Consider the following 121,896-nt stretch of genomic DNA (forward strand, 5'->3'; position numbering starts at 1 on the left):
TCTCTCTCTCTCTCTCTCAATCTGTATGTCTGCATGTGTAAATTTTAACAGGGTGCCAACATAAATATATGTACATACTGAGGCTCCCTCTCATACATAATTCCAAGGCGTGAAAGCCACTACAGAAAAGACCCTTCCCTGAGCATGTATGGACCTTGTCTGCTTATGAGATGGGACACAGAGCCCTGCCTCACCCCAAGAGCCCAGAGTATGTGGAAAATCAAGCTACACTGAGCTACTTGAGACCACTGAGGGCTTTCCCAGTCATCAATGAGCATAAAGGGGAGCAGCCCAAAATTCCAAAAAAAGAGAGGATTGTAAAATGATAAACAAAGATCAGCACATGAGGACCACGTGCGCTGACCCACATTTACAAGGAAGGGCTGAAGAAACAAACAATGGGGGCACCCTGACCTGAGCAAAAATCCAGGAGGCACTAACTATGGACAAAGGAAGGAGAAGTCACTTGGTCTTACGACTGCCCAAAGGTGCTGGAATTTGACAGTGCATTGAAGTTCATGCGCCAGCAGGAGGTCATGAGCCTTTGCACCTGTTTAAAGGGGGACTGCACACACTTGTGAACACCCACAAGAGCATGGCGATCATCTCCATGACATGACACACATCTGTAGTGCAACCACGCACGCTGATCCCCGGGATAAGTTGCCGCTGACTGAGAGCACAAACACATCACAGACACACTTAGTCCTGTATTTATTGGAAGGTATGCGCTGCGAATGCATTTGCATTTGCCTCCATGCAGGTCCAGAGGAACGGGTTTTACTGCACACATCTTTGTCATGTTTGCACATGTACGCCTTTCCATGTGCAAAGCTGAGCATGCACTCACAATCCACACACATAGAGGCTTTGTACAGAAATGTGTGCACTGCTCTGTGTCTGAAGGAGAGCACGAGCTCTCTCAGAACAGGACTCCATGGGGCACTGTTTGCCAGAACCTTTTCCAGCACAAGCCCCACTGAACTGAGCGGCCAGGACGTCAAGAGGCACAGCTCCCTTCAAGTACAGAGGAGATGGAGCAGAAACGCTTCTTGGGCTCCCCTGTCTTGCACTGTACGCACACAGCCCACGCATACCTGGATACACCACTGCACATGGACAGAGTCATGCCTGCATGCACCACCGCCTCTGCTCCTCAGCCCATCACCAACCTCCTGAAGAAGAACCTCCTTGTAGAGGTGCCTCTGCCACTTCCCTCCCTGCCTGCCCTTGGCATCATCACCTGTCCTGAGGACGCTGGCCTGAGACGTGCACAGCGCGTGTCCAGGGAGGGAACCTACCTTTTTCGAGAGGTTTGTCAGCGGAGACTTCACACAGTTGCCCATAATCTGCTGAAGCCGCCTTGCCGGTGGGCTCGGTTATAATGGAAACTGGACAACGGATTCCATTAAGGTGGTCCTTTGGAGCGGAGTGCCAGTCCGGCTCAAGCCCCCAGCGGCAGCCAGGAGGGGGGTGTCCTTCTTCGGAGAGTGCTGCCTCTCCGTCCTTCCTTCCCTCTCTCACTGTCTTTTGTGTTTGTTTTTTTAACTTTAGGTTCACTTTCTTGAAGAGAGCAAGTGGGGAAGGGAGGGGAGAGGAACACAGGAGGGGAGGGGAGGAGGGAGAGAAGGACACAGAGGGAGGTGGATGCATCATCTACATCAGATGGAAGTGCAGGTCCCTCCCACCATGTGCAGAAAGAGGGGCAGAGAAAGAGCAGGGCAGGCTCACCAGCCTGACACTGGCTGCCAGTATTCCTGCCAGCAGGGAGTCCTGCTGCCCCTGCTCAGTCACAGCTCTGCACAGGCCGAGCACTGGGGCAGCCAATGAGGACAGGCTTGGGCGGGCAGGCAGGCAGGCAATCCACTCATTAACAGTATTTATATACCACTTTTTAACACAAAGTTCACAAAGCGGTTTACAGAGAAGAATCAAACAACGAGGGGCTGAGCTGCTCCGTCCAGCCCAGAGAAACAGCCCTGATCTGAGCTGTATCGGAGGGACTCTGTTGCCCCCAAAGAGCCCAGGGGTGCTGCAAAGCTCCCAGGAGGGTCTAAGAGCATAAGGATATTGGAAGAGCCCTGCTGGATCAGGCCCAGGCCCAGCTTCCTGCATCTCACAGTGGCCCACCAGAAGCCTCAGGAAGCACACGAGACAACACGTTGCCACTTCCTTGCATCTAACACCAGGAGGTTGTACATATGCTTGTCACCTGCAATGAACTTTCCCCCCATCAATCTGTCCAGGCCCCTTTGGAAGGCATTTAGGCCTCCAGGTGCCATCACCACACCCTGTGGCAAGGAGTTCCACAGATTAATAACACGCTGGGTGAAGAAATATTTCCTTCTGTCTTTCCTAACTCTCCCAACGCTCAACTTCACTGGCTGCCCCCTGCTGGCGCCAGAGTCTAAGCAACACTGCTGAAGACAGCTGGGCGACGACTCCCTGCCCACCACTCTCTCTGCAGCGCTTGTGCAGTGGTGTAGGGCTAAGGAGAAGCTGGGGGACTATACAGGAATCCGGAGCTTTGCTCAGCTTCATTAGACAGTGAGGCAGCACAGAGCTTCTGTTTGTTCATTAGTGGCACCCCATTAAGAGAGCTCAGAGTTTGGAGGCTCCTGCTGTGAACTGGGCAGCCAGTACGGGTCTGGTCCCACCACAGGGAGTGAAAGTGCATGTGTTCAAGGGGGCCTTCCCTGCAGGCGACACAGGGCAGCTTTTGTGACTGTCAGCTCACCCTTCAGTATCTGAACAAGGCACGTATCCGGCTGTTCATATAATGTGCAGCCTGGTTTTGATCGGGCCTGAATTGGTGGAGGAACCTGTGGAGAGACAGGGGCCTGGTCCATGAGCCTGGGTTCTGCCCGCTTTCTTTCTCCAAAGAAATCTTCCTGCATCATTTCATTGCCTGAGCAATCCCCATCCCCCACATGACTGGAGAGTGCATCTGACAACAAGACATGTAGCTCACCGGCCATGCACTGCAGAGGACAATTGTGTGTCTATGTGTGTGATTTGCCACTCACTAGTTGTTCACAGAGGAACCCAAATAGATCATCAGAACACAGTCCAAAGGCAGCTCAACTAAACATTAAGCACAATCCTAACCAGGTCTACTCAGAAGTAAGTCCTATTTATTTCAATGGGGCTTACTCTCAGGAAAGTGTGGTTAGGATTGCAGCCTCAGTTAATGAAATTATGTTAAATGAGCTTCTTAACTAGCTTCTCCAAAAATAGCAGACTTGCTTGCCCTTGGGTATTCCCGACAAACAGAAGGACAGCCCCGCTGGCTCTGGTCAAAGGCCCGTCCAGTCCAGCTTCCTGTATCCCACAGTGGAACAGCAAACGCCTCAGGAAGCACACAAGACATCAGTATCCTGTGGCCACTCCCCTATAGCTGGCATTCTGTGGTAGCCCTACTTCTAAAACTAGACGTTTGCCTATAGTTGTCATGGCTTGTAACATGGGATGGACAATCTGTCTATCAATCTGTCCACTTCCCTTTTCAAGGCGTCTAGGCCAGGCAACTTTGCAATATCCTGTGTCGAGGAGTTCCACAGTTCCAGGAGTTCCACACACTAGTTAAATAAATATTTCCTTTGGTCAGTTCTGACTCTCCCGTCAGTCCCTTTTAGTGGATGTCCTTTCTGGTCCAATCATTCTGGTTTTCTGCTCAGGAGGAAGGTGGCAGGCAGACCATGCACCCACTGCATCCAGTTCCACATAATGTTTTTTGCTTTCTTCTGCAGGTGGAGTGTCCACCATAAGTCGATTTTTGTCTGAGGACATCTCTGCCTCATTGGTCACTTGGGAGTGACCTCCCTCTGTTCCCTGCCTGTGTTTTCCTGAGGCCACCTTCCTGCAAGGTATCTGGATTGGTTCTGTTCTTCATTTTTGGTCTGGAACCCGCTTGCCAGGATTCTCTCTCCTAGTCTGTTGGCAGGTCCGTCAACCTCTGGCTTGTGGTGTGGGCCATCAGTGCCTCTCCTTCTTTCAAAACAGCCATTTGGAATGGTTCTCAGAACAGTTGGCTCCAGAACAGCAGTTCCCAAACTGTGGGTGGCAACCCACCAGTGGGTCATGAGCCGATTTTTGGTGGGTTGTGAACAAGTTGCAGGCTGGAACTGGCTGTGGTGCCACAGGGCAGTCTGGGAGTGCTACGGCTGCCACAAAGGCATTAAGGGGTGTTACCCGGCCACCACAGGCAACAAAATGGGTTGTGGTGCTAAAAAGATTGGGAGCTACTGCTCTGATTGGTGAATGTTGAATGTGGTTGGCAGCAGGAAAACAGCAGAAAGGGGACCGCGAGGCCAGTGTCACATGCAGGGCAGCTCAGCAGCTTGTGGCCTCCTTCATGCTGTTTTCCTTGGTCTCCACTGCCAAGCCAGTACAGCAGTAATCTTCAACCTTTTTTGTGCCATGATTCTAATCAATCAATCAATCAATCAATCAATCAATCAATCAAGTATGCGACTGGGGACCCACCACCGATCCCACACCATCCTGGGACTCAATCTGCCCCTGTTTCCCCATTTCCCTCTACCTCATTTGCCACGACCCCCCAAATGAGGCTTTGTGACCCAGATGGGATCGTGACCCACAGATTGCAGAACACTGCTGTACCGTGTTTCACATGAGATGTTGCCTGTGCTGATTGTCCTTCGAAGAAGATTGCAACATAATCTGATGGAGTCACAGAGAGAGGGGGCAGTGATATCTCAACAGTGGGGCAGGTGCAGGGGGCTGGTGGCCTGGTGCAGGCTGCTTGTCCACCCCAGGGCTGTAAGAAAGGGAGTTGGCAGAGACAACTCGGCCAGCCTCTCAGTTCACTGGATGGTTTGAGCCAATTTTCTTTCGGGTGCCATCTCTGAGCCTTTTTCCTCAACAGAGGGCGCTGTTGGCCACTGGACAGCACATTCCCTCTCGGTGTCTTGGTGATGTCACTCTGACTGCTGGTTTTTCTCTTCTTTGAGCCCTGCATGTATGTACTGACCCCACTAATCTGCACCTGGTGCGGTGGATCCTTGTCCACAAAAGTCAGCCTGAGACAGGGCAACTGCAAGGGGTTGGAAGACTTGAGAGGGGGACTAGGACACAAGGATGGAGGAGGGGGAAAAGGTGAAAGGTGTCCATGATCCAGGATAGCACGTTAGATCCTCCAGCTCTAGGGGCTGGGAACAGGTCACAGCAGAGGCAGCTGCTGCTTTCTCGGCCTGCTTGGGGGTTTCCCAGATGAGGCAGGTGGCTGGCCATGGGGTGGAAACGATTTGTAGAACCGGATGGGCTCTGGGGCATCTCCACCAGGACCTGGGGTCAAAAAGGGGGCCCTGGAGCCAAATTCACATTTGAAGGAAGAAGAAAAGGGGCCCAATAGAAACTTTGTACCACCTGCTCAAATTCTTTTCAGTGGCTCCAGGGAGAAGCTTTTGAGACCATCTTCCCCGCCTGCACCTCTCTGCCACCACTGACTCTCAGGGGGCAGGGCTGGGGGCTGCAGATCAACCCAGGGAAGGAAGCCCCCCCCCCCAGCCTGTAGCCTTCTGGCCTCTAAGCCTGGCAGCCTTCTATGGGGATAGACTGAGGAGGTTGTCTCAGGCAGCAGCAGGTTGGCAGGGGGGTGCCCCCTCCCTCCAACCACTTACCCCCTCTGCTCCTCTTCCCCTTCCCTGGACTGGAAAAGGCAGCTGGGGTGGGGTGGCCAGAGCACCCACTGGCTTGCCACTCCCCTCCCCATCCCTCCACACTTTCCCTTCCACTCGGTCCCCCTCTTCCTTTCCCAATCCAAGGAGGGGGAGGACTAGAGGCTGCCATGTCACCAGGTAAGGGGGTAGCATTTGGCACACTGCCTTGGGCACTGGGAGGCTTCGGGCTCACCCTGCTCTCTCCCCTTCTTGAACGTGGCAGCAAGAGAGACCCTCTCCAGTCTCTCTCTCTCTCTCTCTCTCTCTCTCTCTCTCTCTCTCTCTCTCTTATGGGTGGAGCCAGCATCCCCAGCCCAGTCTTCTGCCAGGGCCTTGAGGAGTCCAAGCAGCGCTGCTCAACCCTGGGCCAAACAGCTGCTCATAACTCATGTCAGCTGAGGGCCCTCCCGTGTGTGCCCCCCTTGTCTCCTGCCAAAGTGATCCTCTCCAGTGTCAGCTGCCAGCCAGCAGGTCAGGAGCCCCAGCCCTTCCCCAAGACAAACTGCAGCAATTCCAAAGCGGTCCCACTTCCCTCTGTGCATGAATCTCATCGAGACAGGGAACAGAGCAGCTGAGAATGCCCTGCAAGCGAGTCCCTCTCACACACCAAAATCTGTGGCACCTGCAGCTAGCCCAAGACCTGGGCCGCCAAGAGCAGCTGCAATGCAGAAGCTGAGAGTCACTGCTTGGGACCCAAGGAGCAGTACCCACACCTGCGATAGCACCACCACAGATTCGGGGGGGGAGGGGGCATTCCTCGAACTGAGGCCTGCTACCCTGCTCCAAATGTCGTTGAGGAGAGCTGCTTCTGCAGTCCCGAGAGCATCCGAGATCCCCACTTTGGTCATGCTGTCGCGTTCCCTACAAGGCCCAAAAAGGAAAGACAAAAAGGGAGCCAGGTTGGGGGCAGGGGAGCTGGGGAGAATTTCTGCATGCAGGAAAGGCACAAGGGAGGTGACCAAGAAGTGGCAAGCAGAGGGCATTCCACATTCAGGGAGGATGCAATGAAGAATGCCCTGTTTTTTCCCCTATTTTTCCTTATTCTTAGACATTTCTGACACCAGGACCCTCCCCCAAAGCCCAGCACTGGCTCAGCAGCCCCAAACACGTAAATCTGCTGCCAACCAAGGGCCCCATCCTATCCCACTTTCTAGCACTGATGCAGCCATGTCCATGGATCCTGCCCTGTATCCTGTGGTGGGAGAGGCAGTCACAAAGGCCTCTTCAAGGTAAGGGAATTTTTTCCCCTTACTTTGGGGGTGCACTGCAGCTACATCAGTGCTAGAAGGTTGACTAGGTAGGTGTTTTTTTACGGTCAGTCAAAATGAATTTTAATTGATTTCTGTAACCAGCTATTGAATGAATGTTGCCGCACTAATAGAAACACAAATATCTGCAAAGTCTACAGGGCTCTGTCTGCACCTCTTCCATGAAAGGTTGCCCCCTGGAACTTCATGCCACTTGAGGAAGCGTGAAGCATAGATTAAAATGCCACCACATAGGAGGAGAGAGGAGGCCCTGCTCTTTCTTCAGCACCCTGCCCTTTTCTGTCCTGCTCAAAAGTGTTCAGACATCAACAGCCGTTGGCAAGACCAGGGATCTGACGCAGAGACTGGCAAGGACGCTGAAGAAAATGTTCTTGAGACGGTCAGAAGAGCAACATGGCTGGTGTTTCATGCATGCTAATGTGCGAATGGATCTGCAGGCCCCTTTTCCATTGGAGGATGACTCTTCCTTAGGCAAGCACTGGCTGCATGCGCCCAGAGAGGTTTCGAGTAACACGGCACCCTTCATTTGCTGGGTATTGCCAGTCCAAAATCTGGAAGCCATTGTCTGCTGACTAAACAGATCCCTCCCTCCTGCCTGGGACTGCCACACTGCACTGACAGAAGCTGTTCTGCCACCCCACAAATGGCCGAGCCTTACGTGGGGTCCCAGGTCGCTAAGCTAAGGTGCATTCTGGTGGGCTCCAGCAGAGGGTGCCATGGTGACACCAAAAGCACCAAACTTCCCAGGAGAGCCTTAAGGCGGAACTGGCAGGAGAGATTTAACAGCGCAGACCTAGCTGTAACTACTCAGAAGTAAGTCCCTCTGAGTTCAAGGGGAGCTACTCCCAGGTACATGTGCACAGAACTTCAGCCTTAGGTGCAAATTTCTTCAAATGCGCTTAGGACTGTGCCCTAAGGGAACTCCAGCACTGTGATCAGGGAACCCTCCTTACTCTGAGCGGGCTCTTCCAAACAAGCATTCCCTGGACCAAGCTGTTCAGGTGCAGGCCCCCCCCCCTCGCCAGTTCTCTCTTTTTCTCTCTCTGGGAGTTGCACAGCTCTGCTCTTTTTATTCCCTCTTGCTGGCTCTGTTTCTGGCTGAACCCCTTCTGCTGAAACATTCTGCCTTGACATTGTGGTCAAGATTTTCCTTAAAACTAAGAGGACTTTCCCTCCCCAGCAGAAATCTCTCCGTTTAATCCTTGTACCCCCCCTCCCAAAACAAATTGGTTATAACAGTGCTTCTCTAACTGTGGGTTGGGACCCACTAGGTGGGTCGTGAGCCAATTTCAGGTGGGTCTCTATTCATTTCAATATTTCATTTTTAATATATTAGACTTGATGCTACCATGGTGGGTGGCTGCATTTGGCGAAATGTTACAGACCTGTACATTTAACAAGCTATTATGTGTATTCTTTTAACAATGATAATAAACGGGACTTACTCCTGGGCAAGTGTGGGCAGGATTTCAACCTAGGATTGCTAAAAATGTTCCTGCTTGATGATGTCACTTATGGTCATGACATCTTATGGTCCTGACAGATTCGCATTCTAAAAAGTGGGTCCGGGTGCTAAATGTGTGAGAACCACTGGGTTATAAGTTTTCTGCCCCCTTTGGAGCGATCATTTTTTTTAAATCCCAAAAATTCGGCAAGTCTGGAGAAACTTTCCTTATTTGTGCCACAGACCCTTATGCACTAGGATGGGGGTGTTAGACATCAATGCCCGATGCCAGGATACAAGTACACATCTGATTTCTGCAGTTAGCTGGCAGGAATGAACCTGGGCGGAGGTTTGCTTTTGGGGTCACCAACGTCTGACCAACTAACACTTTCTTCCTCCCTGCTCAGCTTGCATTTGTACATTTATTTATTTAAAAAAATTATACCCCACCTTTCGACCACACTCAAGGGCACTCAAGGCGGCTTACAAAATAAAACACCAATACAAGTATAAAGCGATACGAAAACATTACAACATAAAAGCCGATAAACTGATATGACACCAAGCTGTAGCAGTAATCTCTCCTCACAAGCAAACTGACCCAGAAAAAGATTGCTGCGCAAAACATGTCCCCACTCAGAAATGGAACAATAATGTCCCGGGTCACAGAAGCGTCCAAGTGCAAGTGCCCTCGTTCTTGTGAAGGTCACAAACCAGACAGACCAGAATAAGGACAGAAGAGCTGGCAAGAAGAAAAGGGCTATGGACATCAGCTGGGTCCACTCTGGACAAGCGTCAGGTGCCAACCCCCCAAGATTCCTCTCATGGCCCCTGCAGATGGCATGGCACTCCCCCTTTTGGCCTAAGAGGATAACAGAAGAGGCAAGCATGGCCTGGAGCCTTTGCTGTCTTTTTGGAGCCAGATGATTCCAGCACAGCCCAAGAAGGGCTGCCAGAGACAGATTTAAGGAATGGCTTGCTTTCCAAATGTGAAAGCAGAACAACTTGGAGTGGAGTCACGGCTTGGGGGGGTGGGGTGGGATTGCTCTCCAATGAAACGTGTACAAGCAAGGTCCAAGAAAACGAGCAGATCTGACTGAAGCCAAGAGGACTGAACCAAGAAAAAGACACACGCGGCCAAGAGGACACTGGAGTGTATGTCTCAGCTCCTTTGCACCCCAACGTCTAGCTGCCACATGTTAATTCTGCTCAAGAAACATGTCGCCAAATCAATCCAGATCAACTTGAATAATTTCTAGTGCCTCTTCAAGACCTCCATGTGACCTGTGTGATGCTTGCCTCAGAGATCTGGGGCCCAATCTATCCAACTTTCCAGCGCTGCTGCATCCTCAATGTAATCCAAGGCACCCGCTACTGCCTCCTACTGCAGGCTACAGCACATGACCTGTTGACATGGCTATATCTGTGCTGGAAAGTTGGATAGGATTGGGCCCCTGGAACAGGCTGCACATGTTACATGATTCTATGGAAAAGCCCACAGGAAAATTGCACATAGCAAAAACCTCACTATCATAAATGCTCACACAGAAAAATGCCCACACTAGAATATGCGCGTAGAAAAATTCTTGTATTCACAATATTATGAAGTAATAACATATAGTTCAGGGACCAATAGAACAACGGAAGCCAAACTCTGACCACTTCAGCTTTACATGAAAATGACTATTTGTGTGTATTTTTCCATGTGCACAATTTTCTGTGTGGGCATTTTTCTTATTTCATTTATGACAGTGGGTTTTTTTTCCTATGCGTAGTTTCCCTGTGGGCCTTTTTCATGTGTGCCTTTTTTGGGTTACTGTGTTGCACACACAACTAGTACACCAGCATCTCATCATGAAGAAGTTGCACTCGTATGTCACCAGGGCTAACGCAAACCTCCTCAAAAGCCTGACACGGCTTCTTTAAGAACATTAGTGTGGTGCAGCTTCTGTCACAATTGCACCAGCCCCGCTCCTGACTGTGTGCGGCACATTTGAAGGCTGCTTTGCCACGCTAAGGAACGACTGTCACATTGTGAAGCCATCGGCAACGCAGCACGTCCTCGACAACAGGAATCTGGGCGGAGGAATGTTCAACTCTGCAGGGAGTGTACAGTATGCAAATTAGGCACAGCTGCATAATTTCTCCTCTTTTGCATCTTTTATGCTGCAGGGTTTTAAGAACACTTTTATTCTCGTCTTGCTGGGTGGGAGCTGCATGAGCTTCCCTGGTCTCTCCAACCACTGGACAGCTCTTTCCCAACCCCCTCTTTGGTTTCTGATATTCCATCCAGGACTGCCCAATGATAGGTGCTTGAAAAGTGCTTCCCCCCGCCCCCCCAAAAAAGATGAAATTGGATCTCAGATGCTCCGTGCCATGCTCTGGTTATTTTCTGGGCCCCCACAGAATTGGCACATTCATGTTGTCCTGGCTGCAGGTCTCCCTTTAATGGCCCAAGATGAAGCTGTGGCACATTTGATTTGCAGGAGTGTGGAGGTGGGCCCTGCATTGCAGTCAGTGCTGAATCAAGACCCTCGCTGCCATGTGAGCACATCTGTATTAGCAGATTGTGGGGGAAGACCTGTGCGTGGCGAGGAGAGAGTGCTCTGCACATGGTCAATCCGCTCTGTCACCAGTTCTAAAATTGCTGAGTCACACTTGGTCAGCTTTTTCACCTGCTGGTAATGATGCCTCCCTTGACCTGCTCATATCTTGAAATGTTCTGGGACCAAGCCAAGGTCAGTGAGAAGGCCACTGAACCCCAGACAACTGGTTCCCAATCCAACGCATCCCAGTATTGGACATGAGTGCCCTGGACATTTGTGTCCTAATATATCTATAGTTATAGATATATAACACATGAATAGGGTTCAGGTTGGGATAGGAAGCTTAGGATATATAGTATGGAATTTTTTGCCCAGTTCTAGTTTGTTTGTTGCCCAGTTATAGCGGGATACAAATAGTCAGGACACCCCCCCTCCCCCCAAAAAACCAGGATGTGAATGTCCAGAGACACCAATGATCAGCTCACAATTGTCCAGGGCAAGCCTTGTACCACCAAGGTCATGCACCTGGATGAGGCCACATCTTGGGGGATTGCAACACATGCTCTTTTCATCCTGAAATGCACAAGAGGGGCTTGGAAACTCCACAAGACCTTTATCTGGCCTTGCAGACAGAATGGGCTGGCTGCAGGCATGTCCTGCACACTCGCCCACGAGCGGAACGCAACCACAGGAGGAGGCACTACTTCCGTTAGGCAAGTGCCCCCTGTCCTTCATTCTGTCTGTCTGGGGGATGATTGCTTGTGCAGAGCGAATCCATCCCAGGTCTGCCTCCCAAAGGGTACAGTCTCCCAAAGGGACCCTGCCCTTCTGGCCATACAAGATGTGTGCACACAGAGTGCCCTCATTAACCGGGAGCACAATCCTCTGGGGAGCTCTCCTGCACAAGCACTGTTGAAATGAGTGGCAGCTGCTCAAGAGCTCTGCTGGAAGCCTGCACAACTCCTGTACATTTCAATGGAGTTGGGGGAGGACTCCCAGGGGCTTGGCCCACGGGGTCAGATCATCTTCCAGCCTGCAACCATGGCCATTGCTGCACCTGGGTCCCTCCCAAACGTGCACCTCTGAGTTCAGTGGCAGCCAAGCCTGTTCCCTTGCTGCCGCACCACCCTCCGCACTCCACTCCAGGCTCACTGTATGAAGCAATTACTCCATCCAGCTGACATCTGAACCTGTCATTAGTTGGATGCAACAAGCAGCTCACACGTGGATCCACTGAGCCTGCTTTCCCCGCTACAAAGGGGGCCAAAGCGCCCACAGCCCAAAGGTAGAAACAGCTGCTGTGTTGCTGTGCCGTGCCCTGTCTGTGTGAATGTGTCTGCTCAGGACATCCCGGGTGGCTCTCTCCTGCTCCCAACTTCCAGGCAAAAGCCTGCCCTAAAGCCTCCTCGCCTCGCAGATCGCTGAGCCACATCGGAGCAAACAGCAGAACAGCTCCCAGCTCTCTGCAGCCGGAAAGAGGTGGGAGGCCTCTCCGGGGGCCACTCGATAGTGCCGTGATGCTCAACAGTCACAGTAGTGAGATTGTCTGGCTCTCCGGGGGTGCTTCTCTGCAAAGCCATTCAGAAACAAAGCGCCCCTCGGGCTCGCTGAGCGTGGCAAGGCTGAGCCAGAAAAATCCACTTTGCCAGCTGCAGCTGTTGCTGCCCTTGGAGTCAGGCGGTGCATGAAAGCTAGTGGGTTCTGCAGTGCAGCTCCACCATTCTGACCATGAGGCCTCCCTTCCAGGCTCAAGTCGGCCGCTCAGAGCTGCATGAAACTGCTCTGAATGCCCATGGGGGTGTGACTTGACACCCCCTCAACACATGGTAGCCGGGGCCCTGTACCCTTGACCCAGGCATAGCTATGCCAGGGCTGACCCAGTGAAAAGGAAAAGTGGAGGGCAGAAGGGGTGCATTAATCATTATGCGCTCCTCCCCTTGCTCAGCCTGCCTTCTCCCAGTACCTGACCGGGGGGGGGGGGGGCAGAGAGAAATCATCACTGATATTTCTCCTAGAGGAAGTCTGAAGTGGATTTGTGGGCTGCTCTTTTGACACCTGAGAATTCCAAGCGACCCTGCAAGAGCTGAACTGGATCAGCAGTCTGGGGACCTTCTACTGTCTGGTTGCCAGGCAGCTTGTTCAGGGTCACTGCCCAGTTAATTGTGTCCTGTGAGTTGAATCCATCCACCTATTCTGTGACCTTTGATGCCCCCCACAACGAGCCAAAGGGAGGGGTGGGGTGCCAGCTGGTGTTTGGAAGGAGTTGTGGATTGTGTGAAGAGGGTCCAGTGTGCTTGTGCCTCCCTCTCCCCCGAGAGTTCCCTCAGCAGCACTAAAGCCACAATCCAGTGCATGCTGACGTGATCAACCCCATTAAACTCAAGTGAACAGACTTCTGCCTCTACAAGCATTGAGTTGCACCATGGCACAAATAATGCACAATGAATGCCAAGCGCTTAAGCAAATGTGTCGTGTGTGTCCCCAGCAAATGCCCCCCTTTCTCAGCAGCACAACTGTTGCTGCCCCTCCCACTTCCTGTACTGGACTTGAAAAGAAAAGCAGAATGGAGCAGAAGAGGAAACATGGAGACAGTCTAGCCCACCACTCTTCTCTGCTCTCCTTTTTGCTTTTGAATGCAGGAAGCAGATACCTCCTGCCAAAGTCAACTGCCTCAGTAGGCCTCATAAAGGGCCAGCCCTGGGTACAATATTTCTATCCCGCCCTTCCTCCAAATTGCTCAGGGAAGCTCAGATGGTCCTCTCTCACTCCCAATCTATTTTACCCTCACAACCACCTATGAGGATGATCAGGCTGAGACTCAGAGGCTGGCTGCAGGTCACCCAGTCAAGACCCTGACTGAGTGGGGATTTGAACCTGACACTCCCTGGTTGGCCTGTTGGCTACATTCACCTCTGTACACTTTGGTTCTTGATCCAGTTGGGGGCCTGCCTTCCTCTTCGGTTGTCTGGATTCCTGGTGCTGCCCTCCATTTCCTTCTGCCCCCTGGCAGGACCCCTCCAGCACCTGCAACCATCTATCACTGGGAGGAGTGGACCTCACTGGGTGACATCCTGGGGAGGGGGGGGGTTTGACACCACTACTGGCCATAATTGTGAAAATCTTGGTATTTTTTAATAATATTATGTTACAGATCATTCAATGGGTGATATAGCAGAATGCAATTAAACAAACCATGCAGAAATATCTGTATTCTATCAAAAGTTATAGACAAATAATCAGAAAAGGAAAACACAACTGCCTTATGTAACAAAAACTGGATTTCCTTCACTCAAAACTGACCAATGAGACTGATTGTTCCAATGAGGTGTTACGATAACACAGCAGGGAACCAATAAGGTGTTAGTATGAGTCAGCTTTCATTTCCATGTATCAGAGCTAAACTCTTGTTCAGTTGTGTGAATGTCATCAAGCTGGCCACTGGGTTTTTGTAGGTGACTGATTGGTTGGGTGACCTGGGCTGGTCTATATTAAAATAAATTCATTCTGTCTGGTCAAGTATAGCAGGATGTTCATCATGAGGGTGATGCAATGAGGTCTCGTACCGGGCAGCACAAACCCCAGTGACTCCTCTGCCTGGAATGGTGCCTGCCCTGTCCTGCAACAGGCTTGGACTGATGGTCATTGAGCAGCCAAGCGGGGATGAATGGATGAGGTCTGGGTCACAGCGACAAGGAGTGAGGTGGCCTTTGTGCAGGCACAGAGTTTGTAAGGCAACAGACAGTTTCCATCACCAAACAATCAAACAGAGCAAAGGCCCCAAAAGCCGGGGAACAAAAGGTAGGATTGCATGGCTCATTGACCAGGCTCTGTGCTGTGGACTGCAGGAGGGGGAGCAGACTGGAACTGTCCACGCTGGAACAGGCTGTGGACCAATCCAGCCAGGAACTCTGCCCCTGCAGTGGAAGAGGAAACGTGGAGAAAGCAAGACCCTCCTAGGCTGCTGACAAGGAAGGGATGAGGAAGGGGTCCTGAAGGGTTAGGGTTAGTCTTCCATTCATTTCATCCCTCCTTTTAAAAAGGCCCTGAGGGCCTGCTCTGCAACTGCAGAAGAAAGTCTGTAGTGGCAGGATGGGACAGACCACATCAGGTGGCAGGCAAGAGCATGTGTGCACGCGTGTGACATTTCCACATGTACCCTTTCATGAAACCCATTGTTGCTCACAGGTGCACACATTTGGTTCCTGCTGTGTGTACGCAGCATTGGGAAGAAATGGCTTAAAAACTCCTTGCAGCTAGAAAGCCATCACAGAAGTCTGGGTGAAAACTTCCTTGCTGATATGCTAGCTTTCTAATTTGCAGGAAGTTTTTTTTTCTTTTTTAAACACAGAGGAGCATTCAAAAGTGGTTTCTCTCCACCTGCCATCTGAAATGGGGTGGTCTACTCTGCCAGGACTGGCCCACCAATGAGGCTGACTGAGTTGATTGCCTCAGGTGCAGTTTGAATTGTTTTTCCATTGCAGTTGTCCTACATGGGGGGGACGGGAGGGAGGACGGACGGACATGTCTGTGCAGGAAAGTATGTGTGGACCACTGGAAACATAATTGCTCTCTTGGTATATTGATGGAGGAGCCACTTCATGCATGCTGGGTACACGTCAGATATCCACACACACACATACCACAATGTGACCAGTATTTCAAAGAAGGCACCACATCAGGTTTTTGGCCTCCTTCCCATGAACTCTGCCTGAGATTCCCCCTGAGATTCCAGGGGCTTGCCACGCTGTATCTCCCACCCACCCCCAATGATGAATGGGTTGTGATGCACCAGCAGAGCCTCCACTCTGTCACTGCACTCACATGTAGCCCTCCAGGCTGTGGCTTAATATATCCGCAACTGCACCCCTGGGAAGCTGCCTCTTTATGAGGTCTACCTGGAGACTGACAGCCTAATCCCATGCAGGTTTACTCAGTAGTAAGTGACATTACAGTCAGTTGGGCTTACTCCCAGAGAAATGTGAATAGGATTGCAGCCTGAATCCCCCAGTGCCATCCTTGCGCAGGCAGAAATGACACAATCCAGCAGGAGGCCTCTCTCTCTCTCCCCCTCCCTCTCTGTCCCCTCACAGGACATGAAACAGTCCTGTGGGACCAAGGGAAAATCCCATTTTCAGGAGCACAAGAACACCAGCAACCTCACTGCACCAAAGAACAGGCAACCTGTCCATGTATGGTCGCACTGGACACCCCAAGTGTTTGCAGGGTGGGTCAGAAGGACACTGTTTTGATTTATTTTGCTCACACAGGGACATCCCTGCACACAAGTCCATTCCCCCCCCCCCCCCAGTCTGGAACAGCTCTGACCATTAGGAATTTTTTTCTGATACTCATTTGGACTTTCCCCCAGCTTTAAGTATGTTAGATCGTCCTCTTCTCTGGGGCAGCAGAGGACAAATCCTTGTCTCCTTCCATGTGACAGCCCTTCAGGTATTTGAAGAGCACATCATGGGAGCTTTCTCTTTCCCAGGCTCAATAAATGGAGTTCCTTCAAGCCTTCCTTGCAGGGCTGGTTTTCCAGGCCCCAGCGGTTCTTCTTGCCCTGTTCTCAACTTGCTCCAGAGAGGGTGGTGAAGACCCTACTCAGCATGGTGCACTCAGACTGGACCTCTGGACCAGGTTCATTACACAGTTCCTGGGGGGGGCAATAGAGTTGGAACAAGAGCAAGACTGTTGCTTGCTGAAGAAGTCAGATATTTCACGCTGGCCAACAAGGCTGTCACGGTCTCATTACAGGGGTGGGAAAGCCCATTTATGTACCCTGTGTGTGCATGTGCACATGTGTGTGCGTGTGTGTGTGTGTGTGTGTGTGTGTGTGTGTGTTTGTATGAGAGAGAGTTATTTGAACTCAAGCGGTCTCATCTACCTCTTTGACTCCCGGTAATGATGTTCAGGAGTGCGCAGCGCCCAAAGGGCTCTGGCTCAGCATGTAGGAAAGCAGCTGGGACGTCCACCCAAAGTCCTGAGGGCCCCGTCGCCCCAAAGACCCCCCTCTAAGCTGTTCCCAGTCCCCCTGGCACCCAAGACAGAACCAAAAGGCCCAGTGCCCCCCAGAAGGAAGAGGTCAGGTGCCACCTCTGCCACCTCCACCTGGGCACCCCCCCTCCCGGGCACCCACCCCACAGGCTGAAGGGAGCGGCCCTGCCCTGCACACCTTCTGCCCTTGGGGGCCTCCCTGGCAAGTGGTGCCCCTCCTGGGCCAGATCTCTCCTCTGGCCACCCTAGTGGTGCTACCCTGGGGCACGGGGGCTGCCCCGGTTTACAGCCCCATCCACGCAGCCCCCCCCCCCAGCCAGCGCCATGCTCCAGCCCAAACTAGGCTACAGACCGCCCGCAGCCGCCCCCCGTGAGCCCCCTCTCCTAGCGGGCGGGAAGAAGCAGCGCATTTCCAGCGGGAGGGGCGGTCGGGTGGGGGGGTCCCGGTCCGGAGAGGCGGGGGCGAGCGAGGGGCAGGAGCGGTCGCCCGGAGAGACGGGGCGGGCGGGGGGCGCCTTACCTGCCCGAAGACGGAGCTGAGGACGGGGCGGAGGCGCTGGAGCAGCGGGTCCGCCTCCCTGGCGCCGGGCTTGGCCGCGGAGGGGCTGCCGGGGCTGGAGCGCGGCGGGGACGCGCCGTCGGCGGCGAGCTGGAGCGACTCGCGGCTGCCGCTGCCGCTGCCTCCGCTGCCGGGGCGCCTCTTGCCGCCCAAGCCCGGCCCCCGCCCCGCCCTCTCCCGCTCCGGTGGCGGCAGGTCCTGGCTGGCGCTGGGGGAGGAGCGGGCGCCGCGGGGCTGGGGCTGGGGCGGGCTCAGGCCGGGCGGGGGGCGGCAGAGGGGCCGCCTGGCGCTGGGCTGCCCCGTCCCGTCCCGCCCAGGGCCTCCGCGGGGCTGCGGCTGCGGCGGGCCGGCCGCCCTCCTCCGCCCGCTCCCGCCGCCCGCCGCCCGCGGCAGCGACGCCCGCGAGTCGCCCTGCCGGACCGAGGAGCTCATTGTCGGCGCCGCCGCCCCGCCGAGCGCCTCTTAAGCGGGACGGGAGGGGCGGGGAGGCGGCGGGAGGGGCGCCCGCGGGAGGGGAGGGAGGGGGAGGGAGGGGAGGTCTCCCTGCCCGGTGCGGGGCCCGAGGGGGGGGGCGGCAGGCTTCAGCACCGCGGCCCCGGACAGCGTCCAGGGAGGGGGGCGCCCCGGGGGGTGGGGAGGGGGAGGGGAGGTCTTCCTGTTCTGCGCGGGGCCCGAGGGGGGCCGGCAGACTTCAGCACCGCGCCCGCGGACAGCGCACCGGGAGGGAGGGAGAGGCCGGTGCCTTGCGCTGCTCCTCCGCCGCTCTCTCCCGGGCGGGCAGCTGCGGAGGCGCCTCTAGACATGCCGCAGCCTCTGCCGCAGCAGGTGCCGCAGCAGCGGGGGGGGGGCCACCGGGGGAGTGCGAGATCGGCCAGACCGGGAGACCCTCCCGCCACGAACCCCGGGTGCGAAGGCGGGAAGGGCTGCCTGGCGGTCTGGCTGGCTGCCCCCCCCCCCCGCGGCCGGAGCCTCGGATGCGTCGAGGGAAAGTTCCACCCCCAGCCCTGCCCCTCCCCCACCCTTGGCTCACTCAACTTTGGGTGCCCGGCAGGCCCGGGAGGGGAAGGGGAGGGAGCCCCGCGAGGCAGTGCTGGAGGGGCATGTGCACCAGCCCCCCCAGTGGCCCCCAGGAGTGCAGCATTCCGGTGTCTCCATCCTGGGCAGAGCTGGGGGCACCTTCCAGGGGTTCTGCCCCACTCAGTGTCCAGCCTGGAGGAGGGGGGCAGTGGGGCAGGATGGACCAGGCCCCTGGGCAGTCCACACCCACTGAGGCCCCCTCCCCCTGGGAAGCCAGGCGACCCCCTGCCCAGGACAACCTGCACACCTGGCCAGCCGCAGGCCCCTGCACAGTCTCCCCTGGAGCCCTCCAGGCAGCCTTCCAGCCCAGCCACTTCGCACCCAGCAGACCTGCACCTGCTTCGCTTCTGACACCACCCCGCTTCTAGTGAAGGGTGGTGAGAACGCCCTGGCAGACCAGGCCCCCATTCACTGATGGGATAAGAACATCCAAAGAGCCCTGCGGGATCAGGCCAAAGGCCCATCCAGTCCAGCTTCCTGCGACTCACAGGTGCCTCAGGAGCACACAAGACACCTGCATCTTGGTGCCCTCCTTTGCGCCCGGCATTCAGAGGCAGCCCACTTCTCAAACCAGGAGGTTGCACAGACCCATCATGGCTTGTCACGGGGGATGGACTTTCCCTCCATCAATCTGTCCAATCCCCTTTGAAAGGCCTCCAGGTGCCATCACTACATCCTGTGGCAAAGAGTTCCACAGATTAATTACTTGCTGGATAAAGAAATATTTGCTTTTGGTCTGCTCTAACTCTCCCAACGCTCACATTTAGTGGCTGTCCCCTGGTTCTGGTGTTGTATGAGAGGGGAATGAACTAGCCATGGGGATGGCAAGCACCGTTTGGGGTTTTCCATCCAAGGCACCAAAATGCCTTGGCTCACACCTGGTTTGGCAGCACAACTAGTGCCAGCCATTGGACCAGTCACTTTGACCGGGTGACTCGGCTTGGATCCTTGCTAGAGCCCAGAAAAGAGGCTGGCAGGCACTCATCTCACCCCCCAGCATCTCGAGTTCTAGAGTGTAATCAATCATGAGCTTAGTATCCCCAAGAGGGTTGGGGAAAAGTCAGTGACACGTAATTGAATTCTTTCCTGCCAGAGCCAGAAAGGAACATTTTCAACCAGATACCCAGGATCAGCTCCTAAAGGTCAGCCCCTCTCCTTCACCACCCGTATCTTGTGTCCCAGTGGGGTTGCTGGAGGCTGACCTCTCTGCTGGATATCAGCTTCACTCTTACCCATATTCACTGCACAGAAATCTAGCAGGTTGCAAACGGGGGTGGGGGGAGGGGGGAGGCCTTCTGTGGGAGAGAGGGCTTGAAGCTCCAGGGGAGAACCAGTGGGACACTCTGGAGGGCTGCCTTCACCACTTGTGCCCACATGTTTATTGATTGACTGCCACAGGGTAGGGGACCCTCACTATATTTGCAGGGAGGGGAGTTTGGGGCTTTACTACTCCAACCTTCTGGTGCTATTTGGGAAGAAGAGAGAACTGGAGAGAGGCTCTTTTGCTCTAGCTGGTGGTTTGATGCCCAGGGAAGCGAGATTCTCCTCTAGTCCTCCCTGAAGCCCAGTGTGAGACCAACACAGCAAACTGTGCTTCCGTAGGAAGTTCTCCTACACAGAAGGGAAAGGCAGAGGGCAAAACCAGCACAACTTGCACCAGGACCCGATCCCCTCTTGCGCAGTCTGTCCTACCCCTTTCCCAGTTCTGTAGCTAGCATGGGTCCTATAAGTGGCCAGAACAGGGGTAATTAACAAAGGTGTTTACTCACCTTCATTTTGCCTCCTGATAGTCGAGCAGTGGCACCCTCTGTTGGTGGGCAGAACAGGGTGGCAACAGTTGTGCAGAGGGGGTGGGTCAGGCTGTGGTGGCATCAGCCAAATCCTAACCACCTTCTCAACCTTGATTCCCAGTGTCTATGTGGACTTGCGTCAGCTTTGTAGCTGATGCAGGTCCAAGTAGACCTGGCAGCCTAGCAAGGCTTACCCCAGTGCAAGGGACAAATGTTCCCATACCTCAGGAAGGCCTCCAGATGTAACAGCCCAATCCTTTCCAGCACTGATGCAGCCACAATGCAGCCCTGGATAAGAGAACAAATGTTCCCTTACCTTGTGGGGGCCTCTGTGACTACCCTTCTGCCACAGGCTGCAGTGCATACCCCATTGGCATGGCTGCATCAGCACTGGAAAGTTGGATAGGATTGGGCCTCAAGCCTCTGTGGGCACCATGTTGGCGCTGTTGCATCAGAGGATTGGGCTGCTGGGCTACAATCCTAGAGACCCTAACCTCTGAGAGGGCCCCATTAAATACAGTTGAGACTCACTTCGGAGTGAACACGCAGAGGCCTGCGCTGTGCTTGGTGGGAATTATCCTGCAAGTTACAGCCAGGCTGGTTTCATGTTTTATAACAAGTTGGCATCTAACACGTGGCCATAACAGGCAAATCTTGCAGCTGACTCCTTCCCACCTCAAGCAGACATCTGTGTTTGTGTAAGGGATGGTTCTTCCTTCTGTCATCGAAAACATTGGCAAGCCTCCTTTTCAGTCCCTGCAGGGGCCTTTCCCAAGGCCATTAGCGTCCTGGAATTAACGCAATGTGAAACCAACATCAAGAAAATAAATGAGAAGACAAGCCATTCAAAGCTGTAAGTGCAGCGAAGGCAAGTTGCCCTCACTGGAGGCTGAGATGCTGTCAGAGAGGAACCAGGTAAGTCTCTGGGGCAGGGATGGCATGTTGGAGGAATCTTTAAAAAATTGGTTTCCTCTTTAGGGAGGAAGCAGAGTAGCTTCAGCAGCAGACCCCCCCTCTTGCTGGGAATCAACCCCAGGGAAGCTCCCACACCCGGCTGACTGCTAATTAATAAAAGACAAACGACAATGGCTGGTTGAAGTTGCAGAAGAAGTCATTTACTCATGGTTCCATAGAAGCATGTTTACTGCATCTGATTATGACCAGAGGTTACACTAACCTTGAGACAATAAGGCCCTGGAGCTGCCTCATCCTGCGTGTGCCATGTGGTCAAGATGGCGTCACCAGCAGAGCCCTGCTGTGACCCACCTTGTCAGGTCAGTGTTCAGTGAGGAAGAGAGGAAGAGAGGGCGTGCTCGGAAGGGAAGGGAAGGATATAGGGTCTGGGCCACACCCCCACATAGGTCATCCAAAGGGGACAGGTAAAAGTGTAGGGTCACTGGGCCATGGCTTAACCCTTTCAGGATAGTATCCTGCCTCCTCTGGACAGCAGACGGAGTTGCACCAAACTCCAACATGGCAAACCTTTGGGGCTCAGCATGTTGAAAATTTGGAACATGCCTAGCTTGACTCTGTCACAGGGCACCACCACCCAGAGCAAAAGAGAAGCAATTCTTTACATATCCATTTATTTAAAAAAAATAGTCTAATCCTGTGGTGCTGCTTATTATATAAAGAAACATAAAATCAAGAATGCAATGCAAGAAAAATGAACAGTTGTGGTTGGGGAATGCCAGCATGTCACCCAAAATGTTGTGGCATGTCACCTTGGACACGCGTGTCACAGGTTCACCGTCACTGCTCTAGAGCCAGGCAGGCCTTGTCATGGGGTAACCTGAAAGAGCTACATGGAGCAGCTTCCTTCGAGGGGCGATGAATGCATAAGCCCCAGTCCACCTGTGGGCAGCCCTCTCCACTAGGCACTCTGCCCCTCTTCTGACTGGCTGGGACCAAAGTGGGAGGGAAGCACAGTGATGGCAGCCCCCAGGGGAAGGCGGAAAAGAAGCTGCCCTGCCTCCAAATCATGATGCGAATGGGAGTTCAATATTTCCCACTGCAAACAGAAGTGTCTTGGCATGACGCTGGAAGACTGCACACTGTGCTCATCATAAGTGGGGGGAGTGGGTGTGCCCACTTTTTCACCTGCGTGCCCTTCCCCCTCACCCATGGGGGGTCTGCATGCAAGTCTGTGCCCGGAAGAGGCATGTGGGGGAGTATTCAGGCAGCGCAGGGGCATAGGCCACTCCAATCCTTGGCAAGGAATTCCAGAATCCAGAGACTGCGACAGAAAAGACCCTGCCCCTCACCCCAGTACCCAACAACAGCTCCTCCGCCAATGGTGGGTGGAGCTGGTTCTTTCCATATCTCCCAGTATCTCTGAGAGACACTTTTACAGCCCCACCCCACAGGTCTCTATGCAGAAGGAACTTGTGTGATGTTCTGTGGGATTGGCACCAGGTAAGCATGTCTAGGACTGCGGCCCTAGTTGTGGTGGATGGTGCAGGGTGTGGCACCTAGTGACTGGCACCCATTCCTAGCCCATTGTGTAATCTGGGAAGTAGTTCATAGAATCATCTCGTCCAACCCCCTACCTGTAGCAGGAAATCCTCTTAGAGCATCTCCAGCAGGTTGAGCCTCTGCTTGAAGGTCCTTGCTGCCATCACCCCAGGCCAAGGTGAAACAGTGACCTGGAGGGAACACTGTCCTCTCTGAAGAACGGGGAGCCCAAATCCCCAGAGGTTCCTCCTCAGACCTGCAGTCTAGGAAGTTGGGGCGACAAGGAGGGACACAGGTGGAGGAAAAGTGGGGAGGGGGGCAGGAGAAGGGAGTGGAATGGTGGCCCTGACAGCAGCTCCAAACAGTCCAGGCAGTCCGGTCCATCAGAGAACTTGGATGATACACCTTCTGCACATTCCAGCCTCTCCTCTCACAACTTGGTCTAATTCCGGGTTCTGTGCGTGCCACAAGAGCGCCTCTGTGTGATCTCCGGAGTGGAAAAGAGCAGCTGGCCAGGCAGCCTGGAAGAGGCCAGGCAAGAACTCGGTGGGGACGTCCATTGTGCTGGGCTGGCTACGGAGCTGCCTCTCTGAATGGCGTACAGAGTCTTTGCCATCTGGCGGTACAGAAACCTCAAGACACCATTCGTTACATAATATGCTCACTTGCCACTTTCCCAGTTGGAACAAATGTTGCGTTGAACGATGGAATTCAAAGTCGCAGGCAGGAGGGTGCAGCTGCTGCAGTTCAATTGGGACCATTGCTGGTGCAGCAGAGCTGAATTTGGCCTTTACAGCCGTGCAGGACCTCGGTGGTTGGAGCGGTGCTGGGAGAGGTGAGTTGGGCCCACCTCAGCCAGGGCTGGCTTTGGCCCATCTCAGCCAGGGCTGGCTTTAAGCCAAATGGACCAGCTGCCCCCAGTTGGGTCCCACATCTAAGGTCCCCCCACACTAGGGTGGTCTTGTCAAGTACACCCAACAACACGTTGCAACTAACACCACATTGCAGGTTTTATAGAGAATGGCAATGATTTTTATTTTTTTCCTGAGTTCTTCAAAAAACAGTAGCGTTTTGTTCGTACAGTCTATATTTTAATTTTTTCCCCTCTGTACTTGAATTACATAATATGTTAATTAATTATAGAAGGCTAAAACAAGTGGAACTGTAACGTTTTTCTTTCCAAAGGTAAACTCTACATTTTGCTTGTTTACTTGTAGACTTCAATATGCAGTTTTATATTAAAATGTGCCTAGATCCATTTAGTCCGTGAACTCACCTGCACTTTTCCAGTGCACATCTTGTTGACTTTCCATTCTACCCTCAAGATAGAAAGTTTGTAATACATTTTATTTCTATCTCTCAGATTCCACAGACTTTCAGCCCAATCCTATGCACATCTACTCAGAAGTAAGTCCCATTAGAGTCTGTTGGGCTTACCCCCAGGAAGGTGTGGATAGGATTGGGCTGTTTGGTTGTTAGCCTGTTGGGGCACCACCAAGAATGTTTCCACTGAAGCCCTGCAGCTCCTAAGCCTGGCCTTACCCTCAGCCCACCTTTAAAATGATGTGATTCTTCCAAGGCGGTTTATAGTACACAACTGAAGCAATATTCAAACCACGAAACCCATTCAGCCATGCTGTTCACTAGATCTAGGCTACGGTTCAGGGCTGGCCCATGCCAAATGCTGCCCCTCTTACCCGATGATGTGCCAGCTTCTCCTCCTCATGTTCTCCAACATTCTAGCTCCCCACTCCCCTCCACACTTCCTCTTCCTCTCAGTCCCCCTCTTCCTTTTCCAATCCAGGGAAAAAGAAGGAGGAGCAACAGCAGTGGGGGCAAGTAGCCAGACACAAGATCGGTGTCCCCACCGATCTTTACATGAGATCCTTCATCTGGATACTTCATTTGGCCTCATGGATGGGCCGGTCCTGCTTTGGCCAGTCTCTGTCTCTCAGCTAGATCTCCTTCTCAGGATTGTGGTGAGGATAAAATGGGATCAGGGAGGAATGCCACGGATGCCACCCTGTGGAAGAAGGGCAAAATAAGAACAGAATCAGGCTACAATACTATTCACACTTTCCTGGGAGTAAGCTCCATTGACTATAATGGGATTTACTTCTAAGTAGACATGCACAGGATTGGGCTGTCAATATAGTAGGCACCTTCAAAACTAGAGAATCAGCCACTTGCTGTGACCAGCTCATCACAGCCTACATGTGTGTGTGTCGGAGGTGGGGGGGAATCAGCCTGATATAGGGGACACCTCCTTGGGAAGCTGGGGCCACCCGCAATTGAGCTCTGGGCCTGTTGGACATTATTTCGGGGAGGAACATGGGATCATGAGTGCTGCCAACCCTTTTGGAGGAGTGCATCAAGCCAGGCATGGTGCTACCTCTGGGGTGGGGGGGAGGGAACGGGCGCTGCAGCTCCCTTCCAGCTGGAGAGGGTTTGTTCACTGCTGCTGCTGTTGCTTCTCTCTTTTTTTGCTACACAGGAAATAGAGTATAACCCCAGCAGCAGCAGCAGCAGCAGCAGCCCAGAGGCATTCCTGCTGCTCTGCTCTAATCTCTCTGCTCAGATCCACTCTTGGTATTCACACATATACAAGGAGTGTCCAGGAGCAGGGGACTCACTGTAGCCAGCCAGCAGGGAGGGGCTGTCCCAAGCCCGCCTGGTGGGCCTCCGAAGGTGGTGCCTCATGGTCTTCCCACTACCCGCATTGTTCCAGCTTTGGCTGCTATTCCCTGGATTCACAGAGGAAGAGGGCAATGGGGAGAAAAGAGGCGGTGCCTTTGCAAGTCTAGCATACCTCTTTCCTCCACACTTCCTTTTCCTTGTCTTCTCCCTGAGGTACCTGGTGGGCTATTGTGAGATGCAGGAAGCTGGACCAGATGGGCGCCTTCGGCCTGATCCAGTGGGGCTCTTCTGATGTTCTGAAATGGAATGGTTTCGAACTTCAGGCCAAGAGTCCAAATCTCTTGGTCCTGATTTCATGCATTGATGCTTCCAGCCAGGCAAAATATGCTGCAGTCGATGATGCCATATCAGCTGGCCAGTTCCTCCCCGTTGCTTCTTATCTCCACTTGTGCAGCAAACCCAGAACAAGGGGATGGAGGCTCCACCGCGCATGCCTTCGAGAGGGTTGTGCAACCCAGATCCCAGCAACGGGGCAGGGCTATCAGAATGTGCTGCTTTGCTTTTTGGAGGCTTTCTCCGAGAACTTCCATTTCTGGGGGAGATTTGAGTGGATAGTCAGTCAGAGGGGAAAGGGCTGAGCCATCTCCGTGGACCATGCAGGGTTTCAGCTTGCCAAGGCTGGGCTTGGCTCAGAGGTCAAAGTGAGGGAGTGAGGGTCCCATTGCACCAGCCACTGCCAGTGGCATCTTGGGATGGCAAACACACACACACACACACACACACACACACACACACACACACACACAGAGGCAAGGGAAGGGGCTGAGCTTTCTCTTCCTTGCTGAGCTGCTGTCACATTTGAGATGCAAAGCGCCTGTCCAGATCAAGAAGGGATTTATCTGCCTTTCCACATTTCCTGAAATGAGCTTACGCACTCGCTGTTCCTTGTGCACTTCTGAGAAATTTTCTGCGTAAGGCACTAATCGCGGGGCAGGGTCTGCACCGAGGCAGCCTGGAGAGAGCTCCGGATCTGATAGCAGCAAGTGTGGACGAGGAGGTTGCGTCAGAGGTGCTCTCAGATATCACTGTCATGTAATTAAGATGGAATATTAAGAAATGACTTGAGCATGACAAGCCTCCGGCTATTAAACAGATTAAACCTTGGCACCGGCAAGAGAGGGGTGCGCCTGAGTGTCAGAACGACTGTCATGGTAGCACCAAGAGCAGCAGCGGCTTCCTGAAAAGCCCAGTTGCCAGTAAGTTGGAGCGTGGATGGGAGGGGAGGAATGGGGCAGAGGCCTGGGCGGGGAAGGGGATGCATCCAGGCTGGGACTGGGGTGGTGGGGTGAAAAAACATCCCAAATAAGTGAGACCTATGAGAGCGCTCGCCTAGGCATGTGTACTCCAAAGTAAGCCCCACGGTTTCAATAGGCCTTACAAATGTTCATTTGCCCAGGACTGTAGCCTTAATGCAACACGAGTGACGGAACTATCCCTCAGGCAGCCCTTGGGAAAGACAGAGCACAGGCCTATGCTCGTCTAGTCAGAAGTAAGTCCCATTGCCATCGGTGGGGCGCAGTATCAGGGACGTGCACCTAGGACTGCAGTCTGGGAGCCTGCAAGACTTCGCATTTTGACCCCCTTCAGGAATGCCACTGCCTGGCATGTCATCATTACGAACATCATTAATAACTTGAAGCACATAAATAGTTTCGTTCAAATTTAACTAATTCTGCTGTACCTCAGTGTAGCTGCCTTAAACATGCCGGAAAGCACACTGAGGCAGCTGTTTGTGGCACTGGTGAGAAGGCCTGTGCTGTTCTGCTGGCACCCACAGAAGACCAGGGCGCACCAAAGCAGGTAAGCTCTGCACGGGTCAGCAGAGGGGTGGGGGAGGGGGAGGGCAGAACGAGGGTGGGGAGGGGTGTAATGGGGCTGGAGGAGGCCCCTTTAAAACATACCCTAACTCTCTGGTCAGAGCTTCTGTAGGCCTGAACCCTCCCACATTGGGCTCCCACACAGTCAGCCAGCACACTGACGAGCCATAGCACCACAGCCATGCTTTGCAGGCTAGAACAGCGGCGGACCTGGGGAAGGGCAAATGGGGCAAATGCCCCAGGCGCTAAGCCTCACGTGACTCCAGGACCGCACAGGAAGCCTTCTGAGGCTCCCAGTGTAATTGGAAACAGTACTTACAGTTTTCCAAACAGGAAGTCCTGTTTAAGACCGTGGGGAAGCCTCAGAACACTTCCACAGTGGGTCCTGGAGCCACACGAGGCCCTGTTGCGCTAGGTAAGTATGGGGAGGTGCATTGCTCGGGAGGGGGGCAGCATTAGGGACTTTGGCCCTGGGAGAGGCAAGGGGTAAGCCTTGGGCTAAAATGGGCCTGGGTCATCCTGGCTCCATCTGCAGGGCAGGCTTAGCAAGCCCCTTCTCTGCCTGAAATCCAGGCCGTGCTGAGCCAGGTGGATGAAAGGCCTGGTGGCCTCCTCTATTCAGGAGCACCTCCTGACCTCTGTTTCACTTGTGCCCAATTGAAAAGAAAGCTTTGGGTGTGAAGAGTTTTCATGAGGGGCCTAGTTTGGCCTCCCTGTCCAAGGGGCTGAGCGGATTTCAGTGGGGCTGAGATCCCAAGGCAGGAATGCAGAGTCCCATGTGCCACAGAGGGAGAGCCGGCAAGACGCTCAGAGGCAAAGCTGCGAGATGCAATTCCCTTTGAGTGGGGGGATTATCAGGCAGTGCCATGCAAACAAGCCCTGCCCCCCCTTGCTGCCTGCACGCACCCTCCAGAGGCTTTTGCAAAGCCACAGGAACAGAAATAATTTAGTTGGAATCCATCAAGCATTAAAATCCTTTTGCTGAGGGACTGAAGTGAAAAATGAGCCGTAGACAGGAATTAGACGCTCTCTGCCTGGGCTGTCAAAAGGGATTTCCTCAGAGGGAGAACAAGCAGGATGGGAACTGCACAGACCACATTCCTCTGGAGGCCCTGGGGAGGCCCACAAGCTCCCCCAGTCTCCCCACTCTGGCCTAGCAGTGCCAGCATCTTGGGGACAAAATTGTGCACGCAGGTCAATCAAGATGCAATTTTCTCTATGCGCTGGCCACAGTCCCAGCTGCTGAGAGTAGCTCAGGGCTTCTGCCAAGAGACTGGGGAATCAGCTTCATATCCAGGGCAAGATTCACTGTGCTATGCAATCTGAGGCATGTCTACTCAGAAGTCAGTCCCATTGTCTTCAATGGGGCTTACTCCCTGGAATGTAGATCTAGGACTACAGCCTTAGCCACCAGCGGGGAAACCCTGCCACCTTACCTAACAGAACCTGGGCACTTAGAGAGCAAAACTGACTCCAAACCAATTGCATTTGCCCTTGAGGAAAAGTGGCCAAAGGGGTTGTGCAGACCCCCTGGCTCTCCTGATTCCCCTGCAAGGGGCAGGATGCAAGACTCTTGTCTGTGATTTTATCCTATTTCCTTTTCCCTGGCCAGATTTGGAGGAAGGGGGGTTAGAGGAAAGTATCACAAGCAGGTTCATGGAGAGTGCCTGACTCTGCTGGATGGACACCAAGGAATAGCTTGGCCAAATTGGATGCAGTAACTAGTAACACCCAGTGGAGAGAACTATCACAAGATGCAGGCAAAGCCCCAATTCATTGCTAAACTGGTGAAGCTTGCAGATTGGCTTGGAATGAGAAGACAAAACCAAACCAAGCTGATTCCCTAAATGTATCTAGCTACCAATACAGTTCCCGGTTGCTAGCTACTTATGTGGTACTTTGAACTTGCTATGGGAAGATGAGTACAATCTCACAGGCACTACTGAAACCTGGTGGGATGAGATGCACCAGCAGAATATGGTAATCGAAGGGTATAACTTATTCAAGAAGAACAGACAAAACAGGAAGGGAGGAGAGGTAGCGCCGTATGGCAAAGACGTTTGTGGCTGCAAAGAAATCCATGCAGGCGAGAAGGAAGGATCAATGGAGCATTTGGGGAAAAATAAAAGGGAAGGAAGTGACAGTGAGGTCACTGCGGGAGTCTGGTGCAGGCAGCTTAGTCAGGAAGAAGACCCGGAAAATGTCTTTGAAGGGCAAATGATCAAAACTAACTCCCTCCAGCCCAGACCAGAGCCTTCCCCCTGGGGGGAGAACAGAGGACCCAGGAGAGGTATGTAAATAACCTTTTGAGGTACCTGGAAATAGGTTGCTTGTCTCCAATGGGTCTTCTTCTGTTTTGCTGGCAAAAGTCCAAGGAGACTCCTGGCTGGTGGGAGGGGGATGTGACCTCAGTGTGCATGGCTGCTACTCACCTGGCTTGGCCTGGTCCCCACCCTGGTCCTCCTCCACTCCCCCCACTGCCAACTTCCACAGGCTACTGTTGACCTCAGAATAGCAGAGCAACTTTTGAGCCATCAGCCTGGGGTTTACAGCAGCATATAGCAAGATCTGCCCCTGAAAGGCCTGGGCTGGATTGGGCCTGGTGGCTCTGCTCAGCAGTGTGGTTGGTGGGATGAAATCAGAGCCTTCTCACTTCGAGTTGCATCCAAAACACCCATTTCTGGGTTGCTGGCTGCTACCAGACTTTGGATTCCCTGCAGAACTTATTTGGGTGTTGGGAGAGTTAGGACAGACAAAAGAAAATATTTCTTTACTCAGCGTGTAGTTGGTCTGTGGAACTCCTTGCCACAGGATGTGGTGATGGCATCCCATGATGTATATATGCAACCTCCTGACTTTAGAAATGGGCTATGTCAGAATGCCAGATGCAAGGGAGGGCACCAGGATGAGGTCTCTTGTTATCTGGTGTGCTCCTTGGGGCATTTGGTGGGCCGCTGTGAGATACAGGAAGCTGGACTAGATGGGCCTATGGCCTGAGCCAGTGGGGCTGTTCTTATGTTCTTAACTACAATTCCCAGGAAGCCTTGCAGGTCTCTTGTTATCTGGTGTGCTCCCTGGGGCATTTGGTGGGCCACTGTGAGATACAGGAAGCTGGACTAGATGGGCCTATGGCCTGATCCAGTGGGGCTGTTCTTATGTTCTTAACTACAATTCCCAGGAAGCCTTGCAGGTCTCTTGTTATCTGGTGTGCTCCCTGGGGCATTTGGTGGGCCACTGTGAGATACAGGAAGCTGGACTAGATGGGCCTATGGCCTGATCCAGTGGGGCTGTTCTTATGTTCTCTGTCTTGCTGTGCAAGGTGTTTATTCAGTTGTGATTGCTTTTTAACGGTTGCACTCTTTGTCAGTTGCACTTTCTGTACTTTATTTTTGCAGTTGCTTTTATTGTTTTGTGGTGGGCCACCTTGGGACATCTATTGCTGAATGATGAAATCATAAATGCCTGGTCCTGCTCAGGGTCAAACAGCTTGCTGTGTTCACATAGGACCCCCATCTGGGGAGATGCCCTGCCAGGGGAGGATGTAGGTCTGAGGGATTTGATGCATTCTGGCTAGTCTCAGGTCCTAGCTCCCACTCCCCATTTCACCCCCTGAAACAGTGAAAATGACATGTCTGAGCAGAAGTCCATGTTCAAAAGTGCAAAACACACTGGGAATAAGAACATCAGAACCGCCAACTGGATCAGGCAAAGTGCCCATCTCACAGTGGCCCAACAGATTTGTCAGGGAGCACACAAGAGCACAGCATTCTGGTGCCCTCCCTTGCAACTGGCATTCTTGAGGTAGCCTATTTCAAAAACCAGGAGGTTGCACATTCTCATCATGGTTTGTAACCTGCAACGGATGATTCTTCCAGCAATCTGTCCTTTTCAAAGCATCCAGGCCAGACAACATCATCACATCCTGTGGCAAGGAGTTCCACAGATTAATTACCCACTGGGTGCAGAAATATTTCCTTTGTTCTAATGCTCCTGACACCCGATTTTAGTGGCTGTCCACTAAACCAATTTTAGTGATTTGTGTGTTGTGTGAGAAGGACAAGAGCACCCCTCTATCCATTCTATCCATCCCCTGCATCATTTTGTACCCCTCAATCATGCCCCCCAGTGGATAGAGTTCCTTCTCTGAATTCAGGCCCTGCTGATGCCCAAGTCTAAGAACATAAGAACAGCCCCACTGGATCAGGCCATAGGCCCATCTAGTCCAGCTTCCTGTATCTCACAGTGGCCCACCAAATGCCACAGGGAGCATACCAGACAACAAGAGACCTGGATTCTGGTGCCCTCCCTTGCAATGGCATTCTGACATAGCCCATTTCTAAAATCAGGAGGTTGCACATACACATCATGGCTTGTACCCCGTAATGGATTTTTCCTCCAGAAACTTGTCCAATCCCCTTTTAAAGGCACCCAGGCCAGATGCCGTCACCACATCCTGTGGCAAGGAGTTCCACAGACCAACCACACGCTGAGTAAATAAATATTTTCTTTTGTCTGTCCTAACTCTCCCAACACTCAATTTTAGTGGATGTCCCCTGGTTCTGGTGTTATGTGAGAGTGTAAAGAGCATCTCTATCAACTCTGTCCATCCCCTGCATAATTTTGTATGTCTCAGCAGCAGGGCGAGGAAGCCAGGGCCCCAGATACCACCCATCTCTTCCCTTGAGAAGAGGGCAGCAAACCAGTGTAGGGTTTTTAAGTACCCCTAAACAAAAACAAAACAAAAGTCTGGGCAGAGTCAGCAAAGAAGTGGGTCAGTTGCTGGCGCAAGCCCTGCTTAGCCCCTTCCTGGGGACTCTGGGATTAGGCAGCTCCCCTGTCACTGGGCAGCCTGGGCTGCTGATCTGCTGGACAGCTCCCACACGGACTGGTAGTGCAGGGATTGAAGCCACACAGCAATGATGTGGGCATGAAGGGCGCTGTCCAGTACAGTGTGGCCCACAACCTTTAGGAGCCTGTGGAACACTGAGGCAAAAATGGGAAAGGTTGTGGACCACATGCAGCCCCCGCCCCCTACCTCAGCACACAAAAATTAAATTTGTAATAATTTGAGAAGGTGTATTAGAGGAGTTTTTTTATCATGTTGGCAACCTTCAGTCTCAGAAGACTCTGGTATTGCGCTCTGAAAGGTGGTTCTGGCACAGCGTCTAGTGTGGCTGAAAAGGCCGATTCGGGAGTGACAATCCCTTCCACGCCGGGAGCAAGTGCAGTCTGTCCCTGGTCTGTCTCCCTGGCTATGGGCCTTCCTTCTTTGCCTCTTTGCCTCAGTCTGTTGGCCAAGTGTCTCTTCAAACTGGGAAAGGCCATGCTGCACAGCCTGCCTCCAAGCGGGCCGCTCAGAGGCCACGGTTTCCCACTTGTTGAGGTCCATCCCTAAGGCCTTCAGATCCCTCTTGCAGATGTCCTTGTATCGCAGCTGTGGTCTACCTGTAGGGCGCTTTCCTTGCACGAGTGCTCCATAGAGGAGATCCTTTGGGATTTTTTTAAAGAGATTTATTATTTATAGAGAAGATTTGTAGGCTGCTGTTTTTGTTGACAGCCGTGAGCAGTTCGCCCTCGGCCCTCTCTGTGGTTCGTGGGGGGGGGGATTGCTCACTCAATGAGATGCTGGAAGTGATCAAAGGCAATCTTTTTCTTTCTGAGTCCTCATTGGGCACTTCTCAGGGTCTTGTGGTCCGTCTGTGGACCATGGGTTGGGAACCAGTGGTCCAGTAGGTACCTGAGCTACTGGTGCACATTGGGCAGTCCCAACTGCAAAGGCACATTAGAAAACTGTGTGGGGAGTTCATGTTCCAGGGGGCTGACGACTATCTATCTAGGAGGGAGCCTCACACACTTGGGGGAGGGGGTCTCCCTCATGTTCCAGGACTGAGCTGCACTGGCTGCCTGACCCACCACAGGCAGAGTCAGCAAGAGGAGGAAGTGAAGAAGCAATATGGGGGGAACCATGGGAATGGAATGGGGGGGAAACAGCCTCACCCACCAACTCTTGGTCATTTAATTTGCAACAATTGTACTGCTCAGTTGATACTGAGACAGAGGATATTCATTGGCTCAGGGCAGCAAAGCGACTGTGGTTGCCCTATCTATACCGCCATGGATGCTTCAGGTGACTGGCAAGAGGTCAGGGCCAGCTCATCCCTGAGGCCAGGTGAGGCGTTCGGTTTCCCTGAAGTGGGGGAAGCTGCCTGCCTGCCCACCACCCACTCCTCCCTCTGTTTGCAAGGGGTGTGGAGGAGAGAGAGGTGGGTTCTAGTCCTGAATGCTAGAGGAGGGTGTGATGGTTGGCAAAGCCACCTCAGGCACCCAGAGGTTTTGGTCCAACACTGCAAGAGGTGCATGAGTAACTGCTGAGTTCTCACTCAGTGCCTGATTCATTGAAGGCACTCCCTGCCACTTAATGCTGTGATGGCCAGAAGCTCTGGTGCCTTTTTAAAAGGGAACTTGTGGGAACAGGAGGTCAATCAAACAGATTGACCACCAGGGTCAGGCAGAAAGAACAGCCCTGTGTAGTTTCTTGGGGAGCTTCCTGAAAACACCTGATTTGGGGACAGGAACTCTCTCTCTCTCTCTCTCTCTCTCTCTCTCTCTCTCTCTCTCAGGAATCAAACTCTCATGAATATGGGGGCAGCAATGCGCAGGAGAGGCTGGGCTGTCTCAGCAGAGGAGTTGGGTTTGCCTCCTCTTATACTCTGCTTCTATCAGCCCAACCCTGTCCCATTTGCCAGCACTAGGCAGCTGTGCCAACGGGGCATGCGCTGCATGCTGGAGGCCTCCTCAAGGCAAGGGAATGTTTGTGGCTCATCAGTGCTGGAAAGTTGGTCAGGACTGGGCTGCGTGTTTTTAAATGCACATTTTACAGTTTTCCAAAGGAAATGAATCTCAGTGGCGTGACCCCTGGAACTGCTTGCCACTTGATGAGATGCAAAACAGTATCCTGAGGTGAGCCAGGCACCCACATCAAGGTCTTGGTGAAGGGCCGTTCCTCAGCAAGAGGCCATCACATCTCCTGTAGTTTGTTTGCCATTGCAGAGCAAATCTCTTCTGGGGCTGAAGACGAGGCTTCCACGGCGGCTGCACTGAACCTGACAGGCCTGGTTATAAATAGACTTTCCCTGCAGCTCCCAAATGAGCCATTGAGGTGGAATGAGTCAGTTTTGCCCGCTCTGTGGCGCTCCCAAAACCATCGGGCTGGAAGTGGGTGCCAGAAGCAAAGGCACCGACTTGTTCCCTTTCCAAGTGCAGAGGCCCAGCTTGGGGGGGGGGGAAGCCCCTATTTGTATGACAGCCCCTCACACAAACACATTCACAAGCCCACTGCCAAACTCTCCACTGGCTGACTTGTGGAGTAAAAGCCGAACACAATTCAAGATCTATTTGTGCTTTTGGTTTTCTGTGGCTTTAGAAGTTGGGGGTGAAACTGGTCACGGAGAGAGAATTGGTGGGGGAAACAGGAAAGCCCCATTCGATGATGATGTCGGGTACATGTTCTCTGAATCACGAGTGGACAAATGGCAGTGCCACAAGAGTAGTTGGGAACAAGGCCCATGAGAGGGGCGTGCAGGGGATGCACCGAACACTGGGGTCAAAAGGGGGGCCTGGCAGCCGAAGAGGGGGTCATAAACTTCCTGGGATCTTACATTTTTCCAATTTCACCCAAACTAACTGCCCATACAGGATGCTGGGGGGTGCTATCGTGGACACATAGTGGCAGCTGCTGCCGCAAGCCACGTGTGCCAGGCCAAGGAATGCATACATGACACTCCGTAACACAGTGTCAGATATGGGAGGAACCTGGCCTGACACAGGAGCTCTTTGGCTTGTAGATTCACTGATCACTAAGGAGTGTGCTGAAGTTCAGGAGTGCAGCTGCAGAAGTATGTTTTGGTGCAAACAGGACACTCTCCATTCTGGTGTGAACCTAAATAAGATGGTGCTAATTTCCTGCATTGATTTTCTATATTCTAAAGATTTCAGAGAGACTTGAAAGTGTATCTGGTTTCTGTATCTAGCTGCCAACACTATGCGAGTAGCGAGTAGACCTTGGCTCTGCATTGGGAAGCTTGGTAGACCTGGATTCTAAAGATATTTACAGCTGTTGCCATCCACCCTGTTTTCACCCCCTCTCCTCTCCCTTTGGGAAGGGACCCAAAAGAAACTTTGTGCCCCCTTATATAATTCCCTGGTGGGGAAGCCTCCAGGGAATTGTTCTGAAGAGACTGAAACATCATGCCAAAAAGGCATCACTCCCTTGGCACCTGAGAGAGTGCCCCAAATGCCACCCCTCTGACTCAGAGGCTCCCATTTCTGGGATTGGAAACAGGAAGAGGGGAATGGAGCGGAAGAGGAAGTGAAGACAAGTGGGTGTGAGTGTTGGAGACACTCCTCATTCTCATCTCCTTCACACTTCCCCTTCATTCCCTCTCTTCTTTTGTGAGGACTGAGCTCTCCTTGCTACCTTCTTCCAGCTCTCTGCTTCCCTTAAGGGCAGCCTCTGCATAAAGTACAAGAAGAAAGGGGAGACACTTTTAAGTCAATGCCGTTGCAGAAGGACTACATGGACAGGCAGGTGGGTCATTTGTGGTTTGCCTGTCAGCAGCATCTGAAAGCCATCAACAGCTCCTAGCCAGCCCACCTGCTGGGCTTGGCATGTGCCAGCCAACTGGGCATCTGCACCCACCTGACCAGGTCAAAGGGCAGCTCGGGATGCCCCAGTGGTTATAAACCATTCCATCAGACAAGGTCAAGCCTGGGGATGCCCACACCGGTTCTGATCTGGCTCTCTCTGAGCAAACCTGTGCATAGTCCATCCAGCCTCTTCCCTGGGAATCTGGAAAGCTAAGACCTGGAGTGAGTGCCGAGACGGACACAGTGTTGTGAGCAGGAATTAGTTTGCTTTGAAGTTTGCCTGCCATCACCTGCTTGTAGTTTTGCTAAAATCTACCCCTGGGCTCTCACAGCACCCCAGACGTCTTCCAACCCTGCTGGTATTCAACCCCTGTGTCCTTTTTGGTGTTTTAATGAACTCTTTTGATGCTTTAACTCTTCCTCTGCCTGCAGTTAGTTGCACTCAGCCAGAGCCTTGCCCCACTTCTCCCACAGTCTACTTTTAGGGGAAATTCTCTAGGGATCTGAAAGGGGCTTTCAAGTATGGTACATATGGTCTCTGTCTCCCTCCCTCCCCCCCTCCCGGCTTTGCCTTCATGGGCCTAGTCCAGTCAGATTTTGTTCCTGGCACAAGGCCCATCTGGCACAAGGCCAGGGAGGGGGGCTCTCATCCCCCCTCCCTGGCACCAAAGATTGTGAGGAGGTGGAGGTGAAGTGGTGTAGAGGGACAGGCAGATGGAGGTGGGGGCTTCTGCCCATTTTCCCTCTGAGGCAACTGTCAGCCTGATAGCCCTGAAATGCCCCTCTAGTTTCTGGTCTGATCGGCTTTGCAGATGTTTGAAGGAATATTTATTTTCAAATAAAATAAAACAAACCTTTATTGTGATACCAACAAACTACTCCCTCCAGGAAGGTGTCAGTCTATTTATTTTAAATATATACATGGTGTCTTTAAAAAAAAAAGTACAGTGGGCGCTCTTTATCTATAGGCTTGGCATCCATGGATTGGAATATCTGTAAATATTGAGAGGGCTGGAGGGCTTCAGAGGACCACCCGGATGTGACTAGAAGTGGCTTCTGACTGCATCTGGGAGGCCACATGTGACCTTCAGTGGGTTGGGCACAGCCCCCAGGCAAGCGATTGCAGTGCTGCGTGGGCTCCCCATGGTTTCATTATCTGCAGAATTTGGTATCCACGGGAGTGGATGGTCCTGGAACAGATCCCCTGCAGATACCGAGGGCCCACTGTACACACATTTTAATGAGCTCCAATTCATACATAGCACCTTGTAGAAAACCTGCAACCCTTGGACATCGAAGGGAAGCCATTGAGGAGATCCCAGTACACACGTCAGTGGAGGTCTCCAGATGCCTTCGTCAACAATTTCAGTGGTGCCAGCAGGGAACACTTGGTTTAATTCACACAAATGTGTGAGTTATCATAGTATTATCATAGTATTCTGTGTGTGGATTATAGCATAATACATAATACATTTGACATGAGGAAAGACTACAGCATTTAGACCAGCCTGGAAATTAAAAACACAATAATAATTCTACAATAAAAATGATTAACATTTCAAAAAGTTACAATTACCAGGGATGTGCCAGAGCCACAGTACCGAGTCTCGAGTCAAGTCCCAATATTAGCCTTTTGTTCTCAATACCTTTTCTAATGATCCCAAGCATAGAATTGGCCTTCTTCACTGCCGCCGCACATGTTCACTGTCTGTGCCTCTTCTTCTTTAGCCATTATTATTATTCATTTCATGTCATGACTATTACTGAAAGTAATTTTGTCCTGGGGAGGGGGTGCCAAAAATTTATGGGCCCCAGGTACCAAATGACCTTGGTACACCACTGCCCTCCGGATCTGAGGTGCTGAAATGAGGCTCCCTGTCTTGACGCTGTGGAAACACAAGTGCTTTTGGGTGGTGGGATGTTGGCAGGGTGTGGGGGGGGGGAATTGGGGCTCCCTGGCGCAGTACAGGAGCTGGTTTCCACAGGACTCTCCCCTGCTTCTGGAGGGGGCAGAGGCAGGGCAAGCCCCCCACTCCCTGTGAGGGAGAACAGCCTGGAGCAACTGGAGCTGCCCCGCTGCTATTAATAAAATGTTTGCAGCCACTTAATCATCCAGCTCAATTGCCCTCCTCTTCCTGCAGGCCCCTGGAGTATCGGCGTCGCTGCCTACTCCCCGGCTCCCCGTGCCCAGGCATGTGAGTGAAGGCGAACAGCAGGGAAGTGGCTCATTGTGGAAGGCGGCCGCCGAGTTCGAGCAAAACCGGGCCTGACAGGTGACTTTTGCAATCTCCTCCGCGCAGGAATAATCGGCCCTGTTGCTGGCGCGCCCATTAACTCCACTTCCCACAGCTGTCACTCACCAGCAGGCCTCCCGTCCTCAGTCCTGTCATGGGGCGTTCTCTCCACAGAAGGGGCCATGGCTCTCCCCACACCTGTCAGGAGCTCAGAGCCTCCTGTCTGACAGGTGTTTCCCAAAACAAGGTGGCCTTTACAGAAGGTAACAGGATGGAACACAGTCTTGGCTGGCCCAGGAAGGTCTCGTGGGTGGCCCCCCAAGTGAAGCCTGGTAGGGCATGTGCTTGAAGTCCACATCTGGGCCTGGCCAACACCTGAGGCAGTGAAGGCCCACTGCTGCTGCCATTCTCCCCACCACCCCCTGGCAAGCCAGGGGTTGTGGGAGTCACAGCAGTGAACTGTCGTCTTCTTCTCTACTGGCCACCTGATAATTATTTGCTTATCAACTTATATTCCACCTTTCTGCCCCAAAGGGCACCCAAGTGTCCTGTCCCCTGATGCTGTACCAGGAACTGGAGTTTCTGGGAACTGTTGTAACACCCAGGGACGAAAGAGGACAATGTCCAGTGGCCACCTGCCCTCAACGGCCTCCCACTCCACCTTCCCTTTGGGCTCTGGGCTCCTGGTCACCTTTCCAATTGGAGGCAGTGGTTAGATCTTCCTTCCCTTCCCCCAGTGCTATTGTACAAATCCTGCTGCCTCTGGCCCCCCCGCCCCCGTCCTGAATATGTGCAGTTTAGGCCTAGTAGTATTGCAAAGCCTGAACCAAAGAAACCCAGTAACACAGAAGGGGCTTGCAGTCCTAGCTGAAAGGAATTTACAGCCCATGGAAAGTGATGATGTAGCACCTCAGCAGACATAGAGGCGCCCTGAGTCTCCAGTGGGGAGGGTGAGAACAGGGAGAACTAGCATCCAGCCCCACTTTGAGAAGATTCTGTCCCCAAGAGTTCTGATTGGGCAGTTTGAAATGAGTAGAGAGTCACACCATCCTCTTGGCATGAGAAGTATAAGAACAAAGCCCAAAGGGGTGTCTTTTGCCTTTTGTTCTTGTCTTCGTCCTTGGTTTTTGTCTTTTGGCGTGGGTGTACATCCTGCCCATGTGGCCTCATAGGTAACTGAGGATCTACAAAAGAAGCTGACCCAGGTGAGCGTTAGGAAATAATAGAGATAGCCAGTTAGCTTTATTATTTTATGCTGATATGTTTCCTAGAAGTTTTATGCCTCTAGCGTCTGCTGCCTTTTGTAACTTTTTGTAACCCTATGGACTTAATAAAGTAAAAATCCTTTTACCATGTTGGTTCATTGTCTGTTGGGGGCAAAGGTTCAGAATCTGTTCTGTTCTGAAACCTTTATTGGCATATCAACACGATTTGCACCAGAGTCTGCTTCACCCCTGCTGTGACACTTGCAGGTGGTGGCCTGAGGGAGGCCTTGTGTCTCCTGCACCAGTGGATGCTCCCCGCCACATTTTGGCAAGCCTCCCTGTTGGATCCTGGCCTTGACTGGCTTACCCAGTGCTGTGGGGAGGGGGGGGCAGAGGCAGCAGGATTTGTACAATAGCACTGGGGGAAGGAAAGGAAGATCTAACCACTGCCTCCAATTGGAAGGGTGCCCAGGAGCCCAGAGCCCAAAGGGAAGGTGGAGTGGGAGGCCGTTGAGGGCAGGTGGCCATTGGACATTGTTCTCTTTCATCCCTGGGTGTTACAACAGTTCCCAGAAACTCCAGTTCCTGGTACAGCATCAGGGGACAGGACACCTGGGTGCCCTTTGGGGCAGAAAGGTGGAATATAAGTTGATAAGCAAATAATTATCAGGTGGCCAGTAGAGAAGAAGACGACAGTCCACTGCTGTGACTCCCACAACTCCCACTGGCATGCACACAAATTGCACTCTTTCTTTCCAAGTCTTGCTTGCAGGCCTCTCAGGCAATCTCATTGCCCCCCACCATACACAACAGTGCTGCGGCATGTTGTGTTTTTTTTTGGGGGGGGGGGGAAGGTGAGTTCTCTTTGACTCCAGGATCTTGCTCCAGCCTTTCTATCTGAGGAGGCGAGTCTTCCACAGCACTGTCAAAGGCCTCTGTTTGTCCAATGTAGCCTGCCATCTCTCACAGCTTCAAGGTACTAGCCCTCAAGGTTTTCTGGTTCCCACCTTTGTTGTCAGTTGTAAGATATTTGCAGGAAATCTTATAACCCAAGAATGACCATAGAGAGAGGGGGGGGGGATGGATGCATAACTTGACATTTTATTGAGTAATAAACTAGGGGCGTGCAGTGGGGGGGGGGGACAGGTGAGGCAGAGCCTCTCCACTGGAGTCCTTTGAAAAGCACCACCGCCTTGTGAGGCACCCAAGCACCCACAACCCACAGGCAGAGCGCATGGGTTGTGGATGCTCAGGCTCCTCACATGGTGGCAGCGCTTTTCAAAGGACTCCAGTGGAGAGGCTCTGCCTCACCTGCCTCCCCCCCCCCACCCATTGCATGCCCCTGTAATAAACGCAGTACAGTAGGCCCTTGATATCCGCAGGGGGTCCATTCCAGTACACTCCATGGATATTGGGCCTTCTGAGGTGCTGGGAGGCTGTGTGCTACCTTCCCTCACCTCAGAAGGCTCCTGGACTCGACTGGAAGGCATCTGGGAGGTCCTCTGAGGCATGTCTTTTAGTTCTGAGCTGGCTGGTTAGAATGGTGCAATCAGGAGAGGCTCCCAAATAATGAGATGCTAGACACTGTGATTCCCTGGGGTGGGGTTTGTCCTGACTGTGTGGTGTGTGTTTGGTCCAGGTTGACTTCCACAGCCCCAGGACTTTGGTTGCTTGGCCAACAGATTTCCACACACTGACATGCAAAGCCTGCAAGGGGTGGGTTTAAGAACATAAGAACATAATAACAGCCCCACTGGATCAGGCCATAGGCCCATCTAGTCCAGCTTCCTGTATCTCACAGCGGCCCACCAAATGCCCCAGGGAGCCCACCAGACAACAAGAAGACCTGCAAGGCCTCCTGGGAATTGTAGTTTAAGAACATAAGAACAGCCCCACTGGATCAGGCCATAGGCCCATCTAGTCCAGCTTCCTGTATCTCACAGCGGCCCACCAAATGCCCCAGGGAGCACACCAGATAACAAGAGACCTCATCCTGGTGCCCTCCCTTGCATCTGGCATTCTGACATAACCCATTTCTAAAATCAGGAGGTTGCGCATACACATCATGGCTTGTACCCCGTAATGGATTTTTCCTCCAGAAACTTGTCCAATCCCCTTTTAAAGGCGTCCAGGCCAGTCGCCATCACCACATCCTGTGGCAAGGAGTTCCACAGACCAACCACATGCTGAGTAAAGAAATATTTTCTCTTGTCTGTCCTAACCCTCCCAACACTCAATTTTAGTGGATGTCCCCTGGTTCTGGTGTTATGTGAGAGTGTAAAGAGCATCTCCCTATCCACTCTGTCCATCCCCTGCATAATTTTGTTCCTGTAAGTTGTGGCAACTGATGCTTCATGACCCCTTTGGGGTCCCAACCCCAAGCCTGAAGAACACTGCTGTACCCCACCCTTGGCCAATGTCTCTTTTTGCCTAGATTTCAAGGGCCTTTGGCATAAGTTTGCTTTCACCAGAAAAGGAGGGGTGAAGTGAACGGTGCAGCTTATATAATGCCCTTATTGCTTATTAATGACTTCGGAGAAGGCCTTCACTCGGCATTTAGGGAATTATGCAGAGCAGGGCTGAAGCCTAGGCTGGTGCCTGGTGCACGAGGCTCACTGCGTCCTCCTAATAATGGCACCAAGTGACAGGACAGCCCCCCCCCCCATCCTGGAGAGCAAAGACATGGCAGGTGACCCCTTTGGGGGATAATGAGCTGTGGGTGCTTTTTGGAGACCAAAGACTCCAGGCAAGATGACTTCAGCTGCTTAGGAAATTTGATAATCTCCCCAAACCGAGAAGCATGAAGAGGCTGATTGCTATTAAGGAGAGAAGCTTCTGAGTCATCGGAAAGAACACATCAGATGGGATACTAAAAAGAAGATCACACCATCAGCCAGGGAAAGAGTCTGAGCAGCGCTGAGAAATCTATAGCTGCAAATCTCTAGCAAAGTGCCCCCCCCCCCAAGGAACAGGCGGAGGGGGCAAGGGCTGGGGCAGAGCCAGGGGACCCAGGGCAGGAGGGCTCCCTCTGACAGGTTCCGGCTGTCAGGATACGAAATGCACAAAGAGGAGTCCAGAAGCAGCAGCAGCAGCCAGGGCCAATGAGAGCGGGGCGCAGGGGTAAAAAATACCCAGGGCCAGCGATGCTCTCATGTTCCAGCCCAGGGTTCTGGCCAGGGCTGGAGGTTCTTTGGGATCTGAGGAAGAAGCAAATCCAGTCCAAGATTGTCATAAAAGAGCTTTATTTGTCTAAACTCAATGAGTATCAATTTATAGGAGCACCTCCAGGCATAAGACCAACAGTGTTTTCAGGTGACCCACTGGGCTATGCAGCCTGGTGGCATCCATCAACATTGTCTGGGGGCAAAGCAATGGCCGAATACAGGGGCTGATCAAGGCCAGGCTGAGGGTTACTAAAAATGGCATCCCAATGAGCAAGAACAGGCCAATGGACAACAAAGTGGCACATGGAAACTATGCACTTCTATTTCCTGGGTTCTCATCCCTAAGAGGCATCTCATCAAACAGGTGCAGCAAATAATTGGCTGAGCAGGTACCATCAAAAGATAACTATCAGCCTTTGGGTCTGGGAAAGCGTGACGTGATGGGCCTTCTTCAGACAACCAGCTGCAGGTGAGGTCATTTGCTTTTGGGCCTAACACTTCTGATTATCTCATGGGAAGAGTATGAGGATTTCCAGAGAGAAAGCAGACAGTTTTCAGAAAGTGGGAGTCTTGGAGAGAAGGTGGCTGCCAGGACTTGCACCGTCCGTTACATCTTATACTGCTAAAAGGAAGCCAGTCTTTGCCAGTTGTTGCTGGGGAGGGCCAGTGGCTCAGTGGCAGAGCTGGGTTTGCATTCAGAAGGACCCTGTTTCAGCCCCTGAAAAGGACCAGGCAGCAGCTGATGAGAGATCAATGCATCTGCCTGTATCCTGGAGTGCAGCTGCCAGTCAGTGTAGGTTATACTGGGCCAGGTGGACTCAGCCAGACTCAGCCTGGCAGCTTCCTGTGTTCTCCAGTGCTGACACTCACAGATGTTGGTGTGTGATGAAAATAGTGGCTGAAATGCTGCAGGAAAGCAAGATTGATGGGAAGTTAAATCAAACAGTCCTGGTGATTTTAGGAAGCAGAAAACAGATCCTGGTGCTCCAGGCCACCCAAAAGCCAACAGAATTTGGAGATCAAAGAGGCAAAATCACCCCTGGAGTAATCACTGGATTTACACCAAGAAGGCAGGCAGCTCCAGAGCCCTGAGTGGTGAGGATCAGGCCTCGGTGCACCAGCCGCTTGGACGCAGCCAGGGTGCCACTGAGGGGCCGTGGGTGGAGGCCTCGAGTCTCCCTTATCCTAGCATTAGCATATATCAGCCTGATGAAGGACACCCAGCTTCTCCAGGCATCAACAGATATAGCATGTGCCCTGCCGGTCACAGGCACAAATCCTGCCCCACGGCCAGCCAAGTTCCCATCCCGGGAGGGCTGCTGGTGGATCCCGTCAACCAGATTCCGGCTCGTCCTTGATTTGTCGTGTTTACATTTCCCAGTTAGAAAAGTGACATCTATTTCCTCGTCAAGTGCAAACACATCTTGAAAGAACGGATGACATTAAACGCTTTTTAAAAGCCCTCCCCCCACCCAAGAGGGCCTATGTACCCCTGGAGCATCCACTCGTTGCCACAGATTCTGCTCTCCAAAAAGCCTTTCCTCTCTTTGAACCAAACTCTGGCTGGGGTCCATCACTCCTGTTGGGAATGGTTTTTGAAATGGATTCAGCAGCAAGAAAAGAAGGGGGCAGGTTCCCCCCATTTCAACCCAGGCTTGTTCTCTGCACCCCACTTGCACCCCTCACTCTGAACCCTCATTAGCCAGTGGGGTGTGAGAACGGAGCATTGACTGCAGCCAGAAGAGACAGGCAGATCGCTCTTTGTCAGCACTGGTCAGCCAAGAACATGAGATTTGGGCACCCCAGCTTGGCAGTGAGTGGCAGCTTGTGGGCTCAGAGCTGACACCCGCACAAGCAGTGGCCCTCTGGCTACCAATCACAGCTCCGGTCCCACACATGGCCAGTCCGCTGCTGTTCAGCTCCTCCTTTCCAAAGGTTGCCCCCACCCTGATGCAAGCCTGCGGAGGAAGAAGCGTTGATTAGATGAGGTCAGCCCAAGTTCCCACACACACACCCAAATGTGTGAATGATGAACTGATAGATCTAAAGGGGCATTTGCAAGTCAGGTGGAATCTGTGGAAGGCATTTTTGGTCTTGCAGCATGCTTGGCACGGAGGGTCAGTTTTCAACAAACACAGGGGTTTGGTTGCTCTGTGAAAGTGGAACTAGCACAAGGGATTCTGGACCATCAACCCGGAACCTGATGACCAGGGTCAGCCCATCCATGAGGGTGTGGGAGGGGGTTGCCTCAGATGGTAGATGGGGGGGTGTCTACCACTTCTCCTCCTGCTGCTGCTCTCTGAATTCCAAAAGGAAGAGGGGAACAGGACAGAAGAGGCTGCGTGGTGGAGAGGAGGTTTAGAGAGCATCTCCACTCTAGCCCACCACTCTCCTCTCCTCCCCGCCACACTTCCTCTTTCCCTTCTCCCTCTTCAAAACTATTATTGACAGGAGGAGAGGGGATGGTGGCTGTGACTGCTGTGGCACCAGCTGGGGGTGGAGCCCTTGACACTCTATCCATGGCCAGTGGAAACTGTTGTGCCACCTGAGCTGCACATCGCTTTGCAGTCTGCCCACCAGCAGTCTCTTGAACCAAAGCAGCAGATGTGAAGGCTGGGATTGCGCCCAGTGTGCTCTGGGCCTCCTCCTGTGCAGCCTGTGCAGATGGAAGAACCGTCTTGCTCCTTCCCCCACCGGGCTCTTTTAAAGCCCCCGTGGAGAAAGGTGAGGGTGCCAGACCGCCGTGCGCAGGGTCAGAATGCAGAGACCTCCCATCTTCCACCATGTGGGCTCCTTGTACAAAGCAGGCCATGCAGAGCACACCAGGAGCGTGGCCAGCACCTCCTGGGTTGGTTAAAGAGCCATGCAGAGGAAGAGGCCAGTAAAGAGTGTGGTGGTGGGTGTTTGCTCAGCTCCCCTCTACTCAAGCTCATGGACAGGCCAGCTGAGGTTTGAGGCTGGGCCTGGCCTGGAGCGACATCTCTGCTGAGCAGCGGGCCCTCTGCAGACCCAGAGGAGAAAAGGGCTGCACCGCCTGCACCTCCCAGAACAGCAAACAAAGCACAGAAGGTCTGGCCAGAAAGGCTGGCAGTGCCACGAAGAGGAGGGGGCTCTTTTCTTCCCCTGTGGTGGGCTTGCAGGGTGGCTAAGCCATTTTGGAGAACAACAGGGGAGGTGTGTCCAATGGCTTCAATGGTTTCATTTTAACATTTTTATTCCCACGTTTTTATCCTTTGGACGCTTAGCTTTTCTGTGGCTCTGCTTTGGGCCCCAGAAAAGCGGCACAGAAATCCTTCAAGCAGGTAAACAAGCAAGCAAGCAAGCAACAACAAAAACAAAGAAGAGGACCCAGGCAAACAGGGTTGCAGCTCTTCCTTCTGTCTCACTGCCTGATGCTGAAACCTCCCAAAGTGCCACTTCTAGCAGCTCTGAAGACCACCACAGGGCACGACCCGAGGGGCATCGGCACCCAGGAGTGTGCCAGGGAACGCTGTGGGTACTGAAGGCAAGGAGCCTGCCTGGATGCCCAATAAAGGGGTGAGAGGGGGACAGGGCAGTCATATCCAGTTCCTTCCACCCTAGTATGCCCAGCGCAGTGGGGGCCAGCCCATCTCTGCCGTCGCCGCTGCCCCCCTTCAACCTTGGACCCAACATGCCTGGGAGGGGCCTGCTGCCCTGGAGAAGCCTCGTCACCCAGCACTTGAGCAGACTGCAGAGACATATGCCCAGCCACGCAGGGACAGGCCCTGTCTCAGGTGGCTCTGACTAGGGGCTGGGCCAATGCACAGAGGGCAAGGCTATCCATGACAACGTGGCAACAGCAGTGCACTACTTCCAGGCTCCGTGCTGGCGGGTTGCAGGGAGGCAGGGGCAGGAGAGGATCTGGCCTTCATTGCCCACATCTTAATTTCCCAGAGGCGGCTCCTGGGCCACTGTGGGACCGAGGAAGTGAGGCAAACTGTTCGATCTAGCAGATGCTCACGCTATGCCTTGAGTATAGTCACCTTGAGTAAGGGAAAACACAGGGCTGAAATTGACTAAATATAAGAACATAAGAAGAGCCCCGCTGGATCAGGCCAAAGGCCCATCTAGTCCAGCTTCCTGTACCTGACAGTGGCCCACGAAATGTCCCAGGGAGCACACCAGATAACAGGCACAACCTGTGTCCTGGTGCCCTCCCCTGCATCTGGCAATCAGAGGCAGCCTGCCTTGAAAACCAAGAGCTTGCACGTACCTACTATGACTTGTAACCCATATAGAACAGGGTGGCCAAACTTATTTAACTTAAGAGCCACATGTGATAAACTTCAGATGTTTAAGAGCCACAATATTTAAGAAGCATTTTAATTCTTAAATATGTTTGATCATCACGAACATCAAACTTCTGTCTTAATCCAGCGGACTCTCAGTTTATACCTAGTAAATCACTATAAAGCTTGAGCATTTGATATTTACCTTTTAGATTAACTGTGATGCAAAAAGGAGCTCAGCCAACAAATGTCTGCAAGCTGCGCATTATATGTCACAGAGCCATGTGTGGCTCATGAGCCGTGGTTTGGCCACCCCTGAAATAGAACTAGAAATAGATGCTGAAGATCTCTGAATGCCCAGGGCTGGAGAGTAACAATGAGGCAGGCCTGTGCCCTTGTGTCCAGCTGGAGAGGTTTCTAGGTGCATTTGGCTACCTGCTGGCTGGAGAAAGGAGGCTGGATGCTGCACGGATCCCTCCTCCAGACCCAGGGGGCTTCTCCCAATGTTCTTCCATTCCTTTGAGGTCACTGTGACGTCCTGCTGGTTCCAGCACAGGACCTGCAGCCCCCTGGAGCCTCCCCAGCACCCAAGCAATGACACTCAAGTGCCCAGCTGTTGCTATGTTGCGTTGATGATGTCACGCAGCAAAATGGAAAGGCATTCCATGAAAAGTGACCCCCCAGTGCTACAGCATGGGGAGCCCAAGCTGAGCCAAAGCCCATGTCTCCCTCCGCATAAGAAGCTCTACAGCTGACTGACAGGGATTCAGAGAGGGATTTTATCAGGGGTTACAATGCTTCTTTGGGGCCCATCTCTTCTCCATTGGATCATAATTTCCAGGGGCGGCCTTAGGAGCTGTGATGCCCAATGCAAAACATTTTTGCGGTCCCACCCTACTCACCAGGATAAACAGCAGCAGTCAGGCACCCGGCAGCTGAATCACCGACAACTGCTTTTTTTTGGGGGGGGGGGGGTCTATTTCAAGCCAATCAGAGCCAGGAGTGGGCAGGAGGGAGGGCTATCCAGTGGCAATGCTGCACTTGTCACTGCAGTGTGGGGCCCCTCCAGACGCAGGGCCCAAGTTGGCCCCATTGGTCAAATTGCCCTAAGGCCGGCCCTAATAATTTCTATGAATTGTACTATATAAAACTGTGTACACTTCCACAAACGTGGGCACTCATCTTCACACAATATATGTAAACATTTTCTGAGATCCCAGGACATTTCCAGCTCCCCTGCTTTGGCTCCCTGGCCACCCTTTTGACTCTGGGCCCAGGTGTGATGTACCCCCTACACCTTCCTCTCATGGGCCCTGCTGACTGAGGCTGCCATAGCAGGTGGTGGTGGACCAGTGGGGACGAACAGTCTCCATTTCTCCCTCTCCTCCCCCTCCCTAGATCTGACAAGGAAGAGGAGCATCAAAGAGAAGAGGAAGTGCAAACTGTTGGGCCGGAGTGTCTCCATGGGTGGACGGGTTGTCTCCTCCACAGCCTGTCTTCTGCTCTTCCGCTTGTGCCTTTTCAGATCCAGGGAGCAGGCAGCAGAGAAGTGGGGGGGGAGCAGCGGCTGTGACACCAGAGAAGGTGGTGGTGGTTTTGACTGACCACCTTGGACACTAGGAGGTCTTGGGCACACCCTATCTGATTATTTCAGTTGGATGTTGTAAGGTTTTGAACAGGACTGGGTGAATTTTGCAATGACTGCATAGGACAGTCTTTCGGAAAGCTACTGTGCACCATTCCCAACAGCACCAGTGGAAGCCGTTTGGAAATGTGGATCACCTTTGCCCCTCTTTAATGCGCTGTGGAGAGGGAGGATTTGGGGGGCTCATCCTCAACGGTTCATCAGCTCCTTGCCACATTTCCTAGCTGAACAGGCAGGAAGTGATGCACACAGGCCTGACCAAAGCCGTACGCAAGGACCTCGACACAGGTTCAGGCCGAGATCCAAAAAGAGAATCTGGAACCCGTGACCTACTCTGAAGCCGCCCCGCATGGTTGAGAGGAGAGCAGCAGCGAGTGCCAAAGAACATCTGTGGCAGCGTTAGCAGATGGGCTGATGTGCCTGCAGCTCCCTCCCCTCCCCCCCCAAAGTGGCAGATGCTCTTTCGGAAGGGGAAACCCAGGGGCTGGAAGAAGGAAAGGAAAATGCATTGCATTCTTTTCATCTAATTAAAGACTGCCCTGGAAGGTGAATGGCTGAGCTCCATACCCAGAGAAAGCTTTTAATCTTGACTGTCAGAGCAAAATTTTTATTGGGCTTTGTCTGAACCCAAGAAAAGGGGACATGGGGACATGCGTGTGTCGACACTCACAGGCATGTACGAGGAGCCACTTGAGCATGTGAGTGTGTGATTGGCGGGCGCGTTCAGCTCCAGGCCAATGTGCCCAACAAATGTTCACTTCTTTGCAATGACCTTGCAAAGTGGGGAAGGGAGAGGAGAAGGGGAGGGGAAGAAGAAGCTGCAGGCAAGAGCAGACGGAGGCTTCAAATGGCTGTTTTAATTTTAGCCAGATTGTTTGGTGTGTTCAGTGGAGGAGGTTATTTTAGGAAGAAAATATGCTTTTGGTGGAACAGCAACACAGAAGGGATGTGAGCCGTCTTCCCACACTGCAGGACTTGTGCACACTTCAACTGACTGCCACCAGGAGCTCAGCCCCAAACATGCAGGCCCTCCAACCAGGTGACGATGGTGCTATGATAGTGCTGGTGACACCAACTGGGTTCTTCTCTGGAAATGATCCAGCACCTCTTTGGGCATCTTTCTGGGAGATGCCCCATGCTTGGATCTATTTGCCACTGTGTATTGTGCCTTCATATTTTTCCCACCAAGGCTAATAGCAGTTCTAGGGTGTGTGGGTGTGGTTGGGATTGGGCCCTGGGTGCAAGGAGGGCAAGGGTTAGGACACCTTGTCGTCATCCCCCAGCTCCATGGCCCTGATTAAACCACTCCGCACTCCTGCATAGCTGCTTTTAACCAAAGAAAAAGAAGGCTGGAGCTGCACTCCAAGTGGCGCTGCCAAACTTACCAGACTAGCTTCTTGCCAACCTTGAGCCAGCTAACTGGAGCTCCAGGCACTTTCTGTCGTGTCCAGGGAATATCAGGGGAATATTTTTACATGATCATAAAGGGAAAAGAAAACAAAAGTGTGACCAGTGAGGCCAAATGGCCGTGGAAGCGAAAGCAGCCGTTTATGGCATGTCTGAGAAGCAGGCTGACAGTTCAGAGCCGCAGTTTTGAACACTAAAAAATCCTCGTCCCTCAGCTGAGTAGATTAACCCGATTGTGTGACAGGAACCCCTGGCCTTGATATGAGCCCATGTGAATCCAATCAAGCCTCCTGATACATCCTAATTCAGCAGCCTTGTGCTTCAGTTTCCCTTTGAAACGGTTTGCTGTTTATATTTTTTTCTTTTCCTCTTTATCTCTTTCTCTGCGTGTGTGTCCATACACCTGCCATCTGAGGACAACCTTTGAAGCATCCAGAGAGGATCCTGAGAATCTGAAAGGTGGGAGGAGCGGAAGCATGATGGACCAAAGAGCCCAAAAGAAGAGGCCCCCCCCCCACTGGTCTGCCCAGCACAGCCACCTCCAACATCACATGGCCTTCCTCTCCTCTCCACGCTGGCCCAAAAAGGAAATCAGTGCAATGCTCTGCAAAGACAGGGTCAAGCCTGGGCGTCAATGCTGGTGTCCTCACACTTGTCCCTTTGGTCGCCAGTCTGCGTTTCTTTCCTTCCCAAAATGCTCAGGCCTGCAGCGCCACCACCCCTGAGGCACTCACTCTGAAGGGCAGCACACTCATCTGTAGCAGCAAACCTTAGTTTGGGGGTCTTGGGGAGCCTTCAAGGCTCCACCTGCTTGCTGCCAGAGCAGCAGCTTCCCTGAATATAAGCCCACCACACCAGAGGCACCTCCACATTAGCCAGGGGAGGTGGGAAAAGGAGGGTGCTGGCCTTGCTTCTAGGGGTGGCCCCAGAATGGATGGGCAGACAGGCAGGTCTGCCTATCATTTGGCATGCAGGACTGGAATATGCCTCCCACTTCTTCCCTGTGCCCCAGACATTGAGTGTTCCAAAATGATGCTGCCCAAAGACCCCACGGAAGCGAGGGAGACCAGTGAAGGCAGAAACAGAGGCCTGGAAGTACCAAACATCTGTACTGCTGCTTGGCCGTAACCATGAACTGGAACATTCTTGCAGCCACAGAAATGACTCCAGCACTGCCTTGATGACATTGTGGTGCATTCTTGATCCTGAACTGAGGCTCTGGAGGAAATATTCTCAGTGACTCCCTGACCCTGCACATCCCTATCTGGTGTACGCTGGAATGCAAGAGGAGCCTGGTGCTCCCTTAAGTCCACAGCCAAGAGATGTCTGTACTTTTGTGTGCCCAGAAAACTTCGGCAGCCCTCTCACCTCCTTCTAGGCCACAGTGAACAGCATTGATCACGTGATACTTCTTGATACCACTCCGCTTGGTTCGGTAATTGGTGATGGGGCTGACAGGACAGATATATTTGTCATACCTCACATCCCCGTAGTAGCTGACAATGACCGCCCAGCCCAGTGCCCACCATTTTGCAGTCAATGACCACCATCTTGCTGGGCATGGCAGTCAGGACAAAGGAGAGGCCACTCAGCAGGCTAGATTTCTGGATATCTCCAGTGCCACTCTCTGCCTGGGTCCTGTTAGGCACAACAGGGCCCAGGCAGACTGCAGCACTTGGCAGAGGCCCCCCTCAAGGTGGCCAGGGCTGCAGAGGTAGCGTGTTCAGGGGAGTCTGAGTACTTGACGCCCTAGCTTGTGCGCTCTTTGGGAAACACTTTGTGCCACCGCGTGGAGCTCCCTTCCCAAATGGCATTGCCTACTTTTCCTGCTCCATCTTCTGCACATGCTGCACTTTGAAGAGTGAGTGAGCATGATTGCCACCTGCCACCATGATCTTTGCCGGAGTACATGAGGGAGGCGGTGACTCTCATGAAGGAGATGGGACTCTTGGCCAAGCCGTATAAAACCAGCGGGCTGGAAGGGAAAAAACTCAAGCATTACGTGTATGAAATGACGGTACAGGAGTTTATCATGAGGCCTCTCCAAGAGAAACAGCAAAGTAAGACGCACCTTTCCACGTACCTCTTGCAGGAGAAGGCGGCGCACAGTGCCTTTAGCGAGAAGCGAATCCCCTTTAGTTTATGGGAATTAAGCTGGAGGGCTTTCCATCAGGTCCTCAGGGTGGGAGCGGCAAACCCGTGGTTGCAAGAAGATCAGGTGCAAGAGGCCAACCTGTTCGGGGTCGGGACCCTCTAGATCAGTAGGCGCCCCGCCGCTGATAGAAATGGCAGCCAAGAGTGTATGCCAGCGAAGGAGTTGTAGAGGGCCTTTAAGTGGCCCAAACTGGCCCAACAGACCTGGGAGACTATCGTCTCTGGGAAGGAGCTGGCGGGAGGTATGAGGGGACCCAAGAGGATGAGTAATGCAGGACAACAAAGGGGAGGATACGATAGGTAGGAGGTGCCATGGTCTACAGTAAGACTGATAAATCTGTATGTCCTTTTTGCGCTGGGCATCCAAAGGGGCAAAGAATTAAAGTCCACCAACACGCAGGGATGGGTCCACTTTGTGGTCTCCAGAGTATACGGCGTCGCGGCTTACGAAAGGGTGAGAACTGGTAGAGACAGGTGGAAAAAATGGTGGGAGTGCTTAGATGGGGTGAATCCACCTATAACGGGATGTATCTGTGTTCTAGTTAAACAGTTGATGTAATGTGACTGTAATTGAAAATGTAAAATGTGATTTCTTTCCTTTGTATTATGAAACTTTTTAAATAAAAATCTATATTCCCCCCCCCCAAAAAAATCTATATTTCCCAATAGATCAGGGTGAGTAAATGTCCTCTTTCTCCAGGACATGACCTCTTTTTTAGTCTCATGTCCTGGAAAAGAACTTAAATGTCCTCCTTTTCCCTTTTCCCTGTGAGCAGGTAGCTCATAGCCTTCTTGTAATTAATAAATTATATATAATAAATTGTATGTAATATAGTGTTGAATTTAATAATAAGAAATATACTATTTAAATTAACCACATGGTCATTATATGAGTGTTTTTAGCTTTTACTTTGTCATGTCCTACATTTGTCCTCTGCATAGCCGGCTCTCATCAGGAGCTTTCATCTGGAGAGGAGGCACAGCTCCTCCACAGCTGAGAAGACAGCCCTCTGCCCCACAGGCCCCAACAGCGGGCTAAATCTAGGGAGCATGCTTGACAAAACAATACCTGAAGCACCTCAAAAGAGTCATTTCTCATTCCCCTGCAATAGCTGGGAGAGCTGAGAAGGGAGAGCAGGAAATGGGGGGCCAGGCCCATTGGTCTCCTCCTGGTTCTGACCCACCCCTCTGCTCAAGTGTCACCAATGGGGGTACACAGAAAGACCCTGGGTTCAAGACCCTGAAGGCTTGTGCTACCCAGCTCCCAAGCCCCTCCTGATCAGATGGGTGCTGCTTCGGCCTGAGGTTGCCACACAGCTCTCTCTCTCTCTCTCTCTCTCCCCTGCAGCACAAGGGATTCGTTCGCTGGTCCTGTGTGATGGAAGGGGGGCTCCTCATGTTTCCGTCCTTTCTGAAGTGTTGCAATATTCTTATGCACCCCTAGAGTTCTCTCTGCGTGTTGAGCCCCCTGCCTGCTCTGTGGACCACCCATTTCCTCACAGCCCCCCAAAACTGTCTGCCCTCCAAAGGAGTCAGCTGGAACCCATGCTGCAAATGGCCACATCTCAGATTGCCAGTGGTTGTGGGGAGTCTGTGGAAGAGCCCTGTCCTGCAGTTGAAGCAAAAAGGGCCTGAGTCAGGCAGGGTGTCTAGGAGGGGGAGAACTGGGTGCTCAGGCCCACATCCAGGGGGAAGCAGCTGCTCCTGGTCTGGGGCTCACCCCCTCCCTCTACCCACAGGGTGCCATCTACCCTTCTGGGAGTGTGGAATATTTGACATCAACAATTGCAGAGGGAGCAAGCCCATTTCAGGGAAGAAGTCCTTTTGGTCTGGCTGGAGGCCACATTCGCTGCCACCTTCTCCCAGCCACCAACCAACAAAAGCGGTTGTCATCTTAATGTTGCTAAGTGCGCCATGGGCTTTGTGAAAACTCAGAACGAACTGTGGATGACACAATTTGTGACGCAGTGTGGAAAGGTTTGTCTAGCAGTGCAAGGCAAGGAAGATCACCAGTGGCAGCTGGGAGAAGTCCAAACCCCCCCCCCCAGCACCCCAAGTCAGAATGTAGAAGGTTGAAGGCAGAATGAGATTAAGGTTGCCCAAAGCTCCTAGGCTCATCCATTGAGGGGAACCTGGAGCAAATCAGCACCTTGTACACTCCATCCATGAGGTCTGCGGATGTGGGTTGCCTCAGCATAAGAACATAAGAACTTAAGAAGAGGTCTGCTGGATCAGGCCCAGGGCCTATCTATTCCAGCTTCCTGTGCTCACAGCAGCCCACCAGATGCTTCAGGGAGCACACACAAGACCACAAGATACTTGCATCTTGCTGCCACGTCCCTGCATCAAGCATTCTATTTACACTCACACACCCCAGCAAAGACACTAGATTGCAATTCGGTTTAACTTGTGCTACATAAGTTAAACACAGCAACCAATTTTTAATGCATGCAGGGGATCCTCCGCTGAGGCGCAGTCCAGTCTCTCTTTCATGACCAGAGAACGAATTGAGCCAGTCAATATGAGGATAATTGAAATCCCCCATGATTACAGCCCTGTCCCTCTTTGACACCTTCCTGATTTGCTTCTTCATTTCAAGGGCCCCTTCGGGTTTTTGATCTGTAGGACGATAACTCGTCTCCGCTATTACATCGCTCCTTGGGCCTGGTAGTTTAACCCACAGCAGCAGATTGTGAGGGTACAAGGGGGCAGCAGATTCGGGGTACAGTTGAACAATGGAGCCCTAAAGTAAGGATTGATCACAATTCTGTATTTCTCAGAGGGTAGTGATCTTGGCACTTCCTACTGCTTGGGGGGGGGGGAGCTGAATGCTCAGCACAATTGGGGCAACCTCTTCCTCTTCTCCTTCCCTTCCACAACGGGAGTGGTGACATAAGGTGGACAACAATGGTAACTTCTCAAAAAGGCTATAACACTGCCTTGATAACTCTTGTCCTGTTCTCTTTGAAAGGCATCTAGGCCTTCAGGTGCCATCACATCCTGTGGCAAGGAGTTCCGCAGATTAACTACATGCTGGTTAAAGAACTATTTCCTTTAAGGAATATTTTCTTTGAGAAAGGAAATTTCTCCTTTAAGAAATAAGACATTCCTATGAGATTAAGAATTCCTTTCAGAAACTGCCTTTTGCAGGGCTGCTGTGAGAATGACTTGGACTGGAGCCAGAAATCCCCCATAAAATCAGCCAGACCAGAGCCTGCTGATCCTGGCTGCATAAGGCAAGGAGACAGGGTGCTGGCTGTTCCTACGCTTCGAGGCATCGTTCAGAAGAGGCTGTCCTGGCAGGTGTCAGTGTGTCATGTAGGGCTGGAGAAGCTGGAGAACACATCTTCCCATAAGATGAGGTGTAGGTCTGTGGCCAGCGTTCAGCAGGAACCTGAGTCTTGCACACAGAAGGCCCAATTCTCCAGGAAGGGCAGGCAAGGATCTCTCTGGAACCCTGGAGAGCTGCCTAGCAGGCCCAGGGATCCGATTCAGTTGCTCACCATGGTTCACAATGCTTCTGCTACTCCAGCAGAAATTAACCTTCTCTGGACAACAGCGACCAGCCTGTTTTCTGATCAGACCTGTGCATGTGCCAGTGTATTTGCATATGTGAGTGGCCTGGAGGAGGGACACATCTGAGCGCAAAACCAGGCAGCCTCTCTCACTCATAGTGCCAAGACTGAGAAGCATCAGCAGCCATCTGACTCCTGATTTGATGTATGTCATGATGATGAGCTTTCCTTTGCTACCACAGAGCAGCATCTGTTGAATTCTTACCCACATCAGGAGATGGGTTCCAACAAGATCCATCATGGTCTCTCTGCAAGCCGTGTAACAATTTGCAGTGATGTGCTGCAGAAAATGACAGCAGAATGGGCTCCCCCCCCCTTCTGTAAACAGTCCTTAGCTTTGGCTCTCTGTGTCTCTCTTAATTAGACTCCTGGGCCAAAAATAGAAGCCCTCCGCCACGTGCAGAGCCCAGTGCGCAGCCACGCATGGTGCACACGTCCTCTCAGATTACCGGGCCGACTGCGCTCATATGGTCCAGTCAGTAGGAGACCCAGCTGCATCTTTTCTCCCCAGGAGAGGGGAATTGGGTGGGCTGGGTGAATGCAAGCTGAGCCCCACAGACTCATAAGTCACGGCAGGAGGTGTCACACTTGAGGGCACAGAGTCTTCGGGTTGTGGGGGGGCTGGACCGTCGGGGACCAAGGATGGACCATCTGGGTCTCGGGAAAGGAGTCCAGTTGGAGTGTGGGGTGAGAGCAGGCAATACAGTCTCAAGGGAATTCAGCTGATAGTCAACCGTGCAACTGCACACTCCTAGGCATGTCTACTCAGAAGTCAGCCCAATTGTCTTACTCCCAGGAAAAGCTTGCACCTTGGGGGCTGGGACCAGGAACACTGCAGCCTGTGCTTGCTGAGCTGCCTCCTAGAAAACTTGTGCTCAGGCTTCAGAGCCCGATTCAGGCACAGAAACGAAGAGAGAAGCTCCATATTTTATATTTAGGTTCCTCTCTCTCTCTCTCTCTCTCTCTCTCTCTCTCTCTCTCTCTCTCTCTCTCTCTCTGAATGAAAAGTCAGGAGACTTATGTAAGATCTTCACTGCAGGCATTAACCAAATGGTGAACCTTTTGAGCTTGGTGTGTCAAAAATTCGGAAATGCCTAACTTGAGTATAAAGAGACATAATTCTTTTCCTATTCGTTGATTTAATAAAAGTAAGTCCAATCTTGTGTGGTGCTCTGTATTGTATGAACAGCAACATTTACTCTGCACATGCCCGATCTTGTCTGATCTCGGAAGCTAAGCAGGGTCAGGCCTGGTTAGTACTTGGATGGGAGACTGCCTGGGAATGCCGGGTGCTGTAGGCTTATACCATAGTCTTTTGAGACTGAAGGTTCTCATTGACCTCATTGATAAATTAAAGACTGATAAATTAAAGATTTATAAATAAATAAATAAGTAAATAAATAAATAAAAGATTGATAAATTAAAGAAATAAATTGAGACTGACCTCATTGATAAATTAAAGATCAATAAGTCACCGGGCCCTGATGGCAACCACCCAAGAGTTATTAAGGAATTGAAGAATGAAGTTTCAGATCTCTTGACTAAGGTATGCAACTTGTCCCTCAAAACGGCCACGGTGCCAGAAGATTGGAGGATAGCAAATGTCACGCCTATTTTTAAAAAGGGAAAGAGGGGGGACCCGGGAACTATAGGCCGGTCAGCCTAACATCCATACCGGGTAAGATGGTGGAATGCCTCATCAAAGATAGGATCTCAAAACACATAGATGAACAGGCCTTGCTGAGGGAGAGTCAGCATGGCTTCTGTAAGGGTAAGTCTTGGCTCACGAACCTTATAGAATTCTTTGAAAAGGTCAATAGGCATGTGGATTTGGGAGAACCCGTGGACATTATATATCTGGACTTTCAGAAGGCGTTTGACACGGTCCCTCACCAAAGGCTACTGAAAAAACTCCACAGTCAGGGAATTAGAGGACAGGTCCTCTCGTGGATTGAGAACTGGTTGGAGGCCAGGAAGCAGAGAGTGGGTGTCAATGGGCAATTTTCACAATGGAGAGAGGTGAAAAGCGGTGTGCCCCAAGGATCTGTCCTGGGACCGGTGCTTTTCAACCTCTTCATAAATGACCTGGAGACAGGGTTGAGCAGTGAAGCGGCTAAATTTGCAGATGACACCAAACTTTTCTGAGTGGTGAAGACCAGAAGTGATTGTGAGGAGCTCCAGAAGGATCTCTCCAGACTGGCAGAATGGGCAGCAAAATGGCAGATGCGCTTCAATGTCAGTAAGTGTAAAGTCATGCACATTGGGGCAAAAAATCAAAACTTTAGATATAGGCTGATGGGTTCTGAGCTGTCTGTGACAGATCAGGAGAGAGATCTTGGGGTGGTGGTGGACAGGTCGATGAAAGTGTCGACCGAATGTGCGGCGGCAGTGAAGAAGGCCAATTCTATGCTTGGGATCATTAGGAAGGGTATTGAGAACAAAACAGCTAGTATTATAATGCCGTTGTACAAATCTATGGTAAGGCCACACCTGGAGTATTGTGTCCAGTTCTGGTCGCCGCATCTCAAAAAAGACATAGTGGAAATGGAAAAGGTGCAAAAGAGAGCGACTAAGATGATTACGGGGCTGGGGCACCTTCCTTATGAGGAAAGGCTACGGCGTTTGGGCCTCTTCAGCCTAGAAAAGAGACGCCTGAGGGGGGACATGATTGAGACATACAAAATTATGCAGGGGATGGACAGAGTGGATAGGGAGATGCTCTTTACACTCTCACATAATACCAGAACCAGGGGACATCCACTCAAATTGAGTATTGGGCGGGTTAGGACAGACAAAATAAAATATTTCTTTACTCAGCGTGTGGTCGGTCTGTGGAACTCCTTGCCACAGGATGTGGTGCTGGCGTCTGGCCTGGACGCCTTTAAAAGGGGATTGGACAAGTTTCTGGAGGAAAAATCCATTACGGGGTACAAGCCATGATGTGTATGCTCAACCTCCTGATTTTAGAAATGGGTTATGTCAGAATGCCAGATGCAAGGGAGGGCACCAGGATGAGGTCTCTTGTTATCTGGTGTGCTCCCTGGGGCATTTGGTGGGCCGCTGTGAGATACAGGAAGCTGGACTAGATGGGCCTATGGCCTGATCCAGTGGGGCTGTTCTTATGTTCTTATGTTCTTAAGGTTGCCAACCAACCAAATAATTACAAAAATGAAATATTTTTCACAAACTCCTTTGTTAATAGGTGTTGGTGAACACTAGCGTGTCACCTAAAATGTTGTGGCATGTCAACTGTGTCACACATGTCATAGGTTCACCATTGTTGAACCAGACCCACATTTGCTTCGCTTCATGCATAAGCAGTGGGTGCTCCAGAATTGTTTGCAAGGCTCAGTAGTGAGTCTGCAGCATCGGCTTCTGTGACTGGCAGGCAGGATGACCATCTAGATTGGCCAGGGCTGGCATAAATACTGGAGGCCTGACCTCCTGCTCTGGTCTGATCCACATCAGGAAGGTGTGGTACGGGAGGCAGCAGGTGATGCAGAACCAGCTCATCGTAACCCATGGAAAAGCTCCGCAGCTGCCCTGCCTGCTGATGCCTGAGGAAGCTCTCCTTACACAGAGTCTCCTCAGGTGTAAGGAGAGCCTCCTCTGGTATAAGCAAGCAGGGCAGCTATGATACAACAACAGGGCAGTTCTGCCTCACCTGCCACCTGTGCACCACATGTCCCTGATCCACAGAGCATGTTGCTGCTTCTGGTTTGTCCACACAACACACCCTTCAGGCCTGGATTCCCACAACCTCTGCAGGGACCTGGCACACAGAACCCAGGTGCATAACTCTGGAAGGAAATAAGGCTATCGCACAAGACAAGACAGTGAGGAAAATGTGGTTGTCATGAAGAATGACTGAGTGATCTTTGCCTATGCATGCAATGTCCAACCGGGATGTTCTTCCACGCATGCGCCGTTGAAATGAACAGGAGCAGTAGGGGCCAGCTCCAGGCAGTGGTGATGTGGTCAGGCCTTGTCTGGACCCTGAGACTGACAAAGTGCAGACACTGCCAGAGCTGGCCCGGCCATGAAGGATGGTGCAGCAGGTCACTTGAGTCAGCAGATAGAGGGCCAGTTCTCTAGAGCAGCACAACAGCCCAGCCAAGTACATGTGCACACATGTACACACACCCTATGGATGGTCTGCAGAGGAACAAAAGCCAAATGCACCATCGTGTATGCATTTTCACAGCCCCTCCAGATGACCTGAGACAGTAGATAGGCTTTTCTGGGGAGAGGGTGGTTTTTAGGCTGATTATTTGCACATTGGGTGGCTGAAAGTGTGTTTTGTCTCCTGTGTGCCTGGAATGCACAGCGAACACACATGAATCAGACCATTGAAAGCAGAAAGGGACAAACGGGACGCCACTCTCATCCTCCCATTCAAATAATTTCTCTGGGAGGCAGTAAACATCTTACAGCTCTGGGGGGGGGAGTCACCAGAGCACTCGGCAAAGAACCCAAGGTGGCAGAAAGTAGAAATCTCACCCCTCCGCTCTCTTTTAAATGTTTGTGACATTTGAAATAAATTAAGGCTTAGTGCTACTTCTGACCAAAAAGTGCTTGGTCTTTTGCTGGGCTGTGAGAAGCTTGTCTTGTAACATCCATCTACATAATGCAGAGCATTATAAGCACTTGGAATTGAAAAGTTCAAAAGATTGTGGAAAACACACACACACACACACACACACACACACACACACACACACACACACCAAGAATCATAACTCTGGAGGAGAGGAAACTGCACACAGTGAGCTACAAGGGAATTTCATTTATTTCTGGAGCATGATCTCCCTACTGGCTTACAGCAATAAAAGCAATCAAACAGCTTCAGATTGGTAGGAAGTTGAAACAGGATGTTCAACATTGCCCTAGACTGTGGGTCTGAATCCACTAGCTTCTTCTCCAGGTCCAATGCTGGAGAAAAATGGACTGATGGGCTCCCCCACTGTGCTGACGCCCCTCTCCAAAGCTGACTCCTGATCACCTCATGCCTGGGGAAGAGTGCCCAATGCTCCTTCCTCCATGGTGTGGCACATCATGGCCCCAAACGCCACCCCGGCCTGCTCTAGCCGTCACTTCTGTGGCTCCTTGGCCTCCTCCCACTTTTTGGACTCAACACAGAAGTGGGAAATGTGCCAGAGGAATCTGTGGGGCTCTGACCCACCAGTCTCCTGTCCCTGACACCTCTTCTGTTCCTGTTTGCAGCCAGGGTGTAGGAGAAATCAGACACTGTACCAACCTCCACCTGAGACAATGGCCTCAGCCAGCCTCATGGGTGGGCCAGCTCTTGTCATTCAAAGGGTGGGTATTTTTGCCATCCTAGGAAGGGATGTAGTCCACTGCATGATAATCTATTCTTTTATTACAGTACGCCCTCAGTATTCACAATGGATCCATTACTGGACCCCCTGCAGATACCAATTTCTGTGGATAATGGAATCTGTGGAGAGACACAACCAAAAAATAGGAAGTGCCTTTCAGAAGTCTTCGGCAGACCTTCTGAGGCCTTCCCACACCTCAGAAGACCTCCCAGATGTGACTTTTGGTCATATCTGGGAGGTCCTATGAGGCCCTCCAGCATGGGCTTGCCATCCGTGCTGTGTCAAATCCGTGGATTACCAATCTGTGGCTTATGAGGGCCTTAGAGCCAACTGTAAATACTGAATTAGTGTACAGGTGTGGAGATTCTGCCTTGGGCCAAGCATGTTACTCCAACATTGGATCTGCAGGACCTTCAGATAAAGCCTCAGAGGCTGAGATGGGGTTGTGTCACGTGTCCTTCAGATGTTCCAAATGGGCCTTAAACTTCATGGACTTTACAAGCTTTGCAAGGGCCCAGCTGGACCAACACAGTGGTGGGAGGGAGGGGGTGGATCATCAAGAAAACATCCTTTTGTATCTGCAGCCCACAAGCACAGGCAAGCTGAGGTTTGAAGTGCAAATGAGGCTCCCCGCAGGGCGAAGCAAAATGAAAAATGGAAGCCACAGGGAAGTAAAGCCACTCTCATCCCATTCAAATAATTTTGCCAATTTTCTCTCAGGAGCCATAAACATCTCTCAGCATTATGGGAGGTCACCGAAGCACCCAGCAAACAACCTCAGGAGGTTGAAAGTAGAATCCCCTCCCTCTGTTTCCTGGGCATATTTTCAACTAGTGTAGCATTTGAAAACATTAAGGCTCAGCGCAGTTGCTGACCGAAGGGCCCCTGGTTTTTTGCTGGGCTGTTAAAAGTTTGTCTTGTACCATTTCTTGGCATCCTGTGGAGCACTTTGAATGGAGAAGCCCAAATGACTGTGGAAGAAAGAAAAGCCAAGCACTGGAACTCAGGAGGAGAAGCAACTGAGCACAACTAGCAACAAGGGCATATGATGTGTCTATACCATGCTTACCCAACACCACTTGCACAATAGAGCAGCTTGTAGCAAGAAGAGCAATAAAAAACAATTTTAAAAAGAGATTTTAAGGTTTATATCCTTTTTAATCTAATTGTTATGCTTTTAAGGGCGCAATCCTAACCCCTTAGGTCTGTGCTTTCCAGCACTGGCATAGCGGTGCCAATGGGATGTGTGCTGCATCCTGCTGTTGGGTGTCACTCACGGAGGCCTCCTCAAAGTAAGGGAATGTTTGTACCTTTACCTCAGAGCTGCATTGCCCTTATGTCAGTGCTGGAAAGCACTGACATAAAGGGTTAGGATTGCGCCCTAAGGGCCAATCTTATCCAATTTTCCAGCACCAGTGCAACCGCAATGCAGCCTCAAGGTAAGGGAACAAATGTTCCCATACCTTAAGGAGACCTCTGTGACTGCTGCTCCACCACAAGATGCAGTGCATGCCGCATTGGCATGGCTGTGATGGACAGTATAGAAGGACTATACTATATACTATAGAAGTATAGAAGTATAGTATAGAACTATAAGTATAGTTCAATAGGGCATGCTCACCTGAAGCTTAAACAGCATTTTTTCTGGTCTGTCTGTAAAAAGAAAAAAAAATTGTTCCGTTTGAAAATCCAAGCCGCTTGAGCCCCTCTTGGCAGCATGTCAATTGTTCTCAGCAGAACATTTTGATAAGGATACATTTGAACAAAGGCTCATGTGTTACAGGCAAAAATCAACAGGCCTTTGTTTGCAACTTGAAAGAAAAAAAAGTTTTGCAGTTTAAAATTATTGGTCTGAAGGCTTTTTAAGAACAAAAGGTTGCACACAAATGCTGGGAAAAGTATTATGGCCAGTATTTACACCAAAGCTCATAGCAATATTATAGAAGAACACTAGTCAACTTATAAAGTTAGTTTCCCAGACAAAAGCTTAGGAAATCGGGCAAAGTAAGATACATTTCAGAGTTGGATAAATACCCCAACTCCCAACATTATGATGACAAGGGATAACCAAATCTCATGAGAATGTTCTAAAACGCGGACAGAGCAAAGGTGATGTGGGTTCAAAAATGAATAAGAGAAAGATTTCTTTTTAAAATCTTTCCTTATAAATGAGAATTTTTGCTTGTATATGAACATACACCACTATACATCTTTACCAAGAGACGGGATGCAGATAGAGTGGGACATGAAATAGCAGAGGGTCCAGTTTAACACAAGTTAGCAAAAGCCCCACAAGTTTGCTGGGAACCAGAGAACAGAAACACTGAAGACAAGATAGAACATAGATAGCTTTTGCAACAAAGTCCATTGATATATTGAGAGATAAGGCCAAATTGTCAGTTTTGAGCAAAATTGAAGTTACAGTACCACCTACTGGTTGTTCAAAATCTTTAAATTGTATATGTTGAATGTATGGAATTGCCTAATTTGAACAACTGGTGACTTGAGGCTCACCAATCAAATGTCTAAAACTATCCCCAGCCAATGAGAAGTGTACATGTCTCAAAGAGGGAACCCAAAATTGTAATAAAAGTGAGGGATTCAGGCTGGAGGAAGTCTGACTCTCACACTCACTCTCAATGCTTGGAAGGAATCCCTTGAGACGCTGGTTGATGGGAATGGAATAAAGGCTTGGAAATGATCACCACTCTTGCCTACTGAGTTTGCTTTTGAACCTTGCAACACCCTGTAAAGAGCTGCACTGGCACTGGAAAATTGGATAGGTTTGGGCCCTAAGTCTCTTTGAATGCCCTTCAGGGACAGAAGGAGACTTACTCCTGAGCAAACTCACATCCGGCTGCGCTGGGAGACTGTGCTGTCTCTCGCTGACACCTCAAACTCACACCTTGCATCCCATGCAGTCAAGCAGGGTGACCTCAGTAGACGTCCGGCTAGTACACTAGTCTGCAGTGGCTTCACTAGTGTTCATGCCACCTGGTGCGGGAGGCCAGCACATCACCCCTACGATGGGCCTCCTCCTATGCAATGGCCGGGGCAACGGCCCAGGCAGCACGCATGGTGATGTACCATCGCTCTCCCTGCTGGTATTTTTGCCTATAACTTTTGATAGAATAAAGATATTTCAACACAGTTAGATTCATTGCATTCTGCACGAAATTACACATCAATTGATATATAACAGGATGGTATTATTCAAAAATACTACAGTTTTGGGGCCAGTAGTGGGCATCACCTGGTGTGGTCCACAACTACCACACTCCTAGTGATGCCACTGCTGGCCTGCACTGCCTGTGTAGTCATTGGGGGATTTTGTTGCTTCTGTACTGAACAGCCGCAATTTAGGTGTTATCTTTGCACATGGGTTGAGTGTGCTCGAGTGCCTCACATGGCAGTGGTGGCTGGGTTAGAGTGGCGGGCACATTTATGTGCCAGGGATGTGCAGTGGGGAGCAGGTGAGGCAGAGCATCCCCACCAGAGGGCTTTGAAAAGCGGCACCACTGCCGCATGAGGCGCTCAAGCACATTCAACCCATGCGCATAGCGTGGGCACGTGGGTTGAGTGTGCTTGAGCACCTCATGCGGCAGTGGCGCCACTTTTCAAAGGCCTCCGGTGAGGAGGCTCTGCCTCACCTGCCCCCCACCCACCACACCTCCCTGTTATGTACGTATGCACAGTACTGCTTAGTGTGACTTAGTGTGGTGCTTAGTGGTGCTCAGTGTGACAGGCGGCGTCACGTTCTCTCCACTTTCCCGCGCAATTCTTTATCCCTCAGCCCTTCAAAGGCGCCTCGCGCTCTGCGCGGAAAAAAACCGAGGCGCGCGCGCCCCCTGCTGGCGAAAGGGCGCCTTTTCTCCTCACGAGGCTGCGAAAAAGGAAGCCCCACCCCTCTGTTTCGGATACGCCAATCACAGCATGCGAACATGTGACGGGCAGGCGAGAGAACCAATCAAATGCATTCCTTTTTAAAAGGCTCATTTCTCTTTCTCGTCGGTTTTCCGCGGGTTCTGACTGGCTTGCGATATGGAGGGGCGGGGCTGCTTTTTACGCAGCCGTGTGAGGGGGGAACGGCGCTCTTTCGCCCCGCCCCCTTATTTACGCAGGCGAATCACAGCACGCGGAAAGCTGACAGGCAGCTTAGAAAGCCAATCAAGTGTATGATTTTTTAAAAGGAGCGTTCCAAAGAAGGTAGCCCAGCCCCTATATCGTGAAAACCAATCATAGCACGCAGAAAGATGATGGGCAGGCGAAGGAAGCAATCAAGTGCATGACTTTAAAAAAGCCGGTGCGTTCCTAAAAGGGCAGCTCCGCCCCTCTACGTAGCACAAACCAATCAAAGTATGCGCACATGCTTTGCTCAATGCGGCGCATGCGCACTGGTTGACCGGCTGGAGATCAGGAGTTTGCGAACGGGACAGCTCCTGCGCCTGTTGTGGGTGGACCAATAGGAAGGCGGGACTTCTTTTGGTCGTTGCTCCCGCCCCCGCCCTCAGCGGCCATTGGATGTAGTGAACCCAGTTCGCGCATCCCATTGGACAGCCGTGACGTCGGTCTTTCGGAGGTAATAGAGACAACCGAAACGGTTTTCTGGGACCCTAAAGAGGTCAACGCCTAGTCCGGAGCCGGCAGCAGCAGGGAGAGCAGGAGCGCGGTCTCCTCCCGAGGATGGTGCGGTTCAAGAACAGGTGGGTGTGGGCGCGAGGCGGGGCTTGCTCCAGTGCTCCCAGGCAGGCTGTCCCTGGAGGAGGAGGCTCAGCAGCACCAGAAGAGGCCGGCCGGAGGAGGAGGAGGAGGAGGTCTGCATCCTCCTCATCTTCACCTTCACCCTCCTTCACCCTCATCCTCCTCCTCATCTTCACCTTCGTCCCCCTTTATCTTCATCATCCTTCTCCTCATCTTCATCCTCCTCATCCAGCCAGCCTCTTCCTGAGAAAGCCTCCTTGAAGGGAAGGCACAGATGAGAAGAGCTTCTGATCTTCGTCATTGTCATCCTCCTCCTCCCCAGCCCCAGCCAGCCAGCCTCTTCTGGAGTTCCTGAGGAGGAGCAGGTCAGAGCAAGCTCTGGGCATCCTCTTCCTCCAGGATGTCGTCATCTCCCTCGTTTTTGGCAGTGCTCTTTTTTGTGGTTTTCTTTTTTTGCATTAAAAAGCATTTTTAAAAAAAGATTCCTGCTCCGCAGCGCAGCAGGGACTCCCTCAGCGGCCTTGCAGCAGGCTGCTCTAGACCTGTTGCTGCCTGGTGGCCAGGCTGCTCCTGGGCTTTCCTGGCTGAACTGCGTGTGGCTTGCTGCGTCAGGCTGGTTGTTTGGGGACACGTGTCTGCCCCAGAAGTGAGGGGCCTGCTACATGCCCTTGTTGGCCCCCCCTTTGCACTCCAACACACTGTTCTCTCTGTGTCTCTGCAGGTACTTCCTCTGCGAGATCACCTCTGAAGACCCTTCCTGCCAGCAGCTCATCGACGAGCGAACCGTGCACAGTACGGTCAAGAGTGTGGTTGCGAGGATGCACGGGGACTTCGGGCTCGCCTGTTGCTCCATTGCTTTTGCAGGTCTGGCTTCAGGCGCTGTGTGTCCAGGGGCTCTGGGCTTCTCTATCCTTCCTCTCCCTCCCCCCCCCAAAATTGAATTTTACCAGTTCCACCCTCCACATATTGTTGCAGCAAAGGAGTTTTCAATTCAAAGCACGTGTTGCAGAAGTGAGCAGTTCAGTCCACAGTGCCTCACTTAGGTCCCTCTTATTGTCCCGTCTCGGTCTCTCGCTACGTTAATCAGCTGCACAGCATGTTTCTGATTCTGTTCAGCGCACCATCTTAGCACTGATTTGCTGGCTCTGCTCAAGCAGAGATCAATAATGTTAGCGTTAAGACCTTGTCATTTTGCAAGGTTATGTCATCCGTGTTCATTCTTCTCAACTATCTAGATGTGAGTCATTTCCTTCTCTCAACAACCCTGTGAAAAACTTGGGGCTTGGGAGGTGATGACTGTCTGGGGATCGCCCAGTGATCTGTGTGGTGACTGGGATACTCCTCAGGTGGGCTTCTTTGGTGCACCTCGGCCATTTCTGTTTTCTGCCACCCTCCAAGTTGGTTGCTGTGGTCCATCTTAAGAGACTCTCCACCCCTTGCTGCACACTAAGCAGTTTCTTTTCTCTATCTCCCGCCAGTAAAGTACCTCAACGCCTACACCAGAGTTGTTCTCCTAAGTTGCCGGAAAGACTTCGCTCGGCTCCTTTGGTCATCTCTGCCCTTCATCACTCACTTGGAGAACTGGAAACAGCGGTGCCCCTGTGCCTTCAACACGCTCCATGTCGGAGGTGAGCTGTCCCTTTGGGGCTGGGCTTTTTCTGTTGCTGGTCTCCTGTTGCCTGGTCCAGTTGCCTGCTTTGCATGGCCAGCTTCTAGATAACTGTTTTTTGGCTGGCCAGAAATCAAGAACAGAGGGTCCCTTGCTATCTTCTAGTCCAGGGGTCTCTAAACTTTTTGACCAAAGGGCCGCATCAGATATCTGGCACAGTGTTGTCAGGCTGAAAAAAAAATTAAATATAAAATTTAAATAAATACATTAGAGAAGGAACTTAAATGAATGGGCTCATATGTCCAGGACTTCTCCAAGCATGAACACAGCCTAAGAAATAAAGCACACACTTAAATGGACCCTCATTCTCCCACCCCACAAGCACAACTCTGGTTGTGTTTGGTCAGCTGGGCCAGAGGCCTCTCAGGGGATCAGAGGCTGGCCCTGGGCCGAATAGAGGCTTGCCGCGGGCTGCATCTGGCCCCCAGGCTGGGGTTTGGAGACCCCTGTTCTAGTCGAATAGCAGGCAGCAGGATGGTCACCAGCAATTAGCACTGAAGCAAACTAAAAGCTGTTCTGTTAATCTTCTGCTGTGGTGATATTCTGTGGGTACAGGGACAGATAAGTGCATTTTTGAACACAGTTAGTTCGACCACAGTTCTTGCACCACTCACTCCAGAGTCATCCCATTGCTTTCAGTGCAACTGGATGCTGGGATGGGTGCCAGTGTATCTAGGGCACTGGTTCCCAACCCATGGTCCGGGGACCACAGGTGGTCTGCAAGACCCTGAAAAATGGTCCGTGAGGTCTCAAGGAAAAAAATTTTGATCACTTCCAGCATCTCACTGAGTGAGCAGTCTCCCATGGACCACCAGAGAGGGTAGAGAATGCACTGCCTGCAGCTGGCAGCGAACCACAAATCTTCTATATAAATAATAACCTCTAATAAATCTGTTCTAATTTCAGGCAGTGTTATCTGTGGGTTCAGTATCTGTGGATTTCTCTTGCCACCTCCTGAGGCTGTTCTGAAGCCCACAGAGGCCATGCACATCTGCCTGTAGCCTCTTCAGGCTTCGAAATGAAGTCCAGAATAATTTAAAGGCAATTTCTGGTTTTTGGCAAAAACCAGAAATTGCCTTTAAACAGGTCTGGACATTCTGAAACCTGCAGAGGCCGTGGACGGGTGCACGTGGCCTCTGTGGGCTTCAGAAGAGTCTCCAGATCATCCGAAGCTCAGCTCCAGTCAGGTTCAGAGGGGGGTGGGAGGAGAAAACTGCAGGTTTCTAATTTTCCTTATCCTTGGGGGTTCCGGGAACAGAACCTCCGTGGATAACGAGGGCCACCTGTATTAGATATTTAAATGTATTTTTTGTGTGGGGGGGGTGGATTGCATACGGTCCACGACAATTCCAATGTTTGTCTCAGTTGTCGACGATCTCTTAAAGGTTGGGAACCACTGATCTACGGTGAGCCATTCATTGGGCAAAACAGTCGATCTGCTGCTACCCATGCTAGTAGTGAATGTTAAACGCATGTTACTGGAGACTTCTAGCCAGCCCTCTCCAAAACCCTTTACATGCGTGTCCCAGTAGTTGACCAGAAGCAGGCAGCTCACAACCTTGTTTATTTTCTAAGCCTTTAGCAGATGGTGCTAGTTCAAATGTTGGGTGCAAATCTTCCTTTAGGATCTCAGCTTCCACAGTGGCAAGCATTTAGTTCTCATAGGCTTGAAAATGAGGCTGTGGAAGCAGAAAGGGTGTTGAGAAGCATCACACATTAATCCTGCTTTCCGATATCTTGTCATTGAATGACAGGTCTTGAGCCTGTGGTGACCACACCCAAGGCACGGCAATGGCCTTCCATTTCATGCTGCAGCCCCCGTGTTTTGCTGCTGATCTTCTCAGAAACCTGTGCTGGGCAGCCGCATCTGTTGCCTGTCACCCTAGCAGGCCCTGTGCCCCAATTTCCAGGCAGAAGCTGCTGCCTAGTGAGAGTTTCTGAGAAGGTTGGCAGCAAAACATGGGGCTGCAGTGCGGAATGGCAAGCCCCTACTACCACCATTCCATGCCTGGATGGGTAATTTGGCATGATGGATCCGGCCTGTGGGCTGCTGTTTGGAGATTATTGGCTTCAAGATTGCAAGTTCTGTGAATGTTTGACCAATGCAACTGAAATGGTGTGCATTCACTCTGGGGCTGAGTGTATTCCCTTCCCATGTGCGCTCAGTTCCCCAGAGTGGTGCGCTTGTGTTCCTCAAGCTTCAGTGTGTCCTCTCTTGTGCCAGGCCAGAGCCTCCTGCTCTCAATTTCTGGGCATTTGTGACTTCAATCTGTTGCTCCTGCTACCCAGGAGAGACTTGTTTTAGGATGCCCGTCCTCCCCTGCCTGTGGAGGTTATTTCTTCTTTCTCTTCTACAGCAACAATAAGAACATGCCAGAAATTCCTGATTCAGTACAGCAGAGACCAGTTGCAGCAGCTGCTGCCCAGGTGCACCAGTGAAGGTAACCCATTGCTTAACTGTGTCTGATAGACCACTATGTTCTTCAACCTGTGGAGCCTCATTGGGGGGTCATGGCTACCATTCAAAGCCTGGGCAAGAGAGGGCTTGATCCCACTCAGTCATGGTACTGCCTTATCAAAACCTGGCTCTTGATCTAATCCTTCACAGCCTCTTCTCCCTGTCTTGCCCTGCAGCTCCTGAGGCTGGTTCTGCTCATGCTGCTACCCTAAGGTAGCCCATGGTAGATAGCTTGTCTCAGGGAGCTGTGCTGCATGTGCACACCCCAATCATGCTGGGAATGCAGAAAACCTGCCCAAAAGTGTGGGTCACAAGCCAATTTCAGGTGGGTCTCCATTCATTTCAATGTGTACTTTGTGTTTAATATGATGCTGCTTGATGCTGCTATGTATGTGACTGCGTTTCGGGACATGTTACAGATCTGTACTTTGAGCAGGCTACTCTGTAAACACTTTTAACTCAACAAACCTTTATTAGGCATAAATGCTTTTAACAGTGATAGTCAGTGGGGCTTACTCCAGGGTAACTGTGGATAGGATTGCAGCCTTCTGGGGTTTTTTTTTAAAACAGATTAACAACTTTTTAGTTAATTAGATTAACGGATAATTCAGATTAACAGATCAGCAATTGCTTGGGTCAGGAGGGTTCTTCTTTATTTTAAATAAATTTAACGTTTAATTTACTTAATTGATTTGGTCATATGGGGTGTTTGATGATATCACTTCTGGTCCATTCCGACAGATTGTTGTTCTAAAAAGACCCCTGTTCTAAAAAGTGGGGCCCTAGTGCTAAAATGTTTGAGAACCACTGATCTAGGCACAGGGTGTGCCAAGAGATCTTGACACAGGCTGCATATTGAAATTTCAAGAGTCTGAAGAGTGGCTGACAGTTCTTGTAGCTGCTATGCCCTGCAGTTTGTTCCCAGAGAATGTATTAAAAAAATATAGCTGGAAATGTAAACGTGTGGAAGAATTGTTTTATATGTGGTTATTATGTTAAAAAAAAAGTTAATTAGATTAGAGAATTAGATTGGAGTTGAAATAGCTGAGGTGATGATTTTGGTAATTAGATTATTTTGTTTTAATATTAATGAGCAATTGAAGTTTTTGCTTGGTAGAAAGTGAATATTTTAGAAAATATAGTATAGGGCATTAGGGAAAATTTATTGTATATTATATAAATAAATGGATAAATCAGTAAGAGGTAGAAATAAATAGATTAGGAGATATAGTATGATTAATTAGTAATGGTATATAGTATTTAGTACTCCTAAATGTATGTTGTGTGTGTGTGTGAGTCCTTTTGCAGCTCAGGTGCTTGGTAAAGTGATACTTCAATAGTGGCACAACTGCAAGGGTTGGGTCCTGTGGTAATGGGGCTGAATCTGGTCTGTCAGCCTTATGTTGGGCACCCCTTGTCTAGGCTGATCTCTGTGTAGCCTTCAGGTTGGTGGTTTCCAGTTATGTTCAGAAGAACCTTAGGGAAAACTTTTATGGCCAGTTGCTGAGAAGCTTTCCTGTCATTATTAATCAGCTATTCCAGAGCCTCCATTCACGCAGAGCAAGAGTGGGACTCTAAGAAATTGGCAAAGATGCTGCATAATGAGTTGGGCATGTGCTACAGGAATGCTACACAGAATCTGCTAACCATGATTGAAGCTTTCCTTTGCTAGAAAAGCCCTGCTCCAGACTGACTTTAAGCCACTGTTCTCTGGTGGTTGAAAAGTTTTTCTTCTTTCTTGCAGCAGACCGACAAGCCATCCAGAAGTCGCTGCAGAGCTGCACACTGCTGCGTGAGGAACAGTTTCAGACAGAGGATGAAGACAGTGAGAACGCCGTGGAGATGGCTTGACCTCTGCTTGCTTATCATACAAGGACAGAACTTGAAATGAATGGTGCTTTTTGGCTCAAATCAACCCATCTATTCCCATCTCCATGCAGTGCTTATTTTGTATGTGATAATTGTTATAAAGAGGATCTTCTGTATGTTGGTGTTTGGAACTAGAAAGCCTGGATGGGGAAGACATTTTCTCTCAAACAATGGAACAGGGCAGGGATAGGAACTGTAGAGGGGCAGGCAGTCCTGGGCCAGCCCACCCATGACTGAAGTTGAACTTTGCCATCAGGGCTGCTGCCTCCTAGCTCCATCCTTCTGAGAGGCAGCTAGGAAGGGCTGCCCCTACTCTATTAGTGTCTACCACTTCCCCTAAAGGTGGTGGTGCTGGCATGAATGCTAGGAACCCAGCCACCAGAAGGAGCAGCAGTCATCCTGGATAGTGAGGGGGAGGCAGAAGAAGCAGACTAAGTGTTTGTTTCTGGTGAGTTTAGCATTAAGACTTCTGGGTAAAATAACACCATTTTCAAACACCTCTAGCAGAGACCATTCTTATTATATTATGGTGTGGTCACTTTTGAGATGAATTGGAATAATATCCCTTTGAGGAAGGTGAAGGGAGGAAAAAGACCATACAGGGTCACCCACAGGAAAACTTATGTTATCAGGGGTATCCTTACCAGAGGTCAGAGGAAGAAGCTACGTAGTGGGGCTACTGCAGTAAAGGATGCGGTCTACGTGTAAAGCAGGTAGTGCTGTAATCAGAAAGCCATTTGGACAGAAAAAAATTGATAACCCTTTTGTGCATACGGTTTATTGCAACTGTTTGCCTTTGCTGGTATGGTACACTGAAGTTCATTGTGTTCAACAGAACTGACACTTTTTAGTAGTAGTTAGTTTCAGATCAAGCCACAAGCAGTGCAGAATGAGACCACTTCTCAAAGGGGAGGGGGGAAAGCATGGCAGAAGTGCACAACACACAACCCCAACTGAATCCCAGAACCAAGCAAATAAGAATCATGGCATTTGGACCCCTCAAGGTCAGCCTGTGTGGCCCATACACACAAACACAGTTTCCATTCTAACAGCAGCTCTGACGGGCCAGGCAAGTCCTTTGCTTGCTTTACAGAATACAATGATTTTCTGAACCCAGCAGCTTCACCAGAAACGCCTTCCAAAACTCTCTAGCCTGCTGCAGTCCCTCAACTTTGGAGAAAGATCAACAGCAGTTGAAGGCAGGAACTGAATTATTTCATCACCACCACCACCTATTCCAGGTAACAGGTTATAATTAAACAGCAATCAGTGTGTGCTCTGCAGCCAAGTCTCTTATCTGTGTTCAGAGAGGCACAGCAGCAGGCAGTCAAGGCAGATCCCAGCTGCTGCAGCTCACACACTGCTTTTCATGCACACAAGTGTGCCACCCCAGCAGTGCTGCTCTTCCCATGGTCAGGAAATAGAGCCAGGAACAACCTCGGCCCTTCAGTGCAGGGGCTGTGCTTCAAATACTTTGTTTCGGTATTGTGAAATCTTTCTATACAGATGCTTGCGTTTAATCCCCACCCCCTCCCCAAGCTTCAGAAACAGACTTATTCTGCTCAAACTTGAATACTTTATCTATAGCAGCAAGAACATAAAAGCAAAAAAATAAAACAAAACCAGGAGACAGAAATCTGTCCGGTAGCAGGGTCACTTCGTATGAACCACGGAGGTGCTGAACAGCAACTTTTGCTTCTGCTTCTTTTTCTTGCCTCTTTTTTCCTCTGGAAAAAAAACAGAGAGGCCCATGTTAGACTATTTTCACAAGATGCCAACATCTCCCCTCCCAGGTTGCTAAACCAGATGAATGGCTCCCAACAAGCAATCCGCCCACCCTTTGTATGCAAGCAACTACCACCCCCCTCCCCGCCAGCTGCTGCTGGTAAAGGAGCCCTTTCCCCTCCGTGCAGGATTTATCCTGCTCCAGGGCACTTCTCAGCAGTGCTCTGCAGGCAGGGACTGGCAGCCAAAGTGGGCTGCAGGTATGATCCTGTCCACTTCCCACCTGATCTAAAGCAAAAGTGCTCAATCCTTCCCCTCCCTTCTGAGGCAGCTCAGAAGAGCACACTGTTCAGACCCCTCCCCCCCCAGCTCAGTTTACTGGGCATTTATTAAGTGTGTGGGTTGGGTAGCATTAAACAGACATGAACATTGTGGCAATTCTTCTTCCCACCCAGGGAGTTGCTGCTTCCTGCTCTATTCCTTGGTCTCAGCCCTGCCTTTTCATGGCTTCTGCTCAGTCCTTTTACTGCCAGACAGTTACAAGAGGCCCACAGGTAGAAAGCCCAGCTACCTGAGGTGGGGAGGGGGAACAGAACTAGCAGAAGTCATGGGCCAAACCAGAGGCTGACAACCTTCTGGGTCTAAAATCACTCCTACCACACAAAGCATCAGGGAGGGAGGGAAGATGACAGTGACACTCAGGCATGCAGACACCCCCAGGCCTGCCCTGCAAAGAACGCCAGTCCTGTAACAGCAGGGAGCAGCCCTCCCCCTTATGCCTCCCTGACAATGAAGGCACTTCCAAGACCAATCTCAGGCTAACCACAAGGAGCTCCTGAGCTCCAGGAGCAACACCACTGCCTTCCCTTCTGACAGTGGATGGCATAGCCTGCATCTTCAAAGGACTAAACAGAAAACACACCCTTTAAAAGGGTTGAGGCAGCAATGCCAAGAAAGGCAAGAGGTTTCTACTGTGGCAGTTCCTGTAAGATGTTGTGTCTGCAGAGTTCGCTTCAGAACCAAAGCAGCTCAGGTAGCTCCATGGGCTCAAGTCCAAGAACACCTGGTTGGTTATTCCGTATGTGGGGGCAGGGACAACACTAGAGTTCAGTGGCAGAGCATGTGCTCTGCCTATTAGTCAGTCTCTGGCAGCTCAGGGCACCTACATGCAAGCATCATGCCAAATCCAGCTAAGACAACCCATAAGCAGCTACACCTCTACCCAAAACAGGAGCTGCTCTGATCAGCCACTTGCCAAAGTCACCCAACTCAGCTTCTTAGCATAGGCAGAATTCTTCCCCCTCCCACTGTTATAAAGTGATGTCTAGACAGGTTTGCTATCTTGCTTCAGTGCAAGAAATTTATACAAAGAACCTGGATCAGCAGAAATGTGACTGGTGCTATGCGAGACAGTTTAGAGCCCACCAGGGCCTTCATCGCCACAAACTCCCCTTCAGATGCACGAGAGGGAAACCCTTTCCAAAGACCTTCCCTTGAGGCACTGACTAGGACTGCCCAACAAAGTCAAGTCACTGGGGTACCTTCCCTTCTCTTACCCAAGAGGAGGTCCGAAGTGGGCGGCGTGTCCAGCTTCAGGAAGGCTGCCTCGATTGCTTGGCTGAAGGAGTTCTGGAAACTAGGCACAGGCACACGGTCCGAGTTGTCACTCTCTGCATCGCTGTCTCCTGGGGCAGGAGGTGCCAGGCTGTGGTTCTCCTCTAGAACAGAAATAGCCACCCTTAGATCGCTGAACAGGCTGAATTGCTCAGCAGCACAGAGGAATGGCACACAGGCCCCTCCTCTCACGGATGCCAAACCAAGAACTGCTCACCTCTCTTCTTTGGAACAGCCGTTTTCAGCCATGTCTCTGGTTTCGCTTTGCCGGCCCTCAGCATCTGCCAAGAATGAGTCAACAACCAGGGATATGAGACCACGGCCCAAGGACTCAGGGCAGCAGCTGCATCCCACTGGTAATTGTGAAGGCAGCTTGAAAGCAACAGAGTGCATCCTTCACAGGCTGCCAAGGCTATTTTTGCAGCATTTTGTGCACTGTAACTAACACATGCGAATCTTACTTAAGTGAGGATACAGTTGCAGGTTTTTTTTCATAGCTTCTGGTTTAAGACACTTTTGCTCAACTCCTAAATTCCTAGTTCCCGAGAACAAACCAAGTATCATGAAACTTGGTACCACAGAAGAGCTGGCAGAAAGCATACAGGAGGCACTACCTGGGCAAAGGAAGGGAGAGGAGAGTCTTCCTCCAGGCTTCCCACACAGAGCGATGGGCTGCAGAGACTGGCTGCAGGCGACAGTGGGGTGGACAAGGACTCTGCAAAGAGGAGAATCACATTAACACAAGGTGACTCCATTCAGTTGCTTTAAAATGACACCCATTATGACCAGAGGTGTTTGAAATTGTTTTTTTCCCTGCAGATTTCATGATTTTAAAAAATGGAAAAGACAGGAAGCAGTGCTTTAAAAGTGTACAAGGTGGTAATATAGTGTTAGCAGATGCAGCCATGGCATTATTGCTAATTGGGAAAATAATCCATTTTAATTTCTGGAAAATATCTTCAACACCAAAATGCAGTGTTTTGTGTTTTCTTCAGATATTTTAAACACCAACATGTAGTGTTTTTGGTTTTTATGTTATTAACAAAAACACTTCTATTTATAACCAATAAAATTTTTAAAACTGGGGCTAGAACGGCAGAACTAGCACCTGAATCAGATGACCTCCAACACAGGATAGTACATTCCACACACTTGTCCAATTTCATATGCTGCCACTACACATGAAGTGGATCACGGACAAGACTTTTTTTCAGAATCTGATACCTTAGGAAAAGACTGGACAAGAACTTCTCCAATTGTCGCATACAGTGGACAGTGCAAGTGCGGTGAACGAGACCTGTAGCCTTTGCCTTTCTCTGGCCATGGGAGGGGTCCCTGTTCCAGGGAAATTTTTAGAGAATTTGCCATTTAGGTAAGTTGACAGCACAGTTTGAACTTGGGCCTTGCAAGATCTTTCTTAGTAGGTGAACTACAATATAAGCACTCTTGAGAAGTACACTCAGTTTAACAAATCTACACCACAAAGGAGTGAATGGCAGGTTTATGTTTTCCAGGCTCAACTGGAGATCCTTATGAAATATCCCAGGCTTTAGTCAACTTTTCCTATGTTCCAAGTTCAGCTGTGCCAACAGCCCAATGCTAGCGTGGGATGTACTGCTTGATCTCACAGTCTGCCATTGCAGCCCACGGGCACAAAGCAGCTCCAGAGAACTATTGCTAAACCATGCACAGGCAACAGTGGCCCACAGGACCTCCATTGCACCAGGTAAGCTGGTGGCAGGGCAAACCAGGAACAGATCTCAGCAGCACCCACAAGACTGAGCCCCCGCCCAGGCCTGACAATATCCCCCTGGACCCAATGGATCTACACAAGCAAAAGACCTGGGGTAGATCTGAGAAGGACTACCGAGGACCATGGAGCGGCAGATGGGACAAGTAAAACATTACCTTTCTGCCGCTCCCTGGGTCACAACCAGCCCTGGGGGATGCAGCGAGGGCTATGTGGGTGCCACTGCACTCTGCAGGTCAGCCAAGGATAGGATTGGGATGTTAGGAGTCTCAAATGTTACAGAATACTGCACAAAGAAATATTTCAAAGTCTCCTTTCCAACTGCTGGGTCTCTTTGGTCCAGACATTTTTGGGAGCCTGGAATCCAACATTTAATTTTAAATGATACATGAGGCTTGTATCTGGGTCTTGATGGAAAGAAAGCCAACTTCCATGCCTAACAAAGAAGCTGGTCGCCCCAAGACAAACGCAATCGGTCTAATACAACTTAGTTACTAAGAGAGGAATTACTAAGTTACTAGTTAGTTACTAAGAGAGGAAGAGACAGGACAACAAATATTAGACTCTCCCCTCACCTATTCTCTATTCATCTTCTAGGTCTCCTAGCATTTCTATGTCCTGTGACTGACTCAACAGCTGGAGATCACTCCCTCTGGCTTCCAACAGCTATATCAACATGGTGTACCCAAACAACACATTTCAGTGCAAGTGTCATTTTCAAGCATTGCCCCACAGAGTCTGCTAAAAAGTGCTAAAGCCATTGCTAGCCAGCTCAGAATGTGGAGCTCACATCTTTAGAAAAAGTGCAGTACCTAAGCTGCTCACCTGGCTGAGAAACAGGACTTCTACCAAGAGGGGACAGTATGTCATTGCTCTGGACCTCTGTACCAGCTGCTTCTCCTGAAGCAGAGCTGAAGGCAGGGAACTGCTGCAGGTTCTCCAAAGCAATGCGGACCTCTGGATCTAGGCACAGAAAACCAGAAACCCCACCTCTGACAAAATGGATTAGCATGAGCAAGAACACCTGGGCTGCCTTAGCAGAAGCATAAAGTAATAATTCAACATCCTACACTAGGCAGATTTTGCTTGGACTTCTGCATCCAGTTTTTGGGCACCACATTCTAAGGACATTGATAAGACTCAGGCGGGTTCTCAGGAGAGTAGCCAAGATGCTGAGGGGTCTGAAACCAAGCCTGATAAGGAGCGGTTCAAGGAGCTTGACATACTTAGCCTGAAGAAGGCCAACAAGAACAGCAACAGCTGTCTTCAAGTATCTGGAAGGCTGTAACACAGGAGGGAGGATTTATTTTCAAAGACTTGCAAGGGCAGGACTAGAACTAATGAGTTGATGCTACAAGGAAGCAGGTTTAAGTCAGGCATGAGAAAAAATTTCCCAACTGAGAGCCCTGTCCAGCACCAGAACAGTCTGCCTCATACAACTGTGGGGTCTTCCTCATGATAGATTATCAAGCAAAGGTTAAACAGCCACCAGTCAGGGATTGCCTGCACTGAGCAGGGAGTTGGAATAGATGACCTCAAAGTTCCCTTCCAACGTTCTACAGGTAACCATTTCGTGCCTGCTCAACTGCTCCTAGCAACGCTGTATGTCAGCCAAGAAATGTCCATTTCAGCAAATGCATCCCAGCCAAGTCGAAGATAGCCACTTACACCTGCCCTGCTTTTTGTTCTCCTCCATCTCAATCCTGCGCTCCCGGCGTCGCTCATCGCGAGCTTTCTTCTGTCTCAGGCGTTTCCTTTTTTCAATGTCATCTAAGCATCACCAAGAGAAATCCAAGGTGAGGCAGCCAACTAGAAAAAAAAACCCTACTTCCCCCTCCTGTTCCTCAGAAAAGTATTATTCAATCAGTGGGGTTGCGGCAACCGTTCAAAGCTTGAGCAACAGAGGGCCTAGATCCAATCCAATATTGGTACTGCCTTATGAAGACTGAACACTTGATATAAGCCTGCATGGCTTCTTCTCACTGCCTTGCCCCACAGCTCCTGTCAGCCCTGCTGAGGCTGCTACTGCACAGGGTTATTGTGAAGACCCTAGAGGCACGGGGAAATTGGGTGGTGACAGAAGTGGGATCAGCAGTGGGTCCCCAGTCTCGTACTATTTATTTATTGGGCCACGGCATGAAAAAGGTTAAAGACCACTGCCTCAGAGGTTCACCCACAGCACCTTCTTTCAGGTTCAATTTTCTACTGCAAGATATTACCTCTGCATCCTTGTTTATACCAGCTCTTAAATCCAGCAACTGCACTTCAACTAGTTACCCAAGACAAACTTTTTAACACATACAGGTGCCGCTCTTCTTAGCTGGAAACACAGCTACTGGGAAGAGGTCAGCAGGGCATTCCTGCCATCAGCCCTTCCAACTTATAAGCACTTCTACTACAATGGCAAAAAGTTCTCCAAGCTCACCTGAAAACATTTGCAGAGTCTCCTTTGAAATGAGAGGAGGCGTCAGAGCTAGCTCACAGATACTGAACTCGCAGGTCAGTGGCAAGTGGCAGAGGTAACGATGGCGCTGTCGCACATCCTGTGGCAGGGTATGGGGAGAGAGAAGCAGATCAGCTACAAGATGTTTGATGCATCTCCCCTCTCCAAAAGAGCCTTCTATCTGAGGGAACCCCACTGATCAGCGCTTCTCGGAATCTAGGCTACCAACACTTCACCGAGCTGCTCAGAAAAGCAGCAGTGAGACAAAAAAGTGAACTACATTTTTCCCAGTCTAGAGTAATTCCAAGTCACAGAGAGAAAGTTAAATGTGCCCACACACCCCTGAAGCAAGTTTTCTAGTAGACACCAACACCTGTCGTTCCACAAGGTGGGCTTAGAGTGCTTGCGTCTCAAAAGAAGCTGAGTGGCCACATGCCCTGGTGGTCAACCAGCAAACAAGCACCTACCTCTGTCATGGAGTGGCCCGATATCTCCACCACTGTAGCAGTAATCTTCTCTGGACTCTTCTCCAGGCTGCCATATTCATGCACAAGACAGCGAACATTCACTGGGTGAAGGTACAGACACTGCCCGTCCTCCGCTATAGCATCGGAAAAGAAGCCACACGACTGTTACTGAGCACCCAGGAGAATGAGGCCACTTCCTTCAAGTTCCATTTGAGACACAGAGGTCCCAGGTCTATGACACTCCTCCACACACATTCAAGAATCTGTGTATGTCCAAGTAGGATTATTTGGTTCTTTCAGAAACAGTAGGCTGTCCATCCCCAAGGACAGAATGCAAGAACCTGTGAAACTTCATCAGGGTCAGCGATAGCTAAAATGATTCTATATCCCACTTTTATGCAGAACATGCAGCACTCCAGACACTTACTAACTTAATTTAAAAATAAATTCAAACCTTGAAATACAGGCAAGAGCAGTAGGGAATTTCAGAAAGCAAAAGAACCAGGCAAATGAAATACTTCTAACACTCGTTGGGTTAAAAGCCTGCAGTTTTGAATTGCAGCTCAGTCTGAACAGGTTCTTACATTCTCAGAAAGTGCTACATCAACTGTCTGAGCACTTAAAATGTGGGACCCCTCCGAAGACAGGTTCTTTAGTGCAGCACACCAGCATCACAGAATGAACTGAAAGGAGTCCTTTACACCCATTTGGTGGAATTTCAGACCTCACAGTGCTCAAGAACCACATCTTCTACAGTGCTGCAAGCCTTCATTCCATCTCTGGAATTAGGGTTGGCTAGCCAACGACTTGCAGGCCAATCCAGCCACTCCTAGGTCCCCAACGAGCCCCAAATGCAAAGAAACCCCAGAATCCTCCTCTCATTTTGTTTTGCTAGGTATGCCTGTCAAGTTCTTGAACCTGCATAGCTAGACCCTCCCGCAGCCAAGCAGCTGTACCTCTCCCTATCTGCTTGTCCTTCTAGTCAGGCAATAGGTTCACCCAGGACAAAGGTGGCCTTGCTGGTATAACCCCTCGAATGCAAACCTCCCTAAACACCCTCACTGTTTTGGACCAACCTTGGTAGAAATAGTAGAAAGGAGAGTTATTTGTGCCCCCGCTGCTGAAAGCTGTTTTTGACTTCTCACGGGCTGTTTCAGCCAAGCTCACTTCTCGCACTTCATGCGTGCCTGCCGCAGTTGCACCAGCTTCTTCTGCATCGTCCACCACTGCCTCTTCCAACTCGACAGAGACTGGAGCCTCGCTTGCAGCTGGTGGTTCCAGGACCTCTTCATCAAAAGCAGAAAGATACTCTACGACAGACTGTCACAGGAGAAGGCGGTCAGCATCCATCTCCCTCATTCCTGTCAGACAAAGACCAAGACCCCCTGCCACGCTCCTACTGCTCATTCTAGTATGAAGGCAGCATCTCCCAATTCCTGGAATCAGCCTGAAAGTTAGGAGCCCAGCTACACAGCCTCTGGTGCACTCACATACATGGGGACCCACAGGGAACCTAGGAAAGGCAAAGTGTGCTACCTGTGAATCAGACCATCCTCTCTAGCACGCTTGATCACTCAACACACAAGCAGAAAAAGTCAATTCTCCATATCCCCAGGATGGCGTTTAAGACTCTGTCCAAAGCTTCTCTTCCCAGCCCAGAATCTGCTGGTGAGCTAGCAGTCCACAGTGCCAAGTTACTATTTGGGGAGCACCACTCTTGAGTAGTACAGGTTTCGGAAACTGGACAGGGACTAGAGACACTTGCTCTTACTGTGGCTGAAAGAATTAGGCAGGGTGTGTCTTTAAAGAGAGGGGAAGGACAAATTGTTTGTACCAAAGCAAACACAGGTTCTGACCTTTGTAATGGTCCACTTATTCTCCTGGAACCAGAGAGATATGAGCTGGTGAATTAACCTCATCCTTACTAGGGCAGCAGTGCCATTAACCCCTCAAGTCTGCCAGTGCACACCACCTCCAAGCTGGCTGGTTACTTTTCTGGGCAGCCCTGCACCTGCCCCCCAAACTCTGCTCAGTTAGTTTAAACTGAACAGACCCTGGGATTCCCACTGCCAAGTCAGTCAGGCTGACTATAACCACTAACCAGGTTCTGAACTTAACCCATTTTGACCCGGCAGTGTTCTCTCTCAGGGGTCCTTACCACTGCACAGACCACTTCTGTGGCTGTGCAGTGGCTCTTCCAGATGCTTGGCTATTACTTGCTGGGGAGACCCAGAAACCAGATGGGAGAGCAGTGGAATCCTGATGAAAAACCTGCCAACCTATACAATGCACAGGATTGAAGTCCTAATAGGGAATCAATGGCCCTGTCGGTTAGGGAAGCCGCTGGTCAGAAAAGTTGGGAACCACTTGCCAAAGTCATCACCAGACTTTCAGGAAGCTGTGCTCAAAGGAGCTTGGTTTTGAGCTGCATGGCTGCGCCCCAGTGATAATCAGACAGGGTGGCACTCTCATGACCTTTGGTAAAAAGCCTACCTTCGGTATGTGCAACAGATCATTTGCAGAGCGGTGAAGGCAATAGGCAGCTAAGCCAGCATCAGAATATACATGGGCCAGGGCTTGTCATTCAGGAGAAGGCTGCTTGCTCACGACAGCAGATTATTATTTACTTCAGGCAGACAGAGGTGTCTGGGAGAGAAGCGGTTCATCTGCATGTCTCCCAGCAGGCTTTGCTTACAGGCAGGGGGCACCACAGAGGAAGATCTCACAGAGCAACAAGGGGCTTGGGCTTCTAGCCATAAGAACCTCACAAGAGCCCCACTGGATCAAGTCAAAAGCCCATCAAGTCCAGCTTCCCGCATCTCACAGTAGCCCTATAGATGCCTCAGGGAGCACTCAAGACCACATCCCAATCCCTGGCATCTGGCATTCAGAGATAGCCTATTTCTGCTTGTGCCTGTCACCAGGAAATGGCTGCTCATCTGGGTGGTGTGTGTGGTCTGAAAGTCCCCTCAACTCAATGTTCCATTCTTGCTATGGTGTAGGGAAGAGAGAAGAGATTGCTGTCAGCCACATTTCAAGCTCCCACCTTGCTTTCCTGGAACACTGCTGCTTCTTTGGTGGAAGGTTCTGTCAGGGCCAGGTCTTCCACAGCTGCTAAAGTGTCTGGAACATCCCTCTCTCCATTTTTGTCCATTAACAGGTCCTCACGATCCTGCAAGGCAGAGATATTTGCAGTTCAGGACCAGGGCACTATGTCGCTGGCTCCTATCCTTGGCTTGTCCCTGGGTGCTAGGCGGACGCCTCTGAATTCAGAGCTGTAATTTCTCAGCAGTTCCGATGTTCTCCTTTTGCCACTTGCAACTCACAATCAACATGCTGAATGTTTGTATACTGAGAGATTAACACTATAACAAAATTTGAATAATTTTGTGTTTAACAGAATTATTTTGATGTTTATTAATTGTGGTCCAAGAATTTTAAAAATGCTGCTGTTTTTGACATTTGCAATTATCTTTAATGGGACGACCACAATTTAAGGGAACAAAAAATGTAATGATATAAAAAAACCATTACCATTTGAATTAGTGACTCTGAATTGTGTAAGAACATAAAAAATTCAACCATTTGTGCTGCGCAGTGTAATTAAGAACTGTAGGGGTCAGGAGTCAACAGGAAGTGAAGCACACAAACAGTAAACATTTCTACCCACTGCTCCAAACTCTTATGTAATAAGCTTCATACACAAAAGGAGAAGAGGCAGGCAGCAGGAGCCACCATCGTCACCTCCAGCAGACCAAGAGTGGACCTTAAGATGGCGAGCCCCTTGGGGAGACTTCTAATATGCAGAAAAAATACCACTCCCTCACCTGCCAGCTGCACAACCATGCTGTTCAACCATCAGAGAACCAGAGATAGGCATTGCCAATAGCAGCACTGAAGTATTTAGGTCAGGCATAGAAGGCCTAATCTACCTCACAAGGTTTATGTGAAGGTAAAATACAGGTCTAAAACCCCTGTATAAACTGGTCATTAATTCAAACCACCATCTCAGGAGTGTTGCATAGCTGTTTTTACACTCCACGTGCGGCCTGCCAGAACGGGAATAATTTTAGTTCTCTTAGCAAGTGGCAATTAAACTGGACATTGACAAACTGGAGTGGCCCTGAAGGAGGGCAGCTAGGATGGTGAGGGGACTAGAGACCATGTCCCCTCAGGAAAAGTTGAAGGAGTTCGGCACTTTGAAGAGACCAAGTTGTAGCAGGATAACTGCCTATAAATATCTGCTAGGCTGTCATGTGGGAAGAGGGAGCAGAGTTGTTGTTGGTCTGCAGTATAGGAGATGGGACAAATGGGAAAGACAACAGACAGATGACATGTGAAAGAAATTTCAATTACATGTTAAGAAGAGCTTCCTGACATTAGGAACTATTCAGCAGTAGAACAGCCTGCCTCAGAAGCCTATAGACCAGAGGTGTCAAGCATAAGGTCTGTGGGCCAGATGGAGCCCCCAGAAGCAAGGCATCTGGCCACCATAAGGGTTCTCCCAACATGAAAATTGGGCTCTCCCAAACTTGAAAATACAAACAAGATTTGCACATTTTTTCTTGTCATTTCCAACTAATGAGCTTCCAGGTGAGAACAAGTGCTTATTTCAAGGCCATCACCTGCTTAATGCCACTTCCAGCCCTCAGAAGATGTCATGAAGGCCCACTATATGAAATGAGTTTGTCACCCCTGTGGTAGGCTATCGCTGGAAGTCTTTAAGCAGAGGCTGGGCAGCCATCTAGCATGGATGTTGTAGTCCCACTCAGCCTGCTTTGGCAGGAGCTGGATTCTTACCTTGTAGGTCCCTTCCAGCACTGATTCTATACAGGACAGTATGACTGGAAGTGCCCGTTATTCACATAAACAGGTGTTGTGACACAGACTAGAAAGACCCACTGACTTCCCCCCCCCCTCCACTAGAAGGGCTTCACCTTCAGCTCCTGGATGGCAGCTTCAACAAAACAGGCTTCAGGGGTGTGCTTATCCTCCTCATACTGGTGCAGAAGCGCCGCCTTCTCCTCCAGGACCACCTGCTGCAGCACCTGAGCCTTGGAGGCCAAAAGCAGCTTTGAATATTGGCCAAGTTGCTCGTCTACAGGAAGCCACCAACAAGTCAGACTCATTATATACTGGAGACACACACATCCCACCCAGGACACATCCTGCCAGTCACCACGCTGCAGTCCACCTGCTGTTCTAAGCAGCAAAGTCTGCCTGCACAAAAGTTGCAGCAATGGCCATTTCTTCCTATAAGGGACTAGCTTTTGTAAACAGCTCCTCACTACAACTGTATGGTAATTTATTATGTTAAGCTACCCTGGGTGCCAGTGTTCCCTGTAAGCCATGCGCCTGCGCAGCATGGAGCCCAACCACCTGCAAGTTCAGCAATGATGCGCAATGTCATTGCCAAGTGTCTGGTATCACTATACCACAGACAAGAAGGGGTCTGTGCACTGGCATGCACAGCGGAGTGCACCGTTATTGGGCAGACACTGAGGCTCTTCTGTGGAAGAACTAGTGGCGATAGCCATGTTTTGATGCAATTCCTATTAATGCTAATAATTTGCAACAGGATTCCCACAGGAAAACTTTGTGGCCTATAGCAGCAAGAGGATCTTGGTGATGACACACAGGTCTGAGTGGCCAGCGACAAGTGACCATCCAGGCTGCAGGTACTTCAAGGACCAGCTGCCAAGACTCACCTCCCAGGTGAACAGGCTGCTCCACATTTGCCTGCTTAGACTTTGGCAGTGGGATCAAGACCCCCTTCTCCCGCTGCATCAGCTGCATCGTTATGGTGTCGCCAATGGCGTACTGCCGAGTTTCCAGAGCAACAACACTAAAACATGAGAAGGAAGTGATGAAAGGACAAAACTGCTATCCAACTAAAGGAGCTGAAAAGAGCCGACCCCAGATGCCTCCCTTCACCTTTTGAGGTCCTTCTTGTGAACAGAGCTGTAGCAGATGGGGCACTTGCTCCAGGTCTTCTCGCTCAGAGAGAGATAATGCAGAATGCAGGCCCAGCAGAAGATGTGCCCACAGCGAGTGATCTTGGCAGCAGTGGGTGGGTATAAGCATATTGGGCAGGAGGGCACTTCATGGCTGCAGATCCGCTGTGAAAGCACAGCAAAACAGAGCTTACTGAACAGCAGGGTCTCCCAAAAATACTGTTTTCCTTACAGGGCAGAAAATGCTTACCTTGATAAATAACAGTTAACCACACCCCCTGCCCTGCCGCTGCAATTCAGCTACTGGGAACTCTGAACATCTTGGCAGAGGAAGAAAAGGCATGTTTCTTCCAGAGCAAACCCCACAGCTGCAGAGTACAAACTACTTTGGAAGAGAAGAAAGTGCAGCTTCCATTTAAACTGTCTCACAGAACCCCAGCCAGGAAGCAAGTCAGCTCACCGGCTTGTTCAGCATGAGGGAGCACACGGGATTAGGACTAATTATGTTTGCTTTTATGATTTCTCTATCTATGCCTAATAAAGGTTTACTCACTCACTCATGAGGGAGCACATTAAGCACATGAAAACAGAGGCAGAAGGCAAGCTGAAAGCTCCTGGCAAAACTTCTCTTTTCAGGTGTCTAATGAAAAATTATGGTTGAGCAACTGACAGGTTAGTCTGAGGTGGGACGTGGCCTGCCTACACAGACCTGTGCAGCAATAAAGGTTCCAAAGCAAATCCATGGTTACTAACCACTTGTTCCACAAAATCCCAATTGACCAAAGTGTCAGGGTCTGTGAAGTGAACTGTGTAGTCCTGGTCATCACACACCACAAACTGGCAGCTAGAAAACACACAAGATAACAGAATCACCTAATGTTCCAAGGAGGCAAATACTCAGTATTACAAGCAGTGGCTCTATCCTAAACATCTACTATAAGATTAAAACCAAGAAGCCAAACCAAATCTACAGAACTGTTCAGAGAGGCACTTTCAGTTAATCAGAATCAGACCTCCTGGTATCTCGAACATGAACCAGAGTGGAATCCTAAGCACAAGCAGCTGGTGCTTTCTGTCCATGAAGGTCCTTGACTCATAAGCCAAACAAGAAAGACACCCACAAAAAGGAAACTGTAGAAAAATTATAAACCCGAATTGGATTTTCTACTCACTTGGCTTGCAGGAAGAGCTCCTTATTGAAAGGCTTGTTCTCCCACCTGTTCCTTTTCCCCCAGGTGCCACGACCATCAAAGTGGTTCACATGGCCACGGGGTTCAAAAGTGAAGTTCAGTAAGTGGTTCAGGTTAATCTTCTTGGGACCAGAGAACTGGGCAGGGCTAAACTCTGCCCGTTGGACCTCTGCTACCTGGAAAGACAAAGGACGGCTTACAACATGCCAATATGCACAAGCAGCAGTGCTAGAAATTCACCCATTTTTTTGCCTACATGGAAGTCCAAAGAAGATCTTCTACACTGCACTGTAAACTTATATTCCAGCTGAAGTAGCAGCATTAAGTTCACCAAGCAGGCTCTGTATTCACTCCAAACTTAAGCTTAAGTAGTTTTAACAACAACATCCAAGGAAGTCAGTTGTAGCTAGCTAGAACACACCTCCACCAGCCTAACATCTGGAGAAATTTCAAGGCAAAACTTTTCATACTAAACTGTTCACCTGCCCAGAGTCAGAATACTAATCTTTGTATCCATTGCAGCAATCCCAGCTCCAGAGGTAGACTTCTGAAAATGTAGCCTTTTAATGTTTAACTATTCTGATTAACGACACCATTCCTTCTGCTACTTTTACAGACTGAACCAAAGGACTGCGGGCTCAAACACTATCTGAAGGTACAACTCTAGTGGAGGAGCTTTATGCACAGTACAATTTCTACTAGTGTTACATGCCCAGTGACCAGAGGCTCCAATCACAGAGAAGCTTCATTAACAGATAGGGAGAAGGAGTTTGCAGTACGATACTGCTTTATTCTGCTACCATTAGCTATACAAATGATAGCTGAATCTTAAACCAAGATTACTTCTCAATGCCATTGCTTGCATTTTTTAAAGCCTTCACCAAAAGTATCACATTTTCATATTGATGACATCAGACCCATATAACCATATCTAACAGTGGAATGGGCCAGTCTTGCAAAGCTACCACCCCACCACCAGCACCTCCATCCAGGATAGACACTCACCTCATCTCGTCTTCCACCAATAGAAGAAGAGCTAAAAGGTTTGCCGCCGCTTGCATTTCCCCCTTTCTGAGGGGGCATCTTGTTAAAAGCTTTGCTTTTCTGTGAAGCGGCACGACGGGACTGGCTGGAGAAGTTCTCATTCTTGGGGTAGGAAGTTTCTCGCTTACGGTTATAACGCTGTTTGGAGCCATTTGTATTTTTTCCATCTAAAAAAAGAAACACAAGCTGGATTTTAACCACCAGGGCAAGTCCATAACTTTTAGTTGCAATCCAAACTCCATTTCACTTAATCAGGGTGAGCAGAAAATCTCTACTACAGCAGGCAGCTTACGTGGCACCAAAACAACAAGAAGATGACACCACTAAAATTTCTATTTTACTAATACGTACTATAAGATTCACAGCAGTAGCCTGTGTGGAAGATGCCTCACTTAACTGGCTTTATTTGAACTCACTGCCAGAACCAGCTATTTTGATGATTGTTTACCACTTGAAACCTTTAACATGCTTATTCCATTGTTGAAAATTATGCTAAGAGAAAAGAGCAACTGATCACCGAGTCTTTTGTTGACAACCATGTGCTTTGGTTTTCTGTAAACTACAATGTGTTTTTCACCTCTGACAACAAGTCTGTTTCTTAAAATAGCTCTGTGGAGCAACATCTGACTTTTTCAACAGCAGCCAAAAGCTCAACACAGGCTGAGGTGTTTATTAAACAAAACCAGCCTTCTAGCCCAGGGGTGTCAAACATAAGGCCCAGGGGCCGATTGCAGCCCCCCCGAAGCTTTTTATCTGGCCCTCAGGCTCTCAGCTGCTGAGCAGTGCTGAGGTGTTACTGCTGAAACAGCAGCCCACATGAAAATTGGGCTCTCCCATATCTTGAAATATGATCAGGATTTGTGTAATTTCTCTTCTGTCATTTGCAGTTAATGAGAACAAAGTGCTGATTTCTGGCCATCAGCTGCTTAATGATGTCACTTTCTGGTTAATGATGTCACGTTCAGCCCTCAGCAGGTGTCCTGAATGCTAACTTCGGCCCTCTGTGTGAAACGGGTTTGACAACCCCGTGCCCATGTTGCAATCAGATGCTACTGACTGTGGCCCCATGCAACAGACAGTAATCTCCTCCACTGCCCGTTTATCGCAATAAGTACAAAGCAACTTCGCTGGGGGAGAAGAGGAAGAAGATTGCCTTTGTCTCCTTCACATGAGTTACTTGAATCAGATCTCCCATACCTGGCTGATAAGACTTACAGAGAACAGAGCAAAAACAAAAATTTAACACAAAGAAAATGTTACAAAAATCTGAGGTTTTGTTCTCCACGTCTAACACAAGCATTGTTTACCCTGTACTGCCTTATCCAGCTAGCAATCCCTATCCACTAAAGAGGCTTGATAAAAGCACTCAAATCTCAACCCCACCTCCACATTTTGAGATATATTGTACATATCCTGTTCTTCAATGGAATGCTGGCCACTATGAAAACTACGATGGGTGTTTCAGCCATTACATGTAAATTTATCCCATTTTCTGACCAATAAGGTTGCCTCGAACATTTGGCGTACCAGAATTCAGTTGTCTGTTATGAAGGTCCCCTGCATTTCCAAAAATAAACTCAAGAGTTGGCATGAAATCTTTGTGCATACAGTATTCCAAGAGTGCATGCAAAGGAGGGGCTCTGCGACGAAGCTGCAATAAGTCTTAGGTTCAATCTATGGTAGCAGACAGTCTAGTAGACAATACTACGCTAAATGGACTAAAGGTTTGATTCAAGAAGACAGCTATGCATGGTGGTACTGTCTCAAATAGAAACAGGCCTTTCTGTAAATTAGTTTACTAATTACATCCTTTCTTCACACCCAAATACTAGTTTCAATGTAGTGCAAGTAGTTAACTACAAGTACAAAGCCACTGGAAATTTTACAAGTCCTGCAACTGAATAAATGTGATGAGTAATCAGAGAACAAGCTTTTCCAGAAATATGGGATATAAAAGTTTGGAACTCAACTTTGAAAGGGCAGGTGGCATACAAGTAAGAGGTCAACAGTGCAACTTCAGAATCACACAAACCTTAATAGGTTTTGGATTACAGTCTTCACATCAGCCATCTGCACAGACTAGCTATGCAGATTAGAACATAATCAGCACCCTCACATACAGACCATGGAAGCTAAAAGCAGGACCTGGTAGTGGAGATAGAAGGGTTGGGCGGAGCACGTCAACTTCTTAATTCAGTATAGCTAAACCAAACTGCATCACTTTAATTTTAGTTACAAATGTGGTGAAAAGTGCTCAGATATCAAGAACAATCTCAGGTTCCCAAAGGCCAGAGATGAATTCTTACATATAACCACATAGCTATTTTGTGCATCAATCTAGTTCACCTTCTGTTCATATCAATTATCTGCAGATAGCCTCTTTACCCTATAATCCAGCCATTTTCAACCACTGTGCCGTGGCACACCGGTGTGCCGCGAGTGGTCCACAGGTGTGCCACAGGAATTTGGGGGAAGGTCATCTGTTAATAGAGCCAAAGGGACATGTGAGCCCCCACTGGCAGCATGGTGTGCCTTGTCAATTGTCAAAAACCTGGTGGTGTGCCTTGACCATTTTAGTGCCTTGTCAGTGTGCCATGAGATGAAAAAGGTTGAAAATCACTGCTATAACCAATACTTTCAGCTGAAAGTTGAGAATTCAGTGTACCCTAAGTAAATTAACACTTAGTAAATGAAATAATTTCAAGGGTTAAGACATGCTACTTTGAACATACAACAAATTAAACTTTCCAGCACAAATCAAACAAATGACTCAAAGCTTCATCAGATACAACACACTAATACTTAACTGGCCTGCTCCATAACACAGGGCCTCAATACCCAGAAACAGAGCTTGGGCACTACCAACCTTTCCAGGGCCTAGAATTTACAACTGCAATATAAAATTTGAAATTCATTCCATTACAGGTCAGACTCAGACTATAACTGGGAAGTCTTGCAAAATATTTTGGAACTTAAACAATAATTTAAAGTATTTCTCCAGAACTGCCATAGGCAAAAACAACCCAGCAGATTGGTGGAAGTCATATATGAGCCCAGGTTTAAAGCCCAACTCATTTAGAGACTAAGAGATCCCCCCCCCCATCTGATAGCAGGTGTTTAACAGGGCTTGTGTGTTGTCCAAACATTGACAGACACAGAGCAGCTGGGTTTATACTGCTGCACCTAAAGGCTTTGTTACTGAATGGCTTCCACACGCATGCCTACTGAAAGCAAGAGTGTCAGTACTATGCCTTGCAAGATGAGAGCTGTGTTCTGTCAAAATGGACACCTCCATTTCATCAGCAGCTACAGAGCACCAGGTCTCTTACACTTCATGCGCACCTCCACACAGCATATGTTGAACAGGGAGAGGCAGCTGTCCTGGTTAAAGCCACCTAGAGCAGTGTTTCTCAACCTTGAGGTGGCATCTGGTGGTCCTTGCAGGACCACCAAACTCCTGCTGCCTGGCACTAAAACAAGCAAGACAACAGGCAGCAGGAGGAGGCTTGGCTCCGCAGGCAGAACTCCAAGGTATGTTTTTCAGTGCTCGAAAAAGCCCTCCTCTGAGCTCCTTAGTGGTGTTATGGCCTCCCAACCCTGGAGTAACTGGCAACGATGATGTCATCATCAGTTACTTCCAGTGATGCCACAAGTAGCATGGCCGAGGACAAACGTTGACCTAGAGGCCCTCGTCCACTTGGGAGAGGCTGCAGTTCGGAGACACTGCGATCGCCTTGCCAACAAGAAGCCCAACAGGAATCTATTGCTGCCCTGCCTGGAATCTTGGAGCACTGCAATTAGTCTGCCTCTGCTGACACAGAGGGTCAAAGGCTTGACTTGGGAGACTCAGAAGAACACCAGCACTACACCTCCAGGTGGCAGTGAGCTCCACAGACAGACCAGAGTCCCCTGACTCAGGAGACTCAGATGGACGCCAGCACTACACCTCCTGGTGGCAGGGAGTTCCACAGAGCGCCCAAGCGTCTCCTGACTCCTTCTGGCAGGGAGTTCCACACGTCAGCAAACGCTCTCGCGCCCCTACGAGCCTTACCGCCGCCCTTGGGCTTGGACTCTCCGCCGGCGGGGCCGGCCGAGTTAGCGCGGGGCTGCGGGCCCTTGCCCGCGGCGGCCGAGGGGGCGCAGGAGGGTGCGGGGCCGCAGCCGCAGGGGCCGGGGCCGGAGGGGCTGCTCCTGTCCATGGCGTCGGGCCGGGCGGGCGCCGGCGGCGGGCTGCGGGGCATGCGCGGGGGCGGCGGGCGGGCGGAGGCTGCGGCCGAGGCCCAGGCGCAGGGCCCGGGGGGAGCGCGGCGCAGTCGTCGCGGCCACCCTCATGGCGACATCTTCCTCACGGCTCCGCCCGAGCAGGGAAGGGAAGGGAAGGCGAGGCCGGGTCGGGCCGCCTCCTTAGGCGCGAGCGGAGGCCCGCGTGCGGGCCGGGAGGCCGGAGCGCAGGGCGGACCCGGGGGCCCGGCCCGACGAGGGGGGCAGGGAGCGCCTCGCCGCCCAAGGGAACCCCTCGGGCCGCTCAGCACCGCCAAATCGCCTCAGCCGCTGCCCAGTAATGGCGACGAGTCGCCCACAGCTCTGGCTGTGGAGGACCCGGATGAGGCCCTTTATAGCGGGGGCGGGGCCAGCCTCGTCGCGCACAGTGCATACTGGGGATTGTTGTTTTTTAACCTAAGCGACGCGGCAGGAGCAGGGATAAAAAAACTACGACTCCCGGCATGCATTGGTGCTGTTTACTTCTCCGATGCTGTCAAAGCATACCGGGAGTCGTGGTTTACGCCTCCCGATGATGTAAACGGCACGGCCGGCCAGTAGACGGCCGCGCTGCCGTGTGACCTCATGGGAGTTGTAGTCAAAAGAAGAGCTTGTGGGCTGTGGTTGTATCAAGGATGGGGGCTCTCCTGGGAGTCATGACGTCATAATCGCAGAGCAGGACCAGGCACCCCGGGATGGAGGACAGCCAAGAACAATGCTGTTCATGACAAAATTAAAGCTAAAGTCACTCACATGTGGCTTTCATGGGGTTCATTTTAAACACTATTTAGTGCAGGGGTGCTCACACTTTTTTGGCTCCAGAGCTACTTTGAAACCCAGCAAGGCCTGGAGATCTACCAGGGGGGAAGGAAGCGTCTGACAGACACCCCCTTTAATGTATGGAGCCCTGCTGGAGTCTAGTCAGTTTCATCAGTTTTGTTGCTGCATGCCTGAAGAGCAGCTAAAGTGTCAGTTTCAGTTTAGTGTCAGCTAAATATGTCAGTTTTGTCTAGTCACTAGACGAAACTGACATATTAACAGTTTGGAGAGACAGGGCTCCGCGATCTACTCATTTTGCCTAGCGATCTACTGGTAGATCGCGATCCACCTATTGAGCACCCCTGATTTAGTGTTTCTCAAACTGTGGTGGGTCTCAAACTAGGTGGGCTGTGAGCCAATTTCAGGTGGGTCCCCATTCATTTTAATTTTAATCTGTTAGACTTTATGCTACCATGGGATGTGACTGCATCTGGGGAAATGTGACAGATCTGTACTTTTAACAGGCTACTATGTATATGCTTTTAACCATAATAGTCAATGGGACTTATTCCTGGGTAAGGGCCCAATCCTGTCCAACTTTCCAGCACTGGTGCAGCCGCAATGCAGCCCCAAGATAAGGGAACAAATGTTGCCATACCTTGAGAAGGCCTCTGTGACTGCCTCCCCACCACAGGATGCAGCGTAGCCCCATTGGTACAACTGCACCGGCACTGGAAAATTGGATAGGATTGGGCCCTAAGTGTGGGTAGGACTGCAGCCTAGGATTGTTAAAACACTTTCTGTTTGATGATGATGTCATTTCTGGCCATGACATCACTTCCGGTGGATCCTGACAGATTCTCATTCTAAAAAGTGGGTCCTGGTGCTAAAAGTTTGAAAACCAGTGCACTATATTATTAAATTTTAAACTATATTACATATAAGTTATTAATTCCAAGCAGGCTCTGTGCTGCCTGCTCCCAGGGAAAAGGAGGACATTTAAGTTCTTTTCAAGACATGAGGACAAAGAGGACATGTCCTGGAAAAGGGGTGCTCCTCCACGCTTTCTTTTGCAACCTCTTCCAAGTGTCATGCCCAGGTTAGGCTCTTGGGGGGCAGCTCTCCCTCATCATGAACTTTGGGTTGCAATCCTATGCACAGCTTTCCTGGGAGTAAGCCTCAATGAACACAGTGGAACTTAAGGCCCAATCCTATCCAACTTTCCAGCACTGGTGCAGCTGCAATGCGACTCTGAGGCACGGGAACAAACATCCCCTTACCTAGTGGAGACCTCTATAACTACCTTTCCACCAAAGGATGCAGCGCACACCCCATTGACACAGCTACACCAGTACTGGAACATCGGATAGGATTTGGCCCTTATTTCTTGGTGGACAGGCATAGGGTTGAGCTGTTGTGTAGCAAAGTAGCTTTGCGCACAGTTACCTTCGAAGTTGGTAGGATGACAAGCGTACATATTTGTGGCTAATTTGAGGGCCTTGCTAAGTGGAATGACAATGAATTCCTACGTTCCTTTGTTCTGCACACTTTGGTTGCAACTCTTGCACATTACCCGGGGCCCAATCCTATCCATCTTTCCAGCAGTGATGCAGCCATGCCAATGTGGCATGTGCTGCATCCTGACATGGGGAAGCACTCAGCATCCTCAAGGGAAGGGGACATTTGTTTCCTTTCCTTGGGGCTGCATTTGTGCTGGAAAGTTGAATAGGATTGGGCCCTAAGTGCCACTGAACACAAAGGGACTGAGGGCCCAATCCTATCCAAATTTCCAGCACTGGTGCAGTTGCAATGCAGAACCTGAGATAAGGGGACAAACATTCCTTTACCTTGAGAAGGCCTCTGTGACTGCCCCCAACACATAATGCAGCACATGCCCCATGGGGACAGCTGCACGGCACTGGCGAGTTGGATAGGATCGGGGCCCTGAGCCTGGCAGGGGGTGCCTCTGTCACTGCCTCCCCAGGACAGGATGCACTGCATGCTCCACTGGCATGGCTGTGCTGGCACTGGGAAATTGGATAGGATGGGGCCCTGAAGCTGCCATCCTGTCCACACCTACCTGGGAGCAAACTCCATCAACTATCATGGGGCTTACTTCTGAGTTGACCTGCCTAGGCTGGGGCTCTGGGGCTGCCGTCCTTGGCACGCTTTCCTGGGAGAATTCCACTGAACCCCATGGGACTCCCTTCTGCATAGGGTGGGGCTGCCAGAGGGCAGTGCCATGCAGGGCTTGGATCCCCAACCAGAAGCCCCTCGTATGAAGCATCCTGTCCAGGGCTCAGCAAAGGTCAGGCTCGTTCAGCTCCAACCCCGCCCAAAGCCTGCGCTTGTGAAATGAAAACCCGGAAACGCGGCCCTGGGCGCGTCTTCTACCGTTTTCAAGTCTATGCTTCCCCGCCGCGCCAGTGGAGGGGGCGGGGACACCCGGAGGGGCGGGGCGAGCCGAGGCCGTACGGCTGGAAGGTCAGGCAAGATGGCAGCGCCCGCGGCGGCTGCTGGCGGGCGAGTGCTGGGGGGCTGCCAGGGGCGGCGGCGGCTGCTGCGGCTCCTGCTGGGCCGGGGCCTGTGCGGCCGGGCGGGGCGCCCGGACGGCAGCGGCGAGGGGAATGCGCACTTCGGTTTCCAGACCGTGTCCGAGGCGGAGAAGGAGGAGAAGGGTGAGAAGGACGCCCCCCCCCGCGGGGTAGTGGGTGATGATGATCAGTTCATCATCATCGTCATCATTGACCTGAAACAGAAGGGGCTGCACTTGTGAAGGTGTCTTAAAGAATAAAACATCCCTGCAAGGGGAAAGCTAGCTCTTCAGGGTCCCTGCAAGCAGACAGCCAGCTCCTCGGGGAGCAGTTGAGGCTCTCCTTTCTTGTCTCTCCTTCTCTTTCATAGACTTGAAAGACAAGAAACTGTACCCCTAGAAACCATATTTGTGAATACTCTGTGTGCCTTAAAGAATAAAACAACATCCCCAAACCAGCATCTCGGGGACCTACAAGTAGAAAACTCGAGCCCCAGGGAGCAAACAAGGTTCTCCTTTGTCTCTCTCTGTTTTGTAGAACTGAAAGAGAAGGGATTGTACCACTTCAGACCACAGGAGGTGGTACATACATATTGGCAACCTTCAGCCTCTAAAGACTATGGTATCGTGCTCTGAAAGGTGGTTCTGGCACAGCGTCTAGTGTGGCTGAAAAGGCCAATCCGGGAGTGACAATCCCTTGCACACTGGGAGCAAGTGCAGTCTGTCCCTGGCCTGTCTCCCTGGCTATGGGCCTTCCTTCTTTGCCTCTTAGCCTCAGACTGTTGGCAAAGTGTCTCTTCAAACTGGGAAAGGCCATGCTGCACAGCCTGCCTCCAAGCGGGCCGCTCAGAGGCCAGGGCTTCCCACCTGTTGAGGTCCACTCCTAAGGCCTTCAGATCCCTCTTGCAGATGTCCTTGTATCGCAGCTGTGGTCTACCTGTAGGGCGCTTTCCTTGCACGAGTTCACCATAGAGGAGATCCTCTGGGATCCGCCCATCATCCATTCTCACGACATGACCGAGCCAACGCAGGCGTCTCTGTTTCAGCAGTGAATACATGCTAGGGATTCCAGCACGTTCCAGGACTGTGTTGTTTGGAACTTTGTCCTGCCAGGTGATGCCGAGGATGTGTCGGAGGCAGCGCATGTGGAAAGCGCTCAGTTTCCTCTCCTGTTGTGAGCGAAGAGTCCATGACAGGAGGTCCATGGACAGGAGTCCATGACAGGAGGTGGTAGTATCTGTGAATGCTCCATGTGTCTTAAAGAATAAGACAAGATCCCTGCAAGTAGAAAACTAATACCTCACAGAGCAGACAACTCCCTCCTGTCTGTCTTTCTCTCAGCTGGGATTGTGTGTACTTAATGCTGTGTTAAAACAGATGTGGTGGTGCAACAGGTGCCTCTTGTAATGACATAATTTGCACTTGCTCCTCTGTGTCAAAAATTGTCTGTCATTTGACTCAGATAAACTTGGAAGGCAACTTCATGTGCCCACCTTCATGTGCTGGGCTCTGCTAACCCCCACCCCTGGAATTATGCTCTCTTCTACCAAACTGTGCCCCTATCATCCACCACCATCATCAGAGTAGGCAGCCAGAAGGTTTTCTCCTTGTCCCAGGAGGACTAGAGAGGAAGGAAGGAAGAGAGAATGGTGAGAAGGGGGAAGAGAAATGGTGAGCATCAGATTAGAGGAGTATTTTGGGGGAGGGGACAGGAAAGTTGAGATCAGAGGCCCTTCACCTACTTGACCATCAATGGCAATGGTGGAGTTCTGATGCACCATTGTGGGGGGAGGGGGTTCCAGTGCAGGGCTTTGACTGGAAACCCAGCAGCCTTGTGCCGGGATAAAAGGACAGATAGAAAAAGGAGTCGGGGTCTGAAGCTAGCCCAGGCTTCTCTTCCAGCCATCAGACTTCACGGGTCTCTTCAAACAATGATGCCTTTGCATGCTGTGCAAATGTGGTTCACACATTTAGTAGTATCTGTGCAACCGGTGTGTTCCAGAATTACATAAGCCAAAAAGCTTGTTCTCTGCTCAGGGAAGCCTAGCCTGACAATGGGAGAGATGCTACAATAGTGGTTCCCAAACTGTGAACCATGCCTCCTTGGAGAGCCACGGAAATCAACCAGGGGAGCTGCAGAATCCTGGCAAAAAATCTCCCACCCTAAACAATGTATAGGATTATAGCCATAATGGGGATCTGTGACCAATGGCCCAGTAGGTCAAGGGAGCTGCCAGTCAAAAAAGTTTGGGAGCCACTGCACAAGGGGATTTGGGAGGAATAGAAACATAGTAATAAGAAGCAGGTTTCTGTCAGAGATGAGGACTGCAGGGCTGAGCCAAAGATGTCACAGAAGATCGGGGTGTTGATGGCTGCCAACCACTTACAGTGACCCTTCATTATCAGTGGCAGTTTCATTCCTGAAATCCCTGAGGATAACAGGCTCCATGGATGCTGGAGTCCTAATGGAGGCAGGGTCGCAGTGCCACAATAACTTATCCAGAAGTCATGCCTGGTCCACAGCCTCCCCACCTCCTCAGAAGCCCTCCAGGATACGACTTGTTTCTTGTTCAGTTCAGTAAAGTAGACTTTGTTCTTGTTTCTTGTTCTTGAAACAAGACCTTGCTCTTGTTTCGTCTTCAATTCAGTAAAGTAGACCTCAAAAGCCCAGCTGGTTCAGTGAAGCCTTTGTGCCCAGGATGCAGGGATGCAAAGAAAGCCTGGCTGGATCACACCAAGGTCCATCTAGTCCAGCACTGTTTCCCAGAGCGACCCCAGCCAGATGCCTCCAGAAAGTCTCTAAGCAGGAAATGAAGGCAATCTGCCTCTCCAGCTACTGCTGCCCTGCAGTGAGTGTTCAGTGGCACACAGCCTCTGTAACTAGAAAGACCAGGGAAACTGCCCAAATCTTACTATGTTTTTCTTTGGTCTTGGCTTTAAATCCTTTTCAGTGTATCATGTTTTTGAAAATGTGGCGGAGAAGTATGACCTCATGAATGACTCAATGTCCCTGGGGATCCACCGGCTGTGGAAGGACATCCTCCTGCGTCAGATGAACCCTTACCCTGGAACCCAGTTGCTGGATGTGGCTGGAGGGACAGGTAATGCTTAGGCATGTGAAGAATCGGAAGGCAGAGCGTTGGAGCTGCACTTCCTGAGTGTGCCAAACGCTTCAGGTAGACGTAGTCCCTAGAGCAAACCTGTCAGATCTTGGGATCCCCACTGGAAAGCTGGCCAGGATTGGGCCCTCAGACTCTTAGCCATAACTCTTACCCACTACAGTAGCTCTCAGATGGAGGTTTGGCTCGAGTTTCAAAGCACATGCCATTTGAGGTAGCTTCTCTTACGTGGTCCTTGGTTTTCTGAGGTTGGAGAGTAGCAAAGCTTTTCCCCTAAGTTCTGGGCAGTGTGTAAAATATGCAGCATGAAGCCTGTTTACCGACTCCCAGTTTTAATTGGCTGTCAAGGCAGACATCCATCTTTAGTTCCTGAATTTTTTTTCTAGGGTGCAGAGTCTTTAATCTGTTCACTGGTTTATCCTCCTGAAAAAGAATATTATACAAGCAAACTGGAAGGAGGGCAGTTGCATCAAGCCAGCCATATCTGGCTAGTGGAATGAAACTGGGGGTGACAGTGAGAACAAGAAATGCTACCTTCTATTCTTAAGACCAGGAACTGGAATGGTCCAATGGAATTCATTGGTCCAGAAGTTTTTGAACTCTGCTGAAGTGAGCCTCTGGAGGGCGAAGGGATCACACAGACAAAGAAGAACAGTAGTCTTACAACCCAGTCCTGTTTGCTTATAGTGCTGGTGCAGCAGCCTTGGTATGTCACAAATGTGCCATAAAGCATGTTTGCAGCACCATATAAGTAAGGAGCACTGGTGGGAAGGCCTGTGCTGTCCTTCTGGTGCTGGATCTGGAGCTGCGGCCAGTGGCACTGGTGAGTACAGCGCCAAGTGGCACAGGGGGAAAGACGGAACAGAGGCAGACGTGGTTCAGGCTTGGAGGGGCAGGATTGGCAATGCTAGTGCACGCTGAATCTTGTTCCCCCTCCGAGGCCTGGAAGCCCAACACGGGATTTATGAACCACCTCCTCCCTGAAACTTGCGCCAGCAATTTAGGTGGCACAGATCCAGTTGGGCAGGCTGGAGCTTGACACAGGGAAAGGGGGGGGGGGAATCCCCTTACCTCCAGCCTGCTCCTAAGCTGCACTGGATGCAGCATGAGCAGGTAAGAGTTATGGATAAGAGACTCACAGTAGTTGAAAATGAATGGTGGGAGTTCTGCTGCAGCATCCCAGCTGTTTGATGTTCGTCGTGAGCCCATGGGATGGTGGAGGCCACAATTCTTAACGAATAAATACGCAAACACTTGCCGTCCTTTTTCTGTATTCTTTAAAAAGATTTAAATTTCCAGGGAAAATCCCACATGTTGCATCTTCCTTTCGAAACAAACGCAGGTGACATCGCCTTTCGCTTTATCAATTATGTTCGTTCCCAGCGGGAGCATCAAGTCCAGCAGAAGCTGAAATCCCATCAGAATCTATCATGGCAGGAAATTTCCAGCCTTTATCAGGAAGAGGCGCATCAGTCCCTGGGGGGCTCCCGTGTGGTGATCTGCGACATTAACCAGAAGATGCTGAAGGTTGGGAAGCAGAAATCGCAGCGCCTGGGCTACTCAGAAGGTGACGGGCTTGCTTTTGAGCAAGGGGATTTAAGCCAGGGTGCGGGTTTTGTGTGGATGTAGCAACTAATTGTTCACTGGCCATGTTTTCAGCGTGCCTTGGCTTGTGCATAGGTATGAGAACATTTTGTTGCTGTTCGTGCCAGAGGAGAGAGTGTTGGAGCCTTTGCTTCTGTGTCAGCTTTAGAGAAAGAAGCTGACTTGGGGTCAAATCCTATTTTCCAGCACCAGTGCAGCCATGCCAGTGGGGCATGCACTGCATCCTGCAGTGAGGGGGCAATCATGGAGCCGTTCTCCAGGTAAGGGAACATTTGTTCCCTTCCTCAAGGCTGCATTGTGGCTGTGCCGACATAGGAAAGTTGGATAGAATTGGGCCCTACTACAGTTGTACGTGCATGAACATTATAGGGCTGTACTGGGAGGCAGATGTGATTTTGTTGGCCTCCAGTTGCATAACCCTAGTATCTAAAAACCAAGGACTGAACATTCCTGTGCATTCCTCATTAAAGGAGCTGCAGACATCTCTACAAGTAAGTTTTTTTTTAAGAAGCATCAGTTATTTTATTGGGTAAATAATCAGCAGAGATAAAATTCACCAGAGTGGGCCTGGGCACTCAAGCAGACTCTGTGCATGATCCAGTAATTCAGCACATCATTACTAGGGAAGAAACCCCATTGTGCTTGGCAGGATGTAACCAGCATAAACATGCATAGGATTAGGCTGCACATGAATTTGAAAGGTAAGAGGCTGCCATGCCATCGTCACCTCTGCTTCTTCTAGCTTGCTAAAAATGCTCTTCTTAAAACAAACCCACAGGTTCATTGTGTAATTGTGGAACCTGTTGAGTGAATAGCTGGATAAGAAGCACAGCTGTTTCTCTCCAACAGGGTTGTGCTGCTCTGGAGGGGCTGTTGGTGTTCAGGCCAAACCCCCAAACAACTGGAAATTGATAAGTGCAGATTCATACTGAAAGCTTTTTTGCAAGCTGGAAGTCTAGATCATCACAGACCTAAAGCACTCCTGTTCACGTCCCACCCAGTAGCTGGCTGCCCTGTAATTTGCAACAGGGAGCTTTACTTTGCAGCTATGGATACTGCTGCTTTTGTAGTGGCTCTTAACACTTTGAGTAGGTGCAGAACCTCATGCAGAGGAGAGGCATATAATTTGCTTTATGTCTCCCATCCATCTGAAAATCTGTCTGTGTGCACATCTGGTTGTCTTCCCTGTGTTGAATTTTAGACTTTAAGCTTCATGGGGCAGAGAGCTGGCCTTTTACTTCGTAAAGGCTTCATGTATTGGTGTAATACACACAATGCACACAATAAATGTACATATATTGCATCTAATAATCATTCCTATAGTCCCAGAAAGCAGGAATTTCTTACCTGAGAATTCCAGTTCTGGGAAAGGGAGGGTAGCATTCCTACAGTTAGTTCCCAGCAGTAGAAATGCCAGCCCTTTCTTCCCAGAGAATGTATGCTATCTTCACACAGAAGCCTGTCTGTTAGAAGGGAGCCTTTCTCCTTGAGGCTGTAGCATTGAGAAATTTCTTCTCGATTCCTTCAAAGGCTTATCCTGGGTGGTTGGGAATGCTGAGGAGCTTCCCTTCAACGATGACAGTTTTGATGTTTATACCATTGCCTTTGGAATCCGAAATGTCACTCGGATTGACCAGGTGAGCACAGATACCATTGGTTGGAATTTGGTTTGGCTCTTCTAGTAACTTAACACCTACCTGCGAAGTGGTCAGAAAAACTTTTTTCCCCTCAGAATTTATGGTGGTTTTATATTAATTCAGGGTGCTGATTTCAAAAGTGGCCTCTGTTTTGCCTTCTAGTTTCACAGATGTGGCACAGCCTCATTAGGAAATGGTTCAAGCAGCTTCCTCACAACAAAGTTGCTTGAACCATTCAGTAATGAGGTTATTTTATGCCAATAAAGGTGGAATGAATGAATGAATGAATGAATGAGTAATGAGGTTATGCCATACTCCCAAAACCAGAGCCATTCGGGCAAAACTGATGCCATTTTTTTGAATCTGCGCCCCAAAAGTACCCAGGAATAAGTCGAATAAGACAGCAAGATGTGTGTTGACCTGTGTCATTTGCTGTACTGGATCAGCTCCAAAGGGCTGCCTATCCCAGCAAGAGCAATCAGATGCCTGCAGGAGTTCAGAAGCAGGATGCATAGAGAAGGGTCTTTCCATTGCATGTCCCTGGTATTTGGTATACCTTTGGCCGTTTGTTATGGCAGGTAACTGGTCTTTCCAGTTACAGAGGCTGTGTGCCACTGAACAGTCACTGCAGGGCAGCAGTAGCTGGAGAGGCAGATTGCCTTCATTTCCTGCTTAGAGACTTTCTGGAGGCATCTGGCTGGGGTCGCTCTGGGAAACATTGCTGGACTAGATGGACCTTGGTGTGATCCAGCCAGACTTTCTTTGCATCCTGGGCACAAAGGCTTCACTGAACCAGCTAGGCTTTTGAGGTCTACTTTACTGAATTGAAGAAGAAACAAGAGTCAAGGCCTTGAGAACCTGGTGCCAAAGAGATGGGGCAAAAGATGGCTTCCATTTGCAAGCAAATCGGGGTGCCAGAATAAGGTTCTGCTGTGCCCCTCCACCCTGCATTCTGCCAAATGCCAACCCAAATGACTCAAATCTGTTGGCCATTTTGATGCCACCCACAAAATGGCTGGTCTGTCCTGGAAATAAAAAAGCTCTCCCTGACTGAGAATGTGGCTGATGTTTTGTTTGACCCAACAAAAACTTGGCCACAAGAATCCACATTTTGAGCTGGGCAGCAAATGAAGCAAGGCACCAAGACTCTGCCCACCACATGTTCATTTTGCATCTATCTCATTCCAGGCGCTTCAGGAGGCCTACAGAGTCCTGAAACCTGGAGGGCGATTTCTCTGTCTGGAATTCAGCCAAGTCAACAATGCCCTTCTTTCCAGGTTGGATTGGGCCCTTCTGTTGTCTTCCACCTTCTTGAGCAAATATTTACCCAATACTGTGAGAAGTTCTGAAGCCTCAAGAAAACTCCTGGAGAGGAAAACTCTTAAGGAGCTCTGTCTACACCCCTCTCCCTAGGTAGGGCAGAGCACCCCCCTCTTCCCTTTGGAGGAATCCATCTCAGGTTAGCCTTGCCTCTCTTCCCAAGGGCACAGGTCTCCTAAAAGCTTGAGGAAGCCAGGAGACAAAAACAAAACAATGAAATGGGGGATACCCCAGACCTATTTGATTGTGGCTAGTGAATGCCAGTCCAAAGAGGAAAATCCTGCAGCTCTTTAGGCTTAGATCTGAGTGGGCATCTAGGGGAAGGGAGGGTGGGACAGCCCCCCAAGAAGGTCTGTGGACACCACCTGTTTTGCCTTGGTGCCCTTGACAAAGAAGTTGTTTCAGAAACTTTGGAAGAAATTCTAAGCTACCAAAGACAAATCAGTTTAGGGACTGTCTAGACTGAAGGTTGCCAACCATCAAGTAGTTCTGAGGAGCCTGTATTCACCTGCAACTTTTCCTTCTCATAGCCTCTACGACCTGTACAGCTTTCAGGTCATACCTGTGCTAGGTGAGGTTATAGCTGGCGATTGGAAGTCCTATCAATATCTTGTAGAGAGCATCAGGCGCTTTCCTGCCCAGGTAAGAAACACGCTTAACGGGGATTAGGTCCCATTGATATTAATGTGGGGGAAATGGACAGGCTCAGGTTACACAAGAAGAATCCATTCTTCTCCTGCTTTTCTTCTTTCACAAGACTTGAAGGGACACATAGAGGGTTTCCAGGCACAGACTTAGACAGGCTTAACTTTGAGTTGCTGTGTCTGCCTCAGACCAGCCTGTGGTGTTGCAATTTAACTTCATCACTGGACACCAACATCTCTGTTGCTGCATTTCAGGAGGAATTCAAGGAGATGATTGAAGACGCCAACTTCTTGCAGGTGAAATATCAAAACCTGAGTTCAGGCATCGTTGCTCTGCATTCTGGCTTCAAGTTGTGACCTTCGTCTTAAGTGCATTTAGGGGGGAAAAAAAGACCTGAAAGGTGAACAAAGCTTCCTGATGGTGAAATTCAAATACTACCATGTTGTCAAAGCAAACTTAAGTAACTTACAGCCCAATTCTAATATGGGCTTGCACTGGTGCAGTGATCACTGTACCATTCTAGCTGTTGCAAACGTGTGCATTTGTGACAGCTTGTGAGTAGGCAACACCTGTAGGAAGGCCTGTGCTGAATTCAGCCCAATGGCTGCCGGAGCAGGCAAGCACTGTGCTGGGTGGCAGAGGGATGGGCAGAATGGAGGTGGGGAGGGGGTATTTCAGGTCAATGAAGGGGGCAATTCAAATGCGGTAGGGGGTGAGGAAGGCGGAGGAGGCCTCTGCTGTATCTCAGTCCATGTCTTGGGCCTGAAAGCTAAATTGCTGTTGCAAGTCCCTTTAGCCTGAGAAGACCTCCAGTCTGCCCAGTTGCAGTGCTGGATATGAGGTGGGCCCTGCAGCCCTGCTGCACCAGTGCTGAATAGGATTGAGCTGCTAATCTCCAAGTTTTAAGTCATAGAAAAGCCATGATTTTTCTGTTGCATTCTTTAGTGCTGTGGCTATTTACAGTATCTGTTCATCTTTCCAGGTACCACCAAGAGCTTGTGTTAATCACTCCTAACCTTGGTCTTCATTGATATCCATAAAAATCATGGGATCAAAAAGCTGAAGCACAAAAGAACTTCAGCCATACTCCAGCCTCACCTGTGTTGCCATCGCATGAAGGGCTCTCGGTTGAGGACCGTGTGGGAAAGGAGACAAATGCAGCCTTCTAATGAAAAATCTTTGTTTCATCTACCTTTCAGTAACCTCCAGTGAGATTACGTGGTATATTTATTAAAAACCTTCAGATTTTCAGCCTTTTTTCATTAAATTATGGAACATGAGGGGCTAAAGCAAGCTGCAGGTAGTTGAAATAGATGCAGTCATCAAGCTGGGCTGCCTGAAGGCCTGAGGCCATGTCAGTCTGTTCTGTGCTGAGATGCAGGCTGATAATAGCCATCTCTCCTTAATGAGTACTCACATTCTGGCATACATGGGGTGTTGCAAAAATTCACAAGAGTGAAACTGAGCCACAACTTGTCAGGATAAGCTATAGGGCAGAAGTGAGTCTGGGCACTCTGCTATACAGATTCACCGGGTGTTGAGAATTTAAGACATTCTGCCATGGTTCTTGGTAGGCTGAGAAGTTGCTGTTGTGACTGGCCATCTTTTGTAGTGCAGCTGTGCACTGCATGGTCTAGGAAATTCCTGACTTGCTCCAAGAGAAAAGCTTGCTAGAATGTTTTATGCCTGGAGCTGTCCTGGCCATATCCAGCCCAACATATCTGGAGCAGTGGTGTAACCGTGTGTGCACACACCTTCCTGCTGCCTCCACTCTCCCTCCCCCAACCTCTTCTTCCTGTTGCATTGAAGCAACTGCTGGGCTGGGTCATTTTTGCTGCAGACAAGATTGCACAGCCCTGCAGCTACAAATATTTTTCCATTATGAAAATTCTTAAGAGTCATATAAAATTCACAAGTGCTTTGGCCCAAGCCTGGACAGCTTGTCCCTTCAGGGGCTGAGTTCAGCAGAAGTTAGAGCCAGTTTTCTTTTTACTGCAGCCAGGGAAGAATCAGGCACATGCTGAAGTATCTTATACTGATCCAAAGTGTTGGGATACTGACCCCTCCCTGCATTCAGCTGCCTGTGCTGAAATAGCAGGCCATAGGTGGAGTGGATCCGGTTTCATTTAAGAGTAGCTGCCTACTTAAGCCTGGTGCTGCTATTTCTCAACCCTCTCTAGGCCCACCTGTGGTTTTGCAAGGCAGTCTTAGCTAACTGCTGCATCCTTGCCACACCTACCTCATGGCAGAGCCACTGCTGGCTGAACTGGTGCACAAACCAACAAATTGCAGCTGCCAATATGTGAAGATAATACAGCATGTCCATCCTCTGGCACACTGGGCTGCCCCTCCTGACAGCCTGGGCTTTTGTGTCTCTGTTGAAGTGTTGTTAGCAGCCAAGTTCTCAGCTGTTGCTAAGACATACAAGGATTAATGCAGCCAATCCAAAAGCAGCAAAAACCAAGATGCTTCTGTGCTCCTTGGAAGCAGGCAAGTCTCTTTTCAGTGTGGATGCTGCTGCCCTCCATCAATTAGGAGACATTCTTGCACCTTCCCAGAGAAAGAAATGCCACTGTTAACAGGGTTCTCTAGCTGGTTCAAGCTTAGCCCTCAGTACAAATTTAAGCAAGAAAAGGCTGAACTTTACCTTCTCCAAGCTGAGGTTACAGTCTGGACATTAACCCATTTCTACCTGGCCCACAAGTGTACACATTTGGTTCCTGTTGCATATATGCAGTGTTGGGCAGAAATGCTTTAAGTATTTGTATACAATTTGAATAAGGCGCCAAGCATCTTTTTCCCCAATTGAATTCACAGAGAATGCAAAGTACTTAACAGTGAGGAACCTCTGCTGATTTGAGTGCAATCTAGGAAAATCAGAGCTGACTTGTAAGGCTTAGAGAGTCCGGATTTGACCAGCCAACTGCAGGGTTAATACTGAAAAGCAGTTTAAATATGAGGCTTCTATTACAAGCATTTTTGGAATTCTTTGAATGCATTTGACACAGTCCCTCACCAAAGATACCGGGTAGATAGGACTCCTTAGTCTGAGAAGGCAGATCATCGGAGAGAAGGAAAACTCTGATCCCAAACCTCCACTGTCTTGTGGCTACATCCAGTTATAGAAAAGGCTTCAGGAGTCAACCTTGAAGCAAAATCCAGAGCTGGAGTCAATAAGGCAGTTCATGGCTGAAAAGTCACATTCTGGCAACTCCTGTGACGCTGCTGGAACCAACCGTATTGGCTTCTGCCTTTCCATTGGACCATTTCAGTGACGTGGAGAGGGGGGATTTGCTGCATGCGTAACAGTCTATCCTCCATATCTACCTTACCCAGGCTTCGCGCACTGGAGAGGACACTGTTCCGGAACCACTATTCAGAATTAAGGGGCAGGTCCTCATGGACTAGGAACTAGCAGAACAGGAAACGAAGTGGTGCGCGTTATTTTCACAAAAGAAAGGTGAAAAGTGGTATCAATCTTGGGACTAGCGGTTTTCAGTTTGTACATAAATAACCTCAAATTATGGATAAGCAAGAAGGTAGCCAAGTTTTTCAGATGACACCAGACTTTTCAGGGGGGTGAAATCTAGAATGGATCCACAGAAATTTTCCACACTGGGGAAATGGGGGGCAAGATGGCAAATATATTTGTATGTTAACTAAGTGTAAAATGATGCGCACTGGGAAAAATTTTATCTGCCACAATACCAGAACCAGGGGACATCCACTAAAAGTGATAGGAAAGTCAACAGAAAGAAAAGGTTTTTACCTAGCCCATAATCTGTGGAACTCCTTACCACAACACATTGTGATGGCTCCTGCTCTAGGTGCCTTCCAAAGGGGAGTGGTCAGAATTACAGAGGAAAAGTCTCATACTACAAGCCATGCAACCTCCAGATCATAGAGGGAGCGAAGCTCTAAATGCTAGGTGCAAGAGAGTGGCAACAAGTCCCTTGTTTTGAGTGCTCCCTGAGCCATCTGGTGGGCCACAGTGAGACACAGAAAGTTGGACTAGACCCAACAGAGTTGCTCTTCTGTCCTTAAGCAGTGGCATCTTACATTCCTTGCAGCTGGCCACCACAGGTCCACCATGGCAGTAGTAAGAGATTACAGGTTGTATGGATTCATGGCCCTTGAAGCAGTTAACCTACAAAAGCAACAAATGCTGCACAGGCAGTCTGACTACATAAGCAAGCGGTCTGGTCTAGAGGGTAGAGCCTCCATTTGCCTGAAGATAACATCCGAAGGTCGCCAGTTCGAGGCCACTGGCACCATGTGACCTTGAAGCAGCTATTCCATCTGCTCTGAGCATGGAAGGATGGAGGCCAGAATGTGAAACCAGATCAAGAAAGTAACACCTGAATGTTGTGCTTCTTGTAAGATAGAACATTCTTTCAAATTGTAAAAATCCCTTCGGGGATTTAATAAGCCTGCCTATGTAAACCGCATTGAATAGTCTTGAAGACCAAGAAAGGCGGTATATAAATACCGGTATTATTATTATTAAGAATGTAGAAATCATGGAACATGACAGGAGTATTTTTAGAAGTGACATTACCACCAGTATGATTGTGGCATATTGATCACAAGGCATTTGCTAGAATGTGCCTCTCATTTCAGGATTGCCCTCTTCAGATTCTACAGTGCATCACACTTCCGGACACTGAGCACTCATGCTCAGTTTGGCCTCAGAGCCAAACTGCACATTGCACTTGGCTTCTTTTTAATCACAGAAAATGGTAGCTGAATTGCAGCAAGAGCCCCATCTGCCTGCCACAGACAAGTTCCAGCCCAGTAGGAGTAGCCATGGGGGGGGGGAAACCTTACTGAGGTAGAGAATGCTTTGTGAGGGATCATGATCCAGGCTAGGCAGCAAGCAGTAGGGAGCAGACTGGAAATCTCTCTCATGCCCAGTTCTTGACCCAGCTGTTTACAGTACAGGTCCAACCTTGTTATACACTGATTTGACTCAACACGAATGGACACTGCAAATGAGAAGGAATGTGCTGATCCCTTGAGAAGGGGAAAATTCATCCCATTAAAATCAGTTTAAGAAACTGCTTTTCTTACTGTTGGAGGGAGACGGTCATGCAAGAGATTACAGGTATAACCTAATTATCCATTGATTTTTCTATCTCAGAGTGATGAAAAGGGCCCTTTAATTTAAAGGAACAGTTATTTAACAATAGCCTGATTAATGCAAAAGAGGGCAGCTGACCATCAATCATTCTCTCCCACTCCAAAGCAAGTAACTCCTCCCTTCCCCCTGAGCACTTTCTAAGTGCCTGAAGAGAGACTGCTTGATGGATTGTCTGCTTAATGACTCTTACATCACAAAGGTCAGCAAAGCTGTTTTTAAATCCCCTAGCAAAGGATCATTGTTTTTAAAATGGATTTGCTTTAGTGTGATTATTTTTTCATAATGGGACTCAACCTGTAAACAAAACCAAGCATTAAAACACTATGCACTCTCTTCCTGTAACATGTTCAAGCCTAAAAAGCTTTCATCATCATACTTGTGCAGATACCTAAGCAGAACACACACAGGGGAGTATAGGCAGAGGATGATTCCTGGGTCAGGGAAAGACTGGCATCTCAGGGTGAACATATTCCACTGCCTCCTCAGTTTCTCCAGCCCAGTGCAGACTCCTTGGCTGGACCACAGCTCTCCAGGGATTCAGACAAGGGGCTTCCTGAACCCTGCTTGAAGATGCTGCCAGGAAATAGGCCCACGACATTTTACATGCAATGTAGGTACTCTGCCACTGACCCCCACAGCCCCCTCCCACCTTATACAAAGGAGTAAGCCCACGGTGTATAGCAAAGCACACCCTCAAACAGCTGGGTGCATGACAAACTCACTTAATCTTAGCCAAAAGATCAAAAAGTGATAAATGACACGGACTTCCAAGTGTATGCACTTAGAAGTGGGTTCCATTTATGTTTTGCAAGCAGATTTATCATTTTTATGCTATCCTTCCTCTAGGGAACCTGGAGTGGTGTACATAGTGACAGGCCCAAGGACATCCAGGAAGGTTTATGGCTGAGCAGGGGTTTGAACCTGGGTCTTCCAGGTCTAAGTTCCAACTCCCAAGCCACTATGCCACCCTAGCTCTCAAAATAGAGTTGTTCTAACATTCTAGTAGTTAATTTATTTTGAAAGAAGCAAAGAAGAAACATTAGCTATAGGACTGAGCTTTGGAAGACTAGTTCATTTAGCCAAATACTGTCTCAGTTCAATTTTAAACCTATGATGCAAACATTGGTAGTCAGTCACATAGTTTTTATATTTATCCTAGGTCATCTGTTAGGACGTATGTTAATACAGTTTTTACCCAACAGTTGTATAAGAAAAACACAAACAAGCTTATTTTTGCTAATTTTTTATGGCCACAACAAAAACACAAACTGGTACGGAGGAGTACCTGTCCATTAAAACAACAAAAGGCTTGAAGAGCAAAGTATGTTCCCTGGGGGAGGCTGAAGACTTCAGTCTATTTGGAATTGACGGGCAGTCCTGTAAACCAAGTGCGCTTTGGGGTGGAACAGTCCCATGTTCTAACCAGACTTGAAGAGGAGGATGGCAACTTGGCCCAGGTAGAAGTAGATGAAGTGTTTGGTCTCATGAGTCACATAACTGCCAAAATTTCTTCCCACAATGCAGTGCCAAGTAGGGTTGTATTTCTTGTCAAACTCCTAGAAGAGAGTCACTTTACATCTTAGCATCAAACATTTGTAGCATCACACAATGTGTTTGCCTAACACCTTCTGCTCCGCTAAGTCTGCCTTGTTCTACTGTATGCACATCAAGAGACCGAACCACAATCTTCTACTCTCAAGTGTATTCACCACATGTTCTTCTGTGAAGCCAGCACACTGAAAGGCTTCAGTTCCCAGGCCTCCAAGACTGTGAAGCCATTATGAAATGCTACTGACATTATTGCCAACAACTTTGGAGCGGCTGCTGGAGTGCTGCCAAGAATGTTCCATGCAAGCCCACACATGCTCACAGACCAGGGCCAAAGAACACAGAACTGTGACTGGCAGCATGGCACTCTCTTCTCCTGGGCTCTCAATCCAATCTACTTCCAAGTGTTTGTATTGCCCAGGGAATCAGTGATTACAAATGTACCCAAGTCCATATCATATAAGCACTGTAGAGGATTTTATCCATGGTCACCAGCACAAGCCATTATGAAAACTATTAAGTGATGGTTAATACAGAAAGGCTCCTCTAGAACATAAAGACCCCATCGTCCTGAAGTTTCAAAACAGAATGAGCAAGAGCAGAACATGTTCCCATTTGGCCTACCAAGTTGCTGCTGGAGAGAAGACACTATTCTTCTCCTCACTCCTGCAATGTTTACAAGTTTGCCATTGCTGTACACCAGCGGCAGCAGAACTTCATAATTCAAATTGTGAAAGCAATATTGTGGACAGGTTTATTACATAAAAATATGATCCCTGAACCTGAGGCAGACTCCTCCTTTCATGAGCTTTAAGTCATTTTTCTCAATATGCAGTATCAAATTTTACATCAAATCCCAAGTTATTTTACAGAAAGACTTGCACCCCATCTTATGCATTTGTGCTAGTCAAGAGAGCCACTTCAAATCTAGTATAAGGACACTTGTGTCCTTGTGCTGGAGTACTGTTTGGCCTGACCCCTGGAATGGTCAAGCAGCTTTTTTCATATCTGCAGGGTAGGCTCTCTCTCTTGCTGCAATTAAGAGCTTTGCTAAAATGCTCTTAGGTTTGTACTCTCCCCACCCCCACCGTGTCAGGAAAGCAGGTGCTTTCCCCATGTCTTATTTGTGTGGCATTAGCCCTCCCACTGGTTCTATCAAATTCAGTGCTTGACTAAGCCCCTAAGATACGTTCAGCAACAGAGTTTGGTCAAGCTGTGGAAAAGCACCAGAATAATGGCTAACTCTTTCCCAGCAGGCACATTTATTCCTGAACCAAGAAAACCCTTGCCAGTTTTGAAGTTGTATCCAAAAAGCTCATGTGTGCTTAGTAGGGAACAGATTTTTAAGCAGCCTTATTCAGACTAGTTTCTTCTCCTGGTAGCAACTTCTTTACACTAAGAATTCTACAGCAACTGTCTGCAGCTGATCAAGACTCACCTTTTTTATGTGGGCAGCAATGTCCTTCTCAATATTGTATTTTTCTAGGGCCTGCGTAGCACACTCCACAGAGTCCTGCTGCATCTCCTCAGACATATCCGCATTCTTGATCACGGCCTTTCGATCACTCATGGTTACCTACAAAACACAACATGAATTAGAAATGCCTATAGGACCATCCATTCTGTGAAACAAGTATCTTAAGTAGATTGATTCCCAAAACATTAACCCGTTTGTTCCTAGCCAACAGGTGTACATATTTGGTCCCTGTTGCAAATATGCAACATTCAGCAGAAATGGTTTAATCCAGCCTCTTGGAAACACACCCTAACCATGTGTGATTAGGTAACCTAGAATCACCGCTAACCATTTCTGATGGGTCTTAAAACAAGTTACATGTTTTATCTTCCCTCACTGTTTTACCAATGTACTGAAGCACACTTGGCATGCAGCTCACACACAGACCCTAACTTGTGCAGCTGACCAGCCTAAACACAACTAAAATTAGAATCAAAAATGAATGCAGCAACATTACAGATGCCTTGCATTTTAAATTACAAGAGAAAGCAGACCAAATTGCTCACAGGTATCCAAATTCCAACACCCCATCCAGAAATGCTATATCTGACTAAAAGGTTCCCTTCTCAGTGTTACTGAGGGAGACCCAGCAGCCCCACCAACCCCTCCCTTGCTAACACTGACTAACACCACATTCCAAATATCAGCATTTCCTGCCCTCGTGCAGATACCACTTCTAACTTCTCCTGCTGCACTCCTCACTCAGAAGCACCCCAAATATTAACTCAAAGGAAATCTGTTCATTCAGCAATGCCTTAAACAAAAGAAACCATTCTGCAACAGTCAATCAAGAGTCTCCAGTTCTTCACACCCACAAATGCTCTCTGGAATTCCTGACACAGCAATCTCCCAAAGCATCAATGATCAGCCTCCCTTGGCCACAGAGTCCTTCAGATATCATTCTTCTCTTTCATGGGTGGAGGAACTCTGTATCATATAACTGTCAGAAGTGCCCCTTACTCCTAACAAGCAGTAACTTACCCATTTGGTCTGTGTACTGTTCAAACTAGATTGTAAGCATGAACTTTTTTTAATTTAAAGCACTGAGCACAGAATCTGTTCTGTTGAGAAATTTTTAAAAGATATTTTACACTCCTACTCAGATGCCAAAAATTGTTTACTTTAAATGACGCAAATAAGTTGTTACAGGATCACAAACTAGGAGCAAGTACTTTAAAAAAATTTATACCTCACCTTCCTTTCTCCTACTGGACTTAATACACCCACTTCTGACTGTGAATCAGAAGAACCAAGAGACAAGAAAAACCCAATGTGGTCTAAAGAAGTTGTTCAGTGCCTGGCAGAAACACTGGAGAGAATATTCCCATCATGCACAAGTTCACCCCTGTAGAAGTCCACCCTGCCAGACACTCCCCATCCCCACCCAAGCATAGCTCAGGCATTTCCATCATTCCTCCCTTTGCCCACTGGACCCATAAAGCCACTTGTCCTGTCCACAGCCACTGACAGCCCAACCTTATGTATGTCTACTCATAAGTAAGTCCCATTAGAGTCAATAGGACTCTCAGAAAAACTGTGGATAGGATTGGACTGTGAGCCATTCTATACCTCTGCACCCCTATTCCTTTTGCACCCCTTCTGTACACATTAGCCACAGGCAGGGACTGTTCTCACATTTTCCTGAACTATGACACCTAGCCCTGCATTACATAAAAACCCTTTAAAGGGCTTGCTTTCATCCCCCCCCCCCTTTGGAGTCTTGTTAAGACTACAAAATGCAGACTTTTAAACACACACAGTACGACTAGAGCTAACTTGCGTGTGCGCACCCAGACAGGAGAGATTCCTTAATATTTTTGCCTTATTAAGAAATATTTCTTAATGCTTTTAATAATATTTCAGTGCAGTACAGAAAATCCAAATCCCAGTGTGCATGTTCTTGCTTGCAACCTCCACACCCAGTTTCAGCTTCATGACTCTATTAGGAGCTTCCCCCCAAAATAACAGCCCCATCCTATGCACATCTACGCAGAAGGAAGTCCCATTATGGTCAATGGGACTTATTCCCAGGAAAGTGTGGACAGGATGGGAGCCTGAGAGCCCCATCCTATGCAGGTCTACCCAGAAGTGAGTCTCCTTATTATGGTCAATGGGGCTTACCCCCCAGGGAAGGGTGGATAGGATTGGGCTGTAAGACAGCGGTGCAGACCATCAGTAGCAACCCACAGCCCCCACCCAAGGGAGGAGCAGACCGCAGAGCACCAGTCTGCCTGAAGCACCGGGAGTGGGCTGCCCGTGCCTTTCCTGGGGAGGGAGCCTCTACTGCGCCGGGCAGCCTGCAGAAGCTAACATAAAAACAGCCCCACTGGATCAGGCCATAGGCCCATCTAGTCCAGCTTCCTGTATCTCACAGCGGCCCACCAAATGCCCCAGGGAGCACACCAGATAACCTCATCCTGGTGCCCTCCCTTGCATCTGGCATTCTGACATAACCCATTTCTAAAATCAGGAGGTTGTGCATACACATCATGGCTTTTCCCCATAATGGATTTTTCCTCCAGAAACTTGTCCAATCCCCTTTAAAGGCGTCTAGGCTAGATGCCAGCACCACATCCTGTGGCAAGGAGTTCCACAGACCGACCACACGCTGAGTAAAGAAATATTTTCTTTTGTCTGTCCTAACCCGCCCAACACTCAATTTGAGTGGATGTCCCCTGGTTCTGGTGTTATGTGAGAGTGTAAAGAGCATCTCCCTATCCACTCTGTCCATCCCCTGCATAATTTTGTATGTCTCAATCATGTCCCCCCTCAGGCGTCTCTTTTCTAGGCTGAAGAGGCCCAAACGCCGTAGCCTTTCCTCATAAGGAAGGTGCCCCAGCCCTTCCTTATGAGGAAAGGCGTTCCCCGGGGAAGCGGGACAGGACCGGAGCCTTGAGCCTCCCGCGAGTTCAGCCCCCCCAACTCGCCGCGGCCCCGCCACGGCAGCCCTCCCCGCCCGAGGCCTCGAGCTGCACCCTGCGGGCAGGGGGCCGCAGCAGCGGGCGGGACGCGCACCCCCAGCAAGCACGCTCGGGAGCAGGCCGCGGCCGAGGCTGCTCACCGCGGAGCGCCGGGGGGGCGGCGGTGACGCTGCTCAGCGGCGGCTCGTACTGCTTCCTGGGCGGCGGTGGCGACCTTTCCCTCGGCGCTCCTCCGGCTCGCCCGTCGCGTCAGGGAGCGGCCTGCAGGACGGGGTGGGGGCGCGGGCGGAGAAGGGGCGCACGCTCACGAGACCGGCCAGCCGTCGTCCTCTCTCGCCCGCCAGCAAGCCTCGAATGCCGCTCGCGCCGCCCGGCCGCGCCCTCGTCCCGGAGGCCACGCCCACCGCCCTCCTCCGGCGACGCCCATTGGCCGCCTCAACAATACTCCCGGCGTCCGATTGGTCGCGCCGCATGACGCTCCCGCAGAGCTTTGTGGCCGCGTTTTGTTGCGGACCGGCATGCAGCGCGGCAGCGTTCCGTTGCCAGGGCGACGAGGCCCTGCGGAGACACCAGGGCGCCGCGGGGAAGGAACGGGCCCGCAGCCGACCAGTAAAGGGCGGGCCTCCCCCCACAGCAGCCTCCCCTCTCTGCGGGACGGCGCTCGCTCCGGGGAAGGGCCTGCAGGCAGCCACCTCTGGAGGGCTGCACCACGGGCTAAACGCCTCTGAGCATGTGCAGAGCGCCTTTCCTTCAGGAGAAGAAAGAAGTTCTGTGGCGCAAGGAGCGTCTCATGGGGAAGGGGGGGCTGAGGCTGCCGCCCTGGCCACGCTTCCTTGGGAGTGAGCCCCACTGGCCACAGTGGGACTTACTCCTGAGTATACATGCACAGGCTTGGGCTCTGAGGCTGCAATCCTATCCACAGTTTCCTGAGAGTAAGCCCCATTGACGACTATGGGATTTACTTCTGATAGGTCTGGATTCTGAGCAGCTTTCCTACTAGGAAAGGTGAAAACAGTGTGAGGGGAGGTGCCTGATGGGAGTCCTAGGCATGTCTACTCAGAAGTAAGCCCCACTGAATCCAATAAGAGGAACTTTCAGGAAAGTGTGCAGCATTGCAGCCTGAATGGATACGGGACAGAGGCTGATGAAATTAGGAGTGGTGTGGACATAGAGCAGTGTTTCTCAAACTGTGGGTCCCCCTTCATTTCAATATTTTATTTTTAATTTATTAGACTCGATGCTGCCATGGCATGTGACTGCATTTGGGGACACGTTACAGACCTGTGCTTTTAACAGACTACTATGTATATGCTTTTAACAATGATAGTAAATGGGACTTACTCCTGGCTAAGTGTAGGTAGGATTGCAGGCTAGGATTGTTAAAATTTTTCCTGCTCAGTGATGTCACTTCCGGTCCGGTCATGACATCACTTCCGGTGGGTCCCGACAAGATTCTTTTTCTAAAAAGTGGGTCCTGGTGCTAAATGTGTGAGAACCACTGATGTAGAGGACTTCTTCCCCTGGTCCCCTTCTTCCCCTGGCCTTCTTCCCCTGGTACTATTCAGGGCCATTCTCTGAAACCAGTTGGCAGTAGATTTAGGGCAGATAAATACCTCATGTGACACATAATTTAGATGTGGAATTTGCTACCACAAAATGTGGGAATGGGGTCTAGTTAAAAGACTTTAAGCCATTTTTGCACAACATTGCATATATGCAACAGGGACAAAATGTGTATACCTGTGGGTCAGGCAGAAATGGGTTAAGAGGGGACTACGCGGCAGTCTGCTGAAATTGGAGGGGCTTGCTTTGTGGGGCAACAGGCAGCAGATCATGCTGTTAGACAAATTCATGGAAGGCAGAGACATCAGTGGTAATTAGCCACCCTTCCTTCTTATAGCAAAGTGGGTGACCCTGGACCACAGGGAAACAGGGCCTTCCGGCCTGAAGAGGATGCCCAGGAACATCACAGGATTGAAGGAAATATTAATGAGGAGAAAAAGACACCTACAAAGAATAAGACCCACAGACATGGGTTGACCTGGTACTGCAACATGACCTGTTACTACAAGCAGGTAGGCACAGTGGACATTGGACTCGGACAGGGTGACCAGATGCAATGGAGGACAAAGCTGAGTGCCTATACCTTTAACCATTGTATAGAGAATTTTGGCAAGTGCAGCTTTTAAACCCTTCCATACTGAGCTGTACCTGCCAAAATTCCCTATACAATAGTTAAAGGTATAAACACCATGTCCTCCATTGTATTTGGTCACCCTGGACTTGTGCCTTGTAGGAGGAGTGAAAAAAGGAGTCGGAAGGTCTGTGTCTGATGTCACACACCTCATGACCACAATGCTGCCCTGCTCCAGATTCCTTCTAATTCTCCATGTTCATTGCATTGTAAGGGCTGCAAACCTAAACACACTTGTCTGAGAGTCAGCCCCATTGAACACAGTGGGCCCCATTTCTGAGAAAATGTATAGGATTGCCATGAATGGGTAACTATTGGAAAGAAAAGTGCTTCCTCCAATCCAAAGTAATCCCCCTAGGTATCCATGCTGCAAAGGGGGGTGCAGAATCTTTAACAGCTGAAAGAACTGAGGGAGTGAAAATTGGGGTTGGGAATAGGTTCTGTAAGGTATACATCACCCAGTCCTCATTTTCCCAGCAACTCACCCAATCTCATAAGAAAAATGAGAAAAATGCAAACTGCAGCTATCTAATGGTGAAAATCAGCACTACATCAGGGATCCCAGAGATCTTATATCTAGAGGTGTTTGAAAACGGGGTTCTTTATTTTACTCAGAAGGAAGCCCACTGTGTTCAGTAATACTTGGGTTCTTCTTTGCCAGAAACAAACACCTCTCCACAGGGGTAGAGTTGCATTACATGTCTAAATATGTGCATTTTTAATATTAAACAACCAACTGATGGTTGGGAGACTTGAGGTGATTCCTTGAGCTACCTTGTTCAGGATCTTGCTTGGACCACTTAATGCCCTGCTAATGGACCTGGTTTGGGGGTCATACATAAATAAATGATAGATGAGAAGCTTAGGCTGCAATCTTAACCACACCTTCCTGAGAGTAAGCCCACTGAACAAAATAGGACTTACTTCTGAGTAAACCTGGTTAGGATTGTGCCCTAGTTTGGTTTTGGGAAAAGTGTTTGGTTGGTTGGGCCAGTTCTTCTCATGCTTTGAGAGTGCTCACCCAGTGCCTGGCAAGCCAGGAGGAGGCTGCACAGCACAGAAATCCTCCTTCAAATGTCCTCCTGGAAGGGGAGTGATTGGGACAGGATCATAGGCACAGTAGCCCTGGGTGCTTCTCCAGCCCACCTGGCTGTGGCAACAGCTTGCTCACAACCACTGTCCCAGAAGAAGAGGTGGATTGTGAGGAGCAGACCAGAGTGCAGGGGTGGAGTGGCTGCTGTGTTGGGGGTGGAGGCAGGGGGTATAGTGCATCCCCCCCCAAATCCCACCTGACTTCACCCAGTCTCATGAGTGGGCCAGCCCTGGCAGCATCAACACTATCAAGATAATACATGTGAAACACTTGGCATTCAAAGGTGAAGTGTTACGGTTCTGGAACTCCCAGTGGATTAAAAAATCAGTGAATACCAAATCAGTGGGAAAATATCTTTAAGGACCCACTTGCTGCCCCAGGACCCACTTTAAGGACCCATTGCTGCCCCAGAATGCATTGGTATAGATGCTAAACCACATTCAGCCGCTAGATGGGGTGAATAATGAGACCTAATGGAATTAAATTATAATTATTTAGCAGTGCAAATGTACGAAAGAAAATTGGATTTTGGTGCTTTTGTCCTTGTTACAAGGCATTTAAAGGTGGACCTGATCTCAGCAGTGAGTCAAATCAGTGGATACAGAGGTCCTGCCTGTATTTTATTTTATGCAACAGAAAAAAGAAACACACATAAATGTGATCATTGACAATTACCCCCCAAAAGGATATATCAAGAGTCTAAAATATTAAATGTATCTTCATGCTTCATGCAGTTTGAAGTGCTTTATCAAGGAATGGCCTCCAGATAGTTTCAAATATGTCCGTATACAACTAATGTCTATAAGACATTTGCGCAAAAACTGATAGGCACAAATGATCATCCATCCACTGAACACAAGCCGGTGGGCAACATACAAGATACTCTACTTTCGTACTGTAGCAAAATTAAGTGGTATAACTCTTTTTGCTATCATGAGGGCACAGAAGGTCCACTTTCGTTGACCTGTTGTTAATCTCCAAATCCCAGGTAAATAGTTTAGAATTACAAACATATGTGTAAATATCACTGGTTACTGTAACACTTTTTAAAATAATATTCAGAACTTGTCCCTAAAAGTTTATCATAACTGGACATGACCATAACATGTGTACGGTGTACGGAAAGAGAAGCGCCCACACTCCTATATTGCCTACATCTGAATTAATTGCTAAGTCCTTTTGTATATAGTCTCTGTGGTGTCCTGAACACCCTAAAAATAATTTTTTGCTTATTAAACCAAATCAAAGATCCGTAGATATTGCAGATACACTCTTGAGTACCACATTCCATTGATTATTCAGGACAGGGCAATCCAATTCCAAATTCCATTTATCTTGAAGGCCATGTGTATCATAGTTATTACATTACAATAAATATTTATAAACAAAAATTGCCAGCTTTGTCCTTTCAAAGAGGAGCAGAAGTAGTGCAGAGGTGGGAACCCAGACTGTATGGCTTCTCTTTCAAACAGAAGTCATGTGGACCAGAGCAGCTGCAGGCAGCACTCCTAGTAAGTACATGGATGCATATACATGCAGAGGGGGAAGGTCTTTGGCCAGGCGTAGATGAGAGACAGGTGGTATATCTGAAAAATCTGAAAACCTAAACAGAAAGGAGATGACAGAGTGGAGAAGAGAATTCATAAGAACATAAGAAGAGCCCTGCTGGATCAAGCCAAGGGCCCATCTAGTCCAGCTTCCTGTATCTCACAGTGGCTCACAAATGCCTGAGGGAGCTCACAAGACAACAGACACAAGCTGTGGCCTGGTGCCCTCCCCTGCATCTGGCAATCAGAGGCAGCCTACCTCTAAAACCAAGAGCTTGCACATACCTATGACTCGTAACCTGTAATGAACTTTTCCTTCAGAAATTTGTCCATTCCCCTCTTAAAGGCATCCAGGCAAGATGCCACAAGATGGCAAAGAGTTCCACAACTAATTACTTGCTGTGTAAAGAAATATTTTCTTCTGTCTGTCCTAACTCTCCCAACACTCAACTTTTGTGGATGTCCCCTGGTTCTGGTGTTATGTGAGAGGGAAAAGAGCATCTATCTACTGTGTCCATCTCCTGCATGATTTTGTATGTCTCAATCATGTCCCCCCTCAGGCGCCTCTTTTCTAGACTGAAGAGGCCCAAATGCTATAGCCTTTCCTCATAGGGAAGGTGCCCTGGCCCAGTAATCATTTTGGTTGCTCTCTTTTGTACCTTTTCCATCTCCACTATATCCTCTTTGAGATGTGGCGACCAGAACTGGACGCAATGCTCCAGATGTGGCCTTACCATTGATTTGTACAAGGGCATTACACTATTAGCTGTCTTGTTCTCAATGCCTTTCCCTAATGATCCCAAGCATGGAATTAGCCCTCTTCACTGCTGCCGCACATTGGGTCAACACTTTCATCGAGCTGTCCACCACCACCACCCAAGATCTCTCTCCTGATCTGAGACAGCTCAGAACCCAATTTGCCTATATGTAAAGTTTGATCCTTTGCCCTAATGTGCATGATTTTACATTACTTACATTGAAACGCACCTGCTATTTTGCTGCCCAGTCTCCCAGTTTGGAGAGATCCTTCTGGAGCTCTTCAGTCTCTTCTGGTCTTCACCACTCAGAAAAGTTTGGTGTCATCTGCAAACTTGGCCACCTCACTGCTTAGCCCTGCTTCCAGGTCATTTATGAACAGGTTGAAAAGTACAGTTCCCAGGACAGATCCTTGGGGCACTCCACTTTCCACCTCTCTCCATTGTGAAAATTGCCCATTGACACCCACTTTCTGCTTCCTGGATCTCAACCAGCTCCTAATCCAGGAGAGGACCTGCCCTCTAATTCACTGACTGTGGAGTTTTCTCAGCAGCCTTTGGTGAGGGACCATGTCAAATGCCTTCTGAAAGTCCAGATATATAATGTCTACAGGTTCTCCTGCATCCACATGCCTGTTGACCTTTTCAAAGAATTATAAAAGGTTCGTGAGACAAGACTTCCCCTTACAGAAGCCATGCTGATTCTCCCTCAGCAAGGCTTGTTCATCTATGTGTTCACATTCACATTCAGCTGCTGCTGCAAAACCAAAAAAAAGAGTTTTGTGGCCTCTTAAAGTCCAACTGATTGACTGGGGCAGCAGACACCTGACACTGTCAGGTGCAATGAAGTGCTCTCCTCAGTTGGCAGTTGCATAGATCTGCTGGGGCCAAAGGACTACAACATGCAAGGCACCCACTCTATGACATTTCTGTGCAAAGCTCAGAGGAGTACAAGATCCTGTACTTGTCCATCAAAATTTGTCCATCAATATTAAATGAAGAAGATGGTATGATTGTCAATGCCTGCTGTTGGGAGCGGTTGGCCTGCAGATATTGTATTTATCTGAGCATGTCACAGACTGGACCTCTTGCATGCTATGGCCACATGTCCCACTGCTTATAAACTTATTTTGCTCTGTACTTCTGTCTCCTCACTTCAGATTAAGAAAAACACTTCATGCATCTGATGCAGTGGGCTCTAGTCTAACAAAAGGTTCCTGCCACAATAAGGATCCTGCTATGATCCTATATAAGCTTACTTGGGAGTAAGTCTAGTGGAATTCAGTGGGATTCATTGAAGTAGGATTGCACTGTAAATGTGTTAATCTCTAAAGCACCACAAGATCCTTCTGTTATTCATGCAGGTGATGGAGCCACCAGCCACCATAAGATTGCAGCCTAAATGACACCCAAGTCCCAAATGCTTTGAAATGAGGAAAGTTATGTAATTCATTAAAATATTTATGTAATGCAA

The 121,896-nt window shown here is 49.9% G+C and overlaps 4 protein-coding genes and 1 pseudogene across 5 annotated transcripts; 3 read left to right on the forward strand and 2 right to left on the reverse strand.

The window, feature by feature from the left end:
- The first annotated feature begins 56,788 nt into the window (after nucleotides 1-56,788).
- LOC136634877 (5S ribosomal RNA) lies at nucleotides 56,789-56,908 on the forward strand (annotated as a pseudogene).
- Nucleotides 56,909-65,525: 8,617 nt separating this feature from the next.
- On the forward strand, nucleotides 65,526-73,181 carry POP5 (POP5 homolog, ribonuclease P/MRP subunit). Its single transcript, XM_066609954.1, has 5 exons — nucleotides 65,526-65,649; nucleotides 66,369-66,511; nucleotides 67,126-67,275; nucleotides 69,674-69,757; nucleotides 71,519-73,181. The coding sequence occupies exons 1-5, from the start codon at nucleotides 65,630-65,632 to the stop codon at nucleotides 71,623-71,625; spliced, it is 504 nt and encodes a 167-aa protein (XP_066466051.1). The 5' UTR covers nucleotides 65,526-65,629; the 3' UTR covers nucleotides 71,626-73,181.
- RNF10 (ring finger protein 10) lies at nucleotides 72,406-92,407 on the reverse strand. Of its 2 annotated transcripts, none has more exons than XM_066609952.1 (17): nucleotides 91,882-92,407; nucleotides 87,792-87,997; nucleotides 86,769-86,962; nucleotides 86,350-86,440; nucleotides 85,577-85,761; nucleotides 85,351-85,487; nucleotides 84,580-84,740; nucleotides 82,689-82,814; nucleotides 80,719-80,926; nucleotides 79,643-79,776; nucleotides 79,158-79,275; nucleotides 78,401-78,502; nucleotides 77,558-77,695; nucleotides 75,597-75,697; nucleotides 75,200-75,263; nucleotides 74,925-75,086; nucleotides 72,406-73,370 (listed from the first exon to the last, which is right to left on the reverse strand). In XM_066609952.1, the coding sequence occupies exons 1-17, from the start codon at nucleotides 92,069-92,071 to the stop codon at nucleotides 73,297-73,299; spliced, it is 2,391 nt and encodes a 796-aa protein (XP_066466049.1). In that variant the 5' UTR covers nucleotides 92,072-92,407; the 3' UTR covers nucleotides 72,406-73,296. The 2 variants fall into 2 exon arrangements, with proteins under 2 accessions (XP_066466049.1, XP_066466048.1); XM_066609951.1 differs by having other exon boundaries at nucleotides 80,719-80,962.
- A 2,921-nt stretch (nucleotides 92,408-95,328) lies between these two features.
- Nucleotides 95,329-104,959, forward strand: COQ5 (coenzyme Q5, methyltransferase). Its single transcript, XM_066609953.1, has 8 exons — nucleotides 95,329-95,527; nucleotides 98,334-98,483; nucleotides 99,844-100,068; nucleotides 101,637-101,743; nucleotides 102,932-103,020; nucleotides 103,594-103,705; nucleotides 103,963-104,108; nucleotides 104,691-104,959. The coding sequence occupies exons 1-7, from the start codon at nucleotides 95,344-95,346 to the stop codon at nucleotides 104,062-104,064; spliced, it is 969 nt and encodes a 322-aa protein (XP_066466050.1). The 5' UTR covers nucleotides 95,329-95,343; the 3' UTR covers nucleotides 104,065-104,108; nucleotides 104,691-104,959.
- Nucleotides 104,960-110,075: 5,116 nt separating this feature from the next.
- On the reverse strand, nucleotides 110,076-115,199 carry DYNLL1 (dynein light chain LC8-type 1). Its single transcript, XM_066609724.1, has 3 exons — nucleotides 114,974-115,199; nucleotides 111,835-111,972; nucleotides 110,076-110,404 (listed from the first exon to the last, which is right to left on the reverse strand). Exons 2-3 carry the CDS (start codon nucleotides 111,964-111,966, stop codon nucleotides 110,267-110,269), a joined length of 270 nt encoding a protein of 89 aa, XP_066465821.1. The 5' UTR covers nucleotides 111,967-111,972; nucleotides 114,974-115,199; the 3' UTR covers nucleotides 110,076-110,266.
- Nucleotides 115,200-121,896: the final 6,697 nt, after the last annotated feature.

The sequence above is a fragment of the Tiliqua scincoides genome, chromosome 14, assembly GCF_035046505.1.
Source record: "Tiliqua scincoides isolate rTilSci1 chromosome 14, rTilSci1.hap2, whole genome shotgun sequence".
In the NCBI taxonomy this organism is placed as follows: Eukaryota; Metazoa; Chordata; class Lepidosauria; order Squamata; family Scincidae; genus Tiliqua; species Tiliqua scincoides.

What these genes read in the sequence shown, in the direction of transcription:
- DYNLL1 (XM_066609724.1), bottom strand. Translation starts at nt 111,966, where the DNA reads ATGAGTGATCGAAAGGCCGTGATCAAGAATGCGGATATGTCTGAGGAG. An exon ending in TTGCTGCCCACATAAAAAAG is followed by an intron (nt 110,405 to 111,834) that starts GTGAGTCTTGAT and finishes ACTCTCTTCTAG; the next exon opens with GAGTTTGACAAGAAATACAA.
- COQ5 (XM_066609953.1), top strand. Translation starts at nt 95,344, where the DNA reads ATGGCAGCGCCCGCGGCGGCTGCTGGCGGGCGAGTGCTGGGGGGCTGC. An exon ending in GGATGTGGCTGGAGGGACAG is followed by an intron (nt 98,484 to 99,843) that starts GTAATGCTTAGG and finishes AAACAAACGCAG; the next exon opens with GTGACATCGCCTTTCGCTTT. An exon ending in TCAGGCGCTTTCCTGCCCAG is followed by an intron (nt 103,706 to 103,962) that starts GTAAGAAACACG and finishes GCTGCATTTCAG; the next exon opens with GAGGAATTCAAGGAGATGAT.
- RNF10 (XM_066609951.1), bottom strand. Translation starts at nt 92,071, where the DNA reads ATGCCCCGCAGCCCGCCGCCGGCGCCCGCCCGGCCCGACGCCATGGAC. An exon ending in TTGGTGGAAGACGAGATGAG is followed by an intron (nt 86,963 to 87,791) that starts GTGAGTGTCTAT and finishes TTGTCTTTCCAG; the next exon opens with GTAGCAGAGGTCCAACGGGC. An exon ending in CTGCCATCCAGGAGCTGAAG is followed by an intron (nt 82,815 to 84,579) that starts GTGAAGCCCTTC and finishes TCTGCCTTGCAG; the next exon opens with GATCGTGAGGACCTGTTAAT.
- POP5 (XM_066609954.1), top strand. Translation starts at nt 65,630, where the DNA reads ATGGTGCGGTTCAAGAACAG. An exon ending in ATGGTGCGGTTCAAGAACAG is followed by an intron (nt 65,650 to 66,368) that starts GTGGGTGTGGGC and finishes GTGTCTCTGCAG; the next exon opens with GTACTTCCTCTGCGAGATCA. An exon ending in GCCCAGGTGCACCAGTGAAG is followed by an intron (nt 69,758 to 71,518) that starts GTAACCCATTGC and finishes TCTTTCTTGCAG; the next exon opens with CAGACCGACAAGCCATCCAG.